A 110,043-nucleotide genomic window follows, 5' to 3' on the forward strand; every position below is an offset into this window, starting at 1 on the left:
CCTAAAAACCTGTCTTTCCATTAGTGAAAACCTCAATGAAATTCGTACAGTAGTTCTGAAATTAGTTTGAACAGATAGTCTCAAATTTGGCGGTGGGACTTACTGTTTTATAATAAGTAGTGATAGTGGAGTATTGATATTTCAGTAAAAATATTTATTTATTTATTAAATCATGGCAATGATCTTTGCTGATATGATTTTATTGTTGGTTAATATAAAAAATACAGCAATTGACAAACAGATGTTCTCTTTTATTTAATTATGTCAGCATGATTATACCCTTGCTTTTTATATCACATAATACAATTAAAATAAAATAAAGATTTTTATATTTCATTTACCATAACTAAATATAATTGCTTCTATCACCATCTAGGAATAAACGACTGCTAACATTCAAAAATGGAAAGAATCAACAGATCTTAGCAATATCCACCATGTATTGCAATGCAACCACCCCCTATTGCATATGATGGTAATGTTAGAAGCCTTCTGACAAGTCCCAATAACAAAATGTATGAAGCATCATTTTACATTTTGATGAATGGTATATGATTATGGGACCAAAAAGATATAAAATGCACTATACACTCATTTGTATGTAGCTAATGATAAATGGCTAATAATAACATAATAAGATAAATGTAAGTTCCAACCATAAAAATAATCCAACAAATTGACTTCTTGAGTTCATAATAAGGTAAGTATAGTGAACACGAGACAAGTAGATGAGAGTCAATCTGAAATTGCAACTGGCTGTTTGCCTAGGTTATAATAGATTGTAAGCATTATATGCACAAGCCCAGCTGAGATCTGTATTTATACTATGAGGTATATAATATATGACTGTCATTATACTGGAATAGTTACTTGCTTCCTGCACAGTATAGTACTACAATAATAAAGTAATGGAATTTTTAATTGATTTATTACAGATGTCATATTGAGACAAACACAAAGTATTATTTTAAAATACACATATTGATTCTTAAAATAACCTTACAGTAAATACTTAATTAGCAGTTTCACATGCATCCACCCAATCATTATAAACATCTATGGGCTCAGATAAAACATTTGTTGTGGTTTGGAAGTCTTCTAAGCATACCCGACATTGTATTCGAGCTGTATTCCTGGCTCGATCCCTGTATAAAAGACACAAATATCAAACTTCTGAAGGTTTACAAAAGGTAGGTAAATGAGCGTAATGTTAAGCTTTTTACGGACATTTTAACTTCACAAGATTTTTCATGGTTACAAAAAGGGCAGTTAAATTGTTGATCCAGAGGTTCTATGGCTTTTCGTTTTGGCGGAGGCTTTCTTTTCGATTTGCGGCGGCCCATATCTATAAAAATAATCAAAAATTCTGTCAAGAAATCATATGAGGAATGCGGTAATATTCGTAAATTTTACATATTTCACTTGAACTAGTAAGCAATAGTAAAATTTTACCGGCGTTTTGTTTATTTATTAAAAAATTTCAATCTAACACCAACAAAACAAAAGATCACACAAATGTCACCCACCACAGATCAATAACATATAGGATAAAATCATAATGTCAAATCCAAAATCACAGACCAACTCCAAAATACCACCGCAGACCGCAGGCCTAAAAATAAAAAATACCTACTCTCTCCCACAGACCACCAACCAGAAAAAATTGCCACAGAACATGCAAACTACCTAATAACGACCATTTAATGCAAACTAGAAAAGGTACAGGTTTTGAAATGCCGTTAGCGGTAATTTATATATAGTGACTTGCCACAACCAACCGCTATCGGCAAAATCAATGTGTAAATCGTACCTATTTCAATTTTCAACTATTCGAAGAACGATTTACGGTGCCAGACACTTATAATCTATAATCTATATCTATGCCAGACACTGGCAAACAGCAAGCATCGGCAACGGCAAACATAGGCATCGGCATATATACAGGATTCTAAAATTCGTTTCGTTCGACTCGTTCGGCGCGTTCGACTCGGATTTAGTATGCGTTCCCTTTAGTACAACAAAATACAAATACAAATAGTTATTTAGTCTATGACTTGTTTTTATAAATGGCGGACGTGAAGTCGCACGAAGAAGCACGAAGAAGACTTTTGTTAGTGTCTTTAAAACCTCTTCTAATTGTGTTATGTGTACGTGCTTTATTTTATCAGAAACATTAATTAAAGAACATCTAATGTACAAATATTCTCATCGTTAACAGAGCACTTGACTGTTAACCTCAAAACGCCAAACAAAATGGAGCTCCCGCAGCCACCACAGGGTACAATTTTTCTTCCTACTATTTTCGCAATGCAATATCGTTTAGCAATGCAGGCATGTTTACGTCGTTTTATTTACAGATCAAGACCTACGAAATATAATAGACAAGCTAGCACAATTTGTCGCAAGAAATGGCCCGGAATTCGAAAAGATGACCAAGACTAAACAAAAAAACAACCCCAAGTTCAGCTTTCTCTACGGCGGAGATTACTTCAACTACTATCAGTACAAAGTGACGACCGAACAAGCAAGTAAGCATACTGACGATGGTGGAAATAGATAAATCTGCGGTCGCGCCCGATCGCTGCTTGCGTTGTGTTATAACCGTTTCAAGTGACCCTCCGCTGTTTATAGTTCTAAAGCAATCGGCCGGTGGGCAGGCGGCCCCTGCGCCCGCCGGGGCTTATACGGCACAGAACAGGCAATATGTACTGCCCCAACAGGCCAGCGCGACGCCCGCGCAGCTGGGCCTGGCGGCGTCGATGGCGGCGGCTCCCGCGCTGCAGCAGTGGCTGGCGGCGCACTCCGCGCCGCCCGCGCGCGCCGACTGCGACGGCGTCGCCGCGCAGATCGCACTGCTCAGGGAACAAATTACCCAGTCCGAGAACAATCTCAGTGCCCAACATACCGTAAGTCCTATGTTTTATGTCCCCAGTGACACTTTCCATCTAATGCTGATGGAATAAATCACAAAATAAACTCCTCAAAATGTAATTCTAGTAAAGTTTGCTGATATTCTAATTGTAATTTAATAAAAATTAATAGGCTCTCACATCGACATAACACAATTGAATATAATGAACCAGAAGTGTTTTTAAACACTATTTAATACTGAAAATGATTGCTAAACTAACAACTAGGAGTATATTTAATGTGTAAAGCTAATAAAAATTGTAAATGCTTGAAATACTTTCACAAATATGATAATTTATGATTAAGTACTAAACTTTTTTGTGCCTTCCTTTAAATTTCAGTATGTTATATCAAACAAACAGGTAGATTATGCTTAAGAAGTGCATGAATTTTCCAATATTGTATTAGAATTTAACTATTTTCAAAGTTGCATGTTTGATTAAGATTTCTCAATGTTGTAGGTATAAACAGTGATTTATTTAAAATAAATTTAAAAATTGGATTCACACTCCTATTTTATTTTTCTTAAGGAGGACAATTTTGTTTTAATTTTCAATATCATAACAAAAATCAAATTGAATTATTGTAAGAATTTTTCTACACAAAGAATTTTTCCTCTAAAGAAACACATTGCATTCTAAAAATACTATTCAATTTTAAAAATTGTAATATAAGCTCAGCTTGGGTATGGTGTGTAAACCACTTACTTGTCCACTAAGTACTGATGATATAATTTGAGAAATTTTCAACTTTGTGTGGGCCTAGGAGCCCAATATACACTTGATATACCACTCTACAATTGTTTACAAATGAATGCCTTGATTTAAAACTTTTTTAACACATACTTTGTACTTTTTGCAATGCAAGATATTGTGCTTCAAATATATTTTTACAGTAAAAATTCTCAATAATGAATTCCAAGGGACAATCATCTTTTTTTTTCAATGAATGGAGATATAATGGCTTAAAATATAATATTACTAATAATGGGTGAACCAATTAAAGTCAAGTGAGGTTTATGTTATAGAGAGTTTTTCAGGTCAGGTTTTGAATTGTGTAACCTCATACTTGAGAGTTGTAATGTTTGTGGTGGGCTGTATGATAATTTTATTTGCTGGAGATGTGAATAAATTCAATATAAAATAATTCCTAACTAAACAATGTGGCCCAGAATGAAATCAGAGCATCCCAATGCTGAAATCCCAGCTGAATGAAGGGAAGACTAAGCGAGTCTTCTGGTGTGCCCATTTAGAAAATTTTGCACACTTGACCCCCTCCATATAACAGGTTTCATGAATGAATGATAAAATATGATGTCCCAGTCCACTGACTCCTCAACAATTTATACAGTTTTATTACTCTCCTGTAAAGAGACTTTTTGACTTACACACAGTTAGAACTTCACTGATGATATGTCCCACTCCCTGGCCCTTTTTGCACATTTTTACTAATAATGATTAAAAATTTAAAAAAAAAAACTAGGCATCTCTGAAATCTGGCAAATAGGGTTTGTGAGAGGAGGAACTAATACTCTCCCCATTTCCCATAAATTTTCAGTGGAGGTAACACAATTCAAAACTTTTACAACTTTTCCATAGAGCTATAGAGAATTTTTCACTGTTTTTACTAATATGTAAACAGATTGCATAAAATTTATTCATTATACATATGTGATATATAACAAAAGTTATTTTTCAGGTGTTGATACAACAACAGCAAGCCAAAATCAATGAACTAGTGAGCAAAGCGCAAGTGGAGACCATACAGATAATGGCGGAGGAAAACAACATAAGTCTCTCAGAACTTGATAGCATATTGCAGCCGATCATTGACACTTGTACTAAGGATAGCATTTCAACAGGTTTAATTTTTTTTAAATATGTATATCTGAAAATTAACTTGATTGTTGTGAGTAGTATTCCTAGTTATTGTTTATTATGAAATGTATAGAATAACTGCCTGTTAGATGAAATAATTTTTGGCCGATTGTTAAAATCTATTAAATAAAATTGCAATACTTAATTTGTGATTAATGACTTATGATAGGGATCACTACATCAAAGACCTTAATTTTACTATCCCTCTAATAAGTAGTATAGTAAAATTAAGATGTCTTTCATAGTAGTAGCAAAAAATATAATTCTGATAACTATTATTGTTTGAATGTATTATGAACTTAATAATACTATGTACCGATTGTTCCAGGAAAGGGTTGGATATTGCAACATGCAACATCGCATGATGCAGGCAAAGTGATATCACAGCATCTTCTGAGAAAAGTCACTCAGCCAGGTGCTCCCTTCACACAGAAGCTTCACATCATTTACCTCATCAATGATGTTCTACACCACTGGTTAGTATACACCTTACTATTGGTAGTTTAAGCTTCAGGGGTTACATCTCTAAAACAAACTGAACACGGGTGTCTGGCACAATGTGTTAATACTTTCTTGTAGCTTTTTATTTACCTTCATTTATTTGTGTTAATTTGATCTATTATTGCAATGATTTTAAAATTTCCTCATAGATTATACAATAAAACTATTCAATTCCTTATATTATTAACTAGTCACACAAAACTACTTTTCTCCATTGACAGTTTAAGTCTTCCATGTCAAATCGACCCAGTATCCACCAAAACGGAGATAGACATGGTATGGTTAAGCAGACCATATCAGATTATTTGTTATTGATTGATGAAGTGATAATTTTTTTTATATTATCATCAATCAATGAATAATCTAATTGGTTTGTTGAACACGTCTCTGCTTTGCTTCGCTTAAGTGATACTGGGCCTTAAGCTTTGTACGAAATCATGATAATTGTTTATTTATATATATAAGAAACAACAGGCTTTGATTTTAAATAATGAATATATTAAGTTGAATATAATGATTCAAGTGCTTATCAAAATTAATATTAATTGTGAATTAAAAATTAAGCTATGAGGGATTTCTTGGGATTATTTTAGATGTGGGAGACAAAACTGTTGCACAGACAAAAGTAGCAGTTGATGCCGCGCGTCTTTACAGTTTCCTTATATTCCTTCTACTGTGCTTAATTTTTTTTGTAATAATGAATATAAAATGTAAATTTTTTTTTCATAAAAATAATTGTAAACTCAGAAAGTTTTTATATATTTCATGACCGTTGCATTCACTCCCGAAATTCGGTGTCTATGATACGATTATTCCTAATTACAGTGCACGCAAAAACGCTGAAGATCTCAAGAAAAATTTGGAAAATGTGGTGGTTCCAATGTTTTGCAATGCCAGTATAGGTAACATATTTATAATAATGTCCTCAAAGAATTTAGGTCTCTTGTCTGATTGTGCATACTCATCAACACTTACTAGATGTAGACACATCATCAACTGTGGTTCACCGCACAGGTAACTTGCTTGATTCAGCTCGGCTGCTGCGGCAACGTCGTAATCCTTCCGCTGTTTCAGCCGTCACCGAGGAGCAGGAGGCTAAACTGAACAAGCTGCTGCGGCTCTGGGAATCTAAGTCCAACTACTTCGACGCGGCCGTCATTAAAAAAATGAAGAGCCCCACGAGCTCCTATCAAGAGTACCAAAACAACCTGATCGCCCAGCACTCTAATGCCATTGCACATTTGACGCAGCAAACTAAATCCACATTCGAAAAGTATGTATTTTTCATTTAGCACAATTTTTTTTAACATATCAATTATATTTCTCTAGTGCTTTTTATATCATTCCAGAATTTAGGGAGCTAATTATTCTAAAATACCAGCAGGTAAATGATGAGCAAACTGTTTGGCAGTTTCTTTTACATTAACTGAATTTTCAGCTACCAAACCCAGCATCAAGCCTTTGTCGCGCACACAATGCAGCAAATACAACAGATGGAAATGCAGAAACACGCGCTCGAACTCAACAATCAGGAACAAAACAAAGAAAGCCAACAACAGAACAATGTCCAGCCGCAGTTTCCAAACAACAATTTCAACGATCAGAGCTACCAACAACACACACATTCAGGGTATGACCAGAACTTCAATTCTGGTCACCAACAATACGGCAGCGAGAGTGGAGACAACTATCCTTCCAATAATAGCATAAGCGGGAATGAAAATAGCTATGACAGCCAAACATTCGACCAGATCACAAGTCAAAAGACGCAAGAGAGCACAGAAGAACCTGATCTATCAAACCTCCCAAACGTAAACTTCTCACAACCTCCCCCCGGCTTTGAACCTCAAGAGCCTCCCCTGTTAGCATTCCAAAACGGTCTTCCAGATCTGAGCAAACCCCCACCTGGATTCCTTCCATTCCCCGAGATTAATATTGAAGACTTAATGCCATCTGTACCTTATTTCGAATTGCCAGCAGGGTTAATGGTACCACTCATTATGGTAAGTCATGTTTTTACCATAGGATGATTCCATTAGGAGTGTTTTTTAATGTAAATACAAGATAATATTCTGATTTGGCTTAAATAGTATTATTATGGCTTAAATAGTATTGGTTGCAGACAACCATGCTAATGAATATTAAACTGCGAGAATTGGTCTGGCCGATTTTGATAAGAAATATCAAATCTAGGAGAACTTACTAAGAAAAATTGTGTTAATATTTTTATCTTTTAACTTGTGAGATAATGAAGATCAAAGTGTGTTTGACTGCTCCAAGATTTTGTTAAAATCACAACTGGGTTTGACATCACTAGACCTAGTGCTATTGTCTTCTTGCTCTTATACTCTTATATGCCTCAAAATGTATAAATAATTCAAAAGCCAAATTAATCCTTACAAACTGCAGCCCGGCTAGCATGGGCAGTAGATAAAAATTATATCCACTGATTTCTATGACATCAGTGGATATAATCGGGGGATATAATTTTTATCTACTGCCCATGCTAGCCGGGCAGGGCTCCCTTTAATTCACTAAAAGCTCAAGTTAAAGTCTAAGGTTAAGTGCTTGTAAATGTTTCTTTCTATGTAGAGAAAGAATTACCTTACCTTTTGTTTCTAGTTGGAAGACGACAGATACAAACCATTAGACCCTGCGAAGATTCGGTTACCGCCTCCCGCAGCGCCCAACGAGAGACTGCTCGCGGCTGTGGACGCTTTCTACGCCTCGCCCAACCACGAAAGACCCAGGGACAAGTAAGTATGCACAGGATTTGGCAGAGCGCTGTTCTGCAAGACATTTTTCAGCGTCATCATGATCAAACCAGAAATGAGGAGATCGCTAAAAGAACTAGAAAAAACTGACATAATTTAACCGCACATAGTTCGAAAAACCTAGACCTTGAGGATCCTAATTTACTAGAATGTCAACCTCGCACCGTAAGGCGCAGCGTTGGATTTGATATTATACATATAAATCTGAAAGTTCCACAACCACAACACATGACGTTCTTTCCAGACGCCCTTACAGATTAGTTTGTTAAAGTTTAAGGGTATCTGGCAGGGGGTTGCCACAATACTAAGTACTTTGACGAACACCTTTGTTAACACAACCAAACACCATTATCTCCCAAAGTCACTATGATCCAAACCTCAAAGTCGCTGATCGTTCCTCCCTGTTTTGGGGGCATTATGTATACAAACTTTCAGGTTTTATAAAATAACGAAGGTCTGGCACTCGCGAGCTCTTAGCCCATTTGCATATTTAGCCATTCTTTAATTGACTGTGTACAGATTTGTCATCCTGAGGGTTGTTGCTATCACGAATTCCTATGGTGACCTAATTTATTTTTATATATTTTTAAAGTTATATCTATAGAAAAATAAGAAATGTCCTTATTGACGGATACGGATTGGCACTTCAATTTGATGCGCGCCCGACATATTGCTAACTTTATATTTCATATTCTGTTTAACTTTCACAGCGAGGGTTGGGAGAAATTAGGTTTATATGAATACTACAAAGCGAAAAACGCAGCTCGAAAGAACAAAGAAGAAGCCATCGCCCAAGGCTTGAGACAGAGGTCCAAGTCGCCGAGCCCTATTCCTAAAGACTTACAAAAACAACCCACCCCACCCGGCAGAAGATACAGGTACAAAATATTCATCATCATCATCATGACCCATCACCGGCCCACTACTGAGAACCGGTCTCCTCTCAGAATTCATGAGGAGGGTTTTACTTAAAAATATTACCAATAAACTGGCCCACCAGTTTGGCGAGCGATAATATTATAGATCCTTTGTTAAATTATTTTGATTAAATAAATTAAAAAAAAAAACCTATTACTGATTCCTATTAGTGATTTCCTATTACTGATTTTAAACACGTTTTTATTTTATTTTAGTAATAACGCTAGGTGTTTTTACTACATTATCGTTCCTCTTTAGGTCATTAAGTAAATCGCCAGAAAAGATGTCGCCGAAAAAGTCAAAATCGCGATCGCCTTCACCGAGAAGAAAAAACACGTGGAGGCGAGACAGAGATAGAGAGAGTAAGTCTAAAGTTAAGTTATATTTTTATTTCTCATTTCATAATGTAACCTTGTGGCCTTTGAAAGTAGTTTGGATAGATGGGGGAGCCGACACAAAAATCAAAAAATTTAAAATTTCAAGCTCTAAATTTACTTAAAAATAGGAAAAAATTTCACATAATTGAATACATGTTTCAAATAAACCAATTTTTCGTATTGCCATTTAATGTATCATATTTGCAAAGACTATTTTGTGCATTGCGTGGCTACTTATTGCAATTTGGAGTGATGTTTATTATTTTTTTAATATTAGATCAAATAAATGGATTGTTACCAAAACTATATAAATAGATTCGTTAAAGAACATAGTTTTTGAATGAAGTTATTCTTTATTCAATACAAAAAATCGTGTTAAACTAGCCATATAATTTGTGAAAATTGGCAACAGTTCTTTTTTTACCCATTGTGTTACCCACCCTGTATGTTAATCCAGGCTATAATTTATCTCTATTCCAAATTTGGGCCAAATGCGTCCAGTAGTTTTTGCGTGAAAGAGTAATAAACATACACACATACACACAATATAGGACAGATTTGATCTCGAAAAAATATACCCAGTAACTGAGTAAGAAACTGATTTATAACTCTTAACGTTTACAAAAGCCTATTGTAATGCAAAGTAGTTTCAGTCAGGCTTTAAAACAACTTTGTTATATTTTAATTTGAGAACCACTTGACCGTTTTAAAATATTGTTCATGATGAGATGTCAAGTTTGTGTGCCTTTGTTCTGAGCTAGTTCTTATTTTCCACTGGTTTTATGGTGTAGGGACTTCAGATTTTTATTCTATAGGTATAATGTGAAGAGGTTGAAATACTTTGTTACAAGATTTTTGTCACAGGAAGATTATTTAATTGTATTTTAATATTATGTTAGGCACTAACATATAAATAAGATTCTAAAACCTACTATATTGGTGGAGGAATCATATATAAATAAATTATGTAAATGTAATAATAATGATAGTAGAGTAATTTTTGAGAAAAATGTTCGCTAAAACTTAGTAAAAAAGTAGCCACAACCATCTCTGGATTACAAAGTATTTCTAAATTTGTTTGTTCTTTTACATTAGTAGTATGGATATGGAATGGATAGTATGGATTAATATTCCTTCAACAGGTCGCAGAAGATCTCGGTCGCGCTCGCGGTCTCGCTCGCGCAGTCGGTCGCGGGAGCGCGCGGAGCGGCACGCGGCGCGCGACGCGTCGCCGCCGCGCTCGAGGCGCGTCGAACGATCGAGGTCCCCCACTCCTCCCAGTTTTCTGTGAGTACCATTCATCAACTCCCGGATATAAGGACATAGCTCCGAGGCGATGGCGATGAACGGGTATATTTTGCGACGAGGGAAAACGATACTCAGTGGCGTTCCAACGGCAGCCAGTCGGTCAAAGGAAACCTTATCAAACAACACCTAGGTCCATTAAGGTAAACTCTTGAGGAATTCTCGTGGTACCATGTCAAGACAATAGCCAAAGAAGAAACTGCTGCAGTCTTAAGTTCTATGGGGGAATAATAGAACTCGACCAGTTAATTAAGTTAATTGTAAGTTATATCAAAAAATTCTTGTTTAGAATGGCTAATGCAGTAGGATAACATAGATTGCTGGTGCTTAACCTATGCACCACCTTTATTGATTTTTAAGGGTCCGTACCTCCAAAGGAAAAATGGAACCCTTATAGGATCACTTTGTTGTCTGTCTGTCTGTCATGAAAACCTATATGGTACTTCCCGTTGACCTAGAATCATGAAATTTGGTAGGTTGGTGGGTTCTAGCACAAATAAAGAAAAAAAATCCAAAAACTGAATTTGTGGATATATCATACAAAAAAAAAACGAAAAAATCAATTCACTAAATCACACATAGATAGCGCAGACCGTTATTAACTTGCAGAGCTCTATATAAAGATGTTAGGTATATCTTGCATGATGGTACGGAAACCGTCGTGTGCGAGTCCGACTTGCACTTGACCAGTTTTTGTTGACTGTTCAACAGAGGTGGCGTATACGCCGGCCCCTCGCAACAGACGCTCGACTCCAGCAACAAGGGGCACCAGCTGCTGCAGAAGATGGGCTGGAGCGCGGGCGGGCTGGGCGCCGCGGGGCAGGGCATCGCCGAGCCCATCAGCGGCGGCGCCGTGCGCGACAAGCAGGACCAATACAAAGGTGAGCGCTCCCTTTGCGACACACGCACCACTCTGCCAACGAGGGGAGATGGCTTGGCTTTATATTATGTATAGCATACATTTGCATAATATGGATCTCTACATTTGTAGGGTTCCGTACCTCAAAAGGAAAACCTTATAGGATCACTTGGTTGTTGTTGTTGTTTGTCTGTCCGTCTGTCATGTCTGTCAATAAAACTTAAAGGGTACTTTCCGTTGACCTAAAATCCTGAAATTTGGCAGGTGGGTAGGTCTTATAGTACAAGTAAAGCCTTCAGGTTAGCCCGCTCCCATCTTAAGAATACATCATCACTTACTACTAGGTGAAATTGCAGTCAAGGGCTTGTAAGAACTTGTAAAAAAAAGGATAATAGTAGTACAAATAGAATGAATTAGATTTTATTAATATTTTTTTATTTGGTTCAGGAGTTGGAGTGAATTTGAATGACCCCTACGAAAACTTCAGAAAGAACAAAGGTGCAGCATTTATTACAAGAATGAAGGAAAGGGCACTGGAGCGGTCAACGTGATCACCGTAGTCTTACGCTTAGGATGTAAATGTGTACATGCAATTGTGTGAATGAAATATGGTTTATTTTATCTAAATCATCTTAATAAAGATATATGAATTTTACTTAATTTTATTAAATACAAAGACTTCTACATTTTGAATTGTCATATTTATTTTAACAAAATACTTGAATAGAATCATACTTAGTTTTAAAGCTCAAAATCATCCTCATAGTTGTCTTTGAATTCTGCCAGCTTATCTAAACTTTCTTTGTAATCGGCTTCCTCAAGGCCCTGCTCTTTGAATTTATGTAGTTTTGCAAATTTAATCCTACTAACATCTCTGTGCAGTTTCTCAATCATGTCAGCCATAAAATTACCATTGTGGTAGCCCGCTATTACTGGACAGCTTTCTACTTTTTGTGGCTGATTTTCAGTTTTGACAAACCCATATTCATTAAGGTTATCAGAGAAAATATTTGGAAATGGTGTTTTCAGTTCTAACGGTTTCTCGCATACTGTAACATTTGTAGCGGATAAAAAGTTATTAGCTTGGAAATACAATTCAAACATTTCTTTTACATTACTGCACCTGTATGCCGCAAGATTCATTTGTTCTTTGGCTTCTTTCAAGGGTGCCTTTAAGTAGGATTCTGGAATTCCTCTCACAGTAATTAGCTGGAATATTTTATCTGTGGCAATCTTACAGCTGGGTGTAATAGAAGTGTAGAGAGGTTTTGTGGTAGTATTTAAATGATCGATTAGATATTCAGATTCATTTATAGCAAATGGCATCCCAAGCGATGCTGCAGCCATCTTTCTACCATACCCAGTCATATCTGCACATACATCAGACATTGTATGAAAATTACTTTTATGTCTATATTTTTGACTCAATGTGTCTATAGCAGATGCGAGTATTGAAGAGGAATGATAATATTGTTCTGGCTTATAGTTAATGTAGTCAAATACTCTAGGGTTGCCCGGCTTCCTCCATCCTTTCTCACCAGTACATAAAGGCACAAACATGGTGGCATGTTGTGACAACTCTTCAATAGATAGTGCCATATTAACTAATCTTATTGAGTCTCTTAAAGTTGATTTTTCTCTTTCATCTTCAGTTGACATATTATTATCTGCAAAATGGGATGCTACTATAGGATATGCAAGAATACTTTTGGTGTACTCATCAGTCAAGTATTCTATACATCCCAGGGCAAGGCCAGAGAAACCATCGGTGCAATCGAAGTTTATATGGAACCCCTGTATACTGTCACATTCCTCCACATATTTTCTGATTTTATCAGAAAATGTTTCTCCAAAATCAGATTTCCATAGTGACCTGCCAGAACAGCTGTAGTCAAAGCTTTCCTGAAACAACATCAACAGAAAACTATATCAAAAATTAACTTATAAAGAAAATTTGAGCAAACAGCTTTGAGAAAGGACTATTGTGACATGACAAAATAATCTTTAATAACTTAACAAAAAACATAGTATTAACAAGCTAATAGTGTTAGGCCCTGTAAGAAGTTATTAATTAAAAGTTATTAATAGACATTTGAATATATTATACATTTGCTTATAAAATAATATAAAACAAATCTTACATTTTCATCTCCATGCTGATATTCTTTTATAACATTAACTGTACGGGAATGAAATCTAGGATATAGGTAGTCAGTCCATGTTTTTACATCTTGTTCTAAATTATATTGTTTCTCTTTTATATTGGAAGAAATGTCATCATTAATGTCCTTCAAGAATTCGTTTTTACTGGCAGCTGGTTCCTCAATCTTCTCTACAGTATTCCACGGAAGATCCTCTTCTACTTGAGATTCTTCTAAACCTCCCGAGGATGGCAATGTGTTCAAAGAGCCTTTCAAATCCGCCAAAAGCAAGCGAGGGGTATAGGTTACCTCTCCGGTCGAGGTCTGACCTTCCCGATATAAAATATCATGATTGCATTCCGCTTTTACTGTACCAGTGTAGTCGAAACTTAATTCCTGTATATTCCAGAAATGTGCTCCTACATAGTTGGAATAATGACCGAACTGTAACGTTAGTATTTCGCGGGTGGACATGATATTGTATGGCTGAAGTTCGAATGCATGTATGGAATGATGTGGAATTCAAGTACCTATCACGTAAAATTACTAGATAATTATTTATATACACAAGTTAAAATTATTGAATGAATCAAGAAATAACAACAAAACAAAAAACAAAGACCAGTTGCGAAAGGCACAGACAAGGAATTGGCGAAAGAAGGGCTGTGGCACAGACTACACTCTTTTTTTTTTCTTTAAATCTGGCTTTACTCTGATTAGCCAATGTCAAGTTTGTGATACTTTCAAGTTATTGAATCTATACAAGCACGGACTCCGTCTGCGCCGGCGCCCGCCGACACACGCGCGGCGCCCCTTTAGAGCGCCTCCCAGTCAGTTCCACCACCAAAAAACACCAACCAACACAAAAACCAGCCACCCTCAACAAAAAAAAAAACTCCAAACAAGCACAGCACGCGCGCCAGCAAACGCCATCGCAGACGAAGTCCAAGACTACACTCTACAGAGCATAAATGTTCCGTGTTACAATCTGTGGACTTCTCTTTTTGGCGAGGACAAAGAGGCGCGTATTTTAAATTAGAAAAATTCATTTGTTTTCCAATTAGGTATATTAAAAAATCGTGTTGGCTAGCTAATGTAGAAGGAAAACATCGTGAGGAAACCTGTATCCCTGAAAGCTGTATATGTTCTGGTGCGTGAAGTCTGCCAGCGTGATGGACTATGGGCCTAAACCATTCTGATTCTGGGAGCAGACCCGTTCTCCGTATTAGGTAGCGATGAAGATGTTATAGAAAACTGCCGGCTAATAGCGACCGCATCAGTGACACTGACGGAAAAATACCGTACGAATATTATCATTGAGTGGAGAGAATAGGTAGCACGACATTTTTATGGTGTCCAAACGTGTGGATCGGACAAGTGTGTATGCTTGCCAACGCTTTGGAGAGTTCCGATTGGCAGGCAAGCCATCTATGGTGTTTGCCACAAGCATCTGGCGGCACCATTACAATTTTCTGTCATGTAGGTATGGGACAAAATCATCTTCAAAACCCCTGCTACGTATTTGTCTATTCATACGCGATAATCTCAGAAACTAATTTTTTTTTGATGAGGCAGATTTAGCTGTTGCATAATTTATTAAAGGATAAGTTGAAGTTGATCAGACTGATGCTTTGGTCAATTGAGCCGGTAAGCTTTCCTGCTGCAATTTGAGTTAAGCAGGTACTACAAAATAGAGAACTAAAGTCAGAAAAAATGGTAGGTATAGAAAAAAAAAACCATTTTATGTTTATTTCATTTTTATTACCAAAAAATTATTAAAAATTCAACTTAGATCGCTTAGTACTATCGCTAATCTACCTACTAAACTAATCTATCTTGAATCTTCTACCCTTATAACTAAAAACTTATTCAATATGGATGTTGAAATACTGGCAGTGGAAAAATACATTTCTTGTTTATAATATTGTACAGAATCATAATTACTATTCAGCTATTCTGCCGTCTTTTGTAAAACGCGGCTAACCATATAAAGTAGTTTGTGACTTAACCGCAAAAAACATGGGAATCATCAGTTTTCAAAAATCCCTTCTGAAAACTCAAAAAGTATTTTTTTGGAGTTAGCCGCTTTTTAGAAAAAGGACGACAGTATTGTGTAAACGTGACCAATAAATGTTATACATGGGATATTATTTTATTGCAAAAATGTATTAGGTATGTTCTTAGTAATTAGATTTGGCTGTATTAATAAGTGATAATAAAATCATTAACACTTAATTTCATATTAAAGCGTTAGTAAATTGAAAGCAAGGTTACTAGTAGTCATCTAATATAGAGAATGTATTTACAAAATTGCACACTTACATAATCAAACACAAAACTATTCTAATTTATCCGATCTATGAAGTAGGTACCTACCCAAGGAATAATCTAATTTCTGTAGGTACTTTAAAAATATAATTAATCGTGCCGCTATAGTCTACCTCAAACCTACATTTAGATCTTTCTACTGAAAGTAAATATTTTCATACATCCACGCATACATGAAAGACGCTTGCCTGACAAAAAGGGTGCGCTTCCACTGAAGCCGAGCGGAGTGGAAATGTGTTTGCTTGTGTAGTTTTGTTGCGTAATGTGCGCGCGTGTTCGATCAATCAGATTATTGATACCCAGATTTGTCTATTTAACATATTATATCTGGTCCACTCCGTTTCAGTGGTAACGTACCCGATAGCCCGGTTTCCACTTAAGGGTGCGTGTCCACTAAAGTGGAGCCGAGATATGTTGAGCAGACAAAACAGATTATTGTTAGATGCCGTTATAATTTTATTCCGTCATCTGACAGAAATTTGATTGGTCTACTCCACTACGCATCTCCACTCCGCTCCGCTTCAGTCGGCATTGACCTAAGTGGAGATAATCTGATTGGTCAGCTGAACTAAATGCTTTCTTACGCTTAAGTGGCTACCGAGTCCCTGATTCTACAATTCACCATCAATTTTACTTTTTATTAATACTTTTTCTATAACAAAACTTACTAAGACTCTCATCTGACAAAATTACTATTGGCTATTTAAATACAAAAGTGTTTCTAGGTCTATTCTGTTCCTCATACTTTAATCTTAAAAAATAAATGGGAACCCACAGAATTTTAAAATCATGAAAACAGTAAATATATACGGAATGACGTAAGATATTTAAAGGCAGCCTTACCTACTTGTACCTTTTTATAACTGAAATTAATACTATCATGTCAATAAATATTAATCTGGGAAATAATAAACGAAAAGGAATTATGTTTATTCACATTCTGGTGGGTTCCTAAGATTCTCTTATATTTATCGGCTGGAATCGATAGTATAATATTTAGTCATATATTACGTCAAATTTTAAGTGTCCACTAGCAACACAACTTGCAGAAATTGCTATTATGGTCAATTTTTTCTAGCTGAAACTAAGCCAAAATTGACTAGCTGCGAGTGTTCCCATAGAGCAAGTAATTTGCCAGAGCTAACTTTTGCTAGTTTCATTGCTAGTGGACAGGAACACTTGGCTCTGGTGAGATGTCTAAGGAATTAAATTATGTACTTTATAAAATAATCGATCTTAATCAATACACAAAACGAACACTAACAATTCGAAGCAGTTTATGTATATAATTATATATGTAGTATATAATTATATGATCTAGATTTTTATTAAAATTCGAAGGTAACGCATAAACTTCTTGAATACTCCGAAGTTCTTGTTTACGCAAGTATAATAAACATAAAACCTTCCGCAAAAAATACGCAGGGCGCATGTTCTGCTTCTCTTCTCCGCTGATATCCGATTTAGGGTACGTTTCCACTGAAGCGGAGTATATAGCATAGCTCCTATGACGTGTTTTTGAATTTCGACCAATCAGATTATTGAGGGATGAGGTCATGTAATTATCACGATACCTAATAATAATCTGATCAGTCCATTGAGCACTTTTCGCTCTACTTCAGCGGAATCGCACGATAATGCTAGTTAGATGAAACGCGTTACATCACTCACTCACATCAGGGTTGGCAAATAATAGTTAGAAAAGAGATTAAAAGCCGATTCACACCAAGCACGTACACGTGACACTTGCTTGTGAATCCGTAGACATAACTGCACACATTACGTCTACGCGAACGTTCACTCCACGCAAGCGGTATGCCATGTCTCATACAGTTCCATACATTACAACGCAATGGTACGAGCTACGTCTACGCTTACGCGACGTACACGTGCCTTGTGTGGCCGGCGTTTAAAACATGACCAAAAGTATACACAGTACACACACAACAGGGTTTGCATTATTTTAAACAATTGATTACAACAATACCATCCCTGCCTCAGAGCATTCAAGAAGATGGTCGTGTCCCTGTATAAAACAACTAGCAAGTCCAACCAATAAATGTAAAGAGATTCCAACTGATTTTTCTCGCTTTGTCCTACAGCCAATAGCAAGCCCCATATCACAGTTTTTATCTAATCTAAATAATTAAGTGTAGAAAAAATCATGTATTAAGATGTGATTTTGCTCCGTTACAAAGGTGCTTTGTATTTATATTTGTAACATTTTTTTTTTCAAAATGATTTACGATAGCACAAGCACACAAAATATGCATATATATGCCAATACAATAATAATATGGTCGGACATTTTGCATTTGATTTTCATTTAATTTAGTTAGGTAGATACTTCAAAAAAATCACAACCAAATTCTACTAGATAATATAGATTTGCACCACTAAATGAAATTCAGAAATAGATATCAAATTCATAGCACATAATAATTAATTTTTTTACTTGCTTCAAAGTAAGACTATGATAAAAAATTGCTTTTTACTAAACCTACCTAAATTAACGTCAAATTCATCGAAGACCATTTACTGATGATTTGGCTACTTATTTATGAATGAACTTAATTTTTAAAATTAGTACCTATCTATAAAATAACTTGAGAAAATATTTGTGTAAAGATTGAGAGAATTTATATCATACTATAAAAAAATGTTAATTTCTACAAATTCATTGCATTAAAATATTAAGACAAATCGTAGGTTAGGTACAGTAATATAAAACAAATAGTTTAGCTTTCTCAAATTGCATCAATAAAGTTTTTAGCAATATCCCTACAGATTTTTTTTTAATTTTTAAACAATTTTTTAAATTAATTAAGCTTAATTGAAATTACGTGAGTAGCCGGTTTATAAATAATAATATTCTGACAAAAAGAGTAGATTAATAACTGATTCAGTACTATAAATGTTTTTCCTAAGTTTGGGTGTCACTAATATAACAAAAATACGTTTTGTATAAAAATTTAATGTAGGGCCATAAGTATTAAGTAAGGATTGTGTGAGCACTATCGCACTCTTTCAAATGCGTTGGGCAATCCCATTTGACACAATATGAGAAAGAATTATAATAGACAATTTCATAATAATCCGAGCCGCAAACATTACCATGTCACTAAAATTAATAGTGTAAAATTAAAAACCTAAAACATTGTGAAACAGATTTTTTTTTTGTTTTTATTTATTTAATTTAATTAAGTATTCCTGTATTTAAATTAAATAAATAAATCTTTTTCACAAAAAAAAAAAAAAGAATGTCCTTACTTTTAAAATGATATCATCAATATAGTTTAAGATATTATAGTGTACAATCGAAAAATCACCAATCATTATTCCTATTTCATAAAGGTGCATGATAAAAAAAAGTGTTACTTTTATCCATCAAATGAATCCACGCATTTTTTTAATGCATGAAATAATTCAAGGGATTTTGTTTAAATAACATAATTCGGCCCAGATATAAGATATTATATGACAAGATTCAAAGTTCTGCCAGCGTCAACATACAAAATGCACATTATTAAGTAAAAATATATACAAAGCGGTGGGATTAATTTAATATACCCGCTACGGTTCTTGCTACTATAGTCATACTTTGTACGTAAGTAATTTAGATCAGTCGTGCAAAGGGCTTGGACGAAAACATGTGCTTTTTTTTAGGGAAATTCACATTTGAATAGTACGACCATTATCATCAGAGTCGTCCCGTCATAAACATCAGTAACAATAACAATGTACCACTTGCGAAATATCGATAATTTGCTACCTGCTTACTTACGCGTGCATCATAATAATAAGGGTTCATTACGCAAGCATTATAATTTCGTAAAAAAAAATAGTGTACTTAGTTAAAACTTTTTTCTACTACTTACAGTTTATATAAAATTAAAATCGTTTCAATTTGTACATCACTAGGGCGCTTCCTAAGCCCAGTGATCATATTTTTTGCGCAGCCGTATTATGCACATGTTAATAACGTAAAATCAGGTTTTACAGCATCTGGGAAACTAATAACCTGTCTGAGAAATATTTAATGGGATAACTCATCAGAATAAAAGTGTATAGTGGACGACATCTAGTAGTATTACTTATACAAAATGTATCAATAGAGCAGCAAAATACGTTTTGTACTGAACGGTTCGATACCAAGATTCTTCACTTACATAATAGTTATTCTACTAATAACTTCGAGACACAAAGAACAAAAAATATGACTAAAAAAAGTCAAATATCACTACTTCTGCTAAATCACTTAGGAATTAAAAATATTTTACAGTGTACGATATGTAACGAGTGTTCCATGTCGCAAAACGTAAATACACTTATCTGGTACAGACTATCACGTTCAATTTAACAGTTAGTAAAAACCACACATTACACTTAATTCATTTCTATATAGTACCCGCCCGAACCATTCGGTTTCGGCCACCTTCGGCTAAAAGCGTTAAAAACTTCGGCGAAACCCTCGGCTTCGGCCAAAATGGACTGCAGTTTCCGCCGAAGTAGACAGCTTCAAGCAAACACCAAAAACAAATTGAGGCTGATTTTAAATTGTTAAATTACTTTTATTAAGTAATAGTAAGTAAAAAATTGACATAATTGCGAATTGTTATTATTTATGACGAGTTCAACAAAATACAGTCACCATAAACATTAAAAAAAAATACTTTATTAATTTGTAGACTATTTTGAACTGAATTTCGAAAGTGAATTTCTTAGAGCCATTATAATAATAATAGCCCTAAAAATTCACGTTCGGCTTCGGCTAGAAATCGACTTTCGGATGGATACTACTCCCATATTATCATTACCAATACTCTCGCTCATAATTCTAATATTACACTCTAATAGTGGAACAATTCACTGGAAACTGAACTACACTTATCCTTTCATCCGCATTACTTATATCCGTGCTATCCTAAAAACTGTGTGTAAGGTAAGTTCAGGCTATTTAAAATGATAAATAACATGTTCACATTGTGTATAGCGCGCGAAACAAGTAGTCCAATCTGAACACGAGCATTGTACAGTCGAATGTAAGTCGTTTAGCACCTTAATGCTCATATTCGCGTGGCACATGCGTTAGGTGTGTGTGGCGTGTTTATAGAAAAAGGTCATAACTGCGACAGGTTTTTGATGCAAATTTCGCAGAATTGCTACTCGAATTTTGAGGCCGACTGTACATAAACAGATATAAGCCTTATGTATGTAATCCTTAGTATATGAACTGCACTAAACGCCATGTTGCAAGCAGATTGGATTACTTGCGATCAGTTTATTACAACCCGAGATCAGATTTTGTTTATTTATAACATATTCTGACAAATCATAGTGTGTTTAAGGTGACGCTAAACTTCATGAATTCTCAGACATTTATTAGCACCGGTGCAATAAACACAAAGCTCTCACAAGGAATACACTCTCTGCTAATATAGTTCAATACGCTAATAGTCACCATATAGGAGCATTCAAGATGTTTGGCGACACCTATACATCTGCACACTTCAGTGGACATCTATAGGCATTTGGTCCACGTTGTACGCAGGTGTGGGCCGGTCTTAAATATTTTGGATGCCCAACACCCAGGCCTTCAGTAATTCCAACTGAGAAGACCGGCGTATTATTTAAAATGTGAAATTTTGATTGAGATTATTTTACTGTTCTGCTCATTATTTACCAACGTGTTGTGGATTTTCTTTAATAATAAAAATAGTAAATGTCTGAGGTAAAATTTCGTTGAAACAGAGCATGTAAATGCGCTTTGTTTCATAAATAGTGTGAACTCACCATACTATAATATTCTTGCGACCGCTGCCGGGTGGGGTCACTCATTTGCACTTATTTCACTTTTATATTTGGAAAACTATGCTACACCTAATATTTCACCAACATTAGATGATTCTCATTATAACACAGAAGAGTTAAAATAAAGTCTTTAAACTAAAGCCACTCTGTTCACCAGTGGGGTTTTCCGTCTGCTTGTATGCGATTGCGTTGTAACTGGTTGGTAAATGTAGTTCGTCTTTGCCCGTTTCGCTGGATGAACTGAAACAAAATTATAATTATGTTACTACGAATATTTTTGTGTATTTTGTTAATATTTTTTAATACTAAAAGAATTGAACATAAAAATAATAATTTGATAGATTTTGTTTATGAGATGAAAGAGTTTTATTAAAAAGAAGATATAAACAAAAGGTGGAGGCGGATGCTACTTAGCCAGATACTTACTTGTATAATTTTCTGTAAGCGATAGGTCTAGTTTGACTGGTTTCGTAACATCAATGTCGATCTCTTCATACGAATGGTCCAACACCTGAAATTAACGAATTAAACCATGAATGCAAAAAATTTTTATTAAAAGTGGAGGGAGATGAATGTGATTCCATACAGCCTTGTCACAATATTGTTGAAACATACCTTATTTACAATTACCTTATGTACAATTTAGTTGAACTTGGGGATTTATATCTCTTTGGTATAGATTTGTTTGCGTTGTACGGAAATTCAAAGCGAATATGGTTCCATACATCCTTGGGTTTTGGTTTGTAAGGATAGATGACTATTATTAGAGGTCAAAATTAACACCACCATGCCCGTGCCTAGCAGGTGGTACGTGCTGCCCACCATGCCCGTGCCTCTACCTCCTTCGCGTGTGTGGTAGTACAACTGTATGAAACCTGTAGTCTAGTGGTATTGTTTACCTCGATGTCACTGACGTCTTCGGCCTCCATGTCCGCGATGTAGGAGGTGAGCGCGCCCGACGGCCCAGTGGCCAGCAGGCGGTATGTGCCGCCCACCATGCCCGTGCCCTCTACTTCTTCAACTTCCAACTCCTGGTCCGACACCTCCTGCGACAAATAAGAAATTATTGTATAGGGTAATAAGATTTTCTTCACAGTATGAGAAGGGATCAGGCCGAGCTTACTTGGTCACGAGACTGTGAATGTGTATTTCTATTGCCGCTATAACAACAAAATAATAAAAATTTCAAAATAGCCGCTATGAAAAATAAAAAATGTTATATTTGTACGATGGTACAGAACCATTGTGTGCAACTTGCAAGTCCAACTCGCACTTGACCGATTTTTTCACAAATGAAAACTTAGTTATAGGCGCTGATCAATAAAACAAAAAACAGAAAAATCGTGTTTCTGCATTGTTGACAATGCCTTGACATTGGGCGTTTACTATCGTATCACTGCGTATTTGCATTCTCGAGAGGTCACTCACAGAGGATAATATGAATGCACATTTTTTGTTCAATGTCAACTGCTTATCCCACACGGTGCAATATCAACCAAAACGAGAACATATTTTAATGTTTCTATTTGTTTTATTCATTTTCTTGTCTACATCTCCCGAGGATGCTCCAGTGTCGGAGTAAAATTATATTTTTGAAATTTGTGTGGTGGTGTGTTGGTCGTGTGTATTGCTTGCTTTTCCTGGATGTTAAGTAGTGGGAGGACGGGCGGTGCACATTGCATGCTGCGCGTTGTGCCATACAGATTTGTCTATTTTGGCGAATTACGCTTACTGTTTCTTGGGCATCATGAACTTCCACAAAATTTAGTCGTAGCTGCTCAATAACAAATGACAATCACTCCTTCTTCCACAGACTCCTTCACATCGATGTATATATAAAAAAAGTGAATAATAAAAATAAAGTGAATAATAAAAAAAAAGTGAATAATAAAAAAAAAAGTGAATAGTAAAAAAAAATGCGAACAATAAAAAAATGTGAAGGAGTCTGTGGAATGTATGTAAACACAACAACCATACCTGCTCAATAACAGTCTCCTCTTCCTCCACAGCCTCCTTCACATCGGCGTCTATCTCGAAGTCTGCGTCGAGCTCCGCGTCCACGTCCGGGTCGACGTCGTCGTCCACTTCGTTGTCGCTGCCGAACCCACTATACTTCATTTCCCCTCGCTCCAACGCTTCGAGACTTTCTGGAACACATAATACAATATTACAATTTCTGTGTGTCGTACGAATTCCTAATTGCTGAGGGTCATGCCCCGTTTCCAGTATTAAATCATTTTAGGGGGTTTCTTGGGATAAAATGACAATGAGGTAGGTTCCCTGATCGTCATAAAAATTGCGCCAACTAGTCTGTATTGGTCCCTTCCAAAGAACAAGAAACGTTAAAAGTTGGGTCGACTGCAATTTGGATTAAAATCACTAAGTTTTTCCTTAACCTTTTAACTTGGTTGTAAAAGTTATCAACCTATTGTAAATTGATTTTACCTGGATATACCATCGCTTTTTTGATTGCTTGTGGATCTTTTCTTGACCATTTTTGAACTTCCTCATCCATTTTTCCAACTTTTGATGGGTTCATTGCCCATAAACAACCTGTAACAGCAAAGTTGTGAATGAGCTACTGATTCTTATGATTATGATACATTTGCTAAATAACCGGTGTTTATGGCATAAATGAATCTAATATACCTTTTCTTTGACTTCCATTTGTTGAGGGTTTCTCAATTTTTTCGAAACATTTATTGAGACTTAGGTTGTGTCGGACGGAGTTCTTCCACCCATTTGGCGCAGTTTTGAAGTATGGAAAGTGCTGACTGAAACAATAGTGTTTTTATTAGTTTCATCACTCAAAAACATGAAGCAGAATAAAGAGTGATTTTAGATTTTACTGCACTTACCACATAAAATTGTAAATCTCTGAAACTGGTAAGCTTCCCGTCCTAGAATTCTTTAAGGCCATCGCAATCAGACATGAATATGAATAAGCCGGTTTAGGGAATTCTCCCGCTACTGTTTTACTAGAATTATTTACATATTTAGCTTGGCTAGTGTCCACTGTGAACGCACTGCTGACTGAAGTTTTAATTAGTTGTCTACTGTTATTTAGCGATGAGTTGTCGATCAGTATTGTCGCGTTTTTGTTACCATTGGCTAAAATTGTCCTAGATTGCTGAGCATCCAGTATGTGTATATTACCAGATATAATAGTTTTAGTTCCTAATGAATTTGTTATTTTATGACTACTATTTAATATTGAACAGCTTTTGTTATTCACTTTCAATAGTTCCGATTGACTTTTAACCCGCACGGTAGGTGTCGCTGCAGGTAGGGTAGCTGTTTTAACTTTACTCGTGTCTAAATCCTTTAACAAGTCTTTTACTACGGCTTTATCTTGCTTTCTAACGTATATAACCATTTGTGTGGCTTCTTCTAGTTTTTTCGGCGGAGGTTCTTCTGATTCTTGGATCTTTGAAACTTTAATGGCGTTCGGTGAGAATGTTAGATGGCTTTTTTCTTCCTTTGGACTGGATAACGACGTACTGTTATTCAGATCATCATTGTTAGCAGCCGATGTTAGCAACAGATTTGATGCTTCTTCTTTGACGATATTTTTGACTGGCGTTTCCGCAAACGTTGATGGCATAACCGAATTTGGATTAACCATGACAGCATTCGCTTCAGACCCGTACAAGTCGAGATTATGGACGAAACTTGTAGAAGAATTGTTAAGCCATGTCACTGAGTTGTCTGTGTCCATATCTAATAACGGTGGCAATTCTGAGAAATTTAATCCTAGTGAGTCCTGTGAAACAAAACGTGCATTAGTTTTACTATTTTTTTTTTTATCGTACTACTTAATAGAAGAATTAAATGTACCGATACTAACAGAAAAATCTGTTATACTGCTCAGATCAGTTGCTATTTCATTCTTTATATCCATGTCCAACATGTCTTGGAGTGAGTCAGTGATGTACAAATCCATGTCTGAGCACCCCTAGAAGAGAAACAGATTTTTTAATGAATATGAAAATGCAACAACTTACATTTAATAAATACATCTATCATGATATGTGTGAATGAGCTAAATCGATTAAAAAATATTTTTATGTAAGTATGTGGTAATTTCAGAGACTAATTGGAATTTTTGAAGTGCCAATGGACAAAAGTAAGAAAAACTAAATTGGTGATATATTTTTCAATTGAACTTTCGCGCCATTTTTCTTTCATGAATAGCGATCGTTTTTTCGTGACGAAAGGAAGACGGGAACAAATTCCACAACTCTGTAGTGAAACCTGTTTTTGTCTTTTGGTATGCGCTACCCTAGCCGTGAAAGAGAAAGATCATGTTTGTGATGCTATCTCGTTTCCGCTCTCATAAGGACGGAAAAAGTACCTAAACTCGCGCGAGGTAATTATGTAAATGAATGGTTTACTATAAAGTAACATTGACCACTCGTCTTGTAAGTAGTGACTACAGTAAAAGAGTAAAGTGTAGCATAGAGGAATGAAAATGTGGTAGGTAGGTATCTACTTTTTTTGGAAGACCTAGACATCAACAAATCATTCTTTATGTAAGAGAAGAGGTGGTAAGTAGTTCGAAACACACGAATTGATGTCTCTTTCTACCTAGTACAAAAACCTATAACCTTATAGACGCCAAGTGGCACAACGGAAGGCTTGCAAGTTCGGGACGATAATACTTTTTATTGGAAGTTGTAACACTGTCGCTGTTACTATAAATAAACTTATTCTGTTAGCCGCGTGTTATATTATACTACTACATTAGTCATTCGTGCACATAAGCGTCATCCTCTTCCGATAGGAAGTTAATTTAAATAATATAACAAAGTTCGAATTATCCAAATATAACAAAATCGGCTAAGTGCGAGTCGGACTCACACATGAAGGGTTCCGTACCATCCTTTTACATACACATTTTTTTAAAATTTTCATGGCGGTTATTTTGAAATTTTCATTGTTTGGTTTTATAGCGGCAACAGAAATACACATTTTGAGAAAATTTCAACTCTCTACCTGTTACGGTTCACGAGATAAGGCCCGCTGACAGACTGACTGACCGGACCCGGTCCCGTTGGCATCCTTCGGGTACGGAACCCTAAAAATATTTAAGACCAGAAGAGAAGGTTAAAACGCCGCAGCAGAAGTTATAAAACAGCAGTCAAGGATGGGTTATATTATGCCTAAAACTTATGGAAATCCGCAGATCCTAAGTTAAGGTTCGTCATCTATCTCGTATCCTCAAAAAAATTTTAAGCTTGCCCTTTGAAACTTGAATGGTATTTGATCCAGGTAGGTACTTACTACCTAGGCAGATGCGATGTGATTATGAGGCTTTCTACTAACTATTAGGTAGGAACATACATAGGTACGTAAAAACCGGCCAATTGCGAGTCAGACTCGCGCACCGAGGGTTTTTTTCGACATTTTGCACGATAAATCAAAAACTATTATGCATAAAAAAAATAAAAATATGTTTTAGAATGTACAGGTAAAGTCCTTTCATATGATACCCCACTTGGTATAGTTATCTTACTTTGAAAATTGAAAACACTAATTATATTTGCTTTCAAACATTTTAACTGTTTTTTTGCGACGTAACCATTAATTCACGGTTTTCGGATTTTTTCCATTACTTATGCTACCTATCTGCCCATGATTCTACGCCAACGGGAAGTGCCCTATAGGTTTTCTTGACAAACGTACAGATAGACAGACAACAAAGTGATCCTATAAGGGTTCCGTTTTTCCTTTTGAGGTACGGAACCCTGAAGAACAGTACAAATCTGTGTTTCTGTCTTCAGAACCGGCACATCATCGCAGTCATTATCTTTTGTGTCGTTACAAAGAAGTGAACTATAAAGGGAAGAAAAAAGCCAAGGGAATGACTTATAGTCAAGGAATAAAGGTAGCAGAGCATAAAATACGATTCATGGAAAGCTATGGGAATGGCAGATGTGATAAATCTTATCACTCAACGTTTTCTATAATACACTTTACAAGCGTACATCAAACGTTTATTTAAAGACGACGTGCAACTTATTAAATACTTAGAGTCTTGTTACTTTTTCAAGCTGATAATATAGGTACCTAGCTGTGTAATACCTCCATATTTTCCCATTGAGTACTTAATTATAATAAGATAGTTACCCAGGTATCTTAGTACCTACCTACTAGTTAGGTACTAGGATACCTGGTACTTATGGCGATCTAAAAGGAGAATCCTGCGCATTAAAGAATATAACAAATATAAATTCAAAATTTAAAAACCCCCGACACAAAACTCTCTAAAAAGTAAATAACTATCAAACGGCTGAACCGATTTTCTTGGATTATAGCTAAAACCACCTTCGATCGCCTTTCAAACAAAAAAAAACCAAATTAAAATCGGTTCATTCGTTTAGGAGCTACGATGCCACAGACATACACAAACACACAGATACACTTACACACGTCAAACTTATAACAGCTCTCTTTTTGGGTCGGGGGTTAAAAAATAGCTTGAAACGTGGGATCTATATTCCGTTTTTCCTCAGTTTACTTAAAACATAAACAAATGTTTACCTTTTAAGTAAAGTAAGGAAAACTTAAGTAACAAGTAGACTTTAGAGTAGACTAAGCGGTATAAGACGGGGGGATGCCCCGCATACCCGCACGTCACCCGCGCTATCCCGCACCGGATTAGCGCAGGGGCTGTGCGGGTGTGCGGGGCGTCCCCACCCCGATTGCCATCTCAACCTGTCGCGTATATACATACTGACAGTCTACATTACGATACAAATTAAACTTTAAAAATAAAAAGATATAATGATTTACAATAGACGTCTGTATCCATGTTTACATTAGATAAACATACAAAATATTTTGAATGCGAATCGAGTGCACTGACTGATAAGAATAAACGTGAGTAGGTACGATATCTTTGGCCAATCACAGACAAGTTTACCAGTTTTTTAATCATTTACCTTCCACTAATCGCTATCGTAGACATTTCAAATGATAAAGTGTGTATTTCTACCTGCTCGAAGTTTGATTCATATTTGGCGCTAAAAGAAATTGTTTGTTAAAGCATTTATAGTATAAAATATATCATCAGTGTGAGACAGACCAAATTGGGGTGACGGAGGGAGATAGCTATAGAAGATCGAAAGAGGGTGAACCGACCCCTAATGACATCGCAGCCGCCATACCGCGCCCTTTTAGCCAGCGAAAGCCAGGTTGCATCGAAAGCCAGGTTGCATCGTGTATTTCTATGAACTGCTGGAGAACCAGTTTAGGTGTTTTTTTTCAATTTTCTTAAGTATCAAAATCCATCTATACTTCCATACTAATATTATAATTTTATAATCCACACTAATATTATTATAAATGTGAAAGTGTATGTCTGCTACGTTTTCACGGCCCGATTTTAAGGTACAAACTTGGGATACATCCCGGGGAAGGACATAGGCTACTTTTTATCCCGTAAAATCTAAGAGTTTCTACGGGATTTAAAAAAGCCGAAATCCACGCGGGCGAAGCCGCGGACGTCCTCTAGTTGTTAATAAATATTTGTTAATTTGCCTTACTTTTAAAACTAAAGTAAAAAAATAAAAATTAGGTAGGTACAGGTCTACCGCCTTGGAATTTGGATACCTGCAACTGCAACTCCGATTAATAATTATGAGCTTATGAAGCAGATAGGTAGAACCACTTTGAGATATTTGCCGAAATAACAAGAGCTGTATATTTAATCATTTTGAGGACAAATCGAATATTGAATAATGAAAGGATGTTTTCAAAACATCAGGATAGGGACTATAATGCAGTAGGGAGTAATACTCGATAGGGACTAGATATGCTCGTAAATCATAATACAGAAAAATTAATAGACGGTAATAATTAAGTACTCACCTACTTAGTTACAAAAAATAAATAAAAAAATTAGTCTTTATTTTTGTCAGCCCTAGCACAGACCTAGTCTATTTGGGCTGCAAAATTTCAAACATCAGTCTCAGTTTTTATCTAGTGCTTTGGTCTTTGGTGTAAAATGTTCTTTTTTATTAAGTCTTTAATTAAATAAATAAAAAAAAAAAAAAATTAGAGGTAGATAGGCTTATTCATTTCGAAAACTAAAAGTCGTGCTTTACCTTTTATTATCATTAGGTAGGTATAATGTTAAACTGATTCAGCGTTTGCAAGTAATCAGATAGCCGTGGAAGTAGGAATAGGTAGGTACACCGTACCTACACCGTACAACATCAATAGGTATAGAAACGTGACATGACCGCTTATTATTCAGTCTTTTTATGTTAAAACTAGAGGATGCCCGCGACTTCGTCCGCGTGGATTTAGGTTTTGAAAGATCCCGTGGGAATGCCTATGTCAATTACAGGGACGCAAGCTACCTCGGTACCAAATTTCATACAAATCGGTTAAGCGGATGGGTTTTTGGAAATACCGTGAGAACTCTTTGATTTTCCGGGATAAAAAATTGCCTGTGTCCGTCCCCGGGATATAAGCTAACCTTGTACCAAACGTCAGAATAGGTTAAATTAAACTGCTGGGCCGTGAATAGGTAGCAGACAGACAAACAGGCAGACAGACACACTTTCGCATTTATAATATTAAGTAAGTATTAGTATGGATGTATACAGACCGAAAACGTCTGTAGATCCGTCTCGCAAGTGGCCGTGTAGTGCCATGCCTCAAGAGGGCCATGAACTCGCTCTTTATTACTTAGAGTTCATCTCGCTTTACGTGCGATATGAAGTAGGAACTATTAAGATATTTTTAAAACGACTCTCTTTCCATCTAACGATAAGAGGTTTAAGTAGCGCTGTTTTTGCGAGAGGCACTTTCTGTTTTGTAGGTAGGTAAGGTACCTACTCGTATTAATATTAAATAATATTTGATTAAACAGATTACACCTATGTTTTATCTAAATGATAGGTGTAATTTTCTAACAAAAATAACAGAAAAACCGGTCAAGTGAGAGTCGGTCTCTTTTAGGGTTCCGTATAAAATTACGTTTTCAGTATTTATTGTTTAAATACAGTATATAGTAGGTACCTACTACATAATATACTGAAACATCATATTCACAACTAGTTTAGTTTCTGATATCTCACAAACTAAACTAGCTCCCCTCACAAAAATGGTCTAAAACTGAAAATTTTAACGGCCCACCATTTTCTTATTTTTTAAGATTAAAAAAAATGAGAATATTCGCACTACTCAATAAACTCTAAACAGTGATACCCCACATGCTTGGGTAAGAAAAAAATGTTATCCGGCTCCTTTTTCATGTATGGAAGCTCCCCTGAAAATTAATTGAATTTCTAATTCAATATTTGATTCGTCAACGTTCTACACCAGATGCCAAAATTTTAAGTTTGTTACTCATTTCGTCTAAGAGCTAGACACTTGAGACACACGGATAGACAGACAGAAGAGTTACATTAATAGAGCTCCGTTTTTACCCTTTGAGTGCGGACCCTAAAAATTGGAACAGCCTTTGAGATAAGACATTCTATTTCTGATGTAAAATGAGCGGTTATGGGTTTAATGAATCAGTAATCAGTTAGAACTTTAAGTTTTACATTTATTACATAATTAGTATTGTAGTAGGTACCTAGAGTAATTATTCGGAAAAAAATCCAGGAAATGCCACGCAGCTTCGTGTCGAGTACTCGTAAAAGTAAGTATCAAGTTTCACATTCCCCTCCTTTAATATTTTTAGTGGTGGCCATATTATATTGTTGATCATTCAAATATAATAATTAATTTATCAGAATATTATCAATAAAGTTTGTAACGGATTACCTAATCAGCAACTTCTTTTGTCAAGATTTGCGGAAAGAATATTAACTAACCATCGATGTAATTAATAGTCCAAGAAACGCCGCGCAGTCTGGAATGAAGAGCCCCTATAAAAGTAAAGCTCAAGTTTCAGCCTCTGCCTTCAGCAATATTCAAGCGCCTTTGGATAGCACATGAATGGAACAGTCAGAAATCTAAATAACCTACTCTATATTATCCTAATCCTAATATTATGTGAAAGTGTGGATGTTTGGATGTTTGTTACTCAATCACGCAAAAACTACTGGACGGATTTGGCTGAAAGAATGGAGATAGATTATACCCCGGATAAACACATAGGCTACTTTTTATCCCGGAAAATCAAAGAGTGTCCGCGGGATTTTGAAACGTAAATCCACGCGGACGAAGTCGCTGGCATCAGCTAGTAATACATAAAATTCGGTACCCACCCAGGTCTACAAATAGTTGTTAACATTTGGCCATTGAACGTTTTGTCTAGATTTACAGCAAAAAATCAGTCAAGGCAACACCGCCCGATGTCTACGTTCGCTAAACTTGTTAGCCGGCACTTATGAATGAGTTTTATCAAAATATATAATATGTATATATTTTACTTTTAATTAACATGTTTTTGTATGCAGTAAAATAGTAGAAGATCGTGTGGTGTCTACATAGATAATATTAATTATACGTGCTTAATAACAATATCATTGAATAACATTAGTGAAGCTAGGATCGGGCTTACGGTCTTCTTATTGCCTACTTATTATACCCACCTACATGTTTGCCAATAGTTTATCAATTTGTATTTCGTACCTAATAATAATACAGTATATTCTAAGGAGGATCCACACCTACGAGCGAGCTGAACCATACGAGTAATATGAGCCACTTGGCTCGTGTTATCAGCTGGCAGGTGTTCAAGTCGACATTTCCGCTCGGTAGAACGAGCCTTTCAACTTGATCTGCTCAGTTCGCAGGTGTGGATCTTCCTTTAGTACTTTCAGTAAATCAAGTTTTTAAGAAGATGTAAAACATCAAGTATAATAATATGTATTTTACAGCCTCCTGTTATCCGAGTGAAATAGCGGACGTTCACTAGCGTTTAAATATTCATTTACGCCTACAAATCTTTTTAAAAATAAAATTACATCGCAATTTATAAGGGTCAGTTTGGACCTATACGGTTCGAGGATTTCTATGGATCTCACAAAGCAGGTAGAAAGATAATTATGTTGGTAACGACAAAGTCCGCGTAGAGGTGTAGTGGCCAGTTTTTTTTTCAGTTTCCTTTTCATTATAACATTTTGTAGACTAATAAAAACACTAACCAGGTCATTAAAATTGTTACTTTTTATATGTAAACTGGTAAGTGGAATATTATATTAGGTATTCATTTGGTTATGTATTTAGATATGTACATCATACCTATAATTATAATCATAAAAAACCGGCCAAGTGCGAGTCAGACTTGCGCACCGAGGGATTCTTGTCGCTGGATTTATAATCTACTAGATGATGCCTGCGACTTCGACCGCGTGGATTTAGGTTTTTTAAAAATCCCGTGGGAATTCTGCTTTTCCGGGATAAACAGTTGCCGAAGTCAACTTCCGGGGCGTAAGCTACCTCTACCAAATTTCATATAAATCGGTTAAATGAATAGACCCTCTTCTTTGATTTGCCGGGATAAAAAGTTGCCTGTGTCCGTTTCCGGGATGTAAAGCTAACTCTGTATCTTCAAATCAGCGGTTGAGCCGTGAAAATGTAGCAGACAGACAGATAGACGGACACAATTTCACATTTATAATATTAAGTATGGGCAAGATTTTACTATTCTAGGATATATTTTCAGCACAAGTCGTGTAAAAACTGCGGGGGCCAAGTAGGCGCCCGCGCTGCGAGGGGCCACGTGTCCTCGAACCTGACCGCGCGCGATCGCCTTGAACTCGCCGTAGTCTACTCTCCGAACAAATTACCTTCAAGTCTACGCTCTACGGCCGAGCATTATCGCGATAAATTGAAAATTGTACTAAAAAACCGGCCAAGTGCGAGTCAGACTCGCGCACCGACGGTTCCGTACTCGGGTATTTTTTCCAACATTTTGCACGATGAATCAAAAACTATTATGCATAAAAATAAATGAAAATCTGTTTTAGAATGTACAGGTAAAGCCCTTTCATATGATACCCCACTTGGTATAGTTATCTTACTTTGAAAATTGAAACATTTTTTTTGTGATGTAACCACAAATTCACGGTTTTCGGATTTTTCTTTTACTTGTGCTATAAGACCTACCTGCCTGCCAAACATGATTCTAGGTCTACGGGAAGTACCCTATAGGTTTTCTTGACAGACACGACAGACGGATAGACAGACAGATCCTATAAGGGTTCCGTTTTTCCTTTTGAGATACGGAACCCTAAAAATTGATGCGAGGCTTATTCGTTGTTAAGTTAGCTTGCCAAGTGCCAACTTCGAAGTCATTTCATGGATTTTCCATCTCCCAAATCTCAGATTAAGCATGCATTATAATTTTCAACCAATTTACAATCGTTTACGTACGTAGGTAAAGGAAAATGGATTATTTAAAAAACTCTCTTTGGGTTATTATGAAAAAACTTCCGAATAGCAGAAAATTTGGAAATAGGGCTTGCTGTGTAAAATTTCGACCTTTTTTTTTTTGGTTTTTTGCCGTTTAGCTATTGAGCTATGAAAGGTAACAGATAGACACATTTTGGTATTATACAGAACTTGGAAGTATGGAGTTTTCGGGCAGAAAAAAAATAATAATAAAGTAATAAATTAGTCAGTGATAGCGCTACAAGCACGTGAAATCTGGTACTGCTCAAGGTGTAAGCTTGATAAAAGTTTAAAAACCCCTATTTACAAATACCTAATTGACCTCTTTTCAAAACATAGACTTTGCATTGCATTTTACGTGCTGGGACTACGCCATGCACGGTTAGACCATCTCGTACGAAGCTCTCGTATGTATCTCCCTTCCATAGCGTTAATTTTAAAAATAGATCACCTACAAAATCTTGATCGATACATGCGCATGGAAAACCTTTGATCCGGTGGAATGATTGAGTGATTAATTAACGATCAGGGCAAGATAATATATTTTAGAAAATAAATTAGGATGGCAAGTACTGGTCGTGGGAATTTTTGATGTGGATTAGGAGAGTAGTCGAAGTTTATATACCTAGGTAGACAAAAATTGAAACCTGTTAATTTAAGGTTCTATCATCTAGGCGCCAAGAATTATTGAAACCGTTGAATTAACTTGATTATTACGTATACAATTTTGTGTTTGAATGAATACTAAAACGTGTTTATCAGTTATCTGAAGAGAACCTAATTTTAATGAATTATTGAATTACCTAAAGCTCGTCCAAGGAGCTAATAAGATTATTATATAATATGCATATAGCGTGATATGTATGTAAAAGCGCTTCTGAATGGGAGTCTTGGTTACGTACTTTTGATTAAAAATATATCCATGGAAACTTGCTTGGCGCGAAATTTTCCGACGTGTTTCCTTTATGCGCGCGCAGTGATAGGTCGAAATAGAGGGGTTACGTATTGATTGGATGTGCGGCGTAGTCACTCCCCACCGTCTACTTTCCAGTTCAAAAGGGAGGGAAACTGAAATATTTCTCCGCATGAACTTTCATATAAATTTTTAGCGTCTGCACTCAAAGGTACAACTTTCAGGAAAACTTTTTCATTAGAACTAGATTTTGTCACGACAGAAAATTAACCCACCGCGAATGTGATTAAAAAAATTGTTGATTTCAGGAATATTAAGTGCTGAGATAATTTTCATGAAATGTTTTTGCATTGTACCTATTTAAGAATATCTAATTTTTTTTGAGGTTTTTTGCCTAATTTTAATAAAAATTGGTACCTACCTAATACTTACTATATCTATAAAACCAACTAAGGAAGATCATTTTAAGATGACCAGATTCAAGTTTACATTGACTCGAAAAAGTCGAAAACTTAGTAATTATTGTGTTTGTTCGCAATTTGTAGAATGGTGACACCTGCCGGTTCGGGGCAATGTCCTCTTCGTAATAAGCGTTACTGAGTCAACCGTTTTCAATAAGGTATTCATAATTTCGTTTGTACACATTACTACAAAAACTATTTTTGTAGTAGGTAGATATCACTATCATCACTATCACTAGGTACGTGTCAAAACTTCTTTATTTCCCAGGTAAAAGTTATCTGACAATTGAAAAATCAGCACTAAGTATGTTTATGAACACATTCTAATTTTTTAGGGTTCCGTACCTCAAAAGGAAAAATGTTCTATTTTTATATACCCTTATAGGGTCACTTTGTTGTCTGTCTGTCTATCCGTCTGTCTTGTCTGTCAAGAATACCTATAGGGTACCTACTCCACGTTGACCTAGAATCATGAAAGGCAGGTAGTTAGCCCTTATAGCACAAGCCAAGGAAAAAATCCGAAAACCGTGAATTTGTGGTTACATCACAGAAAAAAAAAAATGTGTTTCAATTTTCAAAGAACTATACCAAGTGGGGTGTCATATTATGGACCTTGGGTTTATTTGTAGTTACATTCTAAAACAGATATTTTTAAGCATAATAGTTTTTGATTTTCATAGTAATCAACTGTTTTTCATAGTAAATCTATCAAAACGTCAAATTATTCTCAGTATAATAATAGTTATTTGACGATTGAAAAATCGGCCCATAATCACAAAAATAAAAGTATTAAAATATCTTGTACGATGGTATGGGACCCTTTGTGTGGGAGTCCGACACGCACTTGACCGGTATTTATTTAACTACAATGTAAATTCTTTATAACGAAAAACTTTCTATAGCGAAAAGTTTAGTTCAAGTTATTACTTATACACTCTTTATAACCCAACAGCCATTCTTTGTTACGAAGAAATATGTTCAAAGTGATTATTCAATGTATCAATAAATATTTTTTATCGGTATTAGTACGCGTCTTGACTCTGGACCCCTGAGTGACGGCGCACCACGTATGGGCGTTTGTGCAGTCATTCGTACTTTTACGATTTGTATTTGATGGATTTTGACGTAACGTTTATAATATTGAACGATCGAATACGAATGAGTGCACGACCACCGACGAACGCCGTATGGCGGGCGGATTGCGGAGCGGATTTACACGCTGAATTTAGTATGCGCCGTGACATGTGCTCGCCCAGTCGCACTCCGGATAAGTTAGAACGTGTGGAACATTTGTTTATTGCGCCGTTCATTCCGCCTGCGCGGTGCGCGTACCTCAGGACACAAACTTATTGTCTAAGTTATCGGCTTCGTTCGTTCGGATTTGTATTATTAGCTTTGACTGCCTTTAGAGTGTCAAAATTTCTAAGAAAGACGCCTGAGTAGACCTGCACTGCTTATTGTTAACTGCCTACAACATAGTTGCCATTATTCTTGGATCGCATTGTTTATAGGAAAGTTTGGACTTTGGTCTCTGTTACCAAACAAACTAACGCCTATCGTATTATTATCAGTCGTAAACCAACCTTGAAACTGGAAACATGGCAAATAAAAGAAAATCTTTCGGCGTTGACGAAAAAGTTCGTTTGATACGTGCGATAGAAAAGGGAGAAAAGAAAAGTGATGTTGGGAGACGTTTGGGGTTAAGACCATCTACTGTTGCTACAATTTGGAAAAACAAGGAAAAATTTCTGAAGGCGGTATTGGAGGGAAAGTGTCGTAAAAAATTGAGGAAGCCAAAATTCGGAGTTTTGGATCAAGCAATGTTGGCGTGGTGTAACACTCAGCGCCAGAATAATGAACCAATCTCGGGGCCAATCATTAAAGAACAGGCTGAGAAGTTTGCAGAACAGCTAGGCATTACTGACTTTAAAGCGTCAGAAGGTTGGCTCGGAAAATTTAAACTCCGTCACAACATTAGCTATAGTAAAATTCATGAAGAGGCGCGAGATGTCGATGCGAATGTGACTAAGGATTGGGTTAATAAAGTATGGCCAAAATTAAAAGATAAATACGCTCCCAATGATATTTTTAATGCTAATGAAACGGGACTTTTCTTCAACATGACGTCCAACGAAACTTTAAAATTCGAAGGAGAAGAATTTGTAGGAGGAAAACTCTTTAAAGAACGTATTACCGTTCTAGTAGCTGCCAATATGAGTGGGACAGAAAAAAGGAAGCTTATGGTTATAGGAAAATCAAACCCACGGTGTTTTAAGAACACAAAACAGTTGCCTGTCACATACAAAGTAAACAAATCAGCTTGGATGACGGCGCAATTCTTTGAAGAAGAAGTGAGAAAATGGGATGCTGAACTGAAGGGACGGAAGATCTTGCTTCTAGTAGATAATTGCCCTGCTCACCTTCTTGTATCCAATCTTCGAGACATAGAGCTGGCATTTTTTCCAGCTAACACAACCAGTGCATTGCAGCCGATGAACCAGAGCGTGATTAAAAGCCTGAAGGATATATATAAAAAGAAATTGTTGATGGACATGATTGAGTCCGACGGTAAGACCTCAATTAATATGCTACAAGCAATGAACTTGATATCCAAAGCCTGGAAAGAGGTAACAGCTGCAACTATACGACATTCTTTTCGTCACGCAGGACTTTGTCATAGTGATACAGTAGAAACTGAGCAAAGTGATAGTGAGGACATTCTAACAGTGAATGATTGGATTAAACCGTTTAATATATCACACAAGTTTAACGAAGATCCACAAATATTCGAAAGTATAGATCAAGAACTGGCCACAACGGCATCACTTACTGATGAAGAGATTCTTAATTAGGCGTCGAAAAGTAAGGAGAAACTAAATGAAGATGACGATGACTGGACGATTCTGAACCACCACCAACTATTCAAAAAGACTTAATGCAGTTAAACTAATAGACAAACTGTTCTTATTTGATAAATATGAACCCACCACACACCAATACATGTGTTAAATACATAAGAAAATACAAAAAGTACTGGCAAAGCAGAAAACGTCAGACAAAGTTTAGTCTATTTATAGGTATCTAGAATTAATTAACATAGTTACATAGGTAGGTACGTACTATTTTTTGAAGCAAATATTAAAATTGTTGTGATTAGTCAAATTTGGTTTTTTTTCTCTCCACATAACGTAAGCTCTCTATAGCGAAAAAAAATAGTTACTCAGTCCTTGAGTTTCGTTAGTAAAAAATTTGCACTGTATATTTAACATTAATTATTTGATGATAAAAATTAATTAACTAATTTAAGTAGTTATATTTATTTTATACTTACCTATTTAATAAAATAAATAGCAAATTTTAAATGTAATGACTAATGACAGTGAATATAATAGGTATTATAATGTAGTAAGTAGATAGGTTGGTATTAGGTACCTACATAATACAAATGCCTATCTGAATATTACTGCGAACCTAATTTTATACCCGGACGAAAGCTTAGAAAACTTCTGCTTCTGAACACTAGAAGTTAGGCTCCCATTAAGCTAGGCCACCACCATCTCAACTCAACCCATCGACGGCCAGTGCTGAGAACTGGTCTTCCTCTCAAAATAAGAATAGGGTAGAGTTCAAGTTAGGCAATTCCGTTGAATTTCGCGGACGAATGGTATCTCTACCTGTGATATCATGATAATATGGAATCTAAGTTAGGACTGATGATATAAAAACCAGCCAAGTGCGAGTCAGACTCGCGCGCCGAGGGTTCCGAGGTTCATACTCAGGTATTTTTTCAACATATTGCACGATAAATCAAAAACATGCATAAAAATAAATAAAAATCTGTTTTAGAATTTGCAGGTAAAGTCTTTTCATATGATACCCCACTTGGTATAGTATCTTACTTTGAAAATACTAATTATTTATTTGTTCATGAACTCATTTTAATAACATCACAAAAAAAATATTACGGTTTTCGAATTTTTTTCCTTTACTTTTGCTATAAGATCTCCAAACCTGCCAAATTTAGTGATTCCAGGTTAACTGAAAGTACCTTAAGGTTTCTTGACAGACACGACAGACGACAAAGTGATCCTATAAGGGTTCCGGTTTTCCTTTCGAGGTACGGAACTCTAAAAATGCTCCAGATAATTATTTTAATTACATATTAGCTATGAGCCTTATGCAGGTAGATATCTCATTTGTAAACGATAAATAATTAAGCTTCTCATTGAACTATTTTTATGGATGAAACTTTTTGTTTTCGCTTAGTTGGAACACCAACCGTTAACATTAGGGGAGAGTGTAACGGCTGACGGAATCAACCACAGGTGTGTGCCGGGCCGCTCGTAAACAGACTACAACTACATTGAAATACACGCACACATTAACAGGTTGCAGCCGCCTTCGAGTCCCTTTTTCGTTGAGTGCACTTCCCACAGAGTAAGTTTGATCAGTATGATAGTTTGAAGTGTTGGGACTTGGCGCACAGCAACAATTTCATGTTGAAAGTGTGTGAGTACCGACAGCGAAAGAGAACGAGCAAAGGCAAATAGTGGATTTCACCGATACATTGCAGACTCCCTCGCGTTCCCTAACGTATCCTGGGCCCTGATGGCTGGCCGGTACAGACTACCGAGCAAACGAGGACAAAATACGCTGTTAATGAAATGTACAGTAATTGCTGTGTGTAACTTTGCGTACATTAGTACCTAATTCCATAAGTAGGTAGCCTTTGTAAAACCAGGCCGGGCTCACTTGGTCACGTGACGTAAGAAAACAACCAATGGCGGCGCGCCCCATCGACGGCATTCGTAGAACTATTATCCCTTCTGATAGAGGGATAAGAGTTACACAATAGAAAGAGAGGCGTTTATTAAATTTTAGGTCGCAACTCGCTGTGAGCTGAATTGCACTTTATTGCCTCTTAAGAAGAGTTTCTATTTATTTAAACGTATTTGCACAGTGATCCTTGACCTGGAAGGTAGGTAGGTACTATTATGTATTCTGTGGTAAAACGCGCATTAAGTGCAATGAATTCTCAACGCGTCAGTAATTTTTTTTTTTCAAAAATACCATTTGAAAAACTTTGTTTAGTAATCCATTCACGATATATTCGTTTATTGACCGAGCGAAGCGAGGTCTTGAGTCTACTATAGTGAGATTACACTTGTCCGTCCGTCTGTCAAAGCCTTATAACTTCTGAATTACTGGACGTAATTACTTCAAACTCAAATATAAAACGAAACTTATCTATAATTTCAGTTATTTCCTGTATTTAAACAAGAAATACTAAAAATAGATAATAATTACAAAGAAACGAAACTATTTAATTTTTAACAGGCATGACTGCAAAATTAAACTATCTCCAATAACTCTAGCTCTTTTTGCAAGTAATGTTAAAAGTTAACTATAACAATTAACAATATAAAGTTAAATTAAAACTATCTTGGGAATTGTGGGATACCATGAGATCTCAGTTCGGGGCAAACCACTAAGTATATTCTATATTAGGAATAATTAATATAAATAAAAATTAAGATTTGTGTTTGTTATCTAGGTATTTCGACTAGTTCGTTTATATGTATGTATATGTAAATGTATCATTAGGAATAGTATAAGAATTAAGATTTGTGTGATCATTACCTAGGAATTATAAGTATCACTCATTCGATTTCATTGAAACTTTAACCAGTTATTGGCGATTACGTGTAGTTTTCTGATTCTGGCCATCAATATACTATAAATAGGAGGCACACGAGTGGTAAAATTGCCAGGCATTGCGATTTGCAACGCATATTGCCTATAGGTACCTAATGGATAAAAATAATTTTGATAACAGATCGAGAGGTAAGTCGAACCTAAAATAACGACCAAGTAAACAACAGGAAAAAGCAGTTTTACGAAATAAAAATAAAATGTATCATCAATGTTAAATGCTATTTTTTATCAATAATATTTTCTACACTGTGACCCGGCCTACACACACAGAAATATTTCTTCGATAACCACACAACTACATTGACAAGGTGCACTCATTGTTAAACGTTTTGAAATTCTCGCTTGGAACTGGCCGTGGGAACCACATAACTACATCGTAGACACAATTTAGTTCTAAAATATTTTCTATTAATGTTAACTTTTTAACACTGGCACAGATTTTTTAATTTTCACTCATTTTGATAAAGTACCTAATTGTCAAAATTATAAAATTATTTATTATTAAAACTTTATTAGCTCAAATTCTACAACACACAAGCTACTTTGTGCTGCTACCTAATAAAGGGCATGAAAAAAGCGCTAGAGTTGAATTAATAACAATGTGAATTACTATTATGTAGGCATATTATATTATAGCTACTGCCTAGGTATGTATGCAACTTTTACAACCAAACGTAAACTCATTGACGGCAAATTGGCGCCGTTTTAACTATCAATTTTTACAAATATAATAAGGTTATTAGTTTCGTATTTTGATTGTGTTTTGACATTCATGTTGTTAATAATATAACTCGAAATAGAAAACATAAGTAAGAACTGTTTAGTAAATTATATACCAAAATAACTCGATAAATAATAATAATATACATTCTATCCTTATCACACAGCGTGTGAATGAATGAGCGGAAAAGGGACAAAAGACTAGATGTTTTGTCCGTTACAAATATCTATATGACCTCGTGTTTAGAAACAAATATCTCCATTTAAGTATTAAAACCCGAACATTGGGTATTTACAATAGAAATGAAAAAGGCTGCTCATTTTCATGAAAGTTGTATGCCAATACCACGTAATAAAATATGTTTTTTAGCTAGACTACGTAATGAAGTATATGTACCGTTTCCCGCCACTTTGACAGAATGTCATTTATACAACATAATATTAATTAACTTGATTATAATGATCGTATAACGTAAAAAAATCCACATTATATTTATTTCGAGCACAAAATCATACACGAGATGTATTATGAATGAATGACATTAAAAAGAGCGGGACATAGCCGTGTTACTTTCTCATGGTCCCTAACTGAGGTATATACACGCAAAAACACATTTCTAGATCTAAAGTTGGACTTACCGAATATTTACTCGAATAAATATCCTTATGCTCAATAGAATAATCCTGAATTTCACACATTTACGTATTTAGCGTCATAAAATTGACAAATATAACACCACTCACTCCATAGAGTACACTCTGTTTTGCTATTATGTGAAAAGGTACACAAAGACTGGTTTGCATTTCTATTGGTGGAGGCGCTCCACGTGACCTACAGCAGCCAAATGCTATTGGTTTTAATTTCGCTATAGCTTGACGTCATGTTAGTTAACCTACTTTTTTATAATAAAACTGAAATTTATATCACTCAACAAATACAGTTTGAATTTCAAAAAATTTAATTAATAAATTTAAATTTATTCGTTCCTACAGATACTTATTATATACTTACTTTGATACTTACCAGTTGACGTGACTCGTCGACTTTCAACAACATGGCGGTTTGTTTACACCGGCATGACAAGGCGGGAACTATTTACATGGTTTATGTGCAGAAGAACCTGTATGTGGTTATTGAGTAATAATTATATTTTAAGAAAGAATATTTTTATTTAATGAATCAAGTAAAAATTTCAATGCGTTATTAATGTATAATTGAAAACACGGCACATGGGCGATACCTCTTTTTCACTTAACATGCCAGCGCCCTCTAGAGTGACTTCAATTTTATGGCGGGAAACTTAAACAGTGGGTAAACATTTAAAATTATAAAACACTAATAAAATGATATAAATTACAATCATTTCTAATCAAGCAATACCATAATATAACCTATTTTTATAACAATGAATTAATATGGGTATGAAAGAAGAAACATGAATTTCTTAAAGCCTATGGCATTTTATAACAAGTTCCTTGTTCAATCATGATTATGTTTAACTATTTTATTTTAAAAATGTATTTGAAGTATAACTTGTAGATGCACAACGGTTAATATTAAGAAGTCAAGTATTAATTCAGTTATACACAAATATATAAACATGTTAACCTGTGTCCTCACATGAATAGGATAACAATACTAACACCACCTTTTGGATTTGTTAATTTATCATTCAAAGAGATTTGTGTATATCTGAAAAGGAACCAATAAATTTTCTCGTTAGTTTTCTTAAGTATACTTCACATACTTCATTATTAATATTGTACTAGGAACTCCAGGTTTTGCCTAAACGTAATAAAACTTTAAAATGACATATGTGGCTAATTCTGTACACCTCTTAAATTGTTAGTTCTAAATCTAAACCTATCCTTTTCCACTGGAAGCATTGCATTATGATAGGGGTAGCAATGTATATTAACATAAATATTAGCCACAATAAAACAAACCTTACAAAATAATCTAAAATCAAACACGGGCCCCTTATGAATTTTCTTTGAAAATTAGTGAAAAGAAGTCTAGTAACAAAATAGAGTAGTAACAAAATGAGTTTTATAAACAATAATTAAAACGTCAGCCAATTTGTAAACCTAATTATTATATAAGGGTCTGTCTAAAATTAATCAAATAAGTCAGAAATCAGGATATAATAATAATTAAGAAAAGTATGAGACGTTAGACTCACAAAGTTTCAGTCAACTAAACGAATATGGCGGATTATTCAGGTTTATTTTTATTCAGATGGACTACCACCAGTGGCAAAATGTCGCCAGCTGAATTTGTGTTATATAGCAGCCACAAATTACAGAGTATCAATGGTCGGATTTGATTGGCATTCGTGTGCAGCGTGAGGCTACGTTGCTGGCCACTATGTTGTCTGTATTGAGCATATTATAGCTGTTGAATGCAGATTCAATCACTGTTGGGCGTGTAAATGGATACATACACATTTTCATACAAATTTGTGCCAGGCGACATTTTTGACACTGTGATATAGTTCTGGCGCGTCCAAAAGTACCCTTAGTTACTGTCATTATTAAAATTAAAATTTCGATAATTTTATATTTCTCTGCTTTCTGTACAAGTCATATGTGCCTAACTTCTTAATTTTTCGACCGTACAAATAATTGTCTTTGAAACTGGTTACTGTGTTTGATTGGGCTCCAAACGTTATATCACTGGGTAATACGTTAATTTTGAAGTTAGTGGTAAAACCACTGCAAGAGGTTGAAGCGGTGGGCACAAATGGTAGCACTTTTGGTTTTTCAAGATGTTTCTTTTTGTTTCTTCTATTTTCAGATGACTCGTTCAGATAAACACTTTCTTCTAGATAGTTTGATGGTTTATTCTTCCTCTTCTTTGTTTCTTGAACATGGAATTGTGTTGTAGAAATCAGTTTAGGCTTCTTAGAAGGAACTTCTTTATGTGGTACATCCTCTAATTTCTCCAACAAGGTGGGTGGTAGACGAGGCACTTTGTCGAAGATATTTACTTTCAGCACCTAAAATAAAATATTTTACAGTATATTCAAGTTCTCTATCAAATTTTTTGTCGTATTATATATTAACAAGGTCAATTATTACCAAAAAACAAATTATTTTACCTTTGCAGAAGATGTTTCGTCGTCTTCTCGTTCTTTGCGTTTTTTATTTTTTCTTTTATTTGTTTCATCTAAAAATACAATATTAATTAAATATTTATCAAAGTTTTCAAACACCATGATAAATAATTATCATTTTCCTATTCTTACTTTGATCACATTGAATAACTCTGATATTTTATCAGATTCCTATTATAATTTTTTAATAAAATAGAGGCAATGGTGCTAATTTGGTTCGGGCACACAATCTCTAAAGTTAAATTGACAAGTCTAAAACTAAATCTATCCCTTTCATGTTCCCTGCGAAGAGGATACTATTGCTTTTAGGTTTTAGAGATCTATTTAGTTTAGATATCTTATTATTTTAAATAAACAAACAACAAAACATACCAATTTTAGTAGAGCTGTTTTGTGAATTGCTCGCTGATTTCTTGTCTTGTTTCTTGTTGCAAGGTTCATTGTGTTTTTCCGCTATTAGTACCGTCTCAGCAACTAAACATTTAGAAAATAAGCTTTATTTTTATCTGCTTAGATGTCCATGTGTGTCAATGATTAAAAAAATGTAAATATTGCATTGCATACACTAAAAATTCGTGTAAAAACATATATATGAGCAATATAACATATAAATGAGCAATTTTACCTGTTAGAATTTCATCCTGGGTTGCGATCTTGCGTTTTTTCTTTTTAATAGCAACTACTGACTCGTTTAGGTTTAATGCTTTGGCAGTGTCTACATCTGGAACAGAACACCAAGAATTTATTGTTCATCTAGAACTTGAATTGCTTCCTAGAGCCACATTTTACATTACCCTGTCATTGAAATTCAATAAAAAATACCTGCAGGAAGAATTTCTTCTTTTGTCGTATTGAGGGAAGAATGTCTCTTGCGTTTCTTTGAACTAGTTTCAATATTTTGAGGAATTTCTACTGAAACAATAATTATAATGTATTAATGTGGCTAATTTTGTGCATGTTGTACACAATCTCTAATCTAAATTAACAGATCTAAATCTAGTGCTGTCTATTGCGCAGGGAGCATTATTAAAGAGATAGCAACACATTCAGACGATTCTGAGCACAATAGTGTTCACATCCTCTTCTTACTAATGTAATATGAAAAGGACAGACACAGTTTGATAATTTCAAATTTAATTTAGGGCATGTCAAAAGTACGATTTAAGTCCCCAATTTAAAGGTGAATCATACTTTTGACATGACAGTTAACACAGAGCTAAAATGGCGAGTGAAATCTCAAAAAGTACGCTATACATGAATAGTTTTTAGTTTTTTACCTGGTATAGATGGAGTTTCGTCTACTGCGAAAGAGTTAGAAGCAGACTTCTTGCGTTTTTTCTTCTCATTGGTATCCAATTTGTTTGGAACCTCTTGATTATCTACTAAAATGAGAAATCATTCTGTAAAATTGATCTATTCATTTATCAACTAACATAAAAACTCAGCTTGGCTTTGCACAGATTCAATGTAAGTACTATTATGTGATAAGACAGAATTTTCGATGAAAGCGCTCAAGTCAGTTGGCTTGATTTCTTCCGACATCTTGAACCATTAGTGTCATATTTCAACAAATTCATACAAAAGAATATTAAACTATATGTTTAACCTTCCTCTTGAATCATTCTATCTATTGATGAAAACCGCAATAAAATCCAATGCTTAGTGTAAGATCTAAGCGTACAGACGGACAGACAGTGTGAAGCGACTTTGTTTTATACTATGTAGATAAGATCTTATCACCAAAATGTTTTATTTAAATATTACATGTTTTACAGTTTAGTATACTACTAAAACATATTTTTTACCTGGTATAGAGGGAGTCTCGTCTGCTACGAAAGAGTTAGATGCAGGTTTTTTGCGTGTTTTCTTTTCACTGGTTTCCAATTCAATCGAAACCTCTTGATTATCTATTAAATTAAAAAGAATTGTACATTGATCAATCTAATACTAATCATCAATTAAATCTTGTTTTACCACTTTAGATAGATGTATATGTACCTGATATAGATGGAGTTATGTCATCTACTGCATTCGAGTTAGAAGCAGTTTTCTTGTGTTTCTTCTTACTAGTTTCTAATTCAATTGAAGCCTCTTGATTATCTATCAAATTAAAAAGAATTGTACATTAATCATCAATCAAATCTACGATTTCCATTACAATTTTAGAAGAAGTTTAAAGAAAATTTAAGATACCTGATATAGATGGAGTTTTGTCATCTACTACAAGGGAGTTAGAAGCAGTTTTCTTGTGTTTCTTCTTACTGGTTTTCGATGCAATTTTAACCTCTGGATTATCTATTTAAAATGAGATAATTTTACTTTTAATCTTATTACTAAGCTTTACTTAAAAGAAGTACCTCATTTTGCCAAAGAAACTGAAAGGTTTTGTAATTAAAAATATCTGAGTCCGGCCCTAACAATGTTTAGGAGCATTGTCGGGTAATTTATTAGATATTTGACTACCCGCTACGTTTTTAGGACTGTGTTGTCCCTTACCGCTGTGACGAAAGCTAAAATTAGCTTAAGTTTGTTACTATAATTTCTCATTAAGTGTAATTTGTATAATTTCTTTTGAGAATAAAATTCTTTAACCACATTTTATAGCTAATTTTTACATATTTTAAAACATTCTACTAATATTATAATAAATATGGAAGTTTTTAATAACTAACAATTGAACATATTTTGATAATTGGCAATAAGATTTATTAGGGTTGAAAATGCTCCAAGTGATAAATTAAAATACCTACCTGTAAGTGATTTGATGTCAGTCTTTTTCTTTTGGCTGTCCGGTGTCTTTATTTTTGAAATGTTCAACGATTGGTTGGTCGCATTTTCTGAAAAAAAAAAAATATAAAATGAGATGAGAGAATGTTTAACGGGATAAAATTTTTTTCAGTGTTCATACTGATAATGATGTCTATTTTGAAATCCAAGATGGCCACCGTTTTTTTTTGATATATAGAATTATAGAGATGGGTGTTATTTCTGAAGCTTTTTGAGTTATGACACATTCAACGAAGTTTGTAGTCTAAAGTTTAGATTTTAATTTTTAATCAATAAGTATAGACTCTTAAACTGATTTTTGATGCTAGCCTAGAAATAAAAAAAAAGCCAGGGTTTTAATGGGTTAAGTTTTGGTCAAGCTATGTTCAGTGGTGGGGAAAGGAGTCAACAAACAGACAGACACATATAGATTTCGAATTAAGTTCGAATACATAAAAATGTAATATAAAATAATACTAATAAACATACCAGTTTGTTCTTCAAAAGGAGCTTCTGACTGACGCTTCTTTTTCTTTTCACTGTTAGGAGTTTTGACCAATGACTTATTTGTAGATTTGTCACATACATCTGAAATTAAAAAAAACATGTTTTTGTCCATTCATTTTATTTATCACACTAATATAATATTATGAAAAAAAAAAATTGTGTGTATGTTTGTTACTCTTTCAGGCAAAAACTACTGAACAGATTTGGATGAAATTCAGAATGGAGTTCGACTATACCCTGGATTAACACATAGGATACTTTTTGTTCCGGAAAAATTGTTACTTTGAAGGTCTGATAAAACCATCCGTTTAACCGATTTTGACGAAATTCCGCAAATATCGCTACTTTTATCCTGAAAGATCAAAGAGGGATGGGATGGTCAAAAACTTTACATTCACGTAGACTAAGTCGCAGGCATTATCTAGATTCTAGTGTTATTAAAAAAAAAAGAATGATTTTTATCCTCTTTTAGACTAAGATTATTTATTCAATGAATCTGTATGCGATCTGCAGCATCAATATAAAAGCTTACATTTTCACTGTCTGTAACAAGTCAAAACTAAATACAATATTATTATTATCTACGCATCTAAATAAAATCGAAGTATCTGTCTGTGATTTAAATCTGAAAAACAGAAAGGAAACCTATATTTTGTGTATTGAGAAATTGGTTGAAAAAATTGATAAAAATGCTTACCTTGACTTTCACGAATGTCTGTTTTTGCTTCCGTTCTTTTCAATGGTATAATTTCTTCTGAATCAGTACCAGCAGCCTTCATTTTATTTTGCTGTGAAGATGTATCACTACTATTGCTGTCTTCAGAGAACAATAAATGTAAATCTATAGAATCCGACGAGGCTTCGTCGTCATCTTTTCGCGGTAATATTTCGTTAACAATAGTACTAGGTTCTTTTTTCTGTTTATTCTTTGGTTTGTCAGATTTCACTTCAGTTAAATTTAATTCGTCAACTATAGCAGGCTTCTCTTTCCTCTTGCGTTTACTGTCAAGATTTAATGAAATATCACATACTTTAGCTTGGACCTTGTTGCTTTTGTTTAAATCTTTCAGAACTGAGTCATAATTCTGTATTATGTTTTCATCAACACTACTGAGCGAGTCATCATCATAATCGCTGACCATTGTAGCTTGTAAAGGGTCAAGAAACTCGGACTGAGTCTTTGTTGACTCATTTTTATCAACTCTGTCATTGTCAACTTCCTCAGAATCAATAAATGCTATGGTAGAGTTGACACTTCTTAGAGGTGTCTTTGGCTCTGTTTTTATCTGAGCAAGCAATGGGTCACTTTCTTTTATAGTTTCATTACAAATAGTCATTTCTCTTTCATTTGGAAGACTTTCGTCGCTACTGCTATCGCTATCAGGCAGCTGTTTGTTTTTCTTTATTGAAATCTTGTGCTCGCTTTTGTCTGCAAGTAAGCTAGCCTCTTTGGTTGAGTCTAATCTCAATCTATTATTTTTTCTTGGTTTAATATCTTCCTCGGACTCTGAAGAATTTATCTGTTGGCGTCTGCTCTTTTTAGTATTACTGGGTTCTGAATTTGTACTCTTATCAGAAGAGTTTAATTTATGACGTGACTCAAACATCTCTCTGGAAGCTTCCCTTTGTTCTTTACCTTTTCGTTCATTGTATTTTTTCTTGGACCTGGCGGTCATTTTAAGTTCTTTGTCACTCATAGAAAGATCATCATCTGAACCGTCTAATAATTCTTCATCTTCTTCATTCGAACTCACTATAAATGAATCTTTTTCGTAATCAGAGTCATCTGAGAATTCCTCATCTGTTGTTAATGTTTCACCTTTGTCTAGAATCTCATGATCTTTTTGATACTGTCGCTCACTTTCATCTTGACTGTCACCAGATTCATAATCATAACCAGCATCCAGTGCTTCATAATCAATTAAATTACTTTTTTCTGCAGCGTCATCATCTGATTCAACTTCTTCTACCGATTCTTCCGAGCTTGATTCATTTTTCTTGGAATGTTTAATTTTAGGCACTAGTTTGATCGATTTTTTATCAAGTGATACATCTTCTAATTTGCTTTCATTTTGCTGTTTGTGTGTCAGTATGTCTTCGTCATTTACTTTACTACGGTTTTCATTCAATGCATTTTTATTAGTTTCCATTTCTTCTTTCGATGATGCGGAGGCAGTTTCACTTTGAATAATGCTTGTTTCTTTTTTTGATGATTTTTTGTCTTTCCCTTTATTTTTTGCATTTCCGGTATAAATTGCTTCTTTTAAATTTTCAGCCTCCAATGACTCACTATCTTCCGTTTTTGAGATATTTTTATATTGACCCTTAGACATATTAGATAATTCGTTGTTTATATTTTTAATTTCAATGTTTTGAGTAGAAGTAAATGAATTGTTATCATGGATTCCTTGAAACTTCTTGATATTTTTATCCTGCAAAGGGGTACTTGTCGAATAATGCAGAGATAAATTTTTCTTGATATCATTTTCTTGAGTAATGTTTAAATCATCCACAGATTTCGAGAGGAGCTTGTCATTTATATCTTGTGGGGTTTTAACTGCGTTGTTGATATCCTCTGTAGAAGTGCCCTTTATTTGTGACATTATAAGAGTATTTTTCGTTTCGATTTCGCTTTTATCCAAGCTTTGAGTAATGGAAGACTTTTTTTCAAATTTATTCAATATTTCTTCATTGGATAAATTAGCAAGGTGGACACTAGTGGATTTCTTTCCTGTTGTATTCAGTTCAGTGGTTTCCATTTCAGGTATTATTATATTTTCAGGTATTGTTTCATCAATATCCATTGGTTCACAATCCATTGGTTCATCTTTTCTTTGAGTTAGCTCGTTATTGTTGAAGATATTTTGTTCATTTTTATCTAGAACTGATGTGAATAAGTTAACTTTTATTGGAGATGTTTTACCAGTGTGCTCTACAACAGGAACACATTGGTCCTCATTTTCATGTCTTGTCTTTTCATTTATCTTTTCAGAATTTGAATCAGAATCTTCAATATAAATCACAGTTTTTATGTCCCCACTCGGCTCTTCTTCTAGGAGGTCACTTGTTTTTGTGTCATGATTTTTTGTGTTATTTTGATAAAGTGATAGTGTTTGATTTTCCAATTTATTTTCTATATTATTGTCAATAGTAATTTTGTCTGAATGTTCATTTATGCTTTCAACTACAAAGTTCACGCTGTCTTTCTTTTCCCTTTTCGAAACTGATTTATTGGATACACTTTGGTTTAAACTTCTATTTGATGAACCATCTCCTGATCCAGATTTATTCAGAAGCAGCGAAGGAGATGTCATACTGTTTTTGATTTTATTTTTAGCGCTTTCATTATCACTATAAAATTGACTGTCATTTGAGGCTGATAGAGTTGTCCATGATCTGGTTCGCTGTCTTTTTATTGTAGTTTTCTTATCATCTGCATCTGACCAACTTTTATTCAAATTTTCCTGGTTTGTGACTTCTGCACTTAGTTCCTTAGTAAATTTGGTATTGGCTATTGAAAGTCTATTTTGTGGAGTTTTATTTTGTTGACCATCAGGAGCACCTGTTTTATTTGTTGGCTCATCTGCAGTATCTTGTGAAGATAGACTTATTGACTCTAGTATAATACTACAATTTTTAGTAGGTATGGTTGCTGTAGTTTCTGCAACTGGTATAGCATTACTAGATTCCTCAACTGTTTCAACTGTTGCCTTGTGAGGAGAAGTGTATTTTTTCTCTAAAAGGCGAGGGCTTTTGCGAGTGCTGTTGGGTGAACTGCTTTGATCAGTTGCTATTTCAGACTGGGGTGTCAATTTTATTAAATTAACTTCAGGTTCTTCAACGATAACGTCTGTAATTTTTATTCCTTGTTTAGGCGGAAGTTGAGGTTCTGTAATAATTTATAATGATCAATTTAAGATTAAACTATTAAGGTTATTTGCATGTAAACTTCTACATATTATATGCCATACATTTAAAAATGAATATTTATTTTAATTTCCTTAAGAAACCACAAAACTTCATTTATTAAAACAAAAACTACATTTAAGTATACCTTTTTCAACACTGGATGCTGAATCTTTTCTAGTTCTGCGAGTTTGTCTGACAGGTGTAAGAGGTGTTTCACCATCACTACCTGTAAAATGAAATTGAAATCACAATGCATACATGTTTTTCGATAATGTTTATCTTAAGAAACACTACTTTTACTGAGCCCACCAAGTGCAGATTGGCAGACTTCACACACCTTGGAGAACATTATGGAGAACTTTCCAGCATGCAGGCTTCCTCGCAATGTTTTCCTTCACCATTAAAGCAAATTTAATTGCTTATAATGCATATAGCTCTAAAAAGTTAGAGGTGCATGCTCAGAATCATACCCAAAAAGAAGGCACATGATTTTTTTTATTTATATCCAGGAAGATACAAGGAAGCCCATGACTGCAATCTCATCTAGTGGTAAGTGATGATGCAGTCTAAGATGGAAGCAGGCTAACCTGAAAGGGGTATGGCAGTTTTTATTAAACCCATACTCCCATTGTTTTCTACACAGGATCGTACTGGAACGTTAAATCGCTTGGCGGCACGACTTTGCCGGCAGGGTGGTAACTAGCCATGGCCAAAGCCTCCCACTAGACCAGACCAGTAGAAATTTAGAAATTATAAAATTCCAAATTTTTCCTGCCAGGAATTGAACATGGGTCTCCCACTGATAACACCACAGCGTTCACCACTGCGTCATCAAAGTGTAGCGAAATGAGGGGTACCTACTGTTTACAAATAACACAGATTTTAACCAATCAACAATCATACCAGCTAGTGATGCTCTTCGTGTAGCTCTTATGGCTCTGGGTGAATTAACTGCGAGAGCTGTCTCAGATATGATACTGGTGTTAGATTTAACTCTTGCGCTACGCCTAGCCGGAGTCACTGGCTTCTCTTCAGGTAGTGTGACATCCTTTGTAGCTGTCTTTTTGGTTGTACTTTTCTTTGTTGTATTGTCTGGAACTGATGGAAAGAATATTTGTTTAAATAATAAAAAAAAATAGCCACTTACCATGTCTGATATTACCCTCCAAGTAAGCATAAATCTATGCTAGGAGTAGGTAAGACAATAGGGCAACTGGTGGGATTCAAACCGCCAACCTTTCAGATTTCAGTCCACTTCTTTAACTGTTGAGCTATTGAGCCTTAAATCATGTTTATAATATACTCCTTAAAAGTGATTCATGGGCTTCCATGGGATTCCACAGGCTATTTGGGATTGTTTACTTATGTTAATCATCTTTGTGGGTAAGCTACTTCTGTAACTGTTACCTTGGGAATGTAAATCAAAATCCTTATTGTATAGAGATAGCTTACATCTCAGATACTGCCATAGGTTACTTTTTGTTCCAGTAAATCAGAGCTCCCACAGTATTTAAAAAAAAAACAAAATCCATGTGGATAGAGTTGTGGGCACTATTTGGTAAAGAGATAGCTTTTCTGGAGTCGGATAAAGGCTACTTTAACATTTAATATTTTCTTGTGAAAATCAATTGTTTCAAACTTATGTTTCATAGAATTAATGTCAATGTACAAACTATAAAGAAATTAAAATAAAAACATATTTGTATAACTTACTGTTTTCATCAATTAGTTCAAGTTCAGATTTTGCAGTCCTCCTCCCTCCTCTTTTCATGGTTGGAGTGTTGACTGCTGGTGATTTTCCCTCCTCAGTCTGTTCTACAGACAGTCTCCTTCTTAAACGGGTCACTGGGGCTGTAGCATAACCAATATTAACCATTTACAGTAACATTTACAAGTATAGTTTTTATTTAGTTTTATATTTTTTTGATTCATTTCAATGATAGTATTAATTACACTGTTGCATGATGGGCCTGACATGTAGGTAACCTCCAAGTCTCTTTAAGAAGTAAAAACTGGACAAGTGGGAGATTGACTGGAGTAGAGAGGGTTCTGTACAATGAATATGTGAGTTTGTACTCACAATATATAGTTGTCGTGTCATTTTTAGACAGTAGACTTCTTATAGACATTCCTGTGAACTATAAGTACAGAACTATTTTCTGTATTCTTTTCAAAATTTAGGATTCAGCAGTTTCGAAAATCAATGAGGGTAATGCCAATTTTCATCTATTTTCTTTAATAACTTTAAAACTATTTATTTTAAAATTTAAAAATAATATTTGGGATTCTCACAATAAGCCCTTTTATTTCATACACAAAATTTTAATAACATTAAGATTTAAGTAGTGACACTTGTGCATTAGCATGAAAGTAGAAAAAGACAGACTTACAAAAACGGAATGTCAAGAAAATTTTATTCTCAATGTATCCTTAATTATTATGAGTAGGTACTTAGGTAGGCATATTAAGCTTTAGTTATGATTCAACAAAGCTAAAGAGAATTAATATATATTTTGAAAGTTATAGAGCATGCAAGTAAATAATACTATTTAATATGTCTCTGATGTTTTTAAAATTGATTGTCTTAATCTCCTTAGACTCTTGCAAATTGCGAATTGGTAATTGCAATCACAAGTTGCAGAAAACTCTGTTCTGTAGAGGTGATTGCAAGACATACTTTAGTAGTGGACTGTCGATGTTTATCACTTAGAATGTTGAAATGTTCTTAGATTCGTTTTTACACTATACCATTTAAAGCTTAAATAAATTATTGTGCAATATTATAATTAGATCAATTATTGCTTTAATAATTTAGTAGTACTTACTAAGCCAAACAATTAATGAGAATGGCATTATGTTGGTATAATTAGATATTAATTTCTTCCACAAATTAAAATGAATGATAGCAGTTTACTCAGATAGAGCTACTAATAATGATGAGCCTACCTACATTTAAAAAATAAATAATGTGCTTACTTACATATTAGGGGAGTAAAATCGATTTCAATGAATAGACATATATATATAACAGATTTTACTACACCCGATTGCTAATGATGAAAAATTCATAAAAAAATACCTTCAACCGTCCAATCCACCAACTTGAGAAATGAGGTGAGGAGGCAGTTTTGTACTTAGTTTGGCATAAGTGGGCGTGTAAAATAGAATAATATCAAGACGAATCTTAATAGAATTTTTCTTAACATTATAAAAGTACAATATTAGTTGAAAATCTAGGTCGTCGGAAGAATTATCTAAAATGCGTTGCACGATTTAGCTACACATCTATTTCTACAATTTCTTACACTTAATTTTACTTGATTTACATACCTCTGACGCCTGCGTCTTCGTCCATAATTTAATCAATTTTTAAACTAAAGTCTCGACTGTATTTAATAAGCTTAAAACACGTGCAATAAGACAAATAATTCAAACTTGCGCTTTTAGGTTGCGATAATGGTCGAACAGCTGTTGAGACGCCGCGAACTGTCATTTCAAAACCGACGCGTGCTCGAAAATCGTCGATAATAGCAACATTAGGTAGACATTTCCTTCCGGTTTCATTACCAGAGACAAAAATAAAGCTAAACGTACACTTCTGTGCTAAAAACCGATAACTAACAAAAAATAACGTTATCGGGTAGTACAATGGCGACGGGTAACTTTAAAACTCAATTGATCCAAGCAAATAATAAGTAGTAGGTGATAAAGTAAGTATAATGAGACTTCTTGTGCAGGGCTACATTACCTATGTTAAACCCAGTTTTTATTAAATCCATACCCCTTTGGTTTCACATGGCATCGTACCGGAACGCTCAATCTCTTGGCGGCACGACTTTGCAGGTAGGGTGGTAACGGTCACTAGCCACCGCCGTGATTGACCACGGCAGAACCAGACCAGACATTTAGAAATTATAATATTCCAAAATTCTGCCGGGAATCGAACCTGGGATCTCTCGTTATTAAGACCACAGCGCTTACCAAAGTCGTCAGGGAGGTCGTCAAAATGAAAGTAGGTAAAACCATTTTTTTTTGTATAACCAAAAACTAATAGAAACAAAATCTCTAAATTAGAATTTACTTAAAAAACTGCACGAGACAGTTTCTTTTTGCAGCAAACACCACATGAAAATTTGTAGCGCCGTATATTTCGGTACCTACGTTTTGCTTTTGCGGTTGAGAGTGGTTTGTTCTGCATTAGACAGAAGGCAGCGCGCACAGAGTTCTTTCGAGGATTTATGTTTTATCAAATATTTCCATTTTCAAGCGTTTCCTGGAAATATTATTATAATTAACTAGCCTACAGATTGACCTTTGTCTAGGTATAACAGCTGATTGAAGCTTACGAGATTATACTTTACAAGATGAAGCCCGCTATTTTGGAAATAGGTTTTTAAAAATTCCGTGGAAACTCTATAACTTTCTGGGATAAAAAGTAGTCTGTATCACTCTCTTGTTCTTCAAATATCTATTCACCCAAAAATATCATCCGTTACGTACTCCGTTGCGATGTGATTGAAGGAAAGTGAGATTTATAATGTAGTTATATATATTAATTAGGTCCTCCGCCTTCTATTCTAGGGGTCGGGAGTTCGACCTCGGGCACGCATCTCTAACTTTTCGGAGTTACGTGCATTTTAAACAATTGGTTAAATATCACTTACTTTGACAGTGAGGGAAAACATCGTGAGGAAACCTGCATACCTGAAAGTTCTCCATAATATCTTCAGAGGTGTTAGAATTCTGTCAACGCACTTGACCAGCGTGGCGGACAATGGCCTAAGCCGTTCTATTTTGGAGAATACCGGGATTAACGCATGATGTCCCTCTCCAGTCTTCCTGCAAAGCTATACCGACAGCCAGGTCTGTCTGTCTGTTGCTTTCAAGTACTTTTAAATTAATGGTCAGTATAGATTTATTTTATTCGTGTTGCATTTTATTGCAGATTGTACACGATTTAAGATGGATAAATTAAATAGAGAATAATACATTACTTTCACGGACTTTTTGATTAAAAATAGCGTTAAAAGAATTCCAGATCGTGTTAAAGTATCGCCTGCAAACGGAGAGTTAAAACAATTCAATTAGAGTTTAGCGTCGCTTCTTTAGTTGCTCTTGGCTTTAAAAAGTCAATAAAGTATTTACCTATTTGTAACTTAAATAGCGAAAAACTGTACGGTTTCTACCCACTTTTCTAAGTTCATTATGTAAGTACGTCTACGAGTTATGGAAGTAAACTCGGTTGGCGCCCGCAGGACTATTTTTTTAAAAAGAATATTTAGCCATGTTTTCCTATGAACGCCAATAGTGCGATGGATTGGGTTGGAAGCGCCGACCTTTCGGAATTCAGTCCGCTTCTTAGCCGTTGAACTATTGAGGCTCAACGCTTAAGAATCGGAGCTCTATCGGTTCTTTTGTATGCAAATCGTGAGACCAGCTCCCTTCAGCGGTATTCCCATTATCAACAGGGAGTTATTCAAGGGGTGATTCAACAAATTCCTGTAAAGCCGGTAGCGTATTGGCGGTTCCTCTGATGCTGCAAATGTTCAGGCCGGCCCTGCTAACCATGAACGTTTTTATGTAAGCCTAAGCTGTTAAAAAATATGAAAACGTTACAATGACGTTGCTGAAAAGAAGTGATTGCTCAAGAAGAAGTAGCCAATGTAAGAAGCTTTAGTTACAGCTATTCCATATAAAGATTTGTAAAGAGTGAAAGATTTTGTAAGGAAAAGTAAAAAGAAAAGTAGACTGTCAGAATTATTCGTTGCTATTGTGTCGTTAACAAAAGAACATTGAGCAGTCAGAAGAGCGTTCTAACAACGCTAATGCAGAGCACGTATTTACTGTACCTATTTTACGTACAATCAGAATCACGTAGGTACATTGGTACCTTACCTTTCTATATATTGGAGTTTCAAAGTACACCCGCGCGTTGTAAAAGACACCCGATCCGAAGTGCCATGGGGATCTTTGACGATGCAGCTACTCGTAAAAATACTCATAATATGCATTTGCTTTTCTTTTGTTTGTTACCTTACTTTAGTTGAATATTTTTAGGGTTCCGTACCTCAAAAGGAAAAACGGAACTCTTATAGGATCACTTTGTTGTCTGTTTAGTATGTCTGTGTGTCTGTCCGTCCATCGTGTCTGTCAAGAAAACCTATGGCGTACTTCCCGTTGACCTAGAATCATGAAATTTTGCAGGTAGGTCTTATAGCACAAGTAAAGGAGTAAATCCGAAAACCATGAATTAGTGGTTCCATCATTAAAAAAATCAAAATGTGTTTCAGTTTTCAAAGTATAAGGTAACTATACCAAGTGGGGTATCATATAAAAGGGCTTTACCTGTATATTATAAAACAGATTTTTATTTATTTTTATGCATGTTTTTGATTTATCGTGCAAAATGTCGGAAAAAATACTCGAGTATGGAACCCTCAGGGCGCGAGTCTGACTCGCACTTGGCCGGTTTTTACACTATAGTAAGTAAACTAACCTACGAAAACTTCTGCAGATGCTCTAAGATGTAAGGTTAGAATTTTAACGTACGAAATCAGCCAGGCTACGGGCGCGTAGACTCGCGACGACACCACACCAAAACACAGCACAACTCTGCGCCGTAGCACAACGACCAATTTTCGTCGAGATCAGTTAAACGGCTAGGCTGTGAAAATGTAACAGACAAACAGACATACTTACTCATTTATAATATTAGTATGAATATTATAATAACTACATGTAAGTATACAGGTTAATTAATATTTAACCAGATGAAAAAGGGCTCCAGTTTTACAGGTTAATTGGTACCGGTAGTTAGGTAATATCACTGCGCATTAGTGTTTGTGGCATGATACCATTGTGTCTAAATAGTTTTAAGAAGTTAAACCATATTAAAATTAGAATGCTTTAAATTACAAGTAAATCCTTTGATTTATATAATATTTAATTTAATAGGTGATATAAAATAGTAGGGACCAAGTTTCTTAAGAAGTAGACCCTGATAAAAACCGTTGCTATAGCGCCACTTCAGAAGTGGTATTTCCAAGTTGTTCACCGTTAAAGGACATTCACCGGAATAATATCTAGTATAAATTTAATGTTCTCGGCGGAGAAAATATCTTTTAATGCGAGCTTAAATCATTTTTATTAACTTTTAAAGGTTGAAATTATGCGCTGTGTCTGCTGACTGTAATTTGCGGGTGGCTTGAATAATTTGCAAAGCAATCCCAAATTCGAAAACCTTTGTAAGCGAAATTTAGAAATAACGAGTATTTCTAAATTTCGCTTACAAAGATTCTTACTAACCTTTAGATAAGCGCGAATTATGTTAGTTAGTCATAAACTTACTTTACTTGTAGGAAAAGTCCATTAGAATATGTCATTTCGACAAGAAAATTAGTCTGGGTTGTTGACATTTTTTATGGATATTCGAACTTACCTACCGCATTCTAACTTACGATCTTTTGGAAGCTAAAGAATCAAAAACAATTTATATTTTCAATTATAAATCACTACTTAAACAATTCTAAATATGAGGGGTCTAGAAACTTGAAATGGTTAATTACTTACTTAGGTAATTTTTCTCTGTAACGTAGACACTCGACCAATCTCGTGTTTCCATAAATAATGTACAGTTTACATATTATTATTTATGGAAGCACTATTATAAAAAGATTATAACCCTAGTGATAAATATATGGAATGACACATCAAGTACCTAAACCTAAGTGGTTTTTTCGTTGTGTCAAAAACGGACTTCCCAAACATTCCATATTTAATAATTTGAAAAAAAAAATCATAGAATGGTTATAGAACACAATAATTTGTAAAACTGTTATTATTTTACAACCGTATTAAATAGCTGATGTTGCACAAGGGACAAATCTGGCTTCCCATTGTCCAATAAGCGTTCGTTATTACAGTGCGACGCCGTGTTTCACTCTGTAATCCCGGGCTTTTTCCGCGTGAGATTTTAAAAAGCTGTGCAGTTTCGATCTAGGCTCAGGCTGCAAGCTGTTTTAGCCAGATTTTGTGGCGGAAAGCAAAAAAGAAAATTACAAAGGTTTGCTTGCTGCCTTTGTTGACTGCCTAGCGCAGTGGTGTGTGAAGTGTGTCATCTTGAAAATGAGAGGTACTGGGTTCGATTGCGGGTTTTAGATATAAATTAAATTTTAAATTTAGTTGGTCTGGTTGTACTCCAAGCGATATAGCGTTCTGAAATTGGAATGAGACATGGAACTAGGAATCACTTCAGCTTTATACATCGATGATTGGAGTAAGTAATGTACCTACCTATTGATTTTGCAATTTCATATTATCTAACCTATCCAATTTTTCTTGATAACAATAATAAATGACTTCCGAGTCTCCTTTTGAGCAGGCCCACGTAGGTATGCCCGGTGTTTGACGAATTTAGATTATTATCAGAAATATTATATATCCATCAAAATCAATGAAAGTTTGTCCATGATATTAACTCAGATATAGATGGATATCACCTTTATGGAATTTAAGTCTACATAAATAAGTATTCAAATAAGAATCTGAAATCGTTTGTATGGAGTGCGATCGAGAGACTGCTTTTATGATTATTGTTACCAGTTCATGTACAGGAAAAAGTTACTTTAATTGGTCAAATATCAAAAGGACTAAGATTAAGGAATAGGTACCTCTTAATGAGTATTTGGCAAGGGTACTTCCCGAAAAGGCTTAAACACTTTAAAAGGTCCGGAGACTTTGCATAACTGAAATACGTAAAAGCGATTTACATAATTTACTCTAACCGCAAGAAAGTGCCACGATATTTCTCATCGTCTGGTATTAATTTTAAAATACCTCCGAGCGAAATCAACGGATGTCCACGAAACAATGTTTGCGTTGCTTTGTCTCAAACTTGTTGGAATTACAGCTGGAATTTTGTAAGTATGCCCAACATTATAATACATATTATTAGGTATAAAAGTGTCTAATTCCTGCAAGTATATTGATACTAGATGATGCCCGCGACTTCGTCTGCGTGGATTTAGTTTTTTTTAAATCCTGTGGGAACTCTTTGATTTTCCAGGATCAAAAGTTGCTAATGTCAATTTCCGGAATGCAAGCTACCTCTGTACCAAATATCACATAAATCGGTTAAACAGATGGGCTTTTAAGAATCCCGTGGGAACTCTTTGATTTTCCGGGATAAAAAGTATGTCCTTCCCCGGGATGTAGGCTAACTCTGTACCAAATTTCATCAAAATTGGTTAAACTGTTGGACCATGAAAAGATGGCAGACAAACAGACAGACACACTTTCGCATTTATAATATTAAGTATTGATATTTTAAACGGCGATCAGTAGGTATATTTAACTTGGACAGATGCGACATGCGACACGCGCGACGGAAACATCTCTGACGCAGCTCGTAGGCTTGTAGTATAATCATCATCATGATTAACCTCGGTAGAGAAGGGTTAGGCAATAGTTTACCACGCTGGCCAGGTACGGATTGGCAAACTTCACACACTATTATGAAGAACTCTCAGGCACGCAGGTTTGCTTTACTGTAATAACGCGGCAAATTAGAGGTGTGTGTGCGGCATCGAGATCTGGATCATCGAACCACGAGTCTTAACCAGGCTATCACGGTTTTAGTAATTGTAATACTGAAATCTATAGAAGGCTTACTCCACAAAGAAGTTTAAAAAATAGCCATTCATATCATGTGACGACCAATAAATAAATTAAAATTCAGCTCGCACAGCGCTGCGGCCTAAAATTTAATAAACGCCTCATTTTGTAACTCTCCTTTTGCTCTCTCTGTTATAAGATATGAGAGCCGTAAGAGTAAGCCCGCCCAAATTTCAAGTGTCCAGGACGCTTTTTTTTGAGGGGAATCACATACAGGAGATCTTAAAGCTAGAGGCCAGATCCATTGCATTAGACACCACTTTAGTACTCTGTATTTTTGTACAGTAAGCGGTAGGTAACCCTATTTTTTATCCAATAAAGATTATGATTTTCTTCGTAAAATAATAGAAGAAGCAGCCTAAATGTTACAGGAAAGCTCCTGTATTCACTAAAGCTCTCATTAATGAAGCATTTCCCGATACTTGACGCGGCGATGCGCTTGCACTGCTGCTCTCAATTTGATTAATCACCGGGGTAATTACGACCTACAGTATACACTCACACATTATACGTGATAACATAGAGTGTTACTTACGTATCGGTCGTTTTGATGTTTTAATAAACTCCAAGCATTCTTCGTGACCAAGCCAAGTAATTGTTGCATAATTTGCTAAGCAATAGTCTTGGACGGTAGTAATAAAATGATAGGATGTTTTGTATAGCGGTTGTTTATGGGGCTTTGGTGCCCTGTAGTGGGAACAATACGCACAGAAACTTTCAGCTTTTATAAAATAACGAAGGTTTGGCCCTCGCGGGCTCTTAGTCCATAACCTCTCATTCGGAGCGGAGACTCCTGTTCAGTATCTCACAACCTTCAGCTGCAATGAATACGATGCAGTTTGAGAGAGTAATTTAAATCTAAAAAAGGCTATAGCACAGTATAAGGAGAGACATAGTAGTCCGATGTCTTTGATCTCGTGGTAAATGACGACCAGGCAACCCTTCAATGTGGGCCCAAGAATTACAGGGCCGTCTCGGGTCGCTCCCTTAACGCATGATTGCTCTGTATAAATGGCTTCTGTAGGTATTAACATACCATTCTTACTCTATTTTTTATATGTCAGTCTATACAGGGTGTAACAGAACGCTAACAATTACGAAGACAGGTGATAGTATTGATGATTACTGATAAGATACCATAAAAAAAAAGATTCCGACGAATTGAGAACCTCCTCCTTTTTTGAAGTCGGTTAAAAACTACATAAAAAAAATAATTAATAAATCCTGTATTTTTGAAAAGTTCACAATATATTGCAAATAAAACATCTGATTGACGCTGAGGTCAACAAACGTTACATAAATAAGTCACTCGAAGTCAATGCCGCGTCGTAGGTGGGACATTGACCCGAGTTTAGCACGCTATACAATGCGGGTTTGAAAAATACTAAATCACGAAAACTACGGGAGGCAAATGGTTATTGGCATTGGATTGTGTTAAGGTAGTATAATAATAAGCTGTTGCTAGAGTTCTGGTTACATCCTGTAAGTGTATAGTGTGCATATTCCCATGAATGTTATATTGCACATTACAAGCTAGTATGGGACTCGTACGAGTGTGGGTTTCTGTAAATTGGGTTTCTGAAATTGTAGATGATTTCTAAAAATTCGTTTCTGACTCTTGTTTAAAACTGAAGTCATATAGACAAAGGTTGGGTATTCCTTACAGTTATCCGGAATTGGATTTTCTTATTACTTTCTTTCTATGCATAGTGCTCGCAGCTGCTGCGAACGTGTTGAGATTTCTCCATATTGTTTCATTTTGTTTTACAACTTTTATTAAATTAGTATTAGCTAGGTATTTAGGTTGATTTTCATCTAAGTACATTTTAAGGTACCTACGTTATGTTGTTATAGGAAGGATGTGGTATATATAAATGACTGGTTTTTGATCGATGAATGATTTGATTTTTGATATAAAGGTACGTAAATTACATTTTATTAGGTAATATTGCAGGAAGTTGATGGAAATAAGCATTGATTTCAAAATTTAAACAAAAATAAAATTAATCGCTAAATATATATAATAGATACCGATAACAAAAGCGCTTTTCGAACAATTAAATGTTTGGAAATAGGACTTTTCTAATTAAGGTTACAGTGCGATAGAAAAAGAAAAAGAAGCTGCAGCGTCAAAAAATTTAGTTGAATTCCGGCAACTAGCAAGTTTTCAGTAAACCTTGTGTGAACTCAGTAAAACTAAACCTTGTGTGAGATCATCAGATGAAATTCGGATGTGACTGGTATTGCGGGCTGTTGGCTGTTGGTTCTAGTTAGACAAATTGGAAGCTAAACAGACGGGCAAAGGCAAACGTTTAATTTCCTTTCGCACATATTCACGAGGCGAGCGACGCGACGAACAATGTCTCAACGACAATTCGTAATTCGTACGAGATTGCAAGCTTCTTTCATTAGGGCTCCGTATCCTAAGAGTGCAAACGTTCCGTTTCCGTTCCGTTCCGTTTCCGGGGATCCCGTTGGTACGCTTGAGGTGTTACTAGCCTCCGCTGTCCATCCGTTTGTCTGTTTATCAGCGGACTGTATCTCATGAACCGTACCTAAGAGGTAGAGTAGTTACAGAGTAGGTATGTGATTTCAACGTTTTATTCTATTGCCGTTATTTATAACAACAAATAAAAAATCTTCAAAATGGCAGCCATACAAATTAACAAATATTAAAAAGTATACGAACCCTGAAAACATTACACCCCTTTTTTGGGGATTCGTGTAACGTTAACATAAGTAAAAGCGAATTCCAAAGAGACTTTGTAAGGTAGGCTTCCGATATAGTCCGTGTCATTTCAACACGCTTGAGTCTCCAGACTTATAATGGAATTCCCTTATAGGAGGCCGAAATGAGGTCGCAACTGTTCGAGCTTAAAGGCTGAAAGAAATAGAACGCGGAACGGAAACTACACGGCAGGGTTTTTTTTTTTCTTTAAATCTGGCTTTACTCTGATTAGCCAATGTCAAGTTTGTGATATTTTCAAGTTATTGAATTTATACAAGTAACAAGTATGGAGTCCGTCTGCGCCGGCGCCCGCCGACATACGCGCGGCGCCCCTTTAGAGCGCTTCCCAGTCAGTTCCACCACCAAAAAACACCAACTAACACAAAAACCAGCCACTCTTAACAAAAAAAAACACTCCAAACAAGCACAGCACGCGCGCCAGCAAACGCCATCGCAGACGAAGTCCCACGGCAGGGTTTAACATCATGTGCGACAATAACGACGCGCGACTTACTACAGAAGCGTGGCTCAAAGTCATACTTGGGAGTATGAACTTCTACATACAACTTGTTGGAGACGCCTTGGACCATTGGTTTTAGAAGCGCCACCCCTAAACGTTGGACAATGGTTTTGAGCCGCGTTGACATCTTGACTTGTTTGAAGCTATGACACTGACCTCTATTTATTACAAGTAGGTGCGCTGGACTGCTATTACCGACCTGTTTTTGAAGCAACTTGATTATCGCCTTTCGTCATATGAACGTACTCGGAAATAATAGTGATAAGATAAAAAAAATCGCTACTTTGTTTAAGGCTTCAATGTCCAGACCCGAAACAAGTCCATAACAAATATAATTATCCCAAACACAGTTAATGGAATCAGTGGCAAAAATTGGAAACCTTCACCTTTTTTACCCAGTAGGTACCTAGGTTATTATTTCCATATACATATATATAATATGTATTTTTAACCCCCGACCCAAAAAGAGGGGTGTTATAAGTTTGACGTGTGTATCTGTGTATCTGTGTGTCTGTGTATCTGTGTATTTGTGTATCTGTGTGTCTGTGTATCTGTGTATCTGTGTATCTGTGTATCTGTGTATCTGTGTATCTGTCTGTGGCATCGTAGCGCCTAAACGAATGAACCGATTTTAATTTAGTTTTTTTTGTTTGAAAGGTGGCTTGATCGAGAGTGTTCTTAGCTATAATCTAAAAAAATTGGTTCAGCCGTTTAAGAGTTATCAGCTCTTTTCTAGTTTTCTTGTAGAAAAGAAGGTTAGATAACCGTTAGGTTCATAATAATATTATGTCAATAGACAAATGTCAAGCTGTCAAGATGGACGTTGCCTAAATACATAATTATTTATTTGAAAATGATGTTTTGGAAAACTCAAATACTTTGGATCGTCGGGGGTGTTATAAATTTTTAATTTACACTTGTTGTACTTTGATACTACGATATTATAGTGTTTTGAAACATGCTTGTATTTTGACCAAGTTTGAATTAGTCTTTTTTACTTAAAATTGGGTAAGTAGGTAGGTATCTATAACCTTTTTTGACCTAATGCAGTGTGCCACTTACCTAACGATGAACGAAGGAACCCATTTGGGAGGGCCAAGCGGCGGTCAAGCTTAGTTGAGTAGTGTATTGTATGGATTTGGGAGCCGCATTATTGCCCTAAGAAAACCTCCTCCACTGATTTTAATGGAAGGATTCAACTCTCAGAAATGTGAGATAATATGATGTAGAGAAAGGAAATGCGAAGGAATGTTTTTTGTTGGTTTGTCTTTCAATCACGTCGCAATGGGGCAACGGACCGTCGTGATTTTTTGGATGGATGTAATTAAAGACCTGGAGAGTGACATAGGCTTTTTGTCCCGGGAAATCAAAGAGTTCCCACGGGATTTTAAAAACCTAAATCCACGCGGATGAAGGCGCGTTTTTGCGACAGCTATGGGCCCAAAGCGAGATTTAATCTTATTTTAAAAATCTCGTGTCTATAGGTAGTTGTGGCAACGTTCTCCAGCGCTCACAAATAACTGAAAACTTTCTTTGAATCCGAACTGAGGAAACTTGTAAGGAAGTACCTACCTTCGCGCCATTCGTTGCAAGTTAACTATGTCTTGAATCGAATAAATATAGTGAGTCAAAATAAATACAAGGTTTTGGAAGTTTACACAGAGATTATTTATTAAAAGCATATAATTTTTTGAGTACGAAAAATTTAAAAGTTGCGCTTGCGGGCTGCGCTTTTAGTTTCTTTTGGAATCAGTCGTACTTATTAAAAGATAGGTATAGGTATATTATAATATAATATGAAAAATTTTGATTATCCGAGAAAAAAGTAGCCTACCTATGCAAAAAGCATCATGCTCTGTTGCGACGTGATTGAAGCACAAACCAACGAACAGGGAAAGAAAGAAAGAAAAGAAAAAGAGTTTATATTTAAAAAGCCCCAAAGTACAAACACATTTTCGCATTTATAATATTAAGTAAGTACCTACTTAGTGATATTTGTTGTAAAGAAGTTATTCTGAACACAGTATGACCATCTGTGATACATAATTTATTGCAAAAAGTACAGACAATTTCTTGGGACTAACGATCAGTTAGAAACTTGGACCGCTCTTGGCGGCTAAACATTTCTGGAGTAGTTTTGGCGCTCCTCCAGACCCTAGCTATCTTGCATGTTCCCAAATGTTCCCGCCTATCTAATTGTTCATACTTGTTCATAATATGCTTAAATTACAAGTCAACAGCGCCTTGTTCACAAATAAAACTTTAAATCGTTTTTAGGGTTCCATACCGAACGGTGCCAACGGACCCTGTTACTGAGCCTCCGCTATCCGTCCGTCTGTCTGTCTGTCTGTCAACGGCCTGTAAATCGTGAACCGTAATAGGTAGAGAGCTAACAATTTCACAGAATGTGTATTTGTATTGCCGTTATAACAACAAAAAATAACAAAATTGCCGTTATGAAAATTAAAAGATTATAAAGTGTTATTTCTTGTAAGACGATACTTACTGAAAATTAACTGAAAACTACAGTATTTTCATAATTAAATATTTTTGAAATGGAAAATAATCGTCATGGTCCTCTAAATCGATGAACTTCCACTGCTGGATATTAGGGGCATTGGGATTTCTTTAAGGGATTTCCACTCTCCAAAGTGTTGTGTCATTTAGTGTCCAGCAGCTTCTACACTCTTGCTCTTGGAATGTTGCAGATTCTAATATTATACAATAAAGTCAGTTCCAGTATTTCGGTCTGGTAGATCTTGGTCCATACATTATGTATGCGAAGCCATTTTATTCATAAATCTCTGACGTATTCAATGCGCAAACAAATCGAGAAATATTTATGCTTGATATCTCTATATCGCATGATACTACCGGCGGCAATTTGTTTTCCAGTTTTTCGTCCAGACCATCGAAATGACATTTCTAAGGTCCTTTTCACATGTATACGGTTGCCCTCTAAACGGTTCGGTCACGCAGTACTAGCTTTTTCACGTACACGGTTCAGCAGCGGAAGCAGTATTGTCGAGGTTATTGAAGACGCCCCGTTTTTATTATAAATTAATTTTGCCATTATATGGTCGCACTTCTATTACTGGAATATCAATTTTGTTAGATATTATGCGGTAAACGTCTAGCTAACTCAGTGTTCACCACTAAATGCTAGCCATCGAACTCATTTGACATTGGTTGGTTCTACATTGCTGCATCACTGACTGACATTAAATTAGTTTTTCGTAGAAAACCTTCAATGGATTAAAAATAAATGTCAAATAAGCTGGATGGCTATCATGAGTGGTGGTGCCGTGCCCTTTGAAAGCTGTCATAATAGCTCATTACCTACTACTTTACAAGGCATGGAGATCGTGTCAAGACCGCGCGGTGTGACAAGGGCCTAGCTGCCGAGGCTGATGTTTACCACAAAAGCAACCGAGCTACTTAAATTTAAATTCGGCTTAGAATTTACAAAACACCGTTGAATAAATCAGCCCAACCAAGAACTGAACTCGGGAGGTCCTTGTCTGCGACATGACATTTGCATTAGATACATCAATACGGAGAAATAGAGAAATGCAAAGTTAGAGTAATGAAACAAACCAGAAAACTTATCTTCAAAAAAAAACATTTTTTTTTTTCATGTAAGAGTCCAGTATCTATTCTAGGCCTACCGGTTTGGAAAAACTTAGCAGTTGCTCTTTTCAATTATTAAATAGTTACATATTATCAAAGAAACAATACAAAAACATCCTATGGGCAACTGAAAGCTCAGCCATTCGCTTCCACGCAACTTTATCATCAAGGAAATTATTATACTATAATATAATAATATATATCATAATTGTTTAATAACCTTTTCTTAATAAGTATGCTTTTAAATTTGTGTTATGGCAAATCTAAAAATTCTTTCCCAGGGTTATACCTACCTTACAGCTTACAGGTATACGCCTGGAAGGTACTATTAATTATTCTGTGGTATAGCAATGAATTGTAGAGTTTCGAATAGTAGCGTATTCTTAGACAAACAAAGATATTAAAATATTGAAATGAAAGAAAATATAATATGCCCGTTCCTATGAAAGAATATAATAAAACCACAGCGACGAGTACGTATGAAATAAGGTCAAAGCTGGCTTTTAACAAATTGAACGCAAGCCCCGCAATTTCTCCGCAGCAGTGTGTCTACTGTCTATATTGTCCTGTTCGAGAATTTTCCAAGAACTATAAAAAGGAAACATTTTTCTATGGACGGTATTGTTGCGTGAACAAGACTATTATTTCATAGCGATGCAGCTGGCTTCATTTTGTCCATTGTCTGCTCTTAGTAATGAGTGATTACATTTCTTTAGATGTAGGACGTAGGTATCTGTCTACAAAATCTCGTACAGCTTTTCGCTTAAAAGAAAGAAAAAGTTTACTGTAAAGCTACTAAACACAAGTTAGTATGACGGATTAGTACTTTGAAAGCTTCTTGTATGTCGTATTCTAAAGCTTTTACAAAATAGTATGTACCTATTTACTTAGGTACTACATAATTTTCTTAAGCGTATCTATCATTTTTTGAGGACTAAGCAAAAATAAATAAGATTATACTAGATATTCAAAAGCCAAATTGTCACTTTGTCAATGAAATTAAGCTTTTGTTTGAAAGCATATTGGCCATTGGCAGACTTACTTAAATTAAATACTACCACCAACCAATGACTTCCATAGAACCCGATGTACAAAAATCATGTTAACCAACAGGACATGGTGCGATAGCATTTAACCGTTGCAATTCATCTTAATCTTCCTAGCTAACTCGGCATCTGAAATCATGTTAATTAACTTGGAAATTACGCTAAGGGCTCAGTTTTAGCCGAAGCTACAAGGGCAAACAACGCTAAGTAGGTAGGTAGTTATTTTACCACATCCATACTATACTATATTAGTATATGCCAAAATAAAATGAAAAATTGAATAAACGCTTTGGAAAATGTAGCTCGTAAAGATGGATGATAGAACAACACTCAACTATTAAAGCTCCTGTCGGATAGACAAATGAATTGTGCGCTCTAGGCGAGAGATCATGGCATCACATCACTTTGTACATTCGTGCACTGAGAGTGACTGTACGAACCTACGCCAGGGATTTGCTGGGATGAGACTTGGATTATGTTTAGTGTAGCCAGCGGATTTGTACAGTACGTACTCGACTTACCTGAGAGATTGATGTTTAAAAAATCAGAACAAAGTCTACGAAGTCTTGTTTATCTTTTAACCCCCGACCCAAAAGAGGGGTGTTATAAGTTTGACCTGTGTATCTATGGCATCGTAGCTCTTAAACTAATGAACCGATTTTAATTTAGTTTTTTGTTTGAAAGGTGGCTTGATCGTAAGTGTTTTTAGCTATAATCAAAGAAAATCGGTTCAGCCGTTTGAAAGTTATCTGCTCTTTTCTAGTCACCGTAACCTTCACTTGTCGGGGGTATTATAAACTTTTAATTTACACTTGTAAGTATTTGATTTATAATGTTAGTTAATCGTAGTTATCGGTAAAAAATCTTGTACAAAAAAGAAATCTCCTTAATCTCAATTACTTAATATACACTAATTCAATTAAAAAAAAAAATATAATGGCTATCTATATTTTACAATTTGTCTAAATATTATCTGTCTTATAAAGGAGAAATTCTTGGGAGAAATTACATACCTAATGACATATTATTAGGGTACAGCTCAAGCCACTGGGTCTACTTGAGATTTTGCATGGAAGTTGGAAGACCTCTGCTGACACCATTCACGCTGATGCCGCAAAAAACAAAGCAACAGCATGTCTGGGCCCAGCGAACTTCTGTGTAGAAAAATACATACTTACATTAATTTCCATACTGTTCAACTCAACTGACCTTTAAAAAAATCAACTCAGCTGAGAAGAAAACATTTAAATAGTACCTCTTTTTTAAATAGATACTTAAAGTTACCTATCTCCGATTTTACGACTACCGTAATCATCCCATACCAAATATATGTTTATGCTACGGAACTCCGTGCGATGTGAAGTTACTGCAAATTGAATCCATAAGAATCCTGACTACAAAAGAAATAATGAACTTTACTTTTTAGAACCTTGAATAACATTGAATGTACGTATAATATTTAGGAAACTTTATTGTTGTGGCTGGGTTTTCCATAAAAACTTATGGAAAATACTTTTCTTACACAGCTCATTTGCGTTTATTTTTATCAGCACGAAGTGAAAACTGCCAGTCGCATGGAGCAATTTTGGGATTGATAAAATTTCTAGGTCGCGTCACCACGCGAAATTTTATCAATCCCAAAATTGCTAACAGACATAAATTGCAGACATGCTAATGTTAATGGTGCACCATAGTGCCAGTAGACTTGACAACTGAACTAATTATTTAATGGTTTTAATTTCCAAATCATGAAATTTTATTTTATACACTTACAATTTAAATGAAAAAACCAACCAAGTGCGAGTTAGACTTGCGCTCTGAGGGTTCCGTAGTCGGGTATTTTTTCGACATTTTGCACGATCAATCAAAAACTACTATGCATAAAAATAAATAAAAATCCGATTTAGGATGAACAGGTAAACGCCTTTCATATGATACTTCACTTGGTATAGTTATCTTACTTTGAAAATTGAAAGTATTAATTTTATTATTTGTTCATGAACACATTTAATTTTTTCTTGTGATATAACCACAAATTCACGGTTGTCGGATTTTGTACTTTACTTGTGCTATAAACCTACCTACCTGCCAAATTTCATGACTCTAGATCAACGGGAAGTACCCAATAGGTTTTCCTGACAGACGCGAGAGACCCGTTGGCACCGTCCAAGTACGAAACCCTAAAAATAACTTTTTGTATTATGGTTGAAGCGTGTTGGAAACTAAAAGTCAAGTTAAACCAACTCGTAAGATGTTTTCCGAGCTTTCCTCTCAGTTTTGATATTAAATTCGAATTAAGATTGAGAATATCTTACAACTTTTTATCAGTATATGGAAGCATATAATCATATTTTATGAGACTGCTCGTTTAAAACGCGTCGAATGTTTTAATTTTTAAGGTTCCGTGACTCAAAAGGAAAAACGGAACCCTTATAGAATCACTTTGTTGTCTATCTGTCTTTCCGTCTGTCCGCCTGTCGTGTCTGTCAACAAACCTATAGGGTACTTTCCGTTGACCTAGAATCATGAAATTTGGTAGGTAGGTCTTATAGCACAAGTAAAGTGAATTTGTTACATCACAGAAAAAAAAATCCTCACCTACCTACCAACCTACCTCTTAGCTGGTTGGCTGGATGTCTACTACAAGGTACTATAACGTAATATGTGCTATGCAGCAGGATCGTTTAGACTTCTTTCAGATCTTTTAAATCTGAAGATCCTGAAGACATATTTTAATTAAGGATTTAGATAAGAAACCTTCTCGTTTGCTTCGTATTTGAGATAGTAATTTCATTTCAACTACGTTGTGGCGAAGCCCTAATGTGATTAAATATCAAGCTTCTTGATTTATTTTCTTACTTTCAAACTAAACATAGACGTTAGAGATATTCTACTTTGACAAATAATTAAATTGCAAAATTTATGATTTTGAGCTTTTGACTAGGTAGTTTACCAATATCTTTTGTTTAGTATATGCAAGCTCTAGTTTCGTTTGTAACATTCTTCATAATATTGTTAATAAGAAATAGACAAGTTTAAACAACACTATTTTTCCTCTCCAATTACAATGGGGGTTGAGCCTATCTTTTTTCAGCTCCCAGAGTTATTGATGATTTTAATTACTAGTAGGTAAATACTAAATACTTAGGTAAGACGTAAGTAGGTATATAGGTAACTAGCACGGGTCGTTTCGTTGCAGCCTTCTAAGGTCACATGACGGTTTTTCCCCGTTCACAGTTCCTGACTGTTGAGAACATGTTGAGAACTTGTAACAAAACGTCGAATATTCGACGTCACTGGCAGGCATCAAAATATTACCTACATTTGACGCTAGGTAGCCTATGAAACGCCCATTTTTAGGGTTCCGTATCTTTGATTTCACGTTACTTATAGACTAATATTTGACATATCGTTGATTCAAGATTAAACTGAAGGTTTTACTCTAGTTCACTCTGATAAACCTGGACTTGTCACATTACGCTCAAAGCGGCTCAAAGCACAGATAGGTACGAGACAAGCGTTTCTTCTTTTCTTCTTTCTTACAAGCGTTACATAGATAAAAACACTAACGAATGTGTTGCCCAACAGACTTCACTAAATCAAATTGTAGCTAAAATTAGTTCATGATTTTATACCTACAGCTGCGAACAGTGCACTACCACGATCTAGATTTATTATGGCGCAATCTGTTTAAAACTAAGTGAGGACCAACGTTGAAAAGCACAAAATATTTACATTTCCCAAAGTCGGTACTGTTTCATATTACAGCTTCATTTTGTGACGGCAGATGTAGTCACAAGAATTGTAATTTATGTTGCAACTTCAATTAAATTTTAATACAGCTAAAAGCAATTTCGACTAACTAAAGGCAGCTTAAATGGCAACAAAATTGATATTCATCGTTCATTTTATATTATAATTATAATGTAAGTAGGCATATTCATAGGCATATCCATGTATTGCATCCCGGTCAAGGATATAGATTACTTTTGGTCCCGGAAAATCAAAGAGTTCCCATGGATTTTAAATGGTAAATCCAAACTGATAAAGTTGTGGCCATCGCCTATAATAGTACCTTATAATAATAATTGAAGGTCGTTGGTATAACCAAATCTATCTACCTATACATATTTGGGACTTCAAAAAACTTTTGGAATAAAACAACCTGCAGTGGCCGCTGAAAAAGTTTCCTTGAGCGCACGTAGAAAGTAAAGATATAACTTGTATCTCCTATCATTAGGTAGACCGGCCTACCTATTTGTTTGCCTCGAGTTATGGTATTGCTTCTTTTCTAAAGCACCCCGGGTACAATATTTATTGACCATAACCGCTGAACTTTCGCAGTTAACGAGAGAAGTTAATATTATAAGGGGAAAAATAAACTGGGCATGAATACATGATCACATTATATAAACCATAAAGACGGGAAGCTAAAAGGAATAGCAAGATCTTCTATGAAATTACCTGAAGTAAGAGAAAAGAAAGACACAAGTTGTGCGGGGTTCCTAAATGTAGATTCTAAAATATTTGTGAAGTATTGTTGTATTTTTTGTGGTATTTTTTAATACCGTGTTACCGTTCAGTTTTGAAAATTGGTATAGTTATGTACGTGTACGTATTTAGGGTCCCAGTTTCACTTTCCAAAAATATTCAGTATTTTAAAGAATCGCCACCATCTTCAAATAATATCGTCCACACTTTCATACTATCAATAACATTTATGTACCTACATATTGTGTAGATATACCGGCTTAAAATGACAGTCATTATCATCATCATCATCATCACCATGATCAACCCATCGCTGGTTCACTGAGCACGGGCCTCCTCTTAATATGAGACGGGTTTGGCCATAGATCACCAAGCTGGAAGTGAGGTTTGGCAGACTTCATACATCTTTGAGAATATTATGGATAACTCTCAGGCATGCAAGTTTCCTCATTTCCTCGTTTTCCTTCACCGTTAAAGCAAGTGATATTTGATTGCTTAAAAACGCACATAACTCTGAAAAGTAAGATTTGCGTGCCCGGGATCGTATCCCTGATCTTCCGAAAAGAAAAACCCTAACCGCTAGGCTACCACGGCACGCTAAAATGACAGTAGATATAGGTACGATAATATCTCAAATGCTCGAATAGATAGAACTAAGTAGATAATGAATATAAATTGGTAGGTAAGTAGGTATGCCAGTATTTATCACTACACTAATAATTCAATTTCAAGTTCCCGAGTAAAGTGCTCATTAAAATTGCCGGCCAAGTACTTTCTAAACGAATTTGGTAAACTAAAGCTTTTTCTTCAAATAAGTACCTATCAATGGTAAAATCTAAAGATATAAGAGCAGGTACCATCAGAGAATATTAATTAATAGTAAGTATATCTTACTATAATGATTGTCACTAAAGATATTGAAGTACCAACTTAAGTACGTGTAAGTATTTACAAGGTGAAAATCAGAACATGAAATACAACCGTAAAATAATAGTTTATTGAGGTACATATGAGAGATAGCAAGTTTGATATCAAAGCAAATCTTATCCATATAATATTCCATATTCAAACCGATTGCTTGTGTCCAGCTTTACTTAAACAAGACACAAAGGGCATCAAAGACGAAGTAAGCAAATCCTCCACACAAACAACGTCCATAGGAGGAAACTATGATGTCTCTTGGAAAACGGGCAAACCATTTGCAAGGAGAAACTAACACACTGACATATATCAACGTAAGTACCTGCTCAAAAACGGCTGACTCTTCATAATATATTTATTGAAGTTTTGCATAAGTATATATCCTTAAAGTAAAAGCGGTAATGGTGTAGCGGATAAGACGACAGTGTCCTAGTCGAAGGAACTGAGGTTCGACTCCGGGCACGTACGGACGGACGGACGGACGGATGGACAGACGGCAAGACAGACAGACAGACAACAAAGTGATCCTATAATGTTTCCGTTTTTCCTTTTGAGATACGGAACCCTAAAAACAAAGTCTACCTATCATAGATAGGCTATCTACTACGTTGAACCCGCCCACTGAGTCTGCCAATAATAATATCCTACCTAAGCTACGGTGGCAGATCTTTAAAGTAATCCAGCGGAACTGAGACGTTCTATTTGTCAACGCTTTGAAACTAGTTTCTTCAAAAGTCGCTTCTTGCTGTAAACTTAGTTACAGGAATGGATTCAATCGATCCGTACTGTCAATGCGGGTTTGCATTTAGTTGGTAGTAAGAAACTACTAAAACTGTTAACTACATATAATATATAGATTACCTAATTAAACTAGGCCACCGTTTCAGAGCTACGGGTTATAAGTTAGGAAGGCAAAAACATGGCAACAACTAATCACATCACACTTAATATTTTAAAGGGGAAAGTTTGTGTGTATGTATGTGTGCATGTGTGTGCGTATGTTTGTTACTCTTTCACGCAAAAACTACTGGACGGACTGGAAATAGATAATACCCTGGATTAACACATAGGCTTCTTTTTATACCGGAAAATCAAAGAGTTCCCACGGGATTTAAAAACCTATATCCATATTACTTATTAGGTTTTTAAAAAATCCCGTGGGAACTCTTTGATATTCCGGGATAAAAAGACTACGTCCCCGTCCGTCTATACCTATATCCGTCCCCGGGACGTTAGCTAACTTTGTATCCATAAAAATCGGTTATACTATTGGACCGTGAAAAGCTAGCAGACAGACAGACACACTTTCACATTTGTAATGTTAGTATGGAGGATGGATTTATCAAGAATCGTCACGTTTAAAACCATTTCCAGAACATCCCAATCAAATGTAGACAGATTTTATTTTATTTAAGCCACACAGACAGTTTGCAACATAATATGGATCACATACAAACTTGATTTCAGCCTACATATAGGTGGCGCGGCGCTATCTAGTAGTTTGACGCGCTTTCATTCGTTGTTTCGAGTTGCATTATACCATTCGAACACTTTTATTTACATAGACAGGCCCGTGCTAAGCTTTGAAAGTAGGGTACGTACCTACATGTTGCTACTATGAAACACTGCATCTGGGTTTAAGTATACATTTTTGGAGTTAATTCATCAATTTTTGATAAATAATTACAACTTATGTGTTGCATTTATTACTTTTATATTGGCTGAATACTCCTTACAATCATAATTATTAAAAAAATGTTTACAATAAAAAAATAGAGTAAATAACAGAAATTAATAAACTAATTATTATTATTAGAGATAATAGAAACAACAGTTAAAATCTTTTGGTTTTCTCTGTTTTCTCTTTCTTATAAAAAAATAAAATATAGAAGCTAGAGATTTTAAATTCGATATATATTCCTTAATATTTGTTTAACTATTTATCAACGGTTAAATACTGACATGTAATTCTGTTGATGATTCCAATAAAATAATTTTAATTAAATAAACCAACAGTTTCTAAATGCTTTGTCCACAAAATTGCAGCTAGCTGGAGTAGACACGTAGAAGTAAAATAGGCAGCCGAAATCCACGTTGAAACTTTTTTCAAAATGGACACGATATTCACTCCAGTCTTTATTAAAAAACTTTGTCCCAATTACAGAGCTTCAGTGAAATATGAGTCGAATACGGAAAGGAGTTTCCATAGGTTCCATACGGCATTTCATGCTGTATTGTTAGGAATAAGCTCCCAGAGAGTTGCTACGGTTAACTTTTGTAGAGGGCAATTTGGAATTGAAAGTCTATGCTACCGAGAGCTACGAGTATCTCCCCAAGCCCTCCAAAAAACTTGCATCAATAATCTTAATGCCTCCTGTTCTTAAACCCATCCTTGAGTTCTAAGACAAACCTCCCGTAGGAAATCTTTTGTTTTCGAAATGCCGTATTTTTTAGATCTTGAGAAATTACTACATCATCATTATCATCGTCAACCCACAACCGAACCCAGCAACGACTTCCTGCGATTCGTTTGATGTCTTGTGTCCAACGCTACGCTTTCGAGTAAATCACCTTACAGAGAAATTACAACGGAATCTACCTAAATAAATACAGACGAAGTCTCGAGCATACGCTAGTTATAGATATTAACAGGGCTCTCTCCGTCACTTACTCCATACAATCGTAGTCCCAATTTCATTTGAATATTAAGCAACCAAAGTCCATGAAATTTTGCAGACATATTCTAGAAACTAATATCTGTGCCTGTGGTGTTTTAGATTTTTCTAAAAATATGTAATTTTAAAATTACAGGGGCTCAAAGATTTGTATGTGGATTTTTAAGATCGCGTAACTTTGAAACCGAATATTTTAACGGAAATCTGGAAAACCACAGGCATAGATATTAGTTCCCGGAACGTATATACAAAATTCCATTGAGCATGATTGGTTAGTATTGGTTAGTTGAGAGACGAACTACGTTTATATAGAGCAAGTGACGGAGAGACCCCTCTTAATATTATGGTGGATTGAGTCAGGAAAAAGTTTTGGGACATATTGACGGAGGGCTTTTCCTGTCACGACAGTACTCCCTCGGCCTCGTACGATGCCAATACTTGAACTTTTTCCATTTACCGAGCACTTCGTCGCTTTTGATTTTTTGCGGAACGTAATTTGAATGTTCATCGAAAATACTGCTTCTGTTTATATTTTTACTTGGTGTAAAGCTCATAATATCCGCTCAGAAAAATCAATTCTGAATACTCGTTATTTCTGAAAACACTTTATTTATTGGAAATCTACGTAGACCTTGAGATTTTGCATTAGTAATTTTCTATTAAAGAATATGGATAAAAGTATCTCTGTCCATCTGTTTATCCCTGTACCAAATTTCATCAAAATCTCTGAAAAGTATGCTCCGTGAAAAGGTAACAAACAGATTGACATATTAGTCATATTTATAAGACTAGTAGTTACCTAATACCTATCTATTGATTTATATACCAATTTCTTAATATATCTTTCGAAAAAGTTACTACACTTAATCAGCTAGTTTAAATAAACATTTTATTTCTACCTAGGCTAACTTAGTCTATCTCTTTTGAACAGGTAGGCAGCATGGGAAGTTACCTACGTAATTGGCTCTCGTTAGCTGAGAAGCCTTAGGCAAAAAGCGTGCCTCAGTTATTTACATAAATCTATTAATGATACCTACGTGTATAATTAAAATGTATTGAAATAGTTTCAAATCACACTAATATTATAAAGGCGAGAGTTTGTATGTGTGTGTATGTTTGTTACTCCTTCACGCAAAAACTACTGGACGGATTTGGCTGAAATTTAGAATGGAGATAGATAATATCCTGGATTAGCACATATACTACTTTTTATCCCGGAAAATCAAAGATTTCCCACGGGATTTCGAAAAACCTAAATCCACGCGGGCGAAGTCGCGGGCATCGGCTAGTTTAGAATAATCTTATACTGTCAGAATTTAATTTCATCATCATCATCATCGCCAACAGATAGATGTCCACTACTGGGCGTGGGTTATTTGTAAGGACATCCACACGCCACGGTCTTGCGCCGCTTGAATCCAGCGGCTCCCTGCAACTCTCTGCCTAGATATCTAATGGCCAATGCTGCGTTTTACGGTACAAGGTCGCCATTCTAGACTTTTATACCTACTTGGGACCCTAACGTCAATCAGTTTTTCGAACTATGTGCCCTGCCCATTGCCATTTCATCTTCACTACCCACTGAACTACGGTACTCTGGTTTTCATACAGATCTCGTCATTACTGATTTGATCATGAAGAAAAATTTTATTTAGCAGCAATATAAAGCAAGACTATTCAACATCGTGGCATCATTAACATTGTAGGAATACTTGATAGAAGTATGCTTGTTAAAATTGCTAATACCTACCCAATACAACTTCCGATACAAGAAATAAAATTGTTAAGATGCCAACTTTTAATCCTGAAGTTGATTTCAAACTACGGAATATAGTATAATATATTTCCGTAGTTTGAAGGCAACTTTAATATATATTATGTATAATTTTCTTCTACTCGTTTATCGTCATAGTAATAATTTATTATTATCATCACATCCATTAATCTAATTTAAAAAAGGAATTATAAAAATAGATATTCTTTATTTGGATTGAAAAAAGCCGAATTTAAGTAACTGCAGAAATATGAAAATAGATTAATATATTAGGCTCAGTAATACACATAAAACATTTTACCGCCTTATGGGTTTGCGTTATAAGTAAGTAACTAATACTAAAATTTAATTAAAAATTTAAAATCCATTTTCTTGCATTTACGCTTACCTAATACTCTGTTCTGAGAATTTGTGAAGAAACTGATAATATTACTTTTCAAGTTTTACTTGAAAGGACGTGCGCCTTGTTAACTTTGAAACTTGTGCTTCCGAGAAACTAGCCTTATTCAAATATTCGAACTCCCTAACTCGTATTCCATAGGTATTAGCTATATATAAGACTTAGGATATTTACATTTTAAATCATCGTAACATCAATTTTTTAGTAAATAATGATTATTTATATCCTCTACACAAAGGTAGAAGTCTGGTAGAAATCGCTATTTTAGCGATAGGGCCGACTATTGTACAAAAATCAATTTTGTTATAATTCAATTTCTATTTAATTTGTTGTACAATAAAGAATATTTTACTTTACTTTACTTTATTATTGTTTAGTTAGGTAGTTACCTACCTATTACCCAGTTTTACGCCGGTAACTTCAATAGATTCTGCTTCTGCTTTACAAACCGACAGTAGTGTTTTGACTTGTCATAATACCCTTAAAAAGACGCTTAAAATATAGCCACACAGGGAACTTACCAGTAATTTTTTTGAAAAAATTTAACGTCACTTGAGCGTATGAGCCATTGTGGCAACTTGCAAGCGCCTGCAGGCATCGCTTTAGCAGCAAACGAGGCGTGCCATAAAGCAACAACCAGAAAATAAATCACTTTACTCATCCAGCTTGCTTCGACTTTAAAATAAGTAGTAGGTACCTACTGTTATATAAACATATGCAATCAGTTCCAGTTACTACGGAACATCATTGAATTAGGTCGGTGCTTCAGTTCTTTTCGTTTTTATTTTGATTGCTTGTTTTTTAACTTGCTGTCATTTTGTCCGTTTATTAACATCTATGTATATCAATTGAAAACAAACGAATTCTAGCAAATAAACACATCTTATTCTTTCTTATTCATGCACCAATCCAATACAGTATTATTTTGTTCAACTAACTCAACAGAACTAACTCGTGTAAATAATTTCACACATGGTGTTGGTCGTTTAAACGTGAACATTAGATTTTCCGTTCAATAAACGCTTGGAACTAGTAACGCTTCGATCGCCTACATTCTAAGCTAGAACCTTCTTGATAACTTGTAAGTTGTATGGAAGTATCGATATGGTAACAACTTGTTTATCAGCGTACAAAACTACGTACTATTTAACTATCTACTAACTTTATTAGTACTTAATTTTATTCATTATCATCATGTAAACTAATTGCCTGCCGGCGAATGGATCGAACGAGGAGAGTTTAGCTCATAGTCCACTAACTATTTGATATTCTCGTATAACTTCGAAAAGATACAGGTGTCCGGGACTGATCTTTGGTTCCCTGAATAGAACGTTTTTTAATGTTAATTTTAGTGGTTATGCAATAAAGGTAGAAAAAGAAACTTTACACATTTGATCATTTTCGATTTTCAAGTCTGCATGAACTGCCAAAATATGAAACAACGCAAATGTTTTTGTTGTTCATTTTCATGACACCATTTAAAATTCAGATTGGTAGTGCTGGCTGCTACACAAAATAAAGCCACAGTTTGAAATAGTAAAGTTTGTAGATCATCACATTCGTAAGTTTCTACATACATCACGCTGCTTGGTACTTCCACCTGTCACTTATTGCTGAGGTTACTAGGTAGTGGTACTCATCTGTTGGTAGGTATGTGGATATATACAAAAACCAAAGGAGATGCCTTAAAATCCCTAATATAAATTACCACATTGGAAATATTATTTGATTGTGAAAAGAATTATATAACATCATAAAAAGAGTAACTAACTGACCAGAGAGTTTTTCCAATTCAATCTAACATCCAAAAGAAATGAGAGATAAGTAGATAGATATCTACTTTTATTGGTTAGTAATCGAAACAACAAAACGTTGGTTAAAGTTAACAATGGGGAATTTTCACATTGTCATATAATTACATCTCCTATCACATAATAAAGCAGTAAAATGTTGTGGATTTTGCACCGTAAATGTTTGAGCTTTTTGTTGTTTGCCCGCACTTGGAAACAAGGGGCACAATTTAAAATTCAGATCGCAGTTTTGCACTGTCTGCTTCACAAAATAAAGCTCTTATTTGAAACTCTACTCTTTGAGTTCCTGCACGATAAAGGCTTGCAAAGCGCAATCTAGGTTTCGATTGTCGACTATATTTTAATACCCTAGCAAGAGTGAAAATTAGTCAGGTTAATTTAAATACCTAATTGCGAACAGCTAAAGCCCGAAACACATTGAATACGCGGCTGGACCTGTGGCTGGACGTCACAGTCACTCTGATTGCGAACTTTGTGCCAAATCTAAACTGGCTCACTTCTTTCGACCTGATTTAAAACTTGGATGAAAGTTCCTTGCTGCTTATGCACGAAGCACATAATATTATGACCAATCTTCTAACGCTAAGTCGAATTCAATTGAAATGACTACATTATCATCAATTACTTGCTCATCGCTAGCTCATTTCTAAGTAGGTACGAGTCTGTGAGAAATGAGAATGGTTTAGCAGAGTTTACACACCTTTTGACACCATTAGGTATGGAGAACTCTCAGGCATGCAGTTTCCATACGATGTTTTCCTTTATAATTAAAGCAAATAATGAAACTTCGAAAAGTTAGAAGTGCGTGTCCGGGATCGAACCCGCGACTCCCCCGAATAGGAGACCACTACCTTATTAACCACTAGGCTACCACCGCTTTATGCGTACTTGCGTACAAAGTTTAATGTTAGTGTAGCATGGATGCGTTGTCATCGTACACACCAGGAAACCCGTATCTTAAAGAGGCTTTCTCAAGGTTCGAATGCCCGTAAGACAAGAAGACCGCCTCCTCCTCTCCCTCGGCGTTTAGTCCGCTAGTGTGATCGAAATTATTGTACCTCAAATCTCAGAACACATAAAAGTACTGCTCAAGTTCATTTACTAGGCTAGTGGCATGTGTAGGTGTAGGGTAGCAAGAGTTTAAAATTGGAAATGCTGGAAACCTGTTTTAAAACTTCTTTCAGGCTACGTGATTCAATTTTGTCTATTCATGATATTTCAGTTAACAAGATTTTTTAATTGTGTGTTAAAATTGTTCGTTTTAATAGACGCTTTGAATTTGCTTCGATTGTTCCGAAATAGCTATTAACTAAAATTAAAGTCGGTCTGATATTTAAAGAACGGTAAAGTGGCTTTTATAATTAACTTGAACCAGTAACTAGCTTTTATCCTTAGCTTGGATCTATTTTGATTATTGTTGGAGCAGTATTTCAGTCTGACAAAACTGGTTATTTTGTGATGGATTTAAATAAATAAATAGCGAAATTATTACAACTTAGTACAGACATAAAAATAATAATTTAAGTATGACATACTTATTAGTTTAATTCGCGTGCAACGAAGAAAAAAATCTCTACTTTCTTCTTTTTTATGTAAATTAGGTACTATATTGAGATGAATTCGCAACAAAAAGCCAAGTACTTAGAGAAGTAAGGAAATATACCTATGTAGAGTAATGTAACTTAAGGAAAGTACTTACCAAGTAGCGTGACGTATGTATGACACACGATACAGTACCAACGTACAAAGTTTTAAGCCGTAGATGACAATGTCGTTGCAAAATATATAGGTATTGCTACTTTGTACTTACATGTAAATAGGTATATCTAAATAAATATTTTTATACCGATAAACAACCTCATAAACATCTGCAGCCAAAGACTTCCATGTAGTAACATACGATGGGTCAGTCCGAAGAAAAATGTTTGCGGGCTGCAGTTCACATTTAGAACCCAAAGTTTAGAACCCACGTTGGACCCGATGTCCAACGTGTCATGTACTAACTTTGACCTATCATATCTATGATTTTGACAACTTATAGAACACGATTTTTGAAGTGAAAAATTCTTTATATGTGTTGGGTGACTTTGAAATGAGCAAAAATGTCCGACATGCTAATGTCGGTGACGCAACGGCAGTGGTTTTTACATTTATCGGCACTCCGAGCACTATTAGTGCTAAATGTAAAAACTTAACTAATGTTAATAAAAATCAGTGTTATTTTATAGTTTTAAGTTTTCTCTTCTGTTGGCAGTCCCCACAGACTGCCAATTTTTTGGTCGAAATAAGTCTTCTGTAGATAAGTAAGTGTTAATTTAGTTAAATTTCTGTAGCCCTATTGAATAAGCTAGCTACTAGATGCCTACGAGGTAGTTTAGCCAACAGTGAGAGAGTGTCAGTCAATCAGGGGCGATTGCGATCGTCACAATGTACTTAGCTATCGAACTTTGGTACTAGGGAGGAGGGTCTCCAGAGAATGGCGTGTCATGAAGCGTGCAACCTGCGCACTTTACGGCGTTTATCTTAACTAGTGACAGTGATGGATCGTGGTGAGGATTATTCAATTATCTCTGAATAAAAGCGGAACAACACAACACCGCGCAGTTAACGTGAAAATTATAATTTTCACATTATCTATAATCGGATTTCTGATAAGATCAGGATAAGATGAATTTATGGCTTTCTTGATGCAATTGCGTATATTGTGGTCAATAATGAGACAGTGCCAGCGAACAGGTGGTTAGGTGGCATAGAATTATTAAGTACCTACTAGTACTTAAAGCAGTACCATGATTCTGAATTTAAAACAGTAGCTGTCGTAGTAGCAGTAGTAGTAGCTGTCAAAAAACGGCTGAGGTGATTGGTCGTGGAGGTGGTCCGCGTGGATTTAGGTTTTTAAAAATCCTGAGAGAACTCTTTGATTTTTCGGAATAAAAAGTAGCCAGGTCTTTACGTGATTGAAGGACAAACCAATAAACCAACAAACCAACACATTTTCGCATTTCCAATATGGGTAGTGATATAGTATTAGTGCGGAAGTATGTATATGATATGCGTAGGTACCAGATTTTGTAATTATGTACCTATCTTAGAATTCCTTGAATTTCCAATAAAATAAAGAAAATAGCGTATCATAAAACAACCTATGTGCGCATATCATGCCATCAATCTTTAGATGAGTGACTTTTTATAAAATAGCGACATTGATAAATGAAGGGAAACATTATTCGATCACTCCATCGATGGCAAGAAGATTCGCGATATATCGAGGTGCTGTGATGTATGAGTATCTATAAAACTGCATCATACAATCATTCAAATAGTCTCAGCAGCAAACAGAACCCAGATTTACAAAAAGATGTAAGTCAAAGCGACGACATACGACAACTGAAATTTCTGACTCGAACTGAAAAAGATAAGGTATTCAAGAGGAAAAAAGAGCAACTTCCTATTGAATTTCTTGCCAGCTCTTTTCAGTACTAACATAGTGGTAGAGTAGGTACTAATATATCATAAATGGCACTTGCTACCTATATGAAATAAATAAATTTAATTCAATTCAATTCAATTCTTTACTTTTAAATGGCGGGTACAAAATCCTTCCTTAGTGCACCCCTAGTGGAATATGTCTTCAAAATTTGAAATCACAGGCATGAGATATGTATTCATTCAGGCAGACATTCTACAAAATTCTACTCTAAATAACTCTATTTATTGTAATTCCAATCAGACAACAATAGTTTAATTAACTTTCGCGTGAAATTTTATTCGTTGACTCAATTTAACACAAGTTTCTTGTTAACTCATAACAAAGTATCCATCATAAATTAAGTTGCCAACAGCGTAGTTAGCGTTCTACATTTCAATTGCTTTTAAGAGGGGTCTCTCCGTCACTCGCTTCATACAAACGTAGTTCCAATTTCATTTGAATATTAAGCAACCAAAGTCCATGAAATTTTGCAGACATATTCTAGAAACTAATATCTATGTCTGTGGTTTTCCAGATTTCTGTTAAAATATTCGGTTTCAAAGTTACGCGGCCTTAAAAATTTACATACAAATCTTTGAGCCCCTGTAATTTTAAAATACATATTTTTAGAAAAATCTAAAACACCACAGACACAGATATTAGTTTCTAAAATATGTCTGCATTTCATGGACTTTGGTTGCTTAATATTCAAATGAAATTGGAACTACGATTGTATGAAGCGAGTGACGGAGAAAGCCCTGTTAATGTTACATTAAACGTTATTAACTCTTTCCGCGCGATAAAAATGTCTTGGAACTTGGAAGGTGCAGCTACGGAGTGCATTTGCATCTCACAATTATATAAAAAGAGATATTGCTTCGCGTTGCAGAGATAGGTACGGCAGCTGCAAAGGTATTTTATCTTTGATATTCCCGACTTGGTATCCCTAATGAGGTATCGTTAGATGTTTATTTAATAAAGTGTGCATTTTGATGTTACACTTTACTATGGTATTATAAGAACGTATAGTTGTTACGTTTTTATGTACTTACTAGCTGACGCCCGCGACTTCGTCCGCGTGGATGTAGTTTTTAAAATCCCCGTAGGAACTCTTTGAGTTTCCGGATAAAAAGTAGCCTATATCACTTACCAGTTCTTTAGCTATATCCATGCAATATCAATATCCATTGCTCCTTTGCGGCGTGATTGAAGGACAAGCCAACACACAAGCACATATTCGCATTTATACTTAATATGGTTAGGTTGTGATCCTTTTGAGATTTTAAGTCGAATATCAGGAGTTTTTCTTGTAAATATTTACCTACTTACTTAATTATTATTAACATTTATTTCATTTATTATTTTTGCATCTGGTACGGTAATTTTCTCTTTGCTTTCTAAGAGAAGACCCGAGCTCAGTATTACACCAGTCAGTAACGGGTTGAGATTATGAGCTGGTTATTAATTTAGCTTATTACAAGTGTAAATTAAAAATTTATAACACCCCCGACAAGTGTAGGTTACAGTAACTAGAAAAGAGCTGATAACTTTCAAACGGCTGAACTGATTTTCTCGGATTATAGCTAAGAACACTCTCGATCAAGCCATCTTTCAAACAAAAAAAAAACTAAATTAAAATCGATTCATTAGTTTAGGAGCTACGATGCCACAGACAGATACACAGATATACACGTCAAACGTATAACACCCCTCTTTTTGGGTCGGGGGTTAATAAAAAGGAAAGACACAAAATAGAAGTACGATTTCATATGATATGAATCTTTTAGTATCATGTAATAATTATTTTTTACATTCGCTACTATTGTACAAGCCTTTATCATTCTGTCGATGAAAATTACCGCTCGGAGCGAGTGCAGTGTACCGAATATCGGAAAATATTTGCTTAATGAGACCTTTGACGAGCCCGAACTGTAACGGGGAAATTGACTCTTGTCATATTAATGTGGAAATGGGCGTCCTGTATCGATGGGTACTTAAAAGCGTCTGGAACTATAAGCTTCATGATATTTGGTTTTGGATATACCTAAGGCGAAGAAGAAAGAAACGGACTTAATTATTTTTTAGTATAGATTTTCTACTAACTGCGGCGAGTAAACGCAACGTTACGTACATGGCGTAAGTTATACGTTGCGTACATGGACGAATAAATAATTTCATCCATGGATGCCTAAATTATCTCTAGTTCATCAAAAGCTTCAAAAAAAGTAAATTAAATTGTAACGACATGTATCTGTTTCTAGCGTGTACTGATGCTTCAGTAGAAATCTTGGCGGTAACAAACTGACCCTCTTTTACTTATTCTGAAGCGCTGTCCACACACATCCGGGTCTGGATTCCGCCAGGGACGAGAAAACAGTTCCAACTTTCATGTAAAGATGGATCATTTCATAGGTAGCATAATCATATGAACCTACTCAAAATCTATGGTCTCGAGAAGGTTATAATTTTCATACATCTAATTTATTTTCAGTCAATATTCTACTTCTTTTCGGAGTACATATTATATACATATTGGAAGTTTTTGCCCTCATGATGTCCCAGTAGGTACACATTTTTTATCAAAGACAAATATTAGTATGAGAGAAAAGGTCCAATATCCACAGGACCTGTGTAAACACCGTCTTCTCGTAAACTGCTTCTGCTCCTTCCAAAGTATAAGGCGTATGAAAACTTAAGTGGTCGTTTCTTTTGTAATACGCAAAGGTATGACACGCAGTAGGTGCTTACTATTTTCAATATCCTAGTCCTGATACTCATATTTTTATTTATTTTGACTATACAAACTATTTACTAAAGTTGCAGCTCAAGCATAATATAATAAGTGCAACAACGCTGTCTCGTGATTTTTCTATTAATAAAGTTTTGCAAAAGCTTTGTGCGTTGTTGTACTGAAAGAGTGAACTATATGTATATTATGACGAGTTCATTATACCTACTCGTTGATCCATCCGAATTTGCTCAGGTGAAATTTGATACAGTTATAATAATATTAGGTATATGTTATTTCTGGATGAAAAACCACATCGTTCCGTTCCCCCGTTGCGATGTGATTGATAAAACAAACAAACAAAATACACTTTCGCATAATATATAATAAAAAAATAATAAATGAGTAGTTATCTCAGTCGACAGTTTGGCTTAGTGCCATAAGTTACGATGGTGCTATCGTTAATTTAAGCTTATGTTTTAAAGAACAGTAGGTAAACAAGGAAAGTTAAATTTTTCGCTTAATCCGGTATAAGCCCTTAATTGCGCGGACTTGCAATTTACGAGTTGAACCGAGCAGTAAAATTATATTAAGATAAATTATGACAGTTAATTTCACTTTTATAAAATAAGTATTCAGCCACTTTTCGTTTTATATTAATCAGACAATACAAGCAAAAGCCGCCAAAGTCACAATATTAAATACTGAAAAATGTGTTGCGTGCGGATTTAGGTAAAACTTGAAGACAAGTCAATTTTCTATGCATTTTAGCTTTAAATTAGAATCGAGTGAAATTAATTTAGGTATATTAGGCATTTACTTTGTATAATATTTCTTTTCATAGAATTTATTACATATAAAGTAAATTAATAAATTGCAAGCTAAAACTTCAGTGCAGGAATTGCCTTTGAAATTCATTTTATGAATGTGTTAAAAGCAATCAGTATTCAAAAGGCTCTGAAATATGTGAAGGTGGGTACTAGTGTATATTTAATTAGTTACTTACATCACTGTACTCTACTAAATTACGCGCGAATTACCATCCGCGACGCTATATTATGTTGTGATAGTATATCTACTACAGTTTACAAGTTTAGTGTAAATTAAAAATTTATAACTAAGTTACTGTAACTAGAAAAGAGCTGATAACTTTCAAACGGCTGAACCGATTTTCTTGGATTATAGCTAAGAACACTCTCGATCAAGCCACCTTTCAAACAAAAAAAAAAAATATTAAAATCGGTTCATTGGTTTAGGAGCCACAGACAGATACACAGATACACATATATACACCTCAAACTTATAACATCCCTCTGTTTGGGTCGGGGGTTAAAAATAGTAATCTAAAGGTACAATCTACTATACTATAAACTGTAATATAATATGTATGTTCAATAATACTTAAGTGGCGTAAACTAGGTTTCTACTCTACAAAAACCTATAACCAATCAAAGTACGTCCCTTGTTAAAGGCTATTTTTTTTTTTTACTAAACAATAATAATTCGGTGCATATATTTTTTGATCGAATTTTGGCCGCGTAGAAATTTTTTTACCTCGTGAGTTCAAGTGTATTCGCACATTTGGGATTTTACATTTTCAGCAGATAGTATCTACTTTCCTGCTGTAGCTGCGCCTACACTCCGTAATTTAACAACGGCATAATAATAGACTTTTAATAATTTATTGATTATTTATAAATATAGTGTTTTAGCCATAGCTATTATGTATATCTAACGCCCGGGAAATTTATCTAAGTAGTAAGTATATTATGAAAATCCACATCCGTCTCTATAATATATACCTAGTGCAGGTAAATGCAAGTTTTTAAAAAGAGGGACGTTTAAAGGCGATGAAATTAAAAACCACTGTGCAAATGAAATCAAATTTTTCACTACTAACCTCAGAGACAATAGGCAGAGTAAACTCGGCTCTACTGGTACGAAATTACACGTAGTCTACTTTTTACGTAACAATGCCATGGGAAAGATATCCCCATTCCTTTTTAGTTCTCGAAAAACATACCCATTTGAACAGGACAATGTTGAAGAATCGCTGTTGAAAAGAAATTGCAGGTTTTGCTTTTAGTTTTTTAAAAGTCTGGCTAGTTTTGATGATGTAATTTTTATGATATTTTTTTGTAAAAAGTTAAGTAAGTATATAATTTTTAGTGTCCCTGAACATATTTAAGTCATTACCTTGATGTACGGCCGTATAATATCAAAAATATTTTCTTGAAATCATTTTTAATTCCGAAATAATTTGCGTGTAGGAAAAAAGACAGGTGACGTATTTTATTTATTCATATTTTATTACTGTATTTATTAGATTATGTGTACTTAATATATCATAACAATATTATGAATTTTATCTACTGGCGTATAAGTGTACAAATGATTTTTAAAATATTTTTTCACATCCGATGTTTTTAAAAAACAATTGAGGTTGGTCGGAGTGTTTAATATACAATTTCTAGATTCGTAAGTAAGCTGAAAATGTGCAAAAATAAAACCGAATTTTCTGCTATTTGCTTCAAAAACAACAGCAAAAACAAAGCCGTCGTTATGAAATAATGCGCGGTCTTTTTTATAGAAGAATGTGAGATATTCTGATATTGGCTCCTTGTTTAGATTCACCTGAAAGGCATTTGCTTTCATTTCAATTTACTGAAAGCCAGGCTTGACCTGCTATTATTCGGCACACCGTGTTTTTGAGATCTAACCAGAGGGCATATTTCTGCAATAACTGAACGGGTCACTTGTTTGTTCCACCAAACAATACTACTCGTAAGTAACAATATTAAAAGCCCTTAAATAACTATAGTTTCGGTCAGTACTTTAATTAATTAATAAACTTTGCGCAGAACTAAACCGAGACAAATTCACCTAAAGCTACCTATAGCTATAGTACGCGACAGGTTGAGATGACAATCGGGGTGGGGACGCCTTGCACATCCGCAAAGCCACGCGTTAAGAGGGGTCTCTCCGTCACTCGCTTCATACAAACGTAGTTTCAATTTCATTTGAATATTAAGCAACCAAAGTCCATGAAATTTTGCAGACATATTCTAGAAACTAATATCTATGTCTGTGGCTTTCCAGATTTCTGTTAAAATATTCGGTTTCAAAGTTACGCGGTCTTAAAAATTTATATACAAATCTTTGAGCCCCTGTAATTTTAATACTACATATTTTTAGAAAAATCTAAAACACCACAGACACAGATATTAGTTTCTAGAATATGTCTGCAAAATTTCATGGACTTTGGTTGCTTAATATTCAAATGAAATTGGAACTACGATTGTATGAAGCGAGTGACGGAGAGCCCTGTTAACCCGGTGCTAGATGGCGCGGGTGACGTGCGGGTGTGCGGGACGCCCCCCCGCCTCATACCCCGATCGCCTTCGCGACCTGTCACGCACTATAGGTAGGTATATCATTGAGTACGCCTACATGTATTTACCAGATAACTAAGGTTAAATGCATAAGTTCAGCCTGAAACTGTGAAGAGGAGGAGGCATCTAACTGACGTCATCAATCAGTAGAACTTGAAGTTCTACAGCACTTGCTTGGTGGATGTTGGAAGTGTTTTGGCGCTTCTCCAGAATTGTGCACCTTCCTACTCCGCTTGTTCGCCAAATATTCATGCATTAATTTGTTTACATTAAATGTTTCGTAACTTTACTCTACTGTTGTTGCCGTAATTAATTGGATGTTTAAGTTTACTTACCATTAAAATAGCATGAATTTAATAGTACTTTTCTAGAATTTAGAAAGATAACCGAGTCTTCGATAGTCGCTTATTCCGTTTATCCACCCTAAAACAACTACGATTATACACCCTAGGCTGTTTGAGGGCGCATATACGGAATAATCCGATTTAGTAATTTTTCAAACACTAAAGTACTTTTTCTCTATCCAAAGTTACTTATCAGTAGTACGTAGGTACTGATTTTTTACAATTTTTTCCGAGAATAGTGAGTCACTAATTTATATTATCCCAGTCATCGTTATGCCGATTTAGCAATTTATGAATTTGATTGGAAACCACACATCCCATTGTTCGTGTAGCGCGCCGAGCGGAAAAAAAACGATTTTCTGCCCGCAGCAATTTTCCACAATAATAAGTCACTTGACGCAACTCCCGCGGGCACCATTTCGACCAAATTACGAAGCCATTGTTACTGAGATATTGTTCGTCACCTCTTGAATATGTGCGAAAGGAAATGAAACGGTTCCCCCGCGTCCGTTGTCGTTTGTTTGGCTCTCACGGCTGAAACGGAAACACGGACGGTCTCCATTCAGAAGGTGTCACATTAAATGACGTCCCATGCATTACGCGTGATTGCATTCTGGATTAATCTTCCCTTTATATACATACTAGATGATGCCAGCAACTTCATCCGCGTGGGCTTAGGTATTTAAAAAAATCCGTGGAAACTCTTTGATTTTTCGGTAAGTAAAAAAGTAGGCCGTAACTGTTTCCGGGAGGCAGCTTGCATCGCTATACCAAATATTTTCGGGGAACAAAAGTAGCCTTCGTCCTTTCCTGCGATGCTAACTATCTCTGTACCAAATTTCGTCAAAATTTGTGCAACGAATGGGCCGTGAAAAGCTAGCAGACAGACAAACACACTTTCACATTTAAAATAATTATAGGTATCTATATTATTTTTATCTAACATGAAGGTTGTGGTATAAACATAAAGATACTATGTAGTAACGAACATAGTGGTAGCGATAAAGCTTTATTGACTCTATAAATGTACCTATTGATAGGTAATCTAAAATATGCGTTAGTCGGATTTTAGATAGGTATGTGAAAGTTATTTAACATTTTATATACCTAGTCGTTTTGAACCAAAGGCAAAATCAATAAAATATGCGAATTCATTCGTGAATCCTACATTTTGTGTATTTCACCGAAGTTTATAAAAATGCATTAGTCAATAAATCACAACAATGCCAGGAACTTTAAAAACGCTCGGCGAAGAATAGGAACAAGGAAAGTATCGATGAATTATACATTTCGAACCGGCGCGATTGGCACTGTCTCGAGAAAGTTTGCTCTTTGGCAAATATTACTCAATAGTGTTTCACAGACACTTTGATGTCAGTTCTTAGTAAGTATCCACTTACATAAATGGAAATAATATTCTTCTAATAGGCCAAACCACCAGTTTCAGTACTAGTTCTATATTTTACCATAAAATAAGATATAGGAAGTATAGAAATATTTTGATTAGCTGTCTGATAACCTACAGTTTCAGAGTTACAGTTAATTTATTAATTTCTCTAGTAAAAAAGTATTTTCCTGAAAAATGCAAGATTACAAATATTTAAGTAACTAGCAAATGAATCCTCTGTCATATTATGGGGGTTATGTTAATGTTCCGTAAAATAGAGTGTAGTAAAAGGTTTGATAGATGCCATTATGAGTGGCACGAGTGGCCAGAGTATTACTATCAAATCTGTGTGCGGCTCCTAGATCGACACGCGCCGACCCGTAGCGGCCAACATCGCTGGGCGTAATTCCTGAGGGTCATCAGGAAGATATAATGCCATTTCTGTACCCTTGATGTCTTTTTAAGTGCGGACCCACTTAACCCTAACGCGGAGTTCCTATTGGCTACGCTTCGGAAAACATAAAGGCAACTAGGATCAAAGTTTCGTGCCTCAAATTAAAATAATTGTAGGTCTATTAAGTAGGGAGTTATCTTTATTTGATAGTTGTGGAAAGTGAACTATGTATCATATTAAGATCCTAATCCTAATAAAATTATAAATGTGAAAGTGTGGATGTTTGTTACTCCTTCACTCCGCAATGACTGAAACGATTTAGATGTTTGGAATGCAGATTTTTTTATCCCGGAAAATCAAAGAATTCCCGCCTGATTTAAAAAAATCTGTTTTCACGTGGTCGAAATGGCGGGCATCAACTAATTTTGAAAAAAAATACGTAGGTACTATTCTGATTCTCATTTACTTATTATACTTTGCACCGATACAATGTTCCAGTTTGGAAATACCTTAAACCTTTTCATTTATGTTTTCCTATCTAGGGAAAGAATAAATATTAAATGCCAAGCGAGAGCGTCTTTTAATGGATCTTTATCTAACATAACAAGGTCAAGTCATCCACTCAGAACACCGTACCAGAGTGAACTAACCCTACTGTCAAAAAATTTGTGTACCAGTACGCAAATACTTTATAATATTATTTTGGGTTGCAAAATATATAAATTATAGCAATTTAATTCTTAAACATTTTAAAAGAATTTCATTCACGTACCTGAATAGCCTGATTTACGTTCAACTTTGGGTTCTTGAATGAGATATGTAAATTCATCAAAGTTTTAACAGGTGGTTCTGCCAGGTCTAAGCCTCGTAACTTTGTCAGAATAAGTTATTCATCTTCGTACGAGTAGTAAATTCATAAACATGATGATACATTTGAAAGCCAAGAGATAGTACCTACCTATTACTTAGATGAAAAACGTAAAAACCTTACTTACTTAAACTTACTTAACACAAATCTATTATTATAACTGAACTGTTTGATGCGAAAAGTATCGCAGTTCGTTGGAAAATCTGAAATTGCCTCGCAGGCAATGTCACAGGGAAGTTGGTTGTAGGCTCTTCTCAGAGCTGGGCGCGTTTGGAACCCTCAAAGCTTTAGTTTTAAGTTTACATAGTTAATTATCATCTTACAAATACAACAATTGACAAACAAAGAGATTATTTGACTTTGAAGTTTATTACCACCTATTTACGTACTAACCCGTTACTGATATCTTCTTTTCTGTTCCCTAATTAATACGCGCATTTGACTGTGTACTTATTTGGTTATACTCGTAACTCATACACTTCTTGATCGAGTTAAAAACTGCTGTTACCATTGTCATATTTCACAAGAAGTTAACGATATCACGTGCGAAGCCGGGGCGAATACGCTAGTTTTATGTAATTTAAGATTAATTTATCACCTTAAAATTAAAGTCGCGGTACAGACGCTTGAATATTTAAATTCATACCAAGTTTGTTTGAAACCACAATTTGAGTTTTCGTAACACAAATAGCAATAAGCTTGAGGAGTAGCTTGAACTTCAGAGGATTTCGGAGTTCCGTAATATCCAACAAATGCGACACTAACTTCAATATTGTTTGTTGGACATTTTGCAGCAATCAAAATAAAGGGCAATTCCTGCTAATTCCTGATTGTAGAAATTATAAGATAGGTTAAAACATATAGAGACAGTTGCGTAAATAACAATTATAATTTTATTATAATTGAATAATTATTATTATTACAATAAATAATAATTATTATTAAATAATAATAATAATTATTAAATAATTATATTCCATACATACATCCATACATTGATATTTGGTACATTTATATTCCAGGAAAACTAAAAGTCCTTTGAATTTTTAAAAAACCTAAATCCACGCAGACGAAGTACCGGTTATCATCTTGTTATCCAATAAAAAATTAATGGTAAGTATATTCGCTAGAAAGTCAGGACAAAAGTTGATCTAATAGATATTAATTGAGAGTCTACTTATATGCATTCTTCCAGGTAAGTACTTACTAGTGTGCAAAATTGTTGGTGCATCTTTATTAGGGGTGAAATACCAGGTTTGATCCCGGGTGCACATCTCTAACTATTTGGAATTATGTGCGTTTTAAGCAATTACCTATTTTCTTTAACGGTGAAGGAAAACATCGTAAGGAAATCTGCATACTTGAGGGTTCTCCATATTATCGTTCTTTTCAAAGGTGCGTGAACTCTGCCAATCCCCACTTGACCAGCATGATGGACTTTGGCCAAAGCCCTTCTCATTCTGAGAGGAAACCCATACTCAGTAGTGGGCTGGCGATGAATTGATTATAATGACTAAAAGCTTTTCTAAAAGTTCTAAAGCAAAAGTTTGTAAAATACAAAAGAAATCACTTTTGGGGCTAGATACATTTTCAGTTAACTTAAGCAAAGCAATAGCTTTTAAGGTTTTCTATAGTCTCGATAAACTTTATAGTCCCGGATTCAATTACATTCATTGAATGCAAATCTCCGGCGAAAGTCAGGGCCCGATTGAATCGATTAAACTTTACCTTTTCCATTCGATTTTATAAAGCGAGATACCTTTTGCAACGGCTTGGTACCTCAGTTATGTAGGTACTTATTCTCTCTTCGTTTTTTATAACCCGAAAAAGTGTGTCCTGGATCGAACCCTGGGTCCCCGAATGAAAGGCCGACATCTTATCCACTAGATTGTCACCGCTATAATGATTTTTAACCCCCGACCCAAAAAGAGGAGTGTTATATAAGTTTGACGTGTGTATCTGTGTATCCGTCTGTGGCATCGTAGCTCCTAAACTAATGAACCGATTTTAATTTAGTTTTTTTTTGTTTGGAAGTTGACTTGATCGAGAGTTTTCTTAGCTATAGGTAATCCAAAAAAATCGGTTCAGCTTTTTGAAAGTTATCAGCTCTTTTCTAGTTACTGTAACCTTGTCGGGGGTGTTATAAATTTTTAATTTACACTTGTAAACTATATACAAACTAGCTTATACTCGCGACTTCGTCCGCGTGGACTACACAAATTCTGAAGCCCTATTTTACCCCCTGGGGATGAATTTTCAAGAATCCTTCCTTAGTGGATGGCTACGTCATAATAGCTATTTGCATGCCTTTCCGCCCGATCCGTGCAGTAGTTTGAGCTGTAGGTTGATAGATCAGTCAGTCAGCTTTTCCTTTTATAGATATTCGATATTTGTTTGGTATTTTAGAAATAACACTGACTATAGTTAGTTTAAATACCCGGATAGCGCTTAATCGCCGAGGTGAAACAGTTTATATGTACCACAGTGTTTCATTCAAACCTCGATACGGTTGATGAAAAGCTTTTCAGCAAAATGTTCCCGAAGCGTGTCCCATTGAACAATAGCGTAACGGTAGGAAAACATTTAAGGTCCTTGTCCCAATGCCGACGATTAGCTAGAAATGAGGTAAAAATTATGTAGAGTTGGTGAGCAACGGGAAGCGAGTTTGTAGTTGGGATAGTTTTGTCGCTGGGACAGTCGAGTTTGGGAGTGCGACGCGCGATTATTCGCGCGGACCCTGGTCGCTTGGTTGGGCGGCTGAGGCCTGCACGAACTCGAATGCTTTGATAGCCATGAGAGCGTCGCTGGGGGATCTTTTTCGTTTGATATCTCTTGTTGCTGCCATAAAATATTGAAAAAAGAGTTCTCTCGCCAGCAATGTGCACGTCAGCGATCGAGTATTATCATTATATTCATCTCTTTTATCGACATGGAATCATACATTGGTTTCTTAAGCGCGAAAATAGTCGAAAGCTAGTCGCATCCTCGTCGGCAATACGACAAGTGCCTTAAAGCCGTTCCGAGACGATTTCTCCGATATTTTTCTCAAATTGCACTCGCTCTGGAGGTCGTTACTTACTCGGAATATCGGTAATCCTACGAGTTCCAAGACGGGGCCCGATTTTTGGAAATGCTTCGCAATTTAAAATATCAAGTGCACCGTTATTATTGCTGAATTCAAGCTGTAACATGAGTATTGAGATCTCTTGACGATTTCTCCGTTGCAATGTGAATTTTGGCTTCAATATTTTGCTGGATTTCGTTAATTTTTAAATACTAATTTTATTTATATGCACATGATTCACCATAATCATACCGGAAGAAAAAAAAGGATAGATGGGATGCGTTTGTTTAAAGATACTTAAAGGGGTCCTAATTGTAAAGAAAGGTCTGAACTAAAATCTAGCCCTGTTATGTTTATAAAGATATAAGAAATGAAGATGCAAAACGTTTCAAGATTTAAGTAACCATGTTCTTTTTGGAATATTGCAAAATATTTTTTAAATAGGGTAGGTACTGCGCAACGTACTTAACTCATTTTATACTCTATAGTAAATACAATGATTAATGATTATAATTTCATCAATTAAAAACAACAGCACACTGTAGGTCTGTATATAGCGCAATTTAATATCACCCTCTCTAAATTCGCAACAAAAAGCGATCCATCATGAAATTTTTGCCAGAAGCCCATTTCGCGCTTACAATTATAATTTTATCAATAGCTATAAATTATATGAAAAGACACAGACATTTGCTGATCTCTGCAAGGTGTTATAAAATTGTGATTTAGAATATTTAGTTTATTTAAATCCGCTGTATCGATTGAGACTTATCAGACAACTGACCAGAACTTTTCTCGGGCAAAACCGAAGGTAAACTCTTGTGCTAAATCAAAGTCTTCCTACTAACGACATATAAATTTTAATTTTATTTAAAAAAAATGTCTGTCATCATCTAACGTTTTGTTTACGTTTCTACAAGGAGCTTTATTTACCTTTTTATATCGGCTAAGAAACAAGTGTAAATTAAAAATTTATAACACCCCCGACAAGTGAAGGTTACAGTAATAACTAGAAAAGAGCTGATAACTTCCAAACGGCTGAACCGATTTTCTTGGATTATAGCTAAACTAAATTAAAATCGGTTCATTAGTTTAGGAACTACGATGCCACAGACAGATACACAGATACACACGTCAAACTTATAACACTTTTACTTTTTGGGTCGGGTGTTAAAAATAGATTTAGATTTTAGACCCGACCGGGCCACGTAAAACCAGACGAAACTGGACTGGACCAGACGAGAAGAAAACAAGATGCAGTGGTGGCGAGAAAAATATGTCGTTTTAATGTGTGTCGCTGTAGCCTGTACAATGTAGGTACATGCCTGAAATGATTTCATCAAAGCCAGTCATTTAAACTCGCTGAATGTTGGAAATGTGCATAATTACTTAATGCCAGCTTTGACGAGCTCCACTCTGATGGAGAATGAAATGCACTCCCTGATGACATAAACTTTATTGGCGGCTTTTAATAGATGCTCGACAGCAGCTGTAGTGCCTATTTCTTTATAACTTTAAGCCGACCATTTTAATAAATAAAAAAAACAGGCCAAGTACTTTAATAAGTTTTTAATTAATATTTTTTTATGAATATTTACGGGCTTAAATCATATTATCACGAATTTTTGTACAAGTACCTATTACCGACTTATTACCGTACCTAGTACCTACCTACATGTAACATTAAGGGGGCTCTCTCCGTCACTCGTTTCATACAATCGTAGTTCCAATTCCATTTGAATATTAAGCAACCAAAGTCCATGACATTTTGCAGACATATTCTAGAAATTAATATCTATGTCTGTGATTTTCCAGATTTCTGTTAAAATATTCGGTTTCAAAGTTACGCGGTCTTAAAAAATTTCATACAAATCTTTGAACCCCTGTAATTTTAAAACTACATATTTTTAGAAAAATCTAAAACACCACAGACACAGATATTAGTTTCTAGAATATGTCTGCAAAATTTCATGGACTTTGGTTGCTTAATATTCAAATGAAATTGGAACTACCATTGTATGAAACGAGTGACGGAGAGAGCCCTGTTAAGTAGGTAACTAAGGAAAAAACTGATATGTTGTCGCTTATTACATTTTGTGAACTTCCCTGCTAGCTGGGAAACTTTCCGTGAGATACGTTTGAGCTTAGTATGAAGTTGTAATGACTTTCAGACAGTTATGAGCAAACTTTCGTATTAAGATATTCAAGATCTATGTTTATTTTACTACGCAAGTGTAAAATAACGTTTAACGGAGACTAATTTATAGTAAAACCTTTGTAATGTAAAAAAACCGGCCAAGTGCGAGTCGGACTCGCGCACCGAGGGTTCCGTACTTGGGTATTTTTTTCGACATTTTGCACGATGAATCAAAAACTATTATGCATAAAAATAACTAAAACTCTGTTTCAGAATGTACAAGTAAAGCCCTTTCATATAATACCCCACTCGGTGTTGTTATCTTACTTTGAAAATTTAAACACATTTAAATTTTTTTTTTAATGATTTACCACATTTAATGATTAATCACAAATTCATAGTTTTCACATTTATTCCTTTACTTGTGCTATAAGACCTACCTACCTGCCAAATTTCATGATTCTAGGTCAACGGGAAGTACCCTATAGGTTTTCTTGACAGGCACGACGGACGGGCGGACGGACGGACAGACAGACTGACAGGTAGACTATGGCAAAATTCTGAGAGGAGAGACCCGTGCTTATTTAATAATATCTACCAGCGACAAGTTTATGATGATCATGTGATGAATCATAGAATCAAAGCAGTTAATTTAACCTATATTTCTTTAACGCAATTATTTTTTTCAAAAGGTTTCTTATCTCTACGTAACTCCCGTGTCTTTATTTATCTACTACCTACTAGGAAATGTCTTTGAAACTCACACGGCATCTTCGCGAGGTTTTATCAGAGAATCTACGCACGTAATTAATTTTCCCTGCGACACCGTTTCAGGCTATTAATTAGGTGAAGCGGGCCTCTGGAAGTGATATAAGTGGAGTCTTCTTAAGTTAATTGGTTTATATAACTTTTACTAAGAATAAGAATTGAATTTATGGCGTATTAATTTTTGCCTGCGACTTTACATATCTGCCTTTTGATATAGGATTGTTTTAATTCCTGTAGTCCTTTAATTCCCAGGATATAAAGTATTCCTTGTCGTTCTCCAAGTCAAAGCTTAGAAAATTTTCTGCGGTTCAACAGTACTGTTGAAAATTAGGCATGAAACCTTTTATTTAAGGCTATCTCAGATACTGTACTGAGATAATTGAATCAATAATAGTCATCAGGCTAATATTGATTCAGTTATTTCAATAGAGGGCTCTTTAATAAATAATCTTAGTAAAATTAGCCACTTGCAAGTATATTCATACAATATAACAATTTCACTGGATTACAGCATTGGTAGGTATAGCTACCTACTTAATTTATGCACAACAGAGCGTTGTTGATCAAAGCTTCGTATTCGCTTTGGTTGGTAGCAAAACATTAAAGAAAATACCAACGCGACGACCAAGCCCCGTTTCAATATGTACTTATCATTGTAAATTATTATTTTCAATTAAAAGTTCCACGAAAAATTAAAATCTGAATGTTTGCAAAGTGACACGGGTGTCTTTGTAAAATGATAAATGAGAAAGGAATATTATTAATTGAAAATCACGTAGGTACTTAATACAGTATGTGTATTATTGACTTTAACCGTTTCAGTTAATTAAGGTATAAATCATGAAAATAAATAAATTTTAATTAATAAATATTATTATCGCAGCGGCCGCGCTCGTGTACCCGTTTTCCATATTAATGCTCATTAATCTCGATTTGGTAATTACCACAAAGGGGCTTCAGCCAATTATAGTATTCATTCGAGTTGAAATAAAGTTGCTGCGAAAGCATTATTATACCTACCTAGTCAAACTTTGACTATTTCGTGCGCCGTCAGTTATAGCTTCCCAGTTGGGGTGAATTATTTAACCGAAATAAGATTTTTTTATTTTGCTAAAATTTATTGAAAAAAAAAAACACTTCGCCATCCCAATGATATATCCTTCTATAAAATAAAGTGTTTTATTATTATATTCGACCCTTTTTTCTTGGAAAAGATTTTTATTTCGTATCATTGATTCTGGATGGCAATTCTTACCAAAAGAATAACTTATTTGTAACATAGATATTAGATACCTACTCAAACTTCAAGGTTCAAGGAATGAACATCTAGTATTCTTAAAATTATTATTTATTTCAAATGTGCAAAAGTATTCTATACAGACTTCCATTCAGCAAAGTTTCAGAACTGTTGGCAATAGCAAAATTGATTTTACATTATGTGTCACAGTTTATCGTAGCCTGAATGGCCTCATTTAAAGTTCGCGAGCAAAGTGCTCATTAAAATTGCGAAGCAACTACTAAGTGAATAGGTAGACTAAGGCTTTCTCTAGAATTAGTTCGGAGTTTGCTCAGGAGTTTCAAAGATGGTTACTGAGTGTGAGTATATTAAATTAAAAAAAAAAAAAGTGAGATATCGTAAGACAATTGACAGAAGCGAAGCTGTTCTCGGTCTCATTTACTTATAGTATGGGCAATAAACCGTGCTGCTCATCCAATCAATATATTCTTATAAAATGAACAAAAAGGGCAATTTGGAATAATATAATCGTAGGAAGATATCGAAATTGTAGAGCTTGAGATATCAACAATTAATTAATGATTGTTTGACGTGATGTATCCATGACAATCGAAAGATGACAGGTATCTTCATAAGTCTCGTTGCACTTCTAAGGAGGTTCTTCATAACACGGCCAGACTGACCACGGCGCCGTCCTCGGTGCCCTCTTCTTCCGCTATTCATAGACTGAGCAGTCACCACAACCTGTAACCAGAACAATCATTTAGCACACAATCTAGGTGCTGATTTCACCAACGTTGAGTGATGTTTAACCGTAGAACGTAAGCATAAACGTAGACCGTAGGCGTAAAGACAGTTTTATATTGAAAATCTGTCAAAATTTCAGATTTAACCTCGGATAAGACTTATTTTATGTTCTTGAAACTTGATTGAAACTTGTTGATGAAATTGGTCCTTAATTACATTTTTTTTGTTCAATATGTAAAGCTTTCGAAGAACTTGACGGTAATTATTATTAATCAGCAATTAAAAAGCATTTAATTATTATGGTTCAACCTATTTTGTCTATGTCCAGCCTATGTACCGAACAACACAATCAGTCAGTCACACGCGACAACTCATCACGGTTGAAAGTATACTTACGAACATAATCAGACAGTCGCACGCAACAATTCAGTCGCACGCGACAATTCAGTCACGCAACAATTGTGTCGCACGCGACAATTCATCATAGTTGCAAGTACACCTATGACATTAAAACACACAAAATAACACGTCTCGACGATCACAAGAGTAGGAATTACACGGTGGTATATTCCCACACCGAATGCCACGTGCACTAAGGACTTACTCCAGTTAAAGTAGGTCACCCACACGATACCTACCGAGGATTTATAACGCAGGTTCAGCATGGGCCCCTACTGACACCTCGCCACCTCGTCTGTAAGCCAGACCCTCAACTGGTAAGACTCACAGCCAAAACGCAAGCCATACCCTCAGCTGGTATGCTCACAGGCACAAAATGGGCCAGAACGGTCGATCCCCTTTTCAAACACGGAGGCCTCCATAAAGATTCTGTTAAAATAATGTTTATTTCATCTGTAAGTATCAAAGATTCTGTTAAAATAATATTTTTTTTTTCATCTGTAAGTATATCCTCTCTAATACATCATTCTGACATTTGACTTATATGCTGTCAAGCTGACAGTTTCCTTCAATCTCTCTTCCATGGGCTATAGCACGGTTCACATTGTTCGTTGCATCATGTAATTATATCCAATGTAATATTTACTTCATTTTATTAAAACAATGACATAGTGATATCAATAAACAGTGCTAACATCACAGTATAATAGTTGATTGCTTTTCGACGAATAAACTTCGTTACCACACCAGTTTCATTGCGTGCAACACCACATTCAATTCATTTCAATTTCATTTATTTGCACATTTTTATGATTTTCACATAGCACTAACTCTGCTTAGGGGATCACCAACAACATCACAAACAGAAGAACAGAACGAAGAGACATGTATCACAAAAGACGAAAGCAACTTATGATTGTTTGGTTGGTACATAGACTGTAAAATTCAAAATCACTAAAGCAAACGAAAGTTGGGTTCAAATAGTACTTAATTTTAAAACTCAGGAGGTTCTCAACCATCGATGTTCTTGACTAACTTTCAAAATACTAGAACATTGAGTAAGGTGTCATCGCTCAAAGCACAACACCATGAACTCAGTCAGCACTGCTCTTGCCATAAGCATCAGCACAAAAATCCACGATAAGTATCACATATAGCTAAAAACTTCATAGCCAAAAGTCACATAGCTAAAAGCCACGTTCAAAAGACACGTTCATTTCTAATACTTGAACCAACTTCATTTACTTTATTCGGACCTCTCATGCCGCTGTCTAATTAACCAGTATTTTACGAACGTTTATAAAACAAACATATTCATTATTATGAACCAAATCATTAATCAGAAACTTTCAAGAAGAATTAGAACCCAATTTTGTGTACATAGTCGTCACGACTATCTAGCAATACCTGGTAATATGCACGTTGTCAATGTAAAACAAGCATCTGTCAAGTTTTAGACGCACCTGTACAAGTTCTCTAAACAACTCTAAAGTTTTAACTAAAAGTTCATTAGATACCCAGTATTAAGTACTCGTATTGACGTATTCACAACGATATTTGTCTCCACTTCGATGAGTTCATAAAACTATTAAACCGATAGATTTGCTTTAACCAAAACAATTAGTTGAACTGATAGAGTTTACAACCCCAAAATTAGTAAAGCGTTGTTCAAATTCGCTTCTATTAATCATTCGAGTATGATTGCACCCTAATTGCTTAAAAGTGCTAAACAACGAGATAATTCTGATCACAGTCTTGTCATAGACCGTATAGCAAGCAATATATGGACACATCAGTTATTTATCGGAATGTACTTAAAATCCAGTTGAAACTATTTAATTATCTCATTCAACCGAGTTGATCCGCATAATTTTCGTTTTATTAATACTTTCGAACGATACGAGCCTTTTGTCACGAAGATAACATAAGTTGCAAAGATGCAATAAGCTATAACGATACACGAGGTATTTTATACGAAAAAGTTACCTAAGCTTACTATGCCTGTTATATTTCTCTACAGTAGTGAAAACATTATCCTGGTTTGCATTGGTAGGTATATCAAAAACTTGCATGTTAATCTATCACCGAGTAATGAAAATTAAATACTTCTACAGAAAGTAAGACTTTACATCGTTACGCATTGACATTCATTTTCGCTTTGTTGTGTAAAATATTGTAGTTCCGTAGGTAATTTTATAATATTGAATTTAGTCAGTACAGGATCGGCGATGAAATAAAATAAACTTTCCGTGATGAGAGTGTGAAAATAAAAACTTCAACTACCTATGTAAATTAATTCCCAAGTAGGCGTATTACACAGCATACGCTAACAAGATTAGCCTGCGTAACTGAGAACATGATTAGGTATCATAAGTCAGTCTGATTAATTTTAGAACCGTTCGGTCTACCTGACCCTAATTATTATTTGTCTTTAATCTTGTCATTCAGTGGAGATAAGTCATATGCATAGGATTAGATTCATACAAGTACGCGAGAAAAGATGTAAATATTACACAAATTACAATATTTTTTTGCAATAACTTGATACGAATTGAAATTGTCACTGTTTCAGTAATTGGTAGTCTTCTCGTCGATACTACATTGGCGTTGGCAGATAGATATCTCAACACTAACGTTTAGTTCACCTTCACTCACTGCTGCTAACTGTACCAGAATGACGAAAATGATTTGCTACAAAACTAAGTTATTCAATCGCAAATCCAGCGTACCTACTCACTTGTAGTAGAGGTTAATGGTTACATGTATACATAAGCGCAATGGGGATGATGCCTATGTCATCATAATAAATTATTTCTTAGTAATTATTCAATAGAGTATCTTCCAAAGTTCTTAAAATGCGCATTCGATGCTAGTTATAATATTGCTAACCATTTTAAATTATCGATTTAACTAAAAGAAATATGTTAAATTACGTCAAATGTTATGACGTCACATCTGTGAATTTCATTCGAGCTCCCTTACTAAGCGAGTAAGAAGCAAGTAAAAAGTCGCCGATTTGACTAGTAAGTAGTCGTTATCCCTATTCTTTCATAAGACAATGCCATTAGGTTTCTCAAAATCATAACAATAGGTGCCTAACTGGTCGAAGGTGTTAACAAAAGCTGATACCAAAAATTATTAAATGATGTCATCTCATACGATTTTTAAACCGACACAAAGTGCGTAGAACAGACTTACATTTATGGGACTATGAACTCGATTCTAGCAGTATAAGTATTCTGTGACTTTCGTTGAACTGATTTTCGTTGAAACATACTGTTACTATGAATCGTCCTATCGGGTAGAATGTATAAATTGCTGACAAAAATAAATTTCTTACTTGTAAAGTAATTTAATGCATTCCTTGGTAGACCAATATTGAATTACTCGTCGCTTAATAAAATTAGATACTTTTCGATTATGAACTTCACTACTTAACTGGACCATGTATTTTAGATCTTACATCTTCTAAATCTGCCTTCAGTCATTTTCGGACAAAACTGTGTTTTTATTTGGACTGATACACACACAAGGAACACTATTTTTGATGTAATATAATGCATACCTACTTCCTAACACGTCATTATTTGAATCGTAATAATTCACAACTAATTTGAAGATTGGTTGACTGGTTCAAAAACATTTAACATCTGGTTTGATTAGACACGTTATGAGAGTTTGTTATTTCAGCAGTTTGACAAATATTCCACAGTGCTATCAATAATAGTAATCAACTCATCTAAGCATAGGCACAAATCTATGGGTCAGCAACATGATGTAATCCAGGTATTATATTTCGATTCGTCAATCAAATAAACAGCAAACAGCAAAATATTAAAGCAATTTAACATGCATATTTTCAGCAAAAATCTCAAAAATCGCATCGCAAGCATTTTGGAAAAGTGGGAAGTTTGTCTGGCTTACTGAGTCTAAACTATAAACAAACAGAGAATGTTCGTAATATCGACAACTCGTGAGCATAACTTATAAAGAAAAGAAATAAAACAGCGCTAGTCTGTTCACATTCATTGAGCTAGGTTTGTTTCACCTTTAAAGCAATGATTGTGGTTTTCTATTTTCCCAATGGTACAAAGCAAGTATTTTACCAGACCATATCGATATCATGAACACTCGTAGTGATAAAAAGGGAACGATAGGTTTATACAAACGGTCTGCAGCGTTATGCATATCGCTGCACGGCGCGGCATCGATGTTGTAGCACTCAGATACCCGTTGACTGCAACCTGGCGCTGGCGGCGCGCACTCGGACACCGTGACGAGGCGTTACGTCTGGCAGTGACGTGCAGAAGGCCTCGTACTAGCGGAGAGCGTCGAAACCCGTAGCGATTTACTCGGCGTCGTGCCACAGCACAACAAAGCCTCGCGCTCCGGAGAGCGCTGAAGCTCACGACGACGTGCTAAGCAGCACCAGAGCCTGGCTAGGCTCCGCAATCGGCACCGACACGGACCGCGTCTCGCTGCCCGCATGCATCAACACCACCGAAACTAGTAGCGGCTACCGGATCCATACCCGCACGTGACATTTCTTCAAACGTGAAAACACTGTAAAAGCTTTTCCAAACAATTAGTGGTTGAGAGAGTCCGCAAAGGACGTCCCTCTTTAGTTTTACTACGTCTGCTAGATATCAGACGGTATTGTAAGTATCTCTGCTCAATGTTAACAGAACAATGAAAAATTTTCTCGAAAATTTTAGAACATATCAAAATTTAGATAATTCTTCAAATTTATAAAATCAGAGATGGTATCGAACGAAATAGGCCTTCAATCCCGCTTCTGATCTTATAAAATGAACAAAAAGGGCAATTTGGAATAATATAATCGTAGGAAGATATCGAAATTGTAGAGCTTGAGATATCAACAATTAATTAATGATTGTTTGACGTGATGTATCCATGACAATCGAAAGATGACAGGTATCTTCATAAGTCTCGTTGCACTTCTAAGGAGGTTCTTCATAACAATATTATATCATATTTTGCCATAAGATCTCCCACCCCACAAGGGTCGATAAGAAGCTTCTTGTCAAAAACGTATCTGCAATGATAATATTTTGTAAGAGAAGTAGATACGATACATATCTAGTGGCAGCGATATAAGTGAGGACTTAAAACTACAAGACCCGATTCACATTTCGTAAGGCGTTATCTTTTACTATCGTACTACTACTAGTACTAGTTTTGTATCGTCCGCTTTACTCATTACCAAGCACGAATTTGTAATATGAAAGTATAATAAGCTGATCGCCTTGGTCACACCATGTACCCGGGGTTCAACTATAGTTTTACGGGTATTATTGATGCCTTAAAATAGATTTTTAATTTTTTTAAATAGATTCTCCTCAGTAGGTAACGTAACAACTTCGGAAGGTAAAGTAACAACTTTAGGTTCATTAAATAGGCATTTATTTGATCGTAAAGGAACTAAGCTTGATTCGATAGGTTTGATATCAAAGCGGAGATAACCGTTTGACTTTGTTTCATATTTTCCAACAGAAAGCCGATACTATCCACCTAAAACCAAACAGGCATAAAAGATTTCAAAGATAAAGTAGATACGTGTACTGAACCGGAATCCCACTTATTTTAATTTTCAATGGTCTGTTAGATATAAAAGTAAGTAGATATACCTAATAGCTAATCGCTTACTTATTTGTTTAGAAATATTAACGTGTAATATCACAAAAACTGCTCTTCGGTATGATATAATTACCTAAATTATAATTCTTTATATATCATTTATGTTACTATAAAACATCGAGCTACGGTAAATCCTAGGAATTTCTAGTAAAACCTAAGATTGACCATCTCTTAAAGGTAAAAGTATAAAATAGTATACATATGACACCTGTACCTATGATACAGATATATTTACCTAGTGTAATTATGCACCTATCATGGAACTTTCACGTAGGGATTAACGTGCTTCGATTTTGTAAATTGATAAATGATTGAATGATTATAAATTAATCGTGAAACTACCAAAAATCCTAGTTTCATATACCATAATTTAATTATAAATTCGTTGAACTGCTGTTCAGCTGAGCTGTAACATAGGACCACGAAAGCATTTCTAAATTCCGCTTTTATGTATCTACCTATAGAGCGGCTAACAAATTCTCCAAAGTACCGCTCGCTCTGCGCAATCAATTTGCCTAAAACGGCTTAAAAATTGCCTAGAAGCGACACCGAGTTTAACAAAACTGAACGAGCGAGCTTTGAATGACAGCATGGACTTAAAGTTAAGGTGAATGTAAAAAGTTGCAGATTCATTGAAGATGATCACATCCGTATATCTTGCACATATATTAATAAGTCATGTAAGTACAAACCTGAGTATCAGAAGACCACTCTTCTTTACAGGAGACGAAAGATGTTCGTAAATAAGTATTTTAACTCAAAAAATCCTGAATTTATGTGATAAAAGATTTATTTTACGATTTACTTCAAAAATAATCCTTGCATCAAGCACAATAGAAATGTTTTATTTATTTAATAAAAATCTATTTTTTTTAAAGAATATTAGCCATTTTTAATCATGACTAACATTCCCCTTTCCCCTCCCACTAAGCGTAAAGCTTGTGCTAGGAGTGGGTACGACAATAGTGCAACGGCTGGGGTTTGAACCGCCGACCTTTCGGAATTCAGTCCACTCCTATAACCGTTGAGCTATTGAGGCTCTTAAAAGCTATTGAGGAATATAAATAATGTGTCCCAGATGACTATATTACGAATTTTATACTGTAGTTAAAGGTTTAAAAATTAATTATTGTATGAAAACTGTCTCCTTAAAACAAATCTTACTGCGCGTCGACAAGTTGCGTTAACTGCAAGCAGGTACGTAGGTACCTGAATAATTTGTCTTGTTGGAAACTCAAAGTGCAAGAAGTGGTTTATTCTCAACGAACACACGTGATCTCGACTCATATACGGTTATAAAATGTGAACCAGCGCTTCGTATCTTGAGCAACTTTCATATATAAATCAGTGTATAAGTCTTCATCATCAACGTCATCAACCAACGCCGGCTCACTCGGGTCGAGCTCGAGCTCGGGTCTCCTCTGATAATGAGAAGGATTTGGGCCATAGTCTACCAAACTAGCGCGCGTATCGGCCGATTTTACACATCTTTGAGAAAATTGTTGAGGATTCTCA

General features: G+C 35.3%; 6 protein-coding genes and 2 long non-coding RNA genes across 12 annotated transcripts; 3 read left to right on the top strand and 5 right to left on the bottom strand.

The window, feature by feature from the left end:
• Window positions 1-911: 911 nt before the first annotated feature.
• On the bottom strand, window positions 912-1,538 carry LOC123867028 (transcription elongation factor 1 homolog). The gene is made up of 3 exons (XM_045908870.1): window positions 1,453-1,538; window positions 1,228-1,345; window positions 912-1,145 (listed from the first exon to the last, which is right to left on the bottom strand). Exons 2-3 carry the CDS (start codon window positions 1,341-1,343, stop codon window positions 1,013-1,015), a joined length of 249 nt encoding a protein of 82 aa, XP_045764826.1. The 5' UTR covers window positions 1,344-1,345; window positions 1,453-1,538; the 3' UTR covers window positions 912-1,012.
• Window positions 1,539-2,017: 479 nt separating this feature from the next.
• Window positions 2,018-12,176, top strand: LOC123867020 (calcium homeostasis endoplasmic reticulum protein). 3 transcript variants are annotated; one of them, XM_045908859.1, is made up of 14 exons: window positions 2,018-2,278; window positions 2,358-2,528; window positions 2,632-2,906; window positions 4,609-4,771; window positions 5,116-5,263; window positions 6,114-6,190; window positions 6,363-6,561; window positions 6,727-7,291; window positions 7,911-8,044; window positions 8,773-8,940; window positions 9,239-9,354; window positions 10,500-10,644; window positions 11,374-11,543; window positions 11,969-12,176. In XM_045908859.1, exons 1-14 carry the CDS (start codon window positions 2,254-2,256, stop codon window positions 12,070-12,072), a joined length of 2,460 nt encoding a protein of 819 aa, XP_045764815.1. In that variant the 5' UTR covers window positions 2,018-2,253; the 3' UTR covers window positions 12,073-12,176. The 3 variants fall into 3 exon arrangements, with proteins under 3 accessions (XP_045764815.1, XP_045764816.1, XP_045764817.1); XM_045908860.1 differs by having other exon boundaries at window positions 9,239-9,342; XM_045908861.1 differs by lacking the exon at window positions 2,018-2,278 and having other exon boundaries at window positions 2,393-2,528; window positions 2,721-2,906.
• LOC123867025 (protein misato) lies at window positions 12,158-14,317 on the bottom strand. Its single transcript, XM_045908866.1, has 2 exons — window positions 13,663-14,317; window positions 12,158-13,423 (listed from the first exon to the last, which is right to left on the bottom strand). Exons 1-2 carry the CDS (start codon window positions 14,134-14,136, stop codon window positions 12,263-12,265), a joined length of 1,635 nt encoding a protein of 544 aa, XP_045764822.1. The 5' UTR covers window positions 14,137-14,317; the 3' UTR covers window positions 12,158-12,262.
• A 1,090-nt stretch (window positions 14,318-15,407) lies between these two features.
• Window positions 15,408-27,746, top strand: LOC123867029. Its single transcript, XR_006796312.1, has 3 exons — window positions 15,408-15,871; window positions 21,744-21,746; window positions 27,736-27,746. It is a non-coding gene; the product is annotated as an uncharacterized LOC123867029 (long non-coding RNA).
• Window positions 21,744-42,993, bottom strand: LOC123867024. Its single transcript, XM_045908865.1, has 9 exons — window positions 42,610-42,993; window positions 25,649-25,756; window positions 24,660-25,564; window positions 24,451-24,575; window positions 24,247-24,354; window positions 23,779-23,948; window positions 22,701-22,847; window positions 22,228-22,312; window positions 21,744-22,041 (listed from the first exon to the last, which is right to left on the bottom strand). Exons 1-9 carry the CDS (start codon window positions 42,667-42,669, stop codon window positions 21,932-21,934), a joined length of 1,818 nt encoding a protein of 605 aa, XP_045764821.1. The 5' UTR covers window positions 42,670-42,993; the 3' UTR covers window positions 21,744-21,931.
• Window positions 28,787-38,649, top strand: LOC123867026 (tigger transposable element-derived protein 4-like). The gene is made up of 2 exons (XM_045908868.1): window positions 28,787-28,838; window positions 37,047-38,649. Exon 2 carries the CDS (start codon window positions 37,134-37,136, stop codon window positions 38,385-38,387), a length of 1,254 nt encoding a protein of 417 aa, XP_045764824.1. The 5' UTR covers window positions 28,787-28,838; window positions 37,047-37,133; the 3' UTR covers window positions 38,388-38,649.
• Window positions 42,994-43,120: 127 nt separating the features above from the next.
• Window positions 43,121-55,780, bottom strand: LOC123867019 (protein slender lobes). Of its 3 annotated transcripts, none has more exons than XM_045908857.1 (16): window positions 55,599-55,780; window positions 53,982-54,119; window positions 53,172-53,366; window positions 52,414-52,494; window positions 49,057-52,248; window positions 48,342-48,440; window positions 47,837-47,923; window positions 47,280-47,381; window positions 47,085-47,186; window positions 46,892-46,993; window positions 46,364-46,468; window positions 45,909-45,995; window positions 45,712-45,807; window positions 45,459-45,560; window positions 45,072-45,139; window positions 43,121-44,969 (listed from the first exon to the last, which is right to left on the bottom strand). In XM_045908857.1, exons 1-16 carry the CDS (start codon window positions 55,621-55,623, stop codon window positions 44,511-44,513), a joined length of 5,040 nt encoding a protein of 1,679 aa, XP_045764813.1. In that variant the 5' UTR covers window positions 55,624-55,780; the 3' UTR covers window positions 43,121-44,510. The 3 variants fall into 3 exon arrangements, with proteins under 3 accessions (XP_045764813.1, XP_045764812.1, XP_045764814.1); XM_045908856.1 differs by having other exon boundaries at window positions 45,909-45,998; XM_045908858.1 differs by lacking the exon at window positions 47,085-47,186 and having other exon boundaries at window positions 45,909-45,998.
• Window positions 55,781-102,232: 46,452 nt separating this feature from the next.
• Window positions 102,233-107,837, bottom strand: LOC123866803. The gene is made up of 2 exons (XR_006796254.1): window positions 104,867-107,837; window positions 102,233-102,468 (listed from the first exon to the last, which is right to left on the bottom strand). It is a non-coding gene; the product is annotated as an uncharacterized LOC123866803 (long non-coding RNA).
• Between the last annotated feature and the right edge of the window lie 2,206 nt (window positions 107,838-110,043).

This window comes from Maniola jurtina, chromosome 7 (genome assembly GCF_905333055.1).
Source record: "Maniola jurtina chromosome 7, ilManJurt1.1, whole genome shotgun sequence".
Taxonomy (NCBI): domain Eukaryota; kingdom Metazoa; phylum Arthropoda; class Insecta; order Lepidoptera; family Nymphalidae; genus Maniola; species Maniola jurtina.

What these genes read in the sequence shown, in the direction of transcription:
- LOC123867028 (XM_045908870.1), bottom strand. Translation starts at nt 1,343, where the DNA reads ATGGGCCGCCGCAAATCGAAAAGAAAGCCTCCGCCAAAACGAAAAGCC. An exon ending in AAATCTTGTGAAGTTAAAAT is followed by an intron (nt 1,146 to 1,227) that starts GTCCGTAAAAAG and finishes TCTTTTATACAG; the next exon opens with GGATCGAGCCAGGAATACAG.
- LOC123867020 (XM_045908859.1), top strand. Translation starts at nt 2,254, where the DNA reads ATGGAGCTCCCGCAGCCACCACAGG. An exon ending in ATCTCAGTGCCCAACATACC is followed by an intron (nt 2,907 to 4,608) that starts GTAAGTCCTATG and finishes GTTATTTTTCAG; the next exon opens with GTGTTGATACAACAACAGCA. An exon ending in CACGAAAGACCCAGGGACAA is followed by an intron (nt 8,045 to 8,772) that starts GTAAGTATGCAC and finishes TAACTTTCACAG; the next exon opens with CGAGGGTTGGGAGAAATTAG.
- LOC123867025 (XM_045908866.1), bottom strand. Translation starts at nt 14,136, where the DNA reads ATGTCCACCCGCGAAATACTAACGTTACAGTTCGGTCATTATTCCAAC. An exon ending in ATCAGCATGGAGATGAAAAT is followed by an intron (nt 13,424 to 13,662) that starts GTAAGATTTGTT and finishes ATGTTGTTTCAG; the next exon opens with GAAAGCTTTGACTACAGCTG.
- LOC123867026 (XM_045908868.1), top strand. Translation starts at nt 37,134, where the DNA reads ATGGCAAATAAAAGAAAATCTTTCGGCGTTGACGAAAAAGTTCGTTTG.
- LOC123867024 (XM_045908865.1), bottom strand. Translation starts at nt 42,669, where the DNA reads ATGTGTGAAATTCAGGATTATTCTATTGAGCATAAGGATATTTATTCG. An exon ending in GAGATTTACAATTTTATGTG is followed by an intron (nt 24,576 to 24,659) that starts GTAAGTGCAGTA and finishes CTATTGTTTCAG; the next exon opens with TCAGCACTTTCCATACTTCA. An exon ending in AAGACGTCAGTGACATCGAG is followed by an intron (nt 22,313 to 22,700) that starts GTAAACAATACC and finishes CGTTAATTTCAG; the next exon opens with GTGTTGGACCATTCGTATGA.
- LOC123867019 (XM_045908856.1), bottom strand. Translation starts at nt 55,623, where the DNA reads ATGGACGAAGACGCAGGCGTCAGAG. An exon ending in TGAACTAATTGATGAAAACA is followed by an intron (nt 53,367 to 53,981) that starts GTAAGTTATACA and finishes TCTTTCCATCAG; the next exon opens with TTCCAGACAATACAACAAAG. An exon ending in ACGAAGAGCATCACTAGCTG is followed by an intron (nt 52,495 to 53,171) that starts GTATGATTGTTG and finishes TTCATTTTACAG; the next exon opens with GTAGTGATGGTGAAACACCT.